General features: G+C 39.0%; 3 protein-coding genes and 4 long non-coding RNA genes across 11 annotated transcripts; 6 read left to right on the forward strand and 1 right to left on the reverse strand.

Moving 5' to 3' along the window:
* The first annotated feature begins 4,848 nt into the window (after positions 1-4,848).
* On the forward strand, positions 4,849-47,480 carry LOC113046090 (probable G-protein coupled receptor 158). The gene is made up of 11 exons (XM_026206958.1): positions 4,849-6,175; positions 10,659-10,764; positions 22,264-22,366; positions 25,605-25,816; positions 26,018-26,086; positions 30,901-31,010; positions 31,136-31,374; positions 36,639-36,777; positions 43,681-43,786; positions 43,899-44,045; positions 44,954-47,480. The coding sequence occupies exons 1-11, from the start codon at positions 5,295-5,297 to the stop codon at positions 46,652-46,654; spliced, it is 3,813 nt and encodes a 1,270-aa protein (XP_026062743.1). The 5' UTR covers positions 4,849-5,294; the 3' UTR covers positions 46,655-47,480.
* A 12,098-nt stretch (positions 47,481-59,578) lies between these two features.
* On the forward strand, positions 59,579-87,676 carry kcnt2a (potassium channel, subfamily T, member 2a). Its single transcript, XM_026206959.1, has 29 exons — positions 59,579-59,697; positions 59,920-59,999; positions 60,313-60,412; positions 60,638-60,682; positions 60,778-60,826; positions 60,994-61,053; positions 61,258-61,332; positions 63,487-63,570; positions 64,123-64,217; positions 68,976-69,156; positions 69,422-69,586; positions 70,481-70,617; positions 72,681-72,744; positions 73,879-73,987; positions 74,090-74,198; positions 76,747-76,896; positions 77,384-77,577; positions 79,160-79,370; positions 79,494-79,599; positions 80,431-80,615; positions 80,746-80,817; positions 81,813-81,947; positions 82,390-82,501; positions 82,604-82,705; positions 83,603-83,686; positions 83,806-83,934; positions 84,933-85,221; positions 86,281-86,365; positions 87,121-87,676. The coding sequence occupies exons 1-29, from the start codon at positions 59,606-59,608 to the stop codon at positions 87,233-87,235; spliced, it is 3,414 nt and encodes a 1,137-aa protein (XP_026062744.1). The 5' UTR covers positions 59,579-59,605; the 3' UTR covers positions 87,236-87,676.
* Positions 87,677-93,647: 5,971 nt separating this feature from the next.
* Positions 93,648-94,765, forward strand: LOC113046449 (beta-1,3-galactosyltransferase 2-like). Its single transcript, XM_026207302.1, has one exon. The coding sequence runs from the start codon at positions 93,656-93,658 to the stop codon at positions 94,757-94,759; it is 1,104 nt and encodes a 367-aa protein (XP_026063087.1). The 5' UTR covers positions 93,648-93,655; the 3' UTR covers positions 94,760-94,765.
* Positions 94,766-99,414: 4,649 nt separating this feature from the next.
* Positions 99,415-100,337, reverse strand: LOC113046450 (uncharacterized). The gene is made up of 2 exons (XR_003276087.1): positions 100,202-100,337; positions 99,415-99,945 (listed from the first exon to the last, which is right to left on the reverse strand). It is a non-coding gene; the product is annotated as an uncharacterized LOC113046450 (long non-coding RNA).
* A 2,567-nt stretch (positions 100,338-102,904) lies between these two features.
* LOC113046092 (uncharacterized) lies at positions 102,905-105,097 on the forward strand. The gene is made up of 3 exons (XR_003276055.1): positions 102,905-102,967; positions 104,004-104,273; positions 104,356-105,097. It is a non-coding gene; the product is annotated as an uncharacterized LOC113046092 (long non-coding RNA).
* A 6,694-nt stretch (positions 105,098-111,791) lies between these two features.
* LOC113046451 (uncharacterized) lies at positions 111,792-112,922 on the forward strand. Of its 3 annotated transcripts, none has more exons than XR_003276090.1 (3): positions 111,792-112,036; positions 112,532-112,591; positions 112,864-112,922. It is a non-coding gene; the product is annotated as an uncharacterized LOC113046451 (long non-coding RNA). The 3 variants fall into 3 exon arrangements; XR_003276089.1 differs by having other exon boundaries at positions 112,795-112,897; XR_003276088.1 differs by lacking the exon at positions 111,792-112,036 and having other exon boundaries at positions 112,451-112,591; positions 112,795-112,897.
* A 6,740-nt stretch (positions 112,923-119,662) lies between these two features.
* LOC113046452 (uncharacterized) lies at positions 119,663-120,704 on the forward strand. Of its 3 annotated transcripts, none has more exons than XR_003276093.1 (3): positions 119,663-119,818; positions 120,314-120,373; positions 120,646-120,704. It is a non-coding gene; the product is annotated as an uncharacterized LOC113046452 (long non-coding RNA). The 3 variants fall into 3 exon arrangements; XR_003276092.1 differs by having other exon boundaries at positions 120,577-120,679; XR_003276091.1 differs by lacking the exon at positions 119,663-119,818 and having other exon boundaries at positions 120,233-120,373; positions 120,577-120,679.
* The last annotated feature ends 23,475 nt before the right edge of the window (positions 120,705-144,179 follow it).

Below are 144,179 nucleotides of genomic sequence, written 5' to 3' on the forward strand. Positions count from 1 at the left end.
CTTTCTATGTTGTTGTTGAAAATAATTTTGCTGCTAAAATATTTTATATTTCACCATTTTTCCGGATCCTTAGATGAGAATTCAAAAGACCAGCATTTATTGGAAATAAAAATCTTCTATAACACAACGACTTTACTGTCACTTTGGATCAATTTACTGAATAAAAGTATCATTTACACTTTTTTAAAGTTCAATTCCTGTCCATTAACTACAACGTTTGCCTCAATAAACTCCTAATTGGCTGCTTATTAATAGTTAGAAAGGTAGTTGAAGTTTAAGTATTGTGTAGGATTAGCTGTGTAGAATATGTGCTTTATAAAAATACTAACAAACAGCCAATACGTTAATAACAGGCATGCTAATAAGCAACAAGCTAATAGCGATAACTGGTCTGTATAATAAAGTGTTACCATTTCCTTTAACAAATAATACAAAGATAAGTAAGTAATGCACACTTTTGAACAGTATTATACTATTAAATGTTTAAACATGCAAATATAATAGATTTAATGCATGCCCCTGATTTTGCAGAAGTATTATTGTTGTACTTTTGTAGCTGGATCAGACTGTGGACAAAGAAAATCAAATGCATTGAAAACAAATGTACAAAAGAAAATGTATGGCATCATTAAAAGCAGCAAGTTAGCAAAAAATGGCAATTAAGACTAAAAACAATCCTCTGGCTTCTAAGTGGCATGGAATGAATGGAGCTTTCTTGCTTGATTTAACAGAGGTACAAATTATACATGATTGACTGACCTCTGATATGTTCAAGCATATTGAGAGAGCGGAGGAATCTGTTATAAAGCATCTGAAAGGCCTTTCTTCATTTGAAAGGATATTAAAGTGATTGAGACAGTGAGTTTATCCAGACAGACAGACAGCAGACATACCTCCACAATCAGGATGTTCTTCAGAACATATCCACAGAATACTTACTATAAAAATAAAAACAACTAAATTAGCACAGTACTCAGACTAGGTCAAGTAGAATTGTGGGAAAATACAAAAACAGCTCGGAAGGAAATCATCCGGATGCACAGCACTAATGAGAATTTGTGGGATTGTGCTTAAATATTTGTAATATAATCCTGGGGTAAAACATTCAGTTTCCATTATATTTAACCAAGGACTTGATTGGAGGCTTTTTTTTTTTTTTTTTTTTTTTACAATATGCCAATTTTTTGAAATTTTCTTTCCTTTAATGACATTTTTTATAAAATATCTATATAAAATCGACATTTGTATAAATTCTACATTTTTTTATTAATGATTGTGTGTATACTATCATACAAGCAAAAAAATAAATAAAAATAAAAATAAATTTGGACTATGAATATTTCCCAGGATGCTAAAGTTAAAACAGAGGGAATTCATATTTAGGGGGGAATAAAAAGACAAAAGATGTTTTAATGAGCTGTGTCTGTATTACAATCCTGAGCTCTGCTGGGGAATCCAGTTACCTGAGCATCTGAGCAGATCAATCCTCTTCCTGAAGATTAGATTTCATAAACCTGTGACAAACTCTAACCTCTCAGTCATGTCCATCACAAGACACACACACACACACACTCACACACACACACAGACGCACATGCACACACACACACACACACACACACACCTCTCAGTGCTCCTAACTAACACATTTTGCCTATAGTTATTTTAAATAAACTTCAAAAGGTAGATCTTAAAAATCACGTCCAGGTCACGTTCCACATGAAAAAACATGATATTTCTCAAAAACAAGCATTTTTTGCATATTGACGTTATTTGGCCAGGTTTCATGAGAAGATCGTTTTTATCTTTCCACTCAGCACTGACAGCTTCTCCGCTCCGTTAACTAGTCATTCTGGTGTGAAAACAGCGGTCAAATATTTCTAGTATTATTGTTTCATTAACAGGGAAAAACAAAATCAAGAACATTTAGTACATATTTACTGGAACCAGTGTGTTTGGAAAGACTTATTTACTATAAAAGAGTTAAGAAATCAGATCAGAAGTTAGTGACATCACTTTTATTATTAAATTAAGTGGATGCTTTACAGACAAAGTGATTTAGTAAATGACAGTTAACCTAGATTCACCTGGGTTCAACACACACAGGCTTTATTTGCAAAATGTCAGCAGAGCTGCAAAAAAGCCCTGAAAGCTGAAATGGAAATCACCTGACCTCACAATCTGAGATTCAGAGCATGACAAATATAAAGTCATGACGCCCTCTGTTGACTAAATACATCCAGTACAGCCAACACTCATCAACAACAGTCACATTCCATTAATGCATGCACAAATACACCACCTAGTACAATTTACCTTTTTTTTCTATCATTTCGCAGGCTATATATTTTCACTATATATTATTTACTTGATATACAATTTTACTCTAGTCTAGGCCTTTACATACATTTTAGTAACTTATTAGGTCTTTTGAACTTCAAAAAAAAAAAAAAAAAATATATATATATATATATATATATATATATATATATATATACATATATATATATATACTGTATAAAGCAGCACCGCTGGAAATGTTTGGGTTGCGCATCTGACTTCACACAGTAATTTACATGCAAGACATCCATGATTCATAATGACGAAGGCATGCAGAGAAAAATGTGCTGCAGTCCACTAGGTCAGTGCAGAACTGATAGCTTCCCTTCAGCACACACAGCACCACGGTGTCATGATGGCAAAGATCATCCATGATATTCCTTGCCAGTCTCTCTGTCCTGGAAAATCCCATGAAAGCTAAAGTCTAACTGTCCACTTTGATCCAAAAAGTGAAAACATTAACATAATATCTACATGCTTCATAGGCATTACCGGTAAAACAATCCTTCTTGTCATCATAAATTAAAACAACACCTAAGAGATCCTAATGTGAATTTTCCAACAAAACATATTTAAAAAAATATTATTCACTATCAGAAGTAATTGAACTGCAATGCAAAGACGTTATTTCAAACAGAATTAGTGTTGGCACTAATTAAGATTCCCTGGTAAATCCTAAAGTGGCATCTAACCGTTGTCTCATATAATTATGATCTTATGATCAAATTCTGATAGCAATTCCATCTACAAAGCTGATTTTTCTTTTCAGTGGTAACCTTGCAATCAAGACTAAAAACAACAAGCTAACATGCATGTTATGTGAACACTTAGCCAGAGTCAATGATAACTGTAGTGTCCAAAATGAATCCACATGCAAACTGATTGCTATTAACGTCTCATAAGGAAAAGCAATTCATTGCATTACTCGCATATATCAATATCCCACACAATTTTACCATAAATTTGCTTGTATAAAAAAAAATATTAATCTCAAAACTACTTTAGCAGGTCCATTAGGAAATATTGTTTTCAGTATAAATCAGGCACTATGCTGTAAATGACTGTATTGCTGCTAAAGTATTTAAAATCTTAAAAAAGTACTTCTTTACAAACACAAATTTATTGCCGATATATATATATATATGAATATACTTTTGTTCATATGCAATGTGGTCCTAAAATCACATGTGATCTAGTGAGTCTGCACGGTGGACATCATCAGTGAGTGGTTAGATGACTCTTTAATTTCATTTCCAGGACCTGTCCATGATAACCCCGTGTGGGATGTAGACGCACTCCAGATCCTCAGAGTAATGCTCGGGAAAGGAGAACAGGTCCAGCGGGTCACCAGACCAATCATCTGGGATCTGTCAAGCACACTTGAGTTCAGATGAGACACATGCATTTTTTCACGTGTTGCAAAGTTGCAACTGCATGTTGGCTACAGTGTGCTCACAAAGTTGACAAGGGAGTGCTTATTTAAGCTGTACAAAACATTAGTGTCATTTGTTACGTTATTCCCATTTATTTATGTTTGTTGTTGTAAAATACCAGTCTCAAATAAGTTTCATTAGGTGCTCAAAAAACAACAACAACAAAAAACTGCAGTATACATAAGGGTGTACTACGTTCACATTATTGTATGTATAGTTAATAATATATGGCTTCTGTTGCATTTATTCTGAGACAATTATATTTTAATGAAGATATTGTTTTTAGTGCCTAAGAAGCCGTTTTCATTGGGATTGTTTACTGGTGCAGGTAATAGACAATATAGAAATACAATTCAGAACAGAGTTGAAGAAGTGTAGCATTGCATCACTTGCTCACCAATGGATGCTCTGCAGTGAATGGGTGCCGTCAGAGTCCAAACAGCTGATAAACACAATAATCCACAAGTAATCCACACCACTCCAGTCCATCAATTAACATCTTGTAGTGAAAAGCTAAATGTTTGTAAGAAACAACTGCATCAAGATGTTTTAACTATAATAACCCATCCTTTAGTAATAGAATAAAATAAAATCTCTTTTGTCCTCTCATATCAAAACCACTTATTTCTTTAGCACTCTTTTATTTTTCACTTGTAAACATGACTTGATCTGTGCATATTTCTTCCCCGATTCTGACAAGATGACTTTTCAGTGACTCGATGATTTGAGAAATGATCTGAATAATGACTATTATTATCAATATTTTCTTCTGTAGAGCTGCTTTACAATTAAAAAGTAATGTTTCATATAACTAATATTTAACAAATTAACACTTATTTTTCTGCATATTATCACGAAACAAATGATATGCAGCAAACAAAACTCCACATATCAGATAACAAAGAGAATAAATCCACATTAAGGTCATTTCTACTTTACTTTCTACTCAAAAAAATATACTTTTAAAAAAAGCCATAGGCTTCTGTAAAGGTGTTATAATTAATCGTCTGTTACACAATTATAAACGTTTTTGCAGGTGCATTTTTTACAGTTCAGCTTCAAAAAGGTTTAGTGTTACGCTTATAATGTAACATTTAGCATACACAAACAATGCATCATTAATATTAATGAGATCACGGAGAAGAAGAATGAACAAGCATTGCTTAATATGTCCATGAGAGCATCCCTTGTCTGCTGTCTCTCTTCACTCCACCCAAGTGCAAGAGACTGACAGGAGCGATGGCCATTCACAAGTCTCCGGGACAGTAACGAGGGAAAGATGCTTTTGGAAACAATCAGCCCCCCGCAGCTCCGAGCAGCAGTGAGCGCCACAGGAACCACCGCAGAAACGAGGCGGTAGATATTCGCCACAGTCTCTCAAAGACCGCGTCAGATCCACAGATGTGGGTGTTGTGGTCGGTGTGTGTGTTATTAGTCTGACTGAACCATTAGAGTTGAGAAACTTCTGACAATGCACGTCTGTTTACGTTGAGCTGCGGAATGGACGCACTCATGAAGTGAATGTCGATGGAGAACGTTCACGCTCCTCGTTGTCGTCGAGGCATGGATGCATTCCTGCTCTACCTTCTTCTGCTAGTGGGGATTGCGAAGGGATCAAACTATGGCTACGTGGAATGGTCGGAAAACGACAAAGATCCCGAACTCAAGGCTAAATACCCGGTTTACAGCACCGGGGAGACGATGCACCAGCAGCCGACCGTCTCCAGCACCGAGCGGACGGCCGTGGCGCATAAGCTCGAGGAGGATCTGCCTCGGGTGGTCACCGCTTTCCTGCACACGGGGGACTCGTCCACCCTGGAGCATGTCAGCTGCTCTCGGCGGTACGAGCTGAGCAGTCTCCGCGGTGGAGCTCACGCCGCCTCGCACTCCTCCCTCCACGGCGTCCTCGACACCATGACGCACGCCACCAACATCCTAAACACGCTCCTGCAGTCCAACAGCTCTAAGAGGCAGCATCCGATGAGGGATGTCCAGTGGTTCCACGCGCTCGTCACGAGTATGTTGGAAGGGAATCCTAAAATCCACCGGGCGGTGCTCACATTTCACACGGAGTCTCCCGAGGGGCAGATGTTCCTTCAGGCGACCCGAGGAGAGGAGCGCATAGTGCTCCAAGATCTGTCCAACACCGCGCGCCATAGCCTTAAAAACAGGACGTCTGAGTCCGACTGGTACAACGAGTTCCGGGACCCCAAGGGACCCCAGAGGCTGACCAAAAGTCTAGGGTTTCCAGCAGCGCAGGACGGATATTTTCTGGACAGAAGTCGTGTCAAGTGGTCTGCGCCCTATCTGGAGTGCGCGCGCGGCCGGTTTGTGCCGCACTGGCTGCTGACGCTCTCCGCCGGTCTCTACGGTCTGAAGAACACCACGGCGCCGGAGTTCAGGTAAGACTCTCTGAATGCAGAAGTCACCACAGACTGAACAAGAATTAAACTGAACTCACAATCTCCAAATCCATGTTTATGTAAGACGAGTACGTTTTAGTTTGAACACATTTAATAAAGGTATTGAATATACACCATGACTTTGCAGTAGGCTAGCTTACACGTTTAATGCGAGATCAGTTGTTCACAAACAGGTGCAAGTTGTCACTCACATTTGTAAGCCCAAAACTGTAAGGAGTATTTTCACCATCTTTTGCTGTAGTGTGTAATTGTGTCAAATGTTAACTGATATTTCTGACTCACTAAAGCAAAGTATTTAAATAACTGACTTAAATCCATTTTAGCTTGTGAAAATACTAGTGTTGTAATCATTTTGGCCACCACTGTATTCCACTGAGTAGCCTAGGTCTATTTCAGAAGTATTCGATTTCTGTTGGTACATTTGGATACAAAATATTATATAAACATTTCCTTAAGAATGAAAGATTTGTTTAGTGAACACATGCCAAGCTGTCATGAAGGGGTCAGCTGGCATAAAACAGGAATACCACTAATTAGTCTTTTATAAATGCAGCAAAATTTCAACTGTAAAACAATGAAACACAAAACATCGTAGTGAAGCAGCGAGTTTACATAGTTGTATGGGAAACACATCCTAAGTCTAGAACAACGTGAAAGTAAGTAAATGATAACAACATTTTCCTGTTTAATTTTCAGGTCACTGTGCTGCTCTCCTTCAGTTTCATTGTCTTTGTTTCATTTTTAAGAAGTACATTAAATCACTTAAAAAGACCATGAAGCACATGAATCTCCCTCAAGGTGTTTTACATAAGGTCTGCATAGCCTACTTAGACTTTTTTATGGTTAGTGCTGTTTTATTTAATGGTCTGCTGCATAAGTTGGCATGCTTCAGTGGTGGATATTTGAGTCTAGCGCCTGACATGACTGATCTTTGCTGTCAATCAAACTGAAAACGAACCAACTCCTTCTCAAAGCTATATTTTTGTCTCTCCTGACTCTCCTGGAACAAAAATCCTCTCTGGGTCAAAACCCCTGGAAGAACACAACATGAGGGTTAAAACTACAACATGGCAACATGTTCCACTCTTCAGGTTATTGACCACTAAGTAACTGGGAATGAAACGTTTGTAAGCTTTGTAAGATTTCCAATCTGTCAACAATCAGGATTTTCAAGCTTCTGAAATTAAAAACACATTTGGCTGGCAATGCATTGTATTTTATAAATAGCTATAATTGTCAGCGAAATGCTAAATAGTTTTGTAAATTGCAAGCATAGAGCTTATATTTGGAGCTTTGTTACTTGCAGTATGCAGCGTCACGTCAGAGTAGATATTTTTCTTTAAGTGTGGAAACCTATGATTGCTGTTCTCTTTTTTCTTGCAGTATGTTTCACATCAGTTATTTTTATCCTTATGTAAGTTATTTATACGTTTGATCATCAAGACATTGTGAGAACAGGACTGTAAACATTGTTAACATCCCCCGACTTGAAAGAGCAGTGCGTTGAAGCAGATCATTCTCACATTTCTCTGTCACTTTATCTCTCTCGCTCATGCTCTATTTTCTTCACCTAAAGATAAGAGAGCGCTGGCAGCTCCAGCTATCTGCAGGTGTTTGTTTCACATCTCAGCAGACAGATGGCTTCTGCCTTGGGGCCTTCGCTGGAGTCCAAAATGAAACGGGAAGAAATGAGCAGAGAGGAGCAATTTGGGGGCTCATGCACATAACAATCAGTGTCTATCCCCTGCAGCTCCAGACTCCAGACAAAAAGAGAGCTCAGTCTTCTAATAATTTTTTTTTTCAAAGCAACAGGAACGAATGCATCCATTCATAAGAATGAAACCTTTAATTAAAGCCTGCAGTGTGAAACTGTTGTTGGAGTTTCAGAGGCGCACGATTACACCAGAAAATTTATAAAAATATTTATATACAAAATTTGAAATATGAAAAACTCTTATGCTCACTAATCCTGCATTTATTTGATCAAAAATGCAATAAAACCGGAATATTGTGAAATATTATTACAATATCAAATGACTGTTTTCTATTTGAATATATTTTAAAAGGTACTTTTTCTTCAGATTTTGTCTACAGTGTCACATGATCCCTCAGAAATCATTTTAACATGCTGATTTTCTGCTCAAGAAACATTTATGTTTAACACAGTTTTGCTGATAAGTACTTTTGAGAAAACCATGATACACTGACTTTTGACATTTGGTGCATCCTTTGCTGAAAAAAAAAGAAACTATTCAAACTTTCAAACATTTATTTGGTTGTGTTTTATACATAAACAGTGCTTAAATGTCTACTCTAGACCACATGTCATGAAGAGAAAACACAAATATTTTAGAAATATGTTTAAAATTTCAAATTGTATTGTCAGAAGTGTGAGATATAAACTCTCAACTGCAAGAGACTGCAACTGCAAGTTAATATCTTGAAATTCTGACTTCACTTGCAAGTTCATGTCTCACAATTCTGAGAAAAAAAGTCAGTTCACAGTTACCTTATTATTTATTATTCAGTGTTGGAGACAGACATGTGTTGTGCTGTCTCTCATTTTGTGGCACATGCTCTTCAGGTCTCGTCTCTCATGCTGTTGTCAGGCAGGAAATGGAAAGGAGAGGTTCATTTACAGCAATGCATTGATTCTAGAGTTAGTTGAATTAGATGCTGGAGACTGATGTGGTTCTTCATTCATTTCAACAGGGACATAGTAAGTATTTTAGTTTTATGTTACATTGTGCCTTTATAACAGACAACATCATCTTTTGTGAAATAAAAAAGTAGCAAAGTTTATGAGAGAACATGGCGTCGATATGGAGCAGCCTGGTCCACGGGTCTCAGATAACATGCCTTATGGGACATTGAAAGAGGAGCCCCTCTAATGGACCTCTATCTGGAGTAAAAGCCGAGCCAACAACTCTCATTTTCATGTAATGAACCAGGCTTTCCCTCCAAATCAGAAAGCGCGATTGCTTACATGAAAATCTTACATCATACAACAAGCAGCATTTGCAAATCAGATTGAATATGGCCTTGCAGAGTTGATAAAAACACGTTTCTTCTTGCAATCTAAAAAGTGGGATTCTGTTCTGTCTAATGATCTCATTCCGTGGGGAAGAACAATTGAAATGCCCTTGCAAAGTGGAGCGTGCAGCTTATAATGAGACTTTGTTTTGCACCAAAGAAAAGTGAAACTGCAGAAACTTTTGGATGCATGGAGGTTTGTTTTGTAGCCAACAAGTTGACCATTCTGCATTCTTTCAAAGAAATTGCAGTAGATTTTTAATAATCTGATTATTATTATTTTTCATATCATCCTGAGAAGCATAATTTTTTTTTTCTTTTTTTTTTTTTACAGTATTACATTGTTCGGAGCATAATAAACAAATGGTTTGGAAAAATGTATTTCTGAATTCATATTTTATTATATTTGCTATGTAGAGGACACTAAGAAACTGCAAACAAGACAAAAAGTTTTTTTTTATGTTCTATTTTTATAGTCAATATATCAGTCAATTTGTAGTTAATTAAAAAAGGTTAAAAAGGTAGTAACCTGCAATTATTTCAAGGACCTATTTATACTTAACTTTTTTTTTTCCTGTGATTGTAATTATGCAGTAATTATTCTAAGAAATGTGTATTTTGATTTCAAACCATATTTGACATTTCAGCCTCATTACTCTGTGTTGAAAAAATTATATATTTTGTATTACTGGTAAGTTATGATATTATAATATTTATTATAGCAGCTTTTTCTTCCTGTAAGAGTGGGCGTGGCCATTTGTACATTTTATTGGTCTGGCATCCATCTCATCTGTGTCCAGCTATTTTTAGCTGTACTAAACAGCTCACTTGGCTGCTTGATATTGGAAATTGGTTTGTCTTATCATATTATTTTAATGCATGACCTTATGAACACATTGGTTTGTAGTGCAAACAGTTTTACCATTTACCGACCTTTGTTATTTTTCTTTTTATTAGTTACTAAAAAAAAAAATGAAAAGAAAGGTGGGTAGAGTTCATACAAATATTAGTTTTTCTATTTTGATTGTCAGAGGTTAATCTCATCTCTTTTACAAGCAAAGTAAAACATGGTGAAATATGTTGTATACATGCTTGCTTGTGAGTTTTGTTCTAAGTTCAAAGCGATCCTTGAACATGAACAATGAAGTACAATTAAAGTGTTGTACTAAAGCAGGTATATATGCGTTTGAGCATAAATATAAAAAATACATTAGCAATTAATAATAGTAAGTCTTAGCATATGCACCTTAATATTTGAATTCACTGACTCATTCTTGCATATATGTGCATACTAATGTCTGCTCATCGGTAGCTCTCTTCACACTGTAAATGTGGTACAGGTCACATTATGTGTAGATTTTCATGTCCCCTGAAATGAAAGTGTCATGTTTTCATTTAAACCTCTCTGTCTCCTTCTGTGGTGGTGTAGAGGAGTTGTGCGGGTGGATGTTAATCTGCAGGATGTGGACATTGACCAGTGCTCCAGAAGCGGTTGGTTTGCAGGAACTCACCGCTGTAACTTGACAGCTATGGAGGTGAGTGTTCAGTCTCAATGACTGAAACACAAAAGCACTCATAATGTTTGCTTCTGCACCCAGACTTACATTAGGCACAAGTAAAGAAGTAAACAAAAATGGAATTTAAATTAAATATTGAAATTAAATGATAAATTCAAAAAAGCGCTGAATGATCATCACAAAAACCATATTAATGTAATAGGTCATTTTTTGGTGTAGAAATGCAAGTAGCTTTACATTAATCACAGATATGTAATGTCCTGCTTGCATTGAATATTTGGGAGCATATATAACATTTGAACATTTTCGTTTTGTTTGCATTTAACATAATTTTCCCCTGCCGTGTGTGACCTAATCAAAGCAACCCCGCATGTTTAAATCTTTCTAATGTCATAATATCCCTGATCATGTGAAACTTTTCATTTTGGACAGAGCACAATGATATTTCTGTGTGCTCAAGTGGGATTGCTTTCATGGTTCATTTTTTTTCCCTCTGTGAAGCTTCACTTTCCCTCCAGATTGGTTCATTATCTTTGTTTGTATTTTAGATGAATTAAATGGGGGATTTATTACATCCTTGACTGGAGTCTGTAGTGAGCTAGAAGTTGCTCTGCGAGAGCTAATTAGACCGTCCGAGCTGTTCTGCCCGCGTGCCAGAGAAAGTTTGGACTGGATTGGATGTTTCTGGAAGGCGCACTCATACGCTAAATTACATCACTCTGTGGGTTTATGCATTATGTCATTGCACAAGTGCTGGACTACATGAAATGCTGTGATAAACACACAAACAATTCTTGAATCAAGCGTGATTCAAACATTTGTTCCGCTGTTTTTTTATTTATTTTTATTCTGCTATTATCATATTAGTATGTAACATGGTATTTCTTTAAAAAATTGCCCGTATACATGAAACACCTAGTATTCAGAATCTGTCTGCTCTTTAGCTCTTTTTCAGTTTAAAGTGAGATTTGTTCTCCATCTGTGTGTGCATGCTAGGTGTAGGTGATCAAAATATTGTTGCATATGATAATATAGTTGTTTTTTGCTGGGATTTCAATGACAATGATTTATATTTCATAACCAAATGATAGTGCATATCTTTAAATCATTTTGTGAATCTTAGACACAATTCAAAATATATGATTATTCATAACAAATAAAAACAGTAAAACAGTAACAAAATTTCAATTTTCAGTCAAATTACATGGTTCTCTGTATCAATTTTAATAACAAAGTAAAAGCTATTTTTTATATTTTATTTCAATATTTTTTATTTCAATTCAATGAATAAAAGTGTTTTAATTTCTAATGCTATTAATAATTCTAAGTAAATAATATGCTAGCATGTAGCCTGTCCTGCATTTTAATACAGTCACTACACAAAAAACTTTTATACAAATGATTAAATAAAGATAGTGAGGAAAGTTTGAACAGAAACTGAGCTAAGTGTGTTCCCTTTTATAATCAGTTAATCTAATCAAAATTACTTTAGTTCAGCCATTGACTGAGTGAAAGAGAGTTTAGCATGGTAATATACAGTACATGGCAATGTTACTGTGTTTGGTCTTGACGGAATACATCTGCTACGCTGCTGCTGCAGAGCAAGTACCAAAACGTACTACTGCAAATACATCCACAGACATGCTGCTGTGAGCATGTAAGATATATGAAACCTGTAGCAGATCTACACAGGTGGAGCTGGGGAAGTGGACGGTTTCTGAAGTGCACTGCAACTACTACAACAAGCACTAACCGAGTATTTCAGTGTTGAGAAGCAAGCACATTGGCTGTTGATGTGAAAAGAAAGCTACACCATGTGAATAATAATGTGTTTCTATCCGATTTCATGACAGAACTTTGTGTTTAAAAAAAAAAAAAATCAGTCTTTACTGCACTATGGAAACTTTACTATGTATTACGTTAATACTGTGTTGGTTATTGTGAAATAATTAACAAGCACAAAGGGCTCCCGCTGAAAAAAACTAGTTTCAAAGCCTCTGATGGCTTTGTTTCATACGTTCAACAAACATGTCTGTCACCGATGGAGTTTTGGTTCCTTGCCGCTGTCGCCTCTGGCTTGCTTAGTTGGGGTCACTTCATCTACAGCGATATCATTGACTTGATTGCAAATAAATGCACAGAAACTATTTAAAGTGAACAGAGATGACATAACTGAATTCAATGATGAACTGCCTTTAACTATCATTTTGCATTATTGACAAATGAATGTTGTTCAGTGCTTTGACGCAATGTATTTTGTTTAAATCACTATATAAATAAAGGTGATTGATTGGCTGCAATGCTCAAGTACCAGTACTTTTGACGACACTATTGCTTAGCAACATAAACATGTACTGCTTTGTAACTGTAAAATTATAAATAAGTACATAAATAAAAAAAAATATATGTAAAGTAAAATGTTTTACTAATGCATGGTAGTGTCAGGGTTTTGCACTGTGACTTTGTTTTATGTTTGTTTCTTGTGTCTAGTGTCAGCACATGGCCTTGTTAGTTATTTTCTCGGCCATGTGCTCCTTTAGCCCCTCCTCCTTGTTGCCTTTTTACCACACCCTCTTGTTACCCTAGTTGGTCTTATTGTGCTCACCTGTCCCTCATGTATTTTCCTCCCTATTTATAGTGCACCTTACCCTTTTGTGTTTGCTGGACTGTTGTCATTGTCACTCTCTTTGTCTGTGGCTGAATATGTGTCAGTGTCTCCCTATCTGGTTGGTCTTGTGCCCTTGTTTTGTCTTGCCCTTGTGATTCTATGTTCTTGTCTTGCTCCTTGTTTTAGTTATTTGTTTGTTCTTGCCCTTTGCTTTTTAGTTCTAGTCTTGATTCTTGGTTTTGTTTGATCATTCTCTTAAGTTGGTTAAATTGGTAATTTCTTATTTTGTTCCTTTACTTTTGTTAGTTAATTGGTTTATATTCTTTGTCTTGGATTTAACTTGTGTTTTTGTGGAGCTTTCTCCTGTCTAGTCTTTTGTTCGAGTTCCTGACCCGTCCCCATGTGTCCTGCCCTGGTTCTACCAGCCTGGCATCTGGTATGTCTCCAGAGTCAGTGGTCAACAAGTTTCTGAGCTCTGCTCTATGGTTTCTTGTGTGGCATTCTCTATCAGCCTGGTCTTGGTGCCCCCTCTGTTGCCTAAGTATTTTGCCAGTTGTTTCTTGAAGCCTTCCCAATGGCCTTCCCTAGCTGTTCTGTTTATTGTGTTCCTGTTGTGGTATCTGTTGTGCACTTAACTACCTCTTGTATTAGTCTTTTCAATAAAACCTTGTTATCTCACTGCAATTGGGTCCTCCTTCCCTGATCCCTGACATTACGGACCAGCCAAATTCAGGATCCAGCAGATGAGCTTCACTACGCAATTTATGAGTTTGCAGTGATTGCTGCCAGCACCCCTGGGTTAGTCAAACCAGTCCCAGGCACCTTTGATTTAAACCAAATTTGCTGCAGCTATCCTTAATCTAGTCAAGTTCACACCAAATTCTCCTGAACTATGGCCATTTGATTCAGTCAAGTTCGTTTCAAACTCCACTGAGGTTGCTGCAGTCATCCTTGCTTCAAGTCCGTTCAAATCATTCCTGAGAGAGTTATCCAAGCCAATCCAGCCCCAGAGCTCACTCCAGTGTCGGATCCAGCCCCGGAGGGCAGTTCCTCAACACCAAGGGCTATCAAGAATCTGTTCCTGCAGCTCTGGAGGGCAGTTTGTCAGCCCCTGAGGCTGTTCATGAGTCAGTTCTTGAGTTTCTTCCTGTGGCTCAGGAGGGTATTTCAATGGCCCCCAAGGGTCATCCACAGTCAATTTTGGAACCTGGTCTAGAGGTGTCTAGTTCGGTGGCCTTGTCAGAACCTCAAGTCACAGTCACAAGGGTATTTTTCCAAACTTCCTGCCCTGTCTGCCTTTGTTACTACATTTTTACCAGAGACCGTTCTAGACTTTCATTTCACACCATCAGATGTCTACCCTGTCAACCATGTGTCAAGCCCCCAGAGATCCCTCCTGTCATGTCCATAGATGTTCTCAAGTTTCCAGAGATCACTCCTGTCAGTCGTGTGTCAAGTTCCCCAGAGATCACTCCTGTCATATCCACAGAAAATGTTCCTGTCAGTCGTGTGTCAAGTTCCCCAGAGATCACTCCTGTCATATCCACAGAAAATGTTCCTGTCAGTCGTGTGTCAAGTTCCCCAGAGATCACTCCTGTCATATCCACAGAAAATGTTCCTGTCAGTCGTGTGTCAAGTTCTCCAGAGATTACTCCTGTCATGTGCATAGATGTTGTCAAGTGTCCAGAGATCACATCTTCAGAGGTTGTCCCTACCTACTTTGTCTGTCTGGCCATACAAATTGTTCCTGCCTGTCTTGTCACGCATACAGAGGTTGTTCCCGCCAGCTGGGTCATGGCCTTAGAGTGTTCCTGCCTGTCAAATTATGGCCATATAAAATGTTCCTGTTATGTCCTCGAAGGTTGCCCTTGCCAGTTGGGTCATGGCTATAGAGATGGTGCCTGTCTTGTCAAGTCCTCGAGTGTTGTTCTTACTCCTCACATCTGGGCCATGCAAAGTGTTCCTGCCTGTCCTGTCAGGCCTACATTGGTCATTCCTGCCTGTTGGTTCATGGCCTTAGACTTTGTTCCTACAGGTCAAGTTATGGTCAAATAAAATGTTCCTGTTGGGTCATGGCCATGGAGAAGTTTTCCCTTTTGTCTTGTCAAGCCCACGGAGATCATACTGGATCAGCTAACCACTGCTTCTGACTAGTCCCTCAGAGGATGTTCCTGCTAGAAGTTGCACTCCCTGAGATCATACCAGAGCAGCTATCTGCTGCTTCTAACGAGTCCCTCAGAGTGTGTTCCAGCTAGTCTGCCTGTCATGACCTCTGAAGATGTTCCTGTACAGTCTGCCCAAGCCCAGTGCTAACCGCTTACGATGCTGACACTTACCCCACCGTTGGAGTGGACACCAGGAGGCGTCCATTGGGAGGGGGGTTAGTGTCAGGGTTTTGCACTGTGACTTTGTTTTATGTTTGTTTCTTGTGTCTAGTGTCCGCACATGGCCTTGTTAGTTATTTTCTTGGCCATGTGCTCCTTTAGCCCCTCCTTCTAGTTTCCTCTGTACCACACCCTTTTGTTACCCTAGTTGGTCTAATTGTGCTTACCTGTCCCTCATGTATTTTCCTCCCTATTTAAAGTGCACCTTACCCTTTTGTGTTTGCTGGTCCGTTTTCATTCTCACCCCCTCGGTCTGTGGATGTGGCTGAATGTGTAAGTGTCTCCCTGTCTGGTTGGTCTTGTGCCCTTGTTTTGTCTTGCCCTTGTGATTCTATGTTCTTGTCTTGCTCCTTGTTTTAGTTATTTGTTTGTTCTAGCCCTTTGCTTTTATTTATTTTTCTAGTCCTGATTCTTGGTTTTGTTTGATCATTCTTTTAAGTTGGTTAAATTGGTAATTTCTTTTGTTACTTTACTTTTGTTAGTTCATTGGTAGTTGGTCTTGTGTTCTAGTTCCTGACCTGTCCTCATGTGTCCTGCCCTGGTTCTACCAGCCTGGCATCTGGTCTGTCTCCAGAGTCAGTGGTCAACAAGTTTCTGAGCTCTGCTCTATGGGGTCTTGTGTGGCCTTCTCTATCAGCCTGGTCTTGCTGCCCCCTCTGTTGCCCAAGTATTCTGCCAGTTGTTTCCTGAAGCCTTCCCAGTGGCCTTCCCTAGCTGTTCGGTTTATGGTGTTCCTGTTGTGCACCTCACTACCTCTTGTATCAGTCTTTCTTGTCAATAAAATTGTTATCTCACTGCAATTGGGTCTTCCTTCCCTGATCCCCAGCAGGTATAGTACGTTTATTGATTGCCAACCTACGATGATTTTTAAAATTTTATGCTGTAAAGAAGAAAAAAAAAAAAACAGAACAAATGTGTTGAAAATTTAACACAAAGGAATCTGTGAGGACTTTTCAGCATCTTCTGTCATGAGTGTCATGTCTTTAAGATGCTATGTCACATTAAAGAGTGCTTTTGGGAACCCTGCATTCTGTTACATTTTATTTTTCTAAGTAGAATTATGGAATTTGTGCCTTTAATGCTTAAAGTAGGTGGACACCAGACTTCTGGATATATTAGTCAGTCATCTATATGGACTGGACCAGGTTTGCAAGGCCAAGTTGTTGTCTTGTGTTGAGGAGAATTTCCCAGTAAGCTGTGATCCATTATAAATGCAGTGTAATGGATTTTGGTTGGCTTACTAAATTATTGACCATGCTCCTTCTCTGTGTGGCCCCACTCATGGGAACTCTAGAGGAAAAGCAGCAAGGAAAAGCACAGCATCCCACATAACCACTATGCTCGCTCCTGACCACAGCAACTGAAGCAAAACGATATTCGGAGGGAAGAAATACTTGTGTGCTGTCTGAGAAAGAAGAAAGCAGTGTGTGTGTATCACTCCCTGTGTGCCAGTGTGAATCTATTTATAGCCTCATCTCTACCTAAGACAGCAGGACTATGCCTCTTAAAGTCCGTCCTGTCATTCAAGATGAGCAACATACTGTAAGCTCGGGGTTTGACAGGAGCGCATCCCGAATCACATGCACTAAATGTCCTGCAATGACTTTGTACCTGAGGTGGATTAACCTGAATGGATGTTAGACTCTGTTGTGTCTCTACGTTACAACTCGAGAAAAGAGCTCTGGAGCTTTGTCACATGAAGCATTTTCCTTTCTGGTCTCCCAAGGGTTGTGAGTCTTTTCTACTGCTGTGCCATTTCTTCCACTCCATTAGTTGTAATGGTAATGTTGTATTATGGTGGAACTCATTGGCTGTCAGTAGAAAGCTTTTGTTTCTGAGTGTAATCAGTGAGCGTGTTGCATAAACTCTCATGCATCATTAGTAGTAGAATCTAAAACTGAAGATGAAAGACTTTAAATGGATAGTTCACCCAAAATGAAAATTTAGTAATAAAAAAAAAAAAGAAAACTTGTATGTACTTTTATCTGCAGAATATAACCCTTTGTGTTCCACATTTCACAGATAAAAGGAATTACACGTTTTGAACAAAAAATGATGACAGAGTTTTCGTTTTTGGGTGAATTAGATAATTTAATGTATATCCAGCACGCATCCTTAATAAAATGCCTCACATGCCTCCAGGGGGTGAATAAATGCCTCCTGTTGTGAATTCAAAAACACTCACTTCATTTAATGGCTTCCCTTTACAACAGATAATTAATTCCATATGAGGCATGTTTAATTATTGATACACACACTTTATTTGACGTCTTTTGGACTGATGAACAGAAACACCTGCCCACTGCAATGATAGAGCTTGGGATAGCCAGGACAATTTTTAATATAATTACGATTGGATATGTCTAAAAGTCATATACTGTACACCTAGGATGGCTCGAGGCTGAGTAAAACACAGACACATTTTCATTTTCAAGTGGTTAATGCAACACCTAAGCACATCAGTCAAAATGTATACAACTTGATATTTATTTTTCCATTTATTTTGTTTGCAGGTTTATTAGCTGCTTTTTAATTATTATTTTTTACATAACTACAAAAGGTGCATTTATTTACTTTGTTTACATTATACATTTTATTGTTATATATTGTTTTATACAATATACTTCATATACTGTATACATCTTTCAAAATATATCTATTTAAGATCTAAAGCATCTTTAATATGTGGCATTAATTGCAGAAGATTCTGAAAAGACAGAGAGACACATCATAGCTGTTAATGGAGCTAAAATCATATATTAATAAAACACATTTATTGTACCATGAAATATAAACAATACAACATTATAAAATGAACTTCAAATTAACTAATTAAATTATTTTTGAAAAGACATCAAAACTTTCATTTTGATAAAACTGACATCAAATAAACTGAAAAAGTTTACAAATAATAATAATAAAAATTCCCATGTAAACATGAAAAAAAAAAAAAAGTAAACATGAACTAGATTGCTCCCTTTAACAGAATGAATCTTGCTGTCTTTCCAGCCGTCATGCCAAGAGTGCTATGTTTTGAGAACCATACGTTCTGTTTCATTTAGTTTGCTCTGGTCAGATTTGATGCAGATTTCATGTTTATATAGAGAGAGAGCAACACGCTTCATAATCTGGAAACCACGCCCACCGGTGGGAAACAATCCAACACTCTCCATTGACTTTGTATTGTGGGAAGCTGCCTCCTTGTCATTTCTGACTTATAACAAAAAAACAGAGCAATGTCTAAAACCTGCAATGTGAAAAAGTGTTCAGCAAACAATCTAAAAAACCCAGAACTACATTTTTATAAACCGTAAACCCAAAATCAAGCATTAAAGGACACAAAAACCTGTGTCCCTGATGTGAGCGTGACCTTAATGTGCTCTGTGTCTATATGTATATAGGAAGTAGCCTATAAATGTGACTGGTGTAGATGAACAATATTTTAAGATTATATTCATGTTCTTTTCGTACTATAGATAAAGACTGTATGTGTTGACCAGTTGATTCTTGAATATTACATGAATCTCTGCACAGATGCAGTTCCTTTTTATAAAACTCAGTATTCTTGGATGTCTTCTGTGAATGCCAAAGCATCTCAGGTTAAGGTCAAGCTACTCCAGAAGGCGACGGGGTATATTTTCTTTTGTTAAGGCCATTGTGTTGTTGATTCACTCCTGTGCTTTGAGTTGTCCTCAACTTCTGTTGAGCTACAGATGGCCTTACATTCTCAGGCAAAATGTAATGCTAAATCACATTTTATCACCAATTTATGCAGAAATGGAAATTGTGCAACCAGAGTTTGTCTATCCACTGATTCTGAAGCCAATGCTTTAAAATTGGAATAAAAAGCAGAGATGTCATGAGAAGCAGTTAGCAGGTAGCTGGTCTTGATGAACTGAACTGAAGGTGCACAAGTAAATCCAAATATATCCTGTTGCAGGCGTGTTATGTCGGCAGCGTACAGCAGGAGGTTGAGTGCCGCTGTCTTTAATCACAGATTGATCTTTTAACTCTGCTCTCTCCTGAGGATTTCCAAGCATGAATTCATGTTTTCAAATGTCTCGGGCCACCCACATTTATCTGCATTGGAAAGCAGCAAGGCTGGTATTATTAAATCATATTCATATAGAGCATGCTTAGAGGGGAACAGCTAATATACTGAAAATTATGTTCTGGTGACTAGGATAGAGGGAGGTATTGAACCACAGGGGTGTATAAATCAACATTCAGCCCTCATCAATATTTTGACCTCTGAAATGAATTGGCATTAACGATTGGGTGTATCTTGCAAGAACAAAACCATCGATTGACAATTTTTTTATTTCATGATAATTAAGAACATAAACCCATAAGCATTCTCATAAAGTCATGTATATTGACATTATCATTCAAAATGTTAATGTTTCTAGTTATAACTATCCTTAGTGGTGATTTTTATTGGGTTCTCATTACTTTATTAATTTTACTGTTAGTATTTTACAGTATAGGTTTGTCATTAATGTCCACTGAAGATGAGTTGAAATGAGCCAATGTGCAGATTTATTAGAAATATATAGGGAAATATATTGATCATCAAGATATGGAAATATATTTTTGTTGCATAAAGGGCAAGAACAGATGAGGGCATGGGAAGCACGGGACAGGAAACAGGAGATATTACTGTGACTAAACTACAAAACAAAGACATGAAAACCTAAACGTGAAACAAAACCCAAGACTAAGTGTGACAACATGCCTTGATCAGTCATGACATTCTGAGGTGTGTAACACAGAATAACTCGCTGCTCATCCAGGTGTTTTAGAGTGGTGCTTCTTTCACATCTCTCATATCACACCACCACACTCTTGTTTCATTCCAACACCACTGCTATCATCTTGCACCTCGGTTATCACCTCTATTTACCAGAAGACTTCAGCATTAATAGCAAACCTGCTGCAATATTTTTTAAGTGTTCATCTTGATTTTAAGATAATGTACACATACGATTTTAAAATGCCTTATCTCAAATTAAATGTTATGTTCTTGTTGTTATTCATATAGCGAAAAGTTGTGTAATTAGTGATACGAATGTACATTATATGCCGTAAATTTCTTCCAAGCTGTTTGTTTGAAACTGTGTTTTTTTGCAGAAGCTTTGGATTTAAAGAGCTAATAAAATTTTTTAACTCAAATCGATATTTCATATCTAATTATTTACTTATGCAGCAAGTAGCCATGTAGCAGGATAATGCACATCCACCTATTACAGAGTAAATTAAATGAATATCCGCTTCATGTTGGGGTCCTGATCACCCTGTTCAGGTTTATAGTGCACTAACAACCTCCTGGATGCACATTATCCCATATTTATTCTTACAATTAATTTGAAAAACATTGAATATTTGTAAATTAGAAGCAGTACCATGATGTATAAATACATATTATTTATAGTATAATATTTAAATTAGCTAAATACTAGATATCAACATATGTTTTTATACACTGCAATAATGGCAATGTTTTTTTTATTGTAATTATGGTATTGAGGATTTCGGGGGCATCTGATCTGTAGCATTTTTCTGAAAGAGCAACACATAAAACACGAAACCAGTAAATGTAATGTAAAAAATGTCAATGTAAAAAAAAGTTTTGTTGTCACTGAGATCGAGCATTTGCCACTGTTCTCGATGAACATTTTGTGCATTTAGTAAACCAAGTACATAAATGTAAAATGGAAGTAATTATCATTCCCTCATTTAGACTTGACACATTGAATCCCTTTTGCTAAAATAAAGGTGACAAAACAAGGGCTAATTTAACCTGAAACCTTTCTCTGAGATCAGCCTCTAACCCATTCGCTGCATTAGATTTCCTCGAGGCTTCATGGCACTTTCCAGATTATTTATAGAGTCTTGTGAACTTGGTGTGACTTTTTTTAAACCTAGTTCACAGTACAACTATTTATTTCTGTTTCTGGAATACAGCAGTCTAAAAAGTTGAAGCTCGCAGGGTTTTTTTTTTTTTGCACTTAAAACAGGCACAGAATGTCATTGTTGTTACAGCAGCGTGAAATGTGCATCTTGTGCACATCTTTCTTGATGCACTGCATGCATAGTTTTATACGTCGTAAACTGTTTTGATATGAAGCTTAGCAGTCATTTTAAAGGGGCTTTAAGGAGAAAGCTGCCGTGAGCCCATCTGTTTGCACGCTCATGTGAGCTTTACCGTGATATCGTCAGAACATGAGTAAAAATAAACTGCTGCACATACTGTACACATCGACTGTCATAATAACTCATAAAACTGACATTTTCATACCTGGCAATGTGACAAATGACTGTCACTGATGGTCTATTAGCAGAGCCGATTTCCCCAGGAAGTTTCTTGCTCATACAGTTTTGAGTTGTGTTGAACAAGAATATATCATTTCTAGCATCAGTCTCAATGCTTAAAAATGGAGAGGCAGTGAAACTGGTACTTGTAGCTTAATTGTGTCTCCTATTACATACTGTACACTTACATAATGTTTTTTTTTTTTTTGCAAGTGTAAACCAATCGCAGGCCATGGATTTGTGCTGGACAAGTACAAGTGCCAATGCAAGAGTGGTTTCTATCACCAAAGCCAAGTGGCGCTCAATGGTTTCTCAAGTAAGTACAAATCTGAACTGGCAGGACTTTGGATTTATAATATGAATTGTATAGGAACCTCTAACAAATCTCTTATGGTATTGATATTAAAAACTACTTACTATTACAGTTTTTGCCCCTTGCTTGAACACTATAGACCCATGCTTAGACTAAAGTAACACAACTTGAAGCTTTTGTTACCAAACCTCAAACACATGAACCCGTACCTTAAACACAAGCGCTGCTTTGCACTCTAGTTGCAATTCTGCAACACACTTACTCCTTTATGCAACACACTTGGTCCTGCATACTACACTCTATTTCATACATAAGACACTTCGTTCAAAAATGAAATCTCAGGGTGCCATTAGGAAAACACATGTATCCAAAATACAAAACACATCGGGTAATTGCTACCACTCAAATACACAACTGAAGGCACTTACTTGCAAAACTGAACACCAATCAGCCCTCAGTTTAGCCATTTCAAGAACTGTGCAAGCATGGATGGAGGGAGAGCAAGAGGAAGAGGAGGAGGAAGAGGAGGTCGAAGAGGCCATGCACGGACCCCTTTTTCTGATGATATGAGAGCAACTTTGGTGGACCTCGTGTCCACCCACATGCCTGCATGTCCCTTCTGCAGGCAATGGAACTGTGGTGACATTCAGGTGACATCGATCCATGCAAGGGGATATTTTCCCCGGTGCCTAGCGGGACGGGAGAAGACATCGCTTGCGATGTGGATGAGGCCAACAGACGGCGGGATCCATGAGCCCACGAATGCTCAATTGCCATGATTTTCTGTGTTCACAGTATAGTGTTTTTATATATATATATATATTATTTTTATTTTTTTGCTTTATCTGAGTTCATGTTACTGCAATGTACAGTGCTGCAATGTACAATATTGAGCCTATTTGCTTTTTTGGTTGTTTGAAATTGTGCCTCCTGAAAATATGCCTTCTGAATAAACAGTGAAATTTAAAGACTGCAGTGTTTTATATAAAGTAGACTAGTGTGTTCCCCCTGATCTGAAAGTGTATGCATAAGATGCAAGTATGTGTCATTTTGTCATCAGAGTTACATTTTGACAGAGGAATGTTAGGTTTTGATAGCAGAGTTTAGGTTTTGATAGTAGAGCTTAAATTTGACACAGATGTGAATGGTATATTTCCCAGTGTTGTGTCATGTTTACTTGTGTGTAGAGTTTTGGCACCATGAGCGAAGTTTTGCAAAATGTGTTCAAGCAACGGGCAAAAACTGTAATATGAAGAGATAAATATGAGTAGTTAAAACTGAGTCATCCTTCAATGGAAGACAATTAGATTATTCCACAGTTTTATTGTCTGTGAACAATGAATGTGAATGTAAAATGCACATAAATAAAGTAATGGGTCTTGTTTGAACAGAACTAGTCTGGATTGAATTTATCTTTCTGACAGAAACGGATACACAAACATAGAGTTACATCCTTCCACCAGATAATTTATGATCTTAAACTAGGCACGAATACCCCAGAGACAGAGTTTATATCTATTTAATGCAGAGAGTCCTAGTTGTTAAGAGCAATATTCCTCTCTCACACGCTCAGATATAAACTGATGTAAAAATAGTTCCTTTAAATGAGTCTCTTCTACTTATAAAGCAGAAATCTATAGGCAAAACTAGTGTTTTTCAGACACACTGGTCAAGTCCATTTAGCTTCTTTCAGACTATAAGGAAACATCCAAAATACACTTTTAAGTGTACATTACCTATTTCCATCATCAGATTTTAATTACAGTATTTTTTGTCTCATGTACTGAATCCGATATCTCCTATTTAAACAGAAGGGGTTGTTTGTATAACGTTTGACTGATTTATATAACATTTTATTCTTAAAAATAAATGTGTTCTTTTATTATCAGTTGACAGTATTTTTTGATTTATGGAGTAATAAAAAAGAGATAAAGAGAGATGCAAAGTCTCTAACTTGATCCCATGTTCAGATGTATGGTCTGAAAATTATGCAAATGAGTCGCACTTTAATTAGATGATACCTCATTTACATGTTTAAACATAACATTTCAGAAAACTTGCAATACAGTGTACTGTGATTAATCAGCTGGGGAAAGTGTGGTGAAATCTATTTGTTTTGCCTAATTCATAAAGTAATGAAATAATATGAGCTTGGAGACAGGATTTGCTAATGTGCATACAGACCAATGTGGATTAAATACAAAAAGCTGCAGCTCTGTTCAAACACGTGGCAGATACACGCATTTACCTTATTTCATATTTGATAAACCAAAGCTTCCATTTACATATTTCACAAGGCCAGGGACTCTCTGAAAATCGTCCAATCTAAGTTTAGTGAATTTTGTTAAGCCTCTGAGTTATAGTCTGTCATCTGCTCTCTGTCACTGTGTGTGCTCTGCATTATTAAGTTACTACTCTACTGTTACATCAGCTTATTCTTGATTTCACTCCTTCAGGAGAAATCATTTTGGACAAAACCAGATTAAGAAGGTTCTTAATAGAAGCTAGTGCAGGTCAGCCATAATGTTCTTTGGAAGAACTCCATATAAATTTGAAGAGATTTACTTCCATGTTTTTGATACCTTTTAGAGGAATAAATCCATAAAGAACCCTAGTAAAAAGTAATATATTTAAAATACAATTCAAAACTCTTAGTAACGTATTGCTTGAGACTTACTGATATAAAAATAATAATTAAATTTTATTTGGAGTACTACTGGTGCACAATGCACATTTCTTAAAATTAAGAATAAAATATATTTTAATGTCACTATTGATGAGAATTGTATATAGAATTTGTATAATATCGTTCTTTAAATGCAAGCTTTTTAAAGTGTACCTTAAAGTATATTTGCAATAGCTCAAATATAGTGCAATCTAATATACTTCAGCACTACTCCAGCACAGTTCAAAAATTGCATTAAGTACAAAATTAGTTGTTCCAATTTAGCAGCCTTTTAGCAGTCAATTGCTTCTCAGCAATTTTAGGAGAACCATTTGAAAGAAAGTTCATACTTAAAATAAACATCATTGCTCATTACAAAACAGCGTTGGGTTTATATATAACATTCCTTCCTGGTATAAAATTTCTGTTAACCAATTATCATCAATGGTAATCAATCCAAAATCAATGAGATTTGAGTTGTTTCTGGATAAATCCTTCAGTCACAATGCTGTTTATAATGCAAACACATCAGCAGATATGTCATATTATGGTTCCTTGTTGTTCACCTGTTGTTAGAATCAGACCGGGAACCGTACACGGATCAATCCTGGGAACCGTCCGGGAGGTGTTTGCCCTGTCGAGAAGGCTGTCCGTTCTGCACGGCTGACACACCGTGTGTGGCTCAGGAGGACATGGCCCTCCGTCTCGCCATGGTCTCCTTTCAGGGCTTCTGCATGCTCCTGGATCTCATCAGCATGGTGTTCGTCTACCACTTCCGTCGCAACAAGGTAAGAACATTTACGGCCAGTTATCTGGCCTGGGAAGGCTTTGTACTCTGCTTTTATTCTGCTAGAGTTAGCTGAAAGAGAAACTAGAGCTTGATTTCTGCTTGAGCAGGTTTATTGGGCTGAAGGGCAAATACTGCTTTTCAAAATGTCATAGTTCAGGATTCTCTCCTATTACTTCTCTCTCTCTCTCTTGTTTTTCAGAGAATCAAATCATCTGGTCTTATACTTCTTGAAGCGATACTTTCAGGATCTTTACTTCTCTACTTCCCTGTAAGTTCTAACACATCTTTTTACTTCCTTATCAAAATGAAAGAGGACGATCTGTTTTCCTTCCTTTCATCCTGCATCTGTCACTATTTAAGAAAAAGATTAAATGTTTGAACACCATTTTACTGCAATAATTTGGCCTATTTCTAGGCAAACCATTATAATCAATGAGAAAATAAAATAGTGGGGGTAAAAAAAATGCAATGAATTATTCTCAATGTTTCCATCTGGTTTAAAAGGGATGGTTCACCCAAAAAAGAAAAGAAAAATGCTATTAATATACTCATCCTCAGGCCATCCAAGATGTAGGTGGCTTTTTTTCTTTAGTGGGGCAGTAAACAAGATTTTTAGCTGAAACCGTGGTCCTTGGGCATTCATAAAATGCAAGTCAGCAACTTCCATCGTAAAAAAAAAAGCACATACACACAAGACAAAATTAATACCCATGGCTCAGTGGTGTGCAGTGGTGTTCTGAAATGATTTTGTTTTTAAATCAAATGTAAATTCATGTCCCAGTCACATTTTCTTGGTTAAATAAACATTACTTACATTATCAGAAAAAGAAATATATTTTTACATTTACAATATAGTCAATATTCTATTTATTAAAGCTATATATGGTCTTATGAAGTGAAATAATCAGTCTGTGCAAGTAACAGGAATGTTATTTACAACACCTCTATCTGTTATCCATAGCCTCATACTTACTCATGTTTATTATTGATGCCTAAGTCCATATAAACAAGTTAATTCATGTTTGCATACATAATACTTCAGAAACCATGCTTGCATTTGTGGGACCCATCCACTTTTATTATATATACCTGTAGGCTCACAGAGATCTCCATTAGACTTATACAGAAAAAAAGAAAGTTATTTACATCTGGGGTGGATTGAGGGTAAGTAAATGATGCACTATGTGATCACATCTCATTTGTGAATGCTTTGCCCATCTTCTGTAAATTCCAAATTGAATCTGTCAAAGCTGAATTCCTCAGCCGCAGTGATTCTGTGTTCCCTTTCGATTAAAAACAGGCACGTCGTCTGTTGTGCTCCTGTCTCTGTGGTATTTTTCTCTGTTCTTAAGCTAAGCACACCTCCCAGACCATGATAGTCAACAGCTCCTGCATTTATATGAGAGATGAGGGAGGATCAAACCGGGTAGGGATGGCAACTGCTAAATGGGGGATTTGAGGAATGGATTGCACCCACTGACAGTGTTTTTAATTTGTCACTTTAGCTCTGGGTTCACTACAGGAATAATGAAAACCAGATGTCACAAACATATAAAAATGTTTTATTGGAATGCTTATCTCCTTCATTTGATCATAGTTTGATTAAACGATCAACATCGAAGCAATGTCAAAATAATTGATCTCAATAATGACACAATTGTCTTCTTTAAAGCTCTTTATAGCTGGATAGAATTTGTTTCGCACTGCAACTGATGAACTTTATAACATTGAACTTTGTCTTCTGCACTTTTTAGTTTTAACTACACAGTCTCATCTTTTTTCATCAGCTATATTGGCTACTATGTAGGCTATTGTAAAAAGCGCTATGTAAATTAAGGGGACTTAGTAACACTCAGTTTTACATGAAGAGTTGCCCTGCTCTGGCTATCTAATTAAGAAAGGCATCCTTGTCGTTAAAAAGGTTAAAGATGACTGGATTAGTTATATTCATTCTTAAATTATACAAAAATTGCTATTAGCAATAAGTAAAAATGAAGCAGGGAATTTTTCTATGTTGTAAGATGAAGTCATGCTTTAATAAAAAGCATTCACAGCATCATAAAGGCTCATAAATTATTAATCTTTGTAGTATAGTAATAGAACATTGTAGTTTTATCATAAAAACCCTAATAAACATAATCTGCTCCATCTATTAAAGTTAACATGAAATAAAAAAATTCCTTATTCACATCTTTGATCACAAGTGCATGTATTGCCCCAAAACAAATTTTCTTCTTCTTCTTCTTCTTCTTCTTCTTCTTCTTCTTTTACATGTATATCTGCCACATGCTGCTGTTCTGCTGTGCAGCGCTATGAATTATTAATGAGTCCATCAAGTTCTAGCGCAAAAATAAATCCACTGATTAATTAATGGCAGAGTGTTGAGGGAAAAGGGGGCAACCTATTTGTCTCCAGTCTGATGTTACGAACATGTCGCTTAGTTTCCTTTGCTGTCCTTGACTCCCTGCCCTACAGTAATGACAGTACAGATACAGACCAGTTTTACAATGAAATTTAACAACAGGTTTTGACTGTCAGGATCTGTTGTGTCAAAACAGGAGCTAACCTCTGAATTAGTTGGAAGCCTTTCATTTCGTTTCGAGTGTTATCGTGTCAATTGCCCTGCTGTGCTGACAAATGGAAAGGACCATGTGATGTTTTCAATCTTTAATTGATCTTAAAGGCTTGATCTTAAAGATTTGATCTTATTTTTGACAAATACAAGTTATGCCTAGATGTGATTTTCTTCTGTACACTAAATTTGCAATTCAATATAGGGATGCACCACACTGTGCTTTGTTCTGCTTTCAGTTTTATCACAGAATCAAACAATAAATACCATTTTGACTCTAGAGGTTTTAGTTTTAGTTTATAAGTCATTAAATGGACTGGCACCAAGTTACCTTTCTGATTTAATTCAACCGCACAATCCATCAAGAGCACTTCGGTCAGCTGACAGTTTACTCTTGGTTGTACCTCAAACAAGGTTGAAAAGCAGGAGTGAAATAAGTTTTCCTATATTTTTGACAAATACAATTTTGCATATATGTGAATTTCTTTAGTACAAAATGCTCAAATGAAAATAAAAAACCCTTCCGAATGTCCATCTTGATTACATTCACTCCAAACAAGCCACATAACAAATCTAACAATTTTTTACCAATCACAGGATATCAAGCATTCCTGCTTAAAAAAAGTAAAACATTTACTAAATATATATGAATTTCATAAATTACTAATAGCAGATGTTATACCAAGGTTGTTTGCCAACTTTAGCTTTTTTTTAGAACTGTTTTTAAAAATCACCATAGGTGCTGTGCTGTTTTATGCTGTTTTATCTGAAGATGGACTTGAAGAGTGTAGCACACAGTTGTTCTTAGCCAGTTTCTGGAAACTAACGGTGGCACCTTCTGCTAAATATGGCTGCATGAGTATTTTGCCACACATCAGCATGAAGCCTCATCAAGTTGGACAGCATTTCTAACCAGAATGCACCTGGTAAAGATTTCTGGTGAACATTTCTGTATAAAGCAGGTTTATAAGATGGAAAACAGAGCTAGGATTATAAAATAGCAGGCATTTTCCCCAATTTGGTTGTAGTGTTGGAAAAGTTTTTTTTTGTGTGGACAGTTCAGTATGAACTGCCTTACTGTACATCAAGCTTTTCACTTTCCTAACGAGTGTAAAAGGCATGTGCTCATTTATTTATCTGAGAGGAGAACTGCTGCTGATTGAGCCTTCCTCATGGTGCTGCACACGGTGAGCTCTTTGATTATACTGGAGGAACCGTTTAGCTGTTTGCACATTTAAGAGGGCGACTGTGGATTGGAAAGCTTTATTGGTGATTCTCCTCGGAGACACAAGAACAGATGCATCTTTCCATCAGTCCACGTTGATATTTATTTTAAATAAGATAAGCACAGAACAATAGGGACACCAGGCTTGACAGATAATGAGGAATTCAGGGAGCACTTTACAGGCTCGGGAGGATAATGAACAAGGATTAAACTAAGACAGTCTGGAAAGCTTGTACTTATACTTCATTCACATGCATAATGAGTATATTTGTATAGTTTTGAAGGATATGTCAGTGTGTTTCATTTGCATCAAGAAAATTGAGCTTAAGGCCATTAAAACTTGTAACAATTAAGAGTAAAAATTTGAAATTTGCTGAAAATGTACTCACCCTCAGGCCATCTAAGATGTAGATGAGTTTGTTTCTTCATCAGATTTAGAGAAATGTATCACTTGCTCACCAATGGATCCTCTGCAGTAAATGGGTGCCGTCAGAATGAGAGTCCAAACAGCTGAAAAAAAAAGGCATCAAAGTAATCAAGAAATCCACACCACTCCAGACCATCAGTTATCATCTTGTGAAGCGAACAGCTGTGTTTGTAAGAAATCTGTCATAAAGATGTTTTAACTTTAAACTGTTGCCAAAATGCAAGTCCATTAACCATAATGATGCTTCCTCCAGTGAAAAAGTCCATCTCCTGTCGTCTCACACTTTAAAAATCCACCCAAATATTTGTTAAAAATTATTTTGGCTTGTAAATGGTACTTGATCTGTGCAGATTTCTCTCCTGATTCAGACCAGATGACTTTTCACTGAAGATAGCAATATTGTGGATAGAGCACTCATATTCAGGCCAGAAGTTAAAAATGTGTTAACGGTGAACTTGAGTTTCTTCTGCCAGACTGGTGTGGATTTCTTGTGGATTATTGTGATGTTTTTATCAGCTGTTTGTACTCTCATTCTGATGGCACCCATTCACCTCAGATGATCCATTACTGAGTGATGTACTGCTGCATTTCTCCAAATCTGATGGTCTGAGAGTGAATATATATCTTTTAGCAGAATGTAATTCCTTACTACTTTCTTTTCATTTTTTTTAAATCTGAAATATGACATATTCTTGACATGTCTCATAAGACTGAGCCAGCTACCTTCTGTTTCCTGAAGAGCATCAGTGGAAGTGTGAAACTGATGGGTTCTTCTTATCACAGTTACAGAAATTAATTTAAAAGAAATGTAGTGGTTAGTCTACTTAATAACTTTCATTTTTTCTTTGGTATCATCAGGTTATGATACAGTACTTTAATCCAAGTGTTTTCCGGTGTATTCTCCTGAGATGGGCCCGTTTGCTTGGATTTGCTATCGTCTACGGAACAGTGATTCTCAAACTGTACAGGTACAAATAATGCTGACAACTTCACAGTAAACAATCATGTTTCTGCTGAAGTCTGCCTGAGAAAAAAAGTGTTGCTTTAGGTTAGCACTTTTATATTTGTGTCTTGTCCTTTTTTTCATACCAAGGGTTTTAAAGGTGTTCCTGTCCCGCTCTGCCCAGCGGATCCCGTACATGACCAGCTGGAGGGTTCTGCGTCTTCTTGCTGTAATTTTGCTGGTGGTCGTGTGGTTCCTCGTGGCCTGGACCTCAGCCATATGCCAGAGCCCTGACACCCATCATGCCCTCATCAACGTCGGTTTCACTCCAGAGGGCCTGCAGTTCAGCATGTGCCTGTTGGACAGCTGGGACTACATGATGGCTGCTGGTCAGTTCTTATGCTTAATGTTATACTACCGTAACCAGCAATGGAGAGCAAAATACAGACAGCGACACACTACAAACAAAAGGAAAATGAGGCAAGAATGCCAAAGTCAAGAATGACAGTGATGTGGGATGTATAATCGGATCATCTGAGTGTGGCCAGACAGCCTTTAAGGCATGAGAGTGTGAGACGTGGCCAGTGATGCAGAGACGGCTCTCTCTGACAGCTCCAGCAACTTCTGCTTACAGCGTGAAGACAGCGTGAACTGCATGGAGACAGCCGGAAACTCATATCCATTCATGCACACAAACAGAGGCATTCTCACTTGTAATATTTCAATGGTGGAAGGAAAAAGATATAAGCTATACTTATTGTACTTTTTGGTCCTTTTTGAAGAGTCTCATTTCTTATTTATCCCATTTTCCTTCAGTTTTGGGTGAACTTTTCCTTTAGCATATAGGGTCAGTATAGTTAACTAAAACTATAATCATAAAAAATATATAATAAAGAACTTGTTACTTGAAAAAAAAAAAACTTTTATTGTCATTTTACTAGTTGCCAAGTCAAGTTTAAACTATTGTACACAAATAAATAAAACAAAAAATATAGATGTATTTAACAAAACACAAATTTACTAAAACTAAAATGGAAACAAATAGATCTGTCATGGTTCTGCCTTCATGTCCTGACTTTTCTCTAGTCTTGAGGCAGGATCATGACAGACCCGTGTTTTGTGTACAAGCACATGGCCTTGTCTTTGGGCCATGTGCTTGTGTTGTCTCATTCCCTTGCCCCGCCCCCCTTGTTATCCTAGTCTTGTTGTGATTGCCGTATCTGTGCCACCTGTTGTGTCTTAATTAGTTCCCCTATTTAGATCCCCTAGTGTGCTCTGTCTTTTGTCGGTTCATTGTTCCACATATGTGTTTCTACCTGTCAGCCTCCTGAGATATCGTGTCCTTGTAACCCCTCAAAGAAGTTGTTGTACTACTGTGAGTGTTTGTTAGTATTAGTGTTCAGAGTCTTTGTTTACCTTGTTTATTGTGTTTTGTAGAGTTATTCAGTGTCTACCCTAGTCCTTGTTTTCCCCCTCGTGGGTTTTGTTTTCCCCTTTTTTGTATAATAAATCTTGTGTACAGTACATCCTGTCTGCATCTGAGTTCGTCCCAAACCCATCCACATAACAAGATCAATCTGTAACAGTATCTCAGTGATACTTAAATATATATTATTCAAAACACTGTAAATGTAAAATTTACACTGATTTCCACACTCTGCTTGCCTCTTTTGATCTCAGCCGAGTGTCAACTATTGCTACTCACAAATCAGCCAACCAACTGGACCTTATTTACATACGACACTGCTCCACTGATCATATACTGGTTACTCCACTGCACGCCTCGGATCACTTCCTCCTCACTCTTAACCTCAACATGGTCCCTGACACATCACTTACCCCTCCACATGTCATCTTTCGATGTAACCTACACACACTTTCACCCTCCCGGATCTGCAATGGTTTTATCTTCACTTCCTTTCCCTAAACTGTTTGCATCTTTTGATACTAACAGTGCTACTGATACTTTCTGCTCCACTCTTACATCTTGTTTAGACACAGTTTGCCCCTTGTCTTCCAGGCCAGCCCATACCACCCCTTCCGCCCCATGGTTATCTGATGTTCTACGCGAACACCTTTCTAAGCTTAGAGCTGCCGGAAGGGTGTGGTGCAAATCCAAATAATACTACTGACCTTAATATGTATCAGTCACTCCTATCTTCTTTCTCTGCTAATGTCTCCACTGCTAAAATGACATACAACCAAAACAAAATTAACAATTCATCTAACTCTTGCATGCTTTTTTTTTCCTCACTTCTTTGTCCTCCTCCTCCGCCTCCTGCTTCATCTCTAATAGCTGACTACAAAATTTTTCATTAATAAAATTAAAAACATCAGTGCACAATTTTCCATACCACAATCAGTCAAGCTCATATCACCAGGAAACATACACTCAATTACATCCTTCTCTTCACTCTCTGAGGCAGATGTCTCCAAACTCATCCTTTTTTCCACACTACTACTTGCCCACTTGATCATATTCCATCTCATCTCCTTCAAGCCATTTCTCCTGCAGTTGTACCTGCACTCACTCACATCATTAACACATCCCTCCACACTGGTGTTTTTCCCTCATCATTTAGACAGGTTCGTATAACTCCACAACTTAAGAAACCCTCCCTCAACCCATCTCTTAGAAAACTGCAGACCAGTTTCCCTTCTTCCTTTCATTGCAAAAACACTTGAACTAACTGTGTTCAACTAAGTTTCTGCATTTATCACACAGAACAACCTCCTTGACAGCAACCAATCTGGCTTCAGAAGTGGACATTCAATTGAGACGGCCTTGCTCTCAGTTGTTGAAGCCCTAAGACTGGCAAGAGCGGAATCCAAATCTTCAGTACTTATCCTGCTTGATCTGTTCGCTGCTTTTGACACAGTTAACCACCAGATCCTCCTATCAACCCTACTGGCAAAGGGAATCTCAGGAACCACACATCAGTGGTTTAAATCTTACCTATCAGATAGGTCCTTCAAAGTATCTCGGAGAGGTGAGGTGTCCAAGTCACAACATCTAACTACTGGGGTGCCTCAGGGCTCAGTTCTTAGACCACTTCTCTTCTCTGTCTACATGGCATTATTAGGTTCTGTTCATTCAGAACCATGGCTTTTCATACCACTGCTATGCTGATGACCCTCAACTACCTCTCATTCCATCCTGATGATTCCATCTGTTTGTGGTCTCAAAGTAATTACTTATTAAAAAAGGTACATGTGACTCAAACGCAGACATACTCTCTGAGTAGGCACTTTTTTGAATAAGTACTTACTTTATAATGGCAAAAAACAAATCAAAAAACAAATCATGCTTTAATTCGAATGTACTATTTGTCAACTGTCCTACCAGCGTCATTTGCTTTTCTTCACTGCCATTTACAGATCTTCTCTCTAACCTCATGGGATAGTAAAGTGTCCATCAGATGCACACTTCAGAAACTCCCTGGAGGTAGTCAGACATCTGGAAACGTATTGCCTGCTGTATGAATACTGTGAATCTGGATGTACTACTCTTTCACATACAGTTTTTTCACCTCCTATATAGTATAGGGAAGTATGATAATTCAGATGCAGCCTCTTTGTGAATCTTTTTGTTTAATTTATTAAGATGAACCATTTCATGTTGGCATGCAACCATTGGGTTGTGTTGTCTATTTATAGTCATTCTCTCTGATTATACTCACATCAAACGGCAAAATCCACAAATCAGCTAAAATTAATAATTTTGCTGTGGAACGGTACACTGAGTAGCTATGCAGTAAACATATCATAGTATTTCTATGGTCTTCAGTCCATGTGGTTAAAGAATGCCAAAAAAAATCCTAAAAATCATTTGGTTTAATTAAAGAAAAACTGATTCTAAATGAGAAACAGTTCTCAATTCCTAGTCATATATATTATATACTTTATATATTCATTACACACAGACTAGTATATTTCAAATGTTTATTTCTTTTGATGATTATATCTGACAACTAAGGTAAATCCCAAATTCAGTATCTCAGAAATTTTTTATATTGCTTAAGACCAATACAAAGAAAGGATTTTTAGAAATCTTGCACAACTGAAAAGTATGAACATGAAAAGTATGAGCATGTACAGCACTCAATAATTAGTTGGGGCTCCTTTTGCCTGAATTATTGCAGCAATGCGGCGTGGCGTGGAGTTGATCAGTCTGTGGCACTGCTCAGGTGTTATGAGAGCCCAGGTTGCTCTGATAGTGGCCTTCAGCTCTTCTTCATTGTTGGGTCTGACATATTGCATCTTCCTCTTCACAATACGTTAAGTTCAGGCGAGTTTGCTGGCCAATTAAGAACAAGGATACCATGGTCCTTAAACCAGGTAATGGAAGCTTTGGCACTGTGTGCAGGTGCCAAGTCCTGTTGGAAAATGAAATCTGAATTTACATAAAGTTGGTCAGCAGCAGGAAGCATGAAGTTCTCTAAAACTTCCTGGTACACGGCTGCAATGACCTTGGACCTCAGAAAACACAGTGGATCAACACCAGCTGACATGGCACCCCAAACCATCACTGACTGTGGGAACTTTACACTGGACCTCAAGCAACGTGGATTGTGTGCCTCTCCTCTCTTTCCCCAGACTCTGGGACCCTGATTTCCAAAGGAAATGCAAAATTTTACTTTCATCAGAGAACATAACTTTGGCCCACTTAGCAGAAGTCCCGTCCTTTTTGTCTTTAGACGATTCTGACGCTGTCTGTTGTTCAAGAGTGGCTTGACACAAGGAATGTGACAGCTGAAACCCATGTCTTGCATACGTCTGTGTGTAGTGGTTCTTGAAGCACTGTCTCCAGCTGCAGTCCACTCTTTGTGAATCTCCCCCACATTTTTTAATGGGTTTTGTTTCACAATCCTCTCCAGGGTGCAGGTATCCCTATTGCTTGTACACTTTTTTCTACCACATCTTTTCCTTCCCTTTGCCTCTCTATTAATGTGCTTGGACACAGAGCTCTGTGAACAGCCAGCTTCATTTGCATCTTGCCCTCCTTGTGCAAGATGTCAATGGTCGTCTTTTGGACAACTGTCAAGTCAGCAGTCTTCCCCATGATTGTGTAGCCTACAGAACTAGACTGAGAGACCATTTAAAGGCCTATGCAGGTGTTTTGAGTTAATTAGCTGATTAGAGTGTGTCACAAGGTGTCTTCAGTATTGAACCTTTTTACAATATTCTAATTTTCTGAATACTGAATTTGGGATTTTCATTAGTTGTCAGTTTTAATCATCAAAATTAAAAGAAATAAACATTTGAAATATACCAGTCTGTATGTAATGAATGAATATAATACACAAGTTTCACTTTTTGAATGGAATTAGTGAAATAAATCAACTTTTTGTGCTATAGAAAATCAAGTTTATTATTATTATTATTCTTATCATTATATGTATGGTCTGATCATGGAATTTAGAGATTAAGCAAATTCCATTCAGATTTGTAACATTGTTTCAAATGTCGCCTTCAAGATGTTCATGCACTGTCTACTTAGTGTTACATTGAGTGATGTGGCAAAGAAGAGAGGGAGGCAAAACACCCTTTCAGACTGTGTGAAATCACATCCTTTTAGCTTGCATTCCCAGACTTGACACACTAAATAATTAGTGACGGCACTGTGCTGTGTCTCCTTGTGTTCCTGTTCCAGCGGAGTTCCTGTTCCTGCTGTGGGGTGTCTATTTGTGCTATGCCGTGAGGACCGTTCCCTCCGCTTTCCACGAGCCTCGCTACTTGGCCATCGCCATATATAATGAACTCCTCATATCTGCAATATTTCACATCATTAGGTGAGCAATGTGCATTGACAACAATGTACTAAAAACATACTAAAAAGTTTTTCCTTTGCATTTCTGAAAAGTTTTGTGTACAGACAACAACACTGTAAAAATGGTACTGTTCACTGGACTCTGCAAAAACAGATCAAAACACTGTATTATTCATGACAGGCCAGTAGATGGTGATGCCATTTTGTAAAGAAATACTATACTGTATGCCTGTGCAGATATCTAAACACATGATATGCATGTACACAATGTCACTGTTTTCAAACCTGTTTTTAGAAATGCCATTGTCATGTAAATTAATGGCCAAATTGCATAAAAAGTCTTCTGTTTTTAGTTGAAAATTGTGTCGTGTACACACTCCTTATTGCAGTCAGCTTCAAATTTCTCTCTCATCTATGCTTCTATTAGCTTTCTTGTATTTTCTTTCTTTTATTCCTTTCATGAGTACTGCAAACACAGATGAGTAAAGTATATCGGCATGCAAAACTGTTGTGAGACATTCGTGCTCACTTTCATGTCTGCATTACCAACCCAGCACCATTGCGTTACTGATTATAAATCATTTTCATTACAAACTGGGTCAAATCAAATAGCCGATGCAGGGGGGCCGATAGCCAATACAAAGCCGATATAATATATCTAGATAGATAGATAGATAGATAGATAATTGTAATTAATATTTAAGAGATTTGAAATAATTTGACAATTTATTAAAAAAATAAATGTGTAAAATTAACATACTTTAGATGATTGTAGTAAGTTCGTAGGAGGAAAGGAAGAGGACAAGGGGTCGGATGGACTGCTGACAAGTTTTTAATAAAATAAAAAGTAATCTTCACAAACACCAATGGTGACTCTCATTCTGACACTAGCACACGCTATCGGCAAACGCTTCCGGTTCACTCGTTTACGTCTGCTTCTGGCTCTCCTGGTGTTTTATACTCTCTCCACACCAATTACTGAAACAAGAGACAGGTGTTGATCGTTTCCGCCCAAACCACTCACAAACGGTTCGTCTTCTGATTCTCTCTCCTGCTGCAGACTTCGCTAAACCACGCCGTCCCAGGAGATAATAGCTGAGGGTGAGGATGGCCCATCTGATGGCAAGGCACTCTTTTTCTATGGAGCTGTACTTAGCCGCTCTCTTCGAGAGCTTCCGGCTAATGTACAGCACTGGCCATTCCTCCCCCTCTATCTCCTGCGACAGGACTGCACCCAGCCCCCTATCCGATGTGTCCGTCTGCAACAGAAAAGGGAGAGAAAAATCAGGAGAATGTAACAACGGCCTGCACACTTCTTTGGGTTGGCCGTGAGTCCAGCCCCCCTCAGCAATCTCAGGACAGCCCTCAGATGCTGCATATGCCGCTGCCAATCATTACTAAATATAATGATATCATCCAGATAGGCAGCCGCATACGCAGCATGGGGCCGCAGAATCTTATACATGAGGCGCTGAAAGGTGGCTGGTGCCCCGAACAACCCAAATGGAAGGGTAATAAATTGGTGTGATCCAAACGGCGTCGTGAAAGCTGTCTTTTCTTTGGATAATGGAGACAAGGGGATCTGCCAATAACCCTTTGTTAAGTCCAATGTCGAATAAAAACGAGCCGAGCCTAGTCGATCAAGCAACTCATCAACCCACTGTATTGGATACGCGTCGAATTTCGACACAGCATTCACCTTGCGGTAATCCACACAGAACCGGACTGAGCCGTCCAATACTATCTATCTATCTACTAAAACTATCAGGCTCGCCCAGTTACTATTGGATTCTTCTATTAGCCCCATGATTCACCAACTGACATTCTGGACAAGACGCACACCACCTGCACACGTTGTCATGAATGCCCGGCCAAAAGAAACGGGTCATGAGGCGATTCAGTGTTGCTGTCTGTCCCAAATGGCCCACCATAGGATTAGAGTGAGCAGCATGGAAAAGCATTTCCCTGCGGCTCTTTGGAATCAACAACTGGGTTGTATTTACTTTTGTCCTAGCGTCTTGGGTCACTCGATACAACCGATCTCTTAAAATGGCAAAATACAGATAGGTGTGCGGATGGGCAGGTTGGAGAGGCTGGCCATCGATGGAGCGGACCTGTTGAAAAGCATGTTTTAATATCTCGTCCTGAGACTGCTCCAGAGGAAAGTCATCACGCTCCGAGAGAATAAGTCTCCCGATTTCGCTCGGTTCCCCTGAAGCAGAACCCAGCGGTCCTGGCTCAGTTTCTCCCACCGGCATCCGTGCGGCCCCCTTCCATGCCTTATTTCCCCAAGAGGCATCCTCACATAACGACCCCAATAAAACAGTAAACGCGGGCCAATTCATTCCCAAAATTATCGGATGCCGGAGGTGGGGACTAACCGCCACCTCCACACTATGCTTTTGACCCCGGAAATGAATAATAATCAGGACCAGCGGATACTCCACCACATTCCTGTGTACACACCACACCTTAACCACAAGGCTTGTATCCCATACCCCCCGTTGAATCAGGCTTTGATGGATTGAGGTTTGGTTACATCCTGAATCCACCAAGGCCGGATATGTAGCCCCCTTGATACTCACAGGTATTTGGTACTCTCCTGCCTGACCGGGGTGGCCTGTGGGACATCCAGGACCCGGATCATCGGGACCCCACCTCCATCACTCCAACAGGCCAGCCCAGACCTCCCCGCCACCCCAATGGCAGGGAGTGGATTGGAGAATTGGCGGGGCCCTTGGACTCACATGATCCCTTGGTTGGACATCAGGGCATCGAAGACCAGGAGGTTCGCCACCGGTAGCTGTTGTGCGGCCACCTGGGATTCGCCCGAGAGCAGGGGGATCAGCCATACTGGCCATTGGTCTCGGGGCCAGCCGCATACTTCCGCTGACTTCTCAAAAAGTTATAAGAACACTTCCGGGTCATCCTGGGGTCCCATTTTGTGGAGGGGTAGGTGAATGGGAACCGCAGGCGTGAACTTCCCGGTTGATCCAGCGCTGGAACCTCTCGCGGTCCTCCTGCTGGGCTTGTAGGATGGCGTGGAACCGCCGCTCCTGATCAGATCTCAAGTCCAGCAGGGCCTGATGTTGCTCTTGGTGCAGAGCCGCAAGGGATGAGATGACGTCCGCAAATGGCGTGGAGGACGGGCTCTGCATGGCGACGGCACTCCTTCTTCCTTTCCCAGGTTTCAGCACCAGTGAAGTTCGTAGGAGGAAAGGAAGAGGACAAGGGGTTGGATGGACTGCCGACAAGTTTTTAATAAAATAAAAAGTAATCTTCACAAACACCAATGGTGACTCTTATTCTGACACTAGCACACGCTATCGGCAAACGCTTCCGGTTCACTCATTTACGTCAGCAGTCCATCTCTCTCTTGACTGCTTCTGGCTCTCCTGGTGTTTTATACTCTGTCCACACCAATTACTGAAACAAGAGACAGGTGTTGATCGTTTCTGCCCAAACCACTCACTTACTGTTTGTCTCCTGATATTCTCTCTTGAAATCACAAGTTTAAAGTTTAAGCATTCAATTACAGGCTGACCCTCACATACAGAACACACAATCATGCAGGATAAGAATGCACACTTCACACAATCTCACAGCTGGATTCGACTAGAAGTTTGCAAGGTTTGTGAAATTAATAAATTATGTTCATTAGCCATTCAAAGATTTATTTAAATTATATAAATTATATAAATGCTGATTGCAAGCGTGAAATTATTATCTTTCTATTACTAACAATATAAAAGCAATCGTTATAATACTTTTTGTATACTTGAATTCCTTTCTTTCTGATTATTAGACAGACTTCTATCCAAATTAGACAGAACTGTTAACAACAATGATGGGCGGAATGATAAAAGGAGGAATGTCAACAGTGTTGGACGAGGGTGGACTAGGCCTGGATTTTATTTATTTTTTATTTTATTTTTGAACCATTAAATAAAATTTTAATAATAAAATATACACAAAATAGTGCGACACAATATAAAATCCAGGCCTGGTCCTATCCTTCCGGAGCTCCTCCGTGGCACACGAGACAGGTGAGTGGCACAGATTTTGCGCATTCTCATTAACTCCACCGGCCTCTTTCTGTTCCCACGGCTCTCGGCCCCGCCCCTCTCATCACAACAACCTTGCCAAAATGTCTACATTGTCCAGGATTTCCAGTACCAATCTCTCTTAAACGTGTCACAGTTGTTATTTTTATATCATGCATAAAACTCTACAGCACTGGCTAAATAACTCCGGACTACAGAACTGGGCCACGGTTTATGCCTTCTGCTGCTGTTATTAGAAGGTTCATACCCATGATAAAGAGGGTAGGGGAGATGGGACATCCCGTTGGGATTCCCTTCTGGAGTTTCTTCCAGTTGGTTGTCCACTGGGCTGATGTAAACCTCAGTTTAATCCCCTCTAGACAGCTGATGATCAGTTCTTAAATAGAGGCTGGAATATGGTAATGTTCAAGTCCGAGCTAAATGAGGTCATGTGGAATAGATCTATAAGAATTCACTAGATTCAACCAGATCACTGTTAAACTGCCTGTCTTCTGTTTGGTCTCTCGGATCAACTGGCTGGTCATTGATGTGTGTTCCAGACAGCCTGAAAAGCCTGGCATACTGTCTTTCTGAATGGAAGTATTGGTGTAATTGTTCTGCATCATATAGGTGGTCAACCTTTATGCAAGCACTGAAAGGAAAACTTTGCATTCCACGCTCAGGAGGGAGACTAACCTAAACTGAACCATTGTGGGGGAACCCTCTTCTTATGGGATAAAACATCCCTCTGCAAGTTTCCAGCTTGCTGGAATTGACCCTTTGGCCCAGATCATCTTCAAAAGCTTCCACAACCGTCACAGAAATGATGGGCTTTTCTTGTATACCTTATATGATATACCACTTGGGCCTGGGGCACCTGAAGCTTTGGCTCTTTTGATGATGTCTTGGAATTCCTGCCAAGTTGGCTCCTTCTTGTTCAGCATGACTGCTGTTTTTTCTGGTCTATGAATATTCTGATTGGCTCCAAGACCTTGGCCCCTGATTGGGGTCTTCATGAGCTTCTTTTAGGAACTCCTTTACTTCCTCTTTTACACTAGTTATTATATCAGACTTGGTTTGGCTGAGAAGAGTCTTTTTGAAACCATACAGGTCTTTTAGGAACTGTGCTCGCTTCTTTTCTTTCAATCTCCTCCTCTGCTGTCTAAGGTGTTCAGCCCTGCAAAGCTTTCACAGCTGTTCCCTCAGCTTGCTTGTAAAGTCTTTAATCCCTTCTTTTTCAATATTAATAACAACTTGTAAAAGTGTTTGTCGCATCCGATTACCCTTTTAACATAAATCGTGTAACCAAGCCCCCTATAATGACTGAAAGTTGTCTGAGCCCCAGTTAGAAAGTAAATCACATCAGCAGAACTTTGCACTAGACTTGTAAAAAAGGTGAAGCATGGTGGCCTCAGCTAAATGACATGCATCATAAAGACACTGATCAGCCACTTGAAAAAAGGTTTATGAAATATGCCTGCTGCAGACAGCTCATGCATAAAACTACTGAAGCCTAAAATAAACCCATTCACGCTGTTCCTGTCTCACCCTCAGTCTGTCATCTTTCAGACTTCTCTGGTGCTCCTTCATTTTACTCTCTTTGACCACAGAATTCTTTTCATTTATTTCTCCTATAAATAATTAATACAAGTCGTAGATCTAGCAAATGGAAGTTTCAGAAATATTGCATTTCAGAATTTGTTACAAATAGCCATGAGCTCTCTTGAGCTTTGGTTCTCAACTTGTAGGTCATGACCCAAAAATAGGTCACATGCCTGCGTCATGTCATGTCAGAATGAATGTATGTATCGGTTGAGTGAACATGGACAACACAATAAATTAGTTATTACCAGTGTGATTTTGTATTTTCCTTATTGTGCCCTTCAACCAAAGTTGGAAATAGCTACACGAACACCGCAGCTACACGAACACCAGCTACACGAACACCGCAGCACAAGGACACCAGATTCCTTATTTATTTTAGATAATCTTCCCTTTTGGACACTTTATTTCCCTGTGTTTTGTTATTTTCTATTATAAAAAAGCCTCTATGAGGCCTAACGACACCCCACTGTCTTGTCGTTTGCTCCTCCCGCCACATTACAAAAATGTCAGTGGTCTGCCTGTTAAAAATGTTGCATATTTTTTGGGGTCTATGCAATTAATGTCAATACATTTAAGTTAATTTTTTTGAGGCAACTGCACTATTTTTTAATGATAAACAGTTTTGGTAGTTCATTGGGCTACTTAAAGTAGTTATAATCTGGGTCCTGAGTCAGAACCTCTGCCCCAGAAAACTTGTTGAGTAAAAATGCACTGGTGTTATTTATGATGAAGGTTTCACAATGCCTAGCAGATTAGCAGAATCTGTTTCTCCACACTCCGTTTCTTCGGCGATGTCTGCAACCCCTGCTGGTTCTGGCAGATAAGCTCTGTTTGTCTGAAAAGTGGTGATGCCCTGTTTTGATGCTTTGCCAAAGCAGCTCTTATAAGGCGATGTGACTAATGAGCCAGAATTTCATTACTCTTTGCAAAACAAAAGAACTGTGACCTCCGTTGCTTCCAAAACCATCAGGATACCTAACCCAGTTGCTAAACACTGTTCAAATAAACAGAGCAAGCACTTAGATGGCACACCACGCTTACAATTACATTTGCCCTCATTAAGCTATTTAAAGCTCTTTTTCAGATTTTGAAGCTCTCTCTTGTTGTAAAATTTGCTTCTGATCCTAAAAGGTTCCCCCTTTTATGTAGCTTTGATCTGCCATTTGTGATGCTCTGTCAAAAAAAGTCAGAGGATCAGCCTGAATGTGGTGATGAAAGTTAGCAAAATGGCTCAAATTAACTTTTGGCACCTTTAACAAGTCTGGTCTGATCTACAGGTTCTCTATCGGCAGTGGGCTGCATCCAGACTGGATGCTAATGTTATTTTTCGTCCACACACACCTGACAGTGACAGTTACTTTAGGATTGCTTCTCATTCCAAAGGTGATAATTATCCTTCTCACTAAATCTATAGAATGTTCGCAAACAGTTTATGGAGATTAACACAGTTGTGTTTTTGAGAAAGGTTCATAGATTGTTTTGTCCTTCACTGTAGTTCTTGTTCACTGGAACTCATACACGGGAAGATATAGCCACAGAAGCTTATGAAGATGAGCTGGATATGGGTCACTCAGGCTCCTGCCTGAACAGCAGCATAACATCTGCCTGGAGTGAGCACAGTCTGGATCCTGAGGACATTAGGGTAAGACATCTTCACTGGCTCTTTTAGATACTCAAACAATATCCTTAAAATCTTACAAACATTTGCAGTGTTTGAACCCCATTGTTTAAAATTGTCTAGTGTTGATTGGATTTGTGTTTAAATTTCAGTAAACAGTGTTGTTAGTGATATCTCTGTTTTTTTTTTTTAAGTACTCTTATAGTCTTTCAGACTAGGTGCATTTTAGGGATTTACAGTAATAGCAGTTTGCAAGAATTTGAAGATACAACTTACCTTGAACTTTAGAAAACTATACTTCTTAGCAGGAAATTCCTATCATAGCTCTGAATATTAAAAAAAATGTAGCCATAATTGGTTACCTGTAAATAAGGTAATGATGATGAGCATGACAGAGGCAGTGTTTATTTTGATTCCAGTCTTATTGAGGTGACAGCACGAGTATATTATTGTGTTCCCAGGGTAATGGGATTATTAATATTGAACTGCTTTCTTTAAAATATTTGTTCTTTATGAGTGCCATTTCTCTTTTATATATGTATCCAGTAATCAAGAACTTTCCATTGTGTGTTGTTTCTCAGACATCTAAATTTCTGATGGAGACCAGATCACAAGCAAAATATGATCAGAGTTCACTTTAATGTAAAAAAACAAAACAAAACAATAGTCTCTTGGCCAGTACCCTGACACTTAGTGCAGTTGTGCTTCCAATCCTTTCTTTCTTCTTTACTATATTCACTTTACTCTTCATAATCTACTTACAAAACACCTGACTTAAGTGTTATTGCAAGAAAATTGGGTTCTTTTTCACTTAATTTACATTTTGGTCAGTTTAGACTAGATACTCTATGTGTGAGATTTGTTCTACTACAAGAATGAAAACCTTAACTATGTTTTGTGTGTCAGTTTTATGTGTTCTTTGCCTTCATCAGGAGGAGCTCAAGAAACTCTATGCCCAACTGGAGATCTATAAAAGAAAGAAGATGCTGGCCAATAACCCTCACTTACAGAAAAAACGCAGTTCCAAGAGAGGACTTGGGCGGACACTAATACGCCGCATCACAGAAATACCTGAGACAGTGACTCGACAATACAGCCGGGAAGATCGAGATGCAACTGACCATGGGAGTAACAGAGGCACCCTGAGAAGAAACCCATTTGAACCGTCTCACTTTGGGAAGTCAAGGGAAGAATCGTTAAAAAGCAAGATGTTCTCACTGAAGAGATCTCATAGCTATGACCATACGCATGACCAAGGTGGGGAAACTAATGGAGTGCATGACGATAAAATGGAGAACTGTACTACTGAGACTTCTCTGCTTGACACCTTGATGGGCCGGAGGTCCAACAAGAAGAACCCTGAGGTGCCAAAGGTCGAGTTAACTGAATCTACCGAGTCAGTGCCCTTAGTGTGCAAGTCTGCCAGTGCACATAACCTAGCAGCAGAAAAAAAGCCTGTACATCTTAGGACTTCAGTGTTACAGAAGTCACTGTCTGTCATTGCTAGCGCCAGAGAAAGGACACTGGGGATTGCGGGGAAGACCCACAGTGTGGAAGATGCCAGTAAAAAGGGTCTCAAAGCAAAGGACAGTGCTGCGCTTTCAGAAGTGGATGAATCCCCTGAGTGTTTACCAAAAATGATCATCAGCCAGTCAGTTGAGTACACCAAAACACCTAGTAAGATAGGCATCATGAAGCAGCAAGTGAGTGGCAGTCAGCCCTCTATTTGTTCAGAACCAGGAAAAAGCAAGGACCTCTACGACCTCTCTGAGGTGTGCCCTTGGGAAGTGGAGGAGTTACCCACTCCAACGGAGGGAAAGTCCCAGAAGCATGTTTCCATTGCCCCCACCGAAACCAATATGATCCATGGGAGTAGTGCAAAAAGTGGACACAAGTCTCAACACAAACAAAAAGGGTTAGGCCAATCTCCGTCAAACCGGCGCCGCTCCAGAGATAAGACTGGGGACAGGGATGAAGAGAGGAAACCCAAATCACCTCCCAACCTCAGTGCCCACAAAGACGCAAGTCCATGGAACTTCGAAAATCTAGCGGTGCAACAAATGGAGCCTGTAGGACTGTCCCCCGAGAGAACAAGCCACAAGAAAAGTGTCACTCCCACGGATGGAAAGCCCAAGATCATCCTCTCAGATATCTCCAAGTCCACAGGAAGCCTTTTGCAGCCTCCAGCTCTCATGGTGGATATATGCACTTGCATCCCCACACATCATTCAAATTCAAAGAGAAGAGATTCTTGTTCAAAAAGAAAAGGATCCTGCTTGTCCAAAGACAAAGCTAAGGATAAAGAAGATGACAAACGAACATCCAAGAGTAAGGAGCGGAGAAGCTCCTCAAGCAAACCCTCCGAGAAGCGTCGCACAAGCCAGTCATCAGAGGGAGACCAAGTTGCCACAGTGGCATCTGGAAGGAGGAGGAGCTCTACTAGAGAGTCCGCCATCAGTAAGCATGCTGACGTTTGCCCCTGGGAAACAGAGGTATTGCCGAGTGTTACCTCAAATGATAAACAGCCTCCAACGACTGAGAACCACACAACTCAAACACCCTCCACTTACCTCAACATGGCTGCAGTTTGTCCATGGGACTTTGATGAGAAGTTGTCAGGGAAAAGTGCATGACACAGCAATCACAAAATTAGAGCACTCCAGTAGTGTTTCTGAGATAAAAATTAAAGCCTGTTCACACCAAGAAAGTTAACTGTAATGATAACTGGTTTCCACACCAACAACAGACAATAATGTGCGCTGCAGTTATATCATCTGCCACCTTAAATGCTCCTTGAAGTTGGGTGAATTCTTTTTGGCTGTCAATGTTTTTTTTTTTAATCATTCATCAGCTAAAAATAACATCATTCTAAAAGTGATATTGCTGTGGTGTGGAATTTTCATATATTTAGAACAATTATTAAAACTTTTTAAAAAGTTTTCAGTAAGTTTCCATATATACCAAGTAAAGCACTTTTTCATAAGTTTTCAATTCTTATTAATGTAAAATGTAAAAGTTTCATTCACAAAAACCAGCTTCCAGTTGAAATAAAATGGAAATGGCTTCCAACTGAAATAAAAATATAGTGCCTTGCAAAAGTATTCAAACCCCTCTCATTTTCAGTTTCACGCTTTATAGTAAGTTATTTATTTATTTATATATTTTTATGTGACATTTCTTTCATTTTATTTAATTAAAAAAAAAAGTCTGAAGGGCAAAAACATAACACAATGGATGTCCCAGTGGCACTTCTGTTTCAGTGATCAGGAAGTGTTCAGGCAATGCAATGTTCAACCCCTAAATAATACCAAAAATCTCTTTGAAGAATTAGTTCATTATTTTTTTCTCACAAACCTTTTTGAAAATGAATACTCTAGTTTTTCAAATCAGTAAATAAGACACTTTGTTTTGGGTGTTTGAAGACCTTCACAAGGCACAGTTAGAGAGAGTGGGGTAAGATGAGACACATCCTGTATCTAGGAAACTGCACAGTTTTATGCAGTTAATTTTTAGGCTGCAATATTTGGTTATTTTTGATGGAATAAACCACACAATCCTAACCTAATATATATATATATATATATATATATATATATATATATATATATATATATATATAGGTATTTAAAACGTTTTTACGTGCAGAAAACAAATATTTGTGTAACATTTAAAATATAGCTGTTGTAATGTTTCCATGTGACAACTATCTCCAGTCTCTGCTGTATATTATACATGTTGGTGACTTGATAGATGTAACTGTATATCAGTGATTTGGCTACATAATACAACTAAAACATAGCATATAGACCTTTTTTGTTTTTAATGGTGGGGAAAATTACTTACAGGAATGTTGAGCTTGTAAGAAATCCTATTTCACTGGCCCTATGCTATAAATGTTTCTCATAATAGCAGTTAATAGGAGGCTCATCTTACCCTATTATTGTCTACATTTTTTTTTTATTAATTGTAAAGATTTGTGCAAAAATATATATAAAAAAACATTTATTTAAAACTTTTATGAACAACAATATTCACTTCATGCCCACTTAAAGCGTAAGTGATGAATAACTAACATCTGTCTTTTAAAAATATATCTCTCAAAAACCTTCAGTTTACCAAATATATTTTCGTATTCATGGGTACTATTTTAGACATGGTCTACAATGTTTTAAGCATTCATTTACTTCATCAAAGAGACCCAATGAATGGTAAACTGTACACCAGCAGTTTGCATTGTAAATCAGTTGTTTCGTCATTCTCTGTAAAACATTTGTATCAATAACCTGCATGAATGCGAGTAAACCAAGCTACATTTTTAATCCATATTGAATATTGAAAGAGTATTGCAATTCAAATCATTTGTTTGATCACTGCATGGGAGCACTTATCTGTTGCATTGTTGCTGCACAGTATTGTTTTTGTTTAGTTTTTTCCATTTTATAAAATCCCCTTCTGTTCTGTTGTGATTTGTATCAATATCAACTACTGACTTTAAGCATAATTAGTGATGTCACCCTATTGATGATTGTTGCATCAATGTATACAATTATCAAATTGGCTCTTGCATGACAGTGAGTAGGTCCGTCTTTTAACTGCACATGAAATTCCAAATCAGCAGGAGTGTTGTGTCTATTGAATATCTCAATGCAAAGTTACATCGCTAACTTCAGTATTATGCAGTTGTTATGCTCTATAGCAATCCAAATGGAAACATTTCTACTGTAAATAGATATTGTATGCTTCTTTGTGATAGCATGTACATACAATACTTCCTGCAATAAAAATTGTGTTCTGATTTTACTGGCCTCATGATCCTCATCATACACTTATATACGGTGAAGTTTTTAAGTAGTCCCCAATGCACTCTTGGGTTTGCTTTATGACTACCAAAGAAAAACAGATTTGGAGATATTTAGCATTGCATAACTTGCTTCACCAATGGATTCTCTGCAGTGAATGGGTGCCGTCAGAATTTGAGTCCAAAGAGCTAATAAAAACATCATAATTTATAAGTAACCCTCACCACTCCAGTCCATCAGTTAACATTTATTGAAGTGAAAAAAAAAATGCATGTTTGTTGGATACAGGTCCATCGTTAAGATGTTTAAGTTTAAATCGCTGCTTCTGGCCAATATAGAGTCTTTAATTCATAATATTGCGTACTCTACACCCATTGTCCTCTCATATTAAAATCCACCAAAACACTTGTTTATATATATATATATATAGAGAGAGAGAGAGAGAGAGAGAGAGAGCCTATGTGTATATATATATATATATATATATATATATATATATATAATTATGCTTGATCTGTGCATATTTCTCTTCTGTTTCAGACTTGATGACTTTTCACTTTTTTTATTTTTCAAGTTAGAAAGTTACATTTAAAAACATCTTAAGGTGTTCCTTAACTGTTCCTTTAAAATGTATCAAGGGAAATAATCACCCTAAAACAGTTTTTTTAAAGCCCACTTCTAGGATTCATATAAAGCCATAAAATCTCTTATGTGGAAAAGCCCATTCAAAAGTAGCTTTTCTCAGTATTTATCTTTAGTCCTAAGCACCTATTTGAATAAGAATAGCCATCACAAAAAGGCTGAAAGGGAAAATAATTAAAGGTACAGTAACCCAACATTCCCAGTTCTCAAAAGATACTCAAGCCCTAATACAATCTAATACACATATGAATTCTTTGCTTGATAAGCTGAGAGGTGTGAACAACATGAGGTAAGTAATGTTTGTGTTGAGTTAAATCAAATAGTAAGACTGCCTCCCTGTGGCTACACACCAACAGTCCACCGTGTGGCTTAACTGAGCAAGCAGTGCAATGAGAATGTTATGCTGTATATATTTACATTTACATTTACATTTATTCATTTAACAGACACTTTTATCCAAAGTGACATACAAATGAGGACAGTGGAAGCAATCAGAAACAACAAAAAGAGCAATGATATATAAGTGCTATAACAAGTCTCATTTAGCTAAGCACAATACATGTAGAAAGGGCAGAAATAAAATTCAGTGTGGGCCAGACATGAGCCTGTTAATAATAATTTTGTGGCCAGTTTTCTTTCTTACCACTAGGGACGCTACAGTGTTTTAGGTTTCCTTACGTAAAGCCATGTGGTAGAGAGAGTTAGCAATAGCAGAAAGCAGTAGCCACTAGCCAGCATTACTCTGAAAACATTGTGCTGTGACCTAGTTGCAAAATGTGCCATATCAAGCCCAGTCTAAAAGAGTTTTTTATTTTTATTTTTTAAATGTGCACATTGCTGATGCTTTTTGCAGAGATGGTACATGTATGTAATGTCTCTCTTTGGATTGATGCTAAGAGTTTAAGACAGTGTTTTAACATTACATTGCTTTGTTTGCATTCTTTAGTTTTTTTTTTTTAATACTGTATATACTTTTGTGTATTTTCATTTTTGGATGTATGTTGCTGTGTTAACTTGAATTGAATGTTTTCTATTTTGTTTTCAATAAATACATTGATTTGAAAACCCTTTGACTACTGTTCATTTCTGACATTATAGACATTAGTTATGTGGTGACTGCAATCCATTTCAGATGTATAATAACTGATTTCCTCGGAAGCAGCATTACAAGGCAGGAAGGCATCAATGCATCAATGCACGTTCGAATCCAAATTCTCCTATACTTCCTGTCTCTGGAGGTGCCTTGTCCTGATCGAATTTTGAAGGCAGTATAGATGTATCCTTCGCTGCTTTTGATATCCCACAATCCTGTGCATTCCTTTTCCTGACTATTGAGCTAAAATTAAAGAAGGCATCTGAAAGTTGCATTTGGTGGTCAGTTTGTGTTTAAATATACATTTCTGAATAACTTTTTGTACTTTTGATATTATTTGTTTAGATATCACCAAAACTCGTCCTATTTTTTTTGTAGATCATTAAACCATTACGCTGCCTAAGAAGCCTGTCCGAAAACAATTTTATTTTTTTATTTTTTTGTCCGAAAACATTTTCATCAGGTGCCTTCGTGCAAAAAGTTGCCTGCAAAGTCATTGCCTCATATGGCAGCAAGTCAGCTGCCCAGGCTTTCAGATGCAGCTATAGTGTAGGCTAAGTGAGATCTGCCGTGCAGGGCCAGAACTAAGGGGCTAATGTTTTGCTAATAAGCAAAATCTCAGAGGCCCTGCGCTGGGGCCCCTTAGACTAGCCCTAAGTGGGCCCATAGGGCCAGTGCAGGCCTGTTTGCAGGGCACACAAATACACACACTTCAAAGTCAGATCATGTCAGCTTCCTACCTCCTGTAGTTTGTCTCCATGCCTATAGAGGTCCTTTGTGTTCCCCTAAGCCTTAGTTCTTCCTTGTGTGTCCTTGGTTATCCAGGTTACCTATGCCTTTTTTTCCCCAAGTGTATTTAATATTAAGTTTAAGTATTTAAGTTTGTCCCCCTTGTACCTCATGCGGTTTTTGAGTCTTTGCCCTGTGTTTCCTCCTGGGTCTCACCAAGTCCTAGTGGTGGCGAGATGAAGCCTCATGAAGCACAGAAGCTTTTCAAGGCTTATTTTGCTCACAATACCTCCCGGTGACCAAAGAGTGTAAAACAGGTGGATACATTACAGATGACCTGATGTGATCTGCGATACACTGTATTTTGTGCCAGTTAAGGCTTAGAAATAAGTAAATAGTAGAAAATAATATAAAATAAATTTTCACATACTAATCTATTGCTATGAATATAATATTTGTTTTAGATGTTTCTGGTAGCTACAAAAAAGAGAAGCTGTGTAAAACAAAGTATTTTTACAGAAAATCAGAAATTTTCCTAAATCAGGATGGAAAAATTGTAATGGTATATTATTATAATATTTGCAATGACACATCTTGGCTGGGCCCACCTGTATTACCGTCCTTGTTCTCATGAAAGGCACGGTAATGCCTTAGCATAGATGAAGCATTATTATTGTACCCCAATTCCAAATCCAACATACACTTCACCTTATGAAATTGAATGCTTTTTTCTCACAAATACAATGCATTGGTAATAATGGATGTATAGATGTATGTGTGTATGCCTACCTTGTTAGAAGAAATCTGATCAAAGTATTCCCCTAAAGGGGAAGTCTTTCTGTTTTTTGCTGGCTTCATAGAAACAACAAGCAAAACTATCACATAAGCTACACTATCAAATAACCAAAACTCACCTCTATTACAACCACACATTTTAAGGGGATGCCATGGGTTTATATAGCTGTCAAAATGTTGAATCCTGAACCAGTCAGGGAGAGACAAGGCTTTGGGCATCATCAATGATGCCATTGCTCCAAAGCAATATGTGATTATGAATATGTGATGTGTGATTTTTTTTTTCATTGTTTGATTTTTTTTTTCATTGTTTTGACTTTAGAAATGGCAGATGAAGCTTGTAAAGCCTTTGAGTTTTTTTCCTGATTCTAACAAAAAAGATTCCAAGCTTCAAAACCTCAAAGACAGACCATACCAGTGACATCTAGTGGTCAGATGCAAATATAGCAGCCACTTCAGATGATTCACAAATCTTGTTAATACCAGTTTCAACACAAAAGTAATAATCAGCAATAGCAGCTGTGCCTTCATTCTGAGAATCATTGTCCGCACAATGGACAAAAAGTGTTAAAATGTTGAAGCAAGGAGGGAACATCAAGCATTTCACTCCTCTTTATAATGAATAAAGCTATGCCAAAAGGTGTTTCTCAATGTCAAGGAAGGATCCTCGAAATTTCCAGTATTTCGAGGATGCTACGTCATCGACATCCGTCGAAGGACTGTTCCAATGTCGAGGATCCTCGGATTTTCAACCAAGGACTGAGTCCTTGGTTCGAAGAATATCCCATACACAGGAAAGGATGCATATGTGTATCTTTCATGCTCTTCGCGCTCTCAAATCACCCACAATCCTATGCATGCAGCTTTGCTATCAAACATTAGTTCAAAAATTAAAAAATGTCAAACGTTAGCATAGTCGGAGCGTTAACGGTTTTTATTTACATTACCAAACATTTGTTATAACTGTAGTAAATATAAGTAAAGTTTGACGTTTAAATGCCAGTACAAATTACTACCGTATTGATATTGTAAATTATACAAATACAAATGGTTAACTGAACCGGACCTGTCATTTAACAATTGGTTGCGTCAACGGCATTTCTTTTATAAATTACTAGTTACGTTTCCAAAGTAATTTAATGATACCATTCACAGCGTTATTCAAACAGACCTTTTCACTGACGTAATGACGCAATTATGTGAACTTGCTAGCCTGTTCCATTTACGTGTTCTCCGTATGCTAAAGAGGAGTCTCACCTAGCCTCTGAAGGAAGTGACTTGGAAGGATCAGTCCTACCAAGGAAGTATCCTTGACATTGAGAAACGCCAAAAGATTTGAATTACTTACCTCACTTCAGGTGTGTGACGAGTGGGGCGGGGCCGATAGCCGTAGGAATGGGTTGAGGCCGGTGGAGTGATTTAGAAATGAGCGACACCTGCTCGACCCACCGGTCTCGAGTCCCAAGGAGGAGATGGAAGGATATAAAACAGGAGCAACAACATTGAAGGATGAGAGAGGACCAGGCCTGGATTTATTTCAGGTTTTGATTTTGTTTGTGCTTTTTTGTGTTTATTTTGGTTTGTGAATTTTGTAGCGTTACAAAGTGTTTCATTGTGATGTACAATATGAAGCCTCAAATACAATCTGTCATGTAATCACAGAGATTAGATACAAGCTTCGACACAGTCTTTTGAACCAAACCTGCCAGGGTTTCCTCACCAAGTGCTCCCTGACCTTTGAGCTCCAGCCCTAAAGACCGCTCCAAGATTGCTTACATTATTACCCTTCTCTCAGACATGGTGCTCTCCTGGTCCTCTGCAGTGTGGCAATGCCTGGATGCCTGTTTTGAGTTCTATGTGGCCTTTGAAGAAGAGTTCAAGCAAGTGTTTGACCATCCAGTCAGTGGTCAGGAAGCTTCCAAGTGCCTGCTTTCTCTCCATTAGGGCTCCTGCAGCACATCATATTTCGCCATCGAGTTTTGGACCATCGCAGATGGAATGATGAGGCGCTTATGGTATGCTTTCAGGGAGAGTTGTTCAAGCCCCTTCAAGATGAGGAAGCCACGCGAGAGCCAGCTAATGATCTTGAGTCCCTCATTGTGATGGACATCTGGGCTACCCAGGTCCCTGAACAGCTCCATGATTCCCCGAAAGACATGCAGTTGGGTCATTCCAGGCTCTGAATGAAAGAGAACGTCGCATGAGAGAACGACATTGCCTCTACTGTGGGACTTCTGGCCACTTTTGCTCCACTTGTTCTGAGCTCTCAGGAAATGGTGGTCCCTGCCTAGAAACAGAAAAATGTGAGCTCCTCCCACTCTGTCTTGGGAGGGACACCAGCATCCTGTCCAAACCATGATTGATCAGAGGTCACTCAGTCCTTGCAATTTACCACCCTTCAATGCCAGCAGGAGGAAACCTTCTATCTGATTAACTCTCACAAGTTTCCTGTTACCCTGGGTCACCCCTTGCTGCTCAGATATAATCCCTGGATAAACTGGTCGACTGGCACCATTCTGAACTGGGGTTCCACTTGCCAACTCACTTGCCTATTTCAGAGTCCATGAGACCCCAGTTCTGAGTTTCAATAGTCTATAAACTTGTCTCAAGTTCCTAGTTCCTATGATCAATTCAAACAAGTGTTTGAAATCGATACTCCTTTCCTCTTAAGCCACTGCTTTCTGGCTGCTAAAAAGGGCTTCCATTTTTACTAAGCTGGAGCTACACAATGCCTTCCATCTCATGTGGCTTCGGCAGGGGGACAAATGGAAGACAGCCTTCAATACCCCCACAGGCCACTATGAGTATCTGGTGATGCCATTTGGACTCACCAATGCCCCAGCCTGTATTCCAAGTACTGATTAATGACATTCTCCAGGAAATGCTTAATCTATTCATCTTTGTATACCTGGATGATAATTTTCTCAGAGTCATTGGAGGAGCATGAGGGGCATGTAAGCAGGGTCCTCTATAGACTCCTTGACAATCATCTCTACGCAAAGCCCAGGAAATGCGAGTTTCACGTCACCCAGGCTCAGTTTCTCAGGTTCATCATAACTCCTGGCCACATGAAGATGAACCCTAAGAAAATAGAGGCTGTCCTTAACTTGCCCATTCCTGCCACAATGAAGGAGGTTCAATGCTTCATCGGCTATGCAAACTTCTATATGAGGATCAGTTAGAACTTCAGCTCTGTTTGGCTCCCTTGACTGCACTGACCAAGGGAGGAGGAATCAAGATTCACTAGGGTCCAGAGAAGGCATTTGGGGTCTTCCAGGACCTCAAGCGCCACTTCCCTTCCGCTCCCATTCTCTCAATCGCTGACTCAGAAGGACCTTTCATAGGGAAGTGGACGAATTCGCCTCTCCCCTTTAACAGTTCACGTTAAAGGTGGGGTATGTATTTTTTTTTAAAACAGGCCGAGTCGGGCCGAGTACCCAAAAAGACTTGGAGCCATTTAGCAGTAAGGGGCTTGTTTACTCATGAAGTGGAGGATAGAGCACTCAGTGTACAGGACAGACTTTAGCTGAGCTAAGCGACAGGATGATAGAGATGGAGGATAAAAACAAAAAAGGAAAACATCTGCTGAACAAAATAAGGCTTATAACTAGGCAAGCCGTAGGACCAGTGTAAATATCGGATCAGCTTTCAAGCACTGGAGAGAACTCAGGGAGCGGTAGGCCAGCGATCAAATACCAAGATTGCATTGTTTTTCCTCGTTAGGTGAGTAACACCATGTCTACACTGGATGCATTGTGACACCACACTGCAACCAGCGGAGCTATCAAAATAGGGACAAGGCCTTATCCGGGTCTGTTGTGAGAGTGTTCACAACAATATAGTGACACTGCTCACATGTTATCTTTGTTATTGGACATGCCAGAAAACACCTCAGCAGCATCGTGAACGCACTTGCAACAGACCCAGAAGAGAAGACAATGCTGAATAAAGTTGTAATTTGTCTTATTTTTGGACCAAAATGTAATTTTGATGCTTCAATAAACTCTAACTGACCCTCTGATGTCACATGGACTACTTTGATTATGTTTTTATTAACTTTCTGGAGATGGACAGTATACCGTATACATACATTTTCAATGGAGGGTCAGAAAGCTCTCGGACTAAATCTAAAATATCTTAAACTGTGTTCAGAAGATAAACGGAAGTCTCACTGGTTTGGAACGACATGAGGGTGAGTCATTAATGACATAATTTTCATTTTTGGGTGAACTAACCCTTTAACATATTGGTTTTTAAAGGGGGGGGGGTGAAATGCTCGTTTTCACTCAATATCCTGTTAGTCTTGAGTACCTATAGAGTACTACTGCTTCCTTCATAACTCCAAAAAGTATTTAGTTTTATTATATTTATAAGAGAAAGATAGTCTGTACCGATTTTTCCCGGAAAAACACGAGCGTCTGGAGGCGTGACGTGTGGGCGGAGTTAAAGAATCACAAGCGCCAGTAGGCTTTTGTGTTGATAGCGTTTGGAAGCTGTGACATTACGTGAGGACAAAACCAACCAAAACAAACCATGGCTAACAGTCAGATTCAGTGTATATTTATGATCCAGAATCAGATCCAGAGGCTGAAATTTAACAAGAGCAGCATCAGCAACAGCGTCTCTATGTGGTATGTACTGAAACTGTATATATATTTGCTTAGCTGTTTTGGAAAATGACTAAGCTACACTTTGTCGTCTTTTTTTTTTTTTTTAAGCTGTACATGTGGAAAGTGCAGTTTGATGACAACATTGCATGTTGTTTACTTGATGTGCTTAAGCGCACATAGCTAAGTTAACAACACAGAGATATTTGAAGCAGTTTTACTCACCGCATGCGGTTCCAACACACGATCGTGAGCCTTTTTCGTTGGGACTGCATTATCCTTAAGAAATAAACGATGTGCAAATTCCTCGTCAAACTGTGCCTTGTTTGTAAAACAAGCATCTTCCAAATGCAGGGGAACAAACACAAACACTTGCACAACTCCGTTGATGCTCTGTAAAAATAAACTCCATCCACTGGTCCCTTAATGCTGTTTCTCTTTTGTTAATCTGTGCAGGGTTGTCTTGCCCTGGCAACCAAAAACACACTCCTTTTGTGACATTTCGCGACGCTCTCGTTCTGATCAGTGAAGTCTGTTGTGTTCTCAGTGCTCTGCTATAAGGGAGCACGCGCTCTTCTGGCAGACGTGCCCTCAGGACCCATATAAGGAAATTCCGCTCCATCTAATGTCACACAGAGCCATACTCGAAAAAAACTTTCCTAAACTTGTGACAAACCGGAAGGAGTATTTTTGGAACAGAAATACTCCTTCAAACGAACAACTTAATTTTTGAAACTTTGTCCATGTTTAGCATGGGAATCCAACTCTTTAACAGTGTAAAAAACTCAGTATGCATGAAACAGCATTTCACCCCCCCCCCCCCCCCTTAAACCGTTTTGGACTGTTTTTGCTTGTAAATAGTTCTTGGTCTGAGAAGCGCTGTTGAAAGTGAATAGCACTGAGCACCAAAACACATAATGTGGCCAGTGTGTCTAGGATATCATCAGTTAAAGAACACTGTTAAATATGGTAGGCTAGTAAACGCCAGAGCAGGGTTGCAAAAATTATATTTTCAGCCATCACTCAGTAATGTAAGTTAGTTTGTAGTTTTTAATCAATTTCAAAGTTACATAAACTAAATACAAATAGCCATTGCTTTAAATAATAATAGGGTTAAATGGTAAATGCCCACGCCAGGGGCGTCGGACTGGGGGGGTAAAGGGTACCGAGTACCCAGGGCCCGAGGCGGGGGGGGGCCTTAAAAGTCAGTTTTCTATACATACATATACATGCACTAACATTTGTATAGCATTTATGTACAAATAAAAAATTCCTGTGCAAAACTAAACTTGTAGTTAGGCACTGGTTTGGTATAACAAAGTCATTTTCATTCTGTGCAGGGCCCCACCACCCCTCTCGAATCAATGTAAATGGTACGACCCGCAGTTCAGGTGATTCAGCTGCAGACCAGCGGTGAATCAGTTAATGAGACAGACAGGAGCATAGACAGTAAAATAAGACAGGAGCTGGAGTTAGCCGTGATATGAACTAGGAAGACAGGGGAAGAGTCATGTCTTTCGTTAAGAAAGGAAAATTTAGGGGCTCAAAAACGAAAAGAAACGAAGATTAAAGAGAGAAAGGCAAATGAGGGCAAGCAGTTGCTCACTCAGTTTTTTTAAAAGAAAGGTGAGCTCCAAATGCATAATCGAGCATTGACATTGTTTTAACATAAATATCTACTCTTGGAGGAGTTCTCCCCAGAGTCAGAAGTTTACATGAAAACACTGTATATTTCCCTCCATTGTCAAAATCGAACACCCGCGAAAACACAGATCGTTAGCGCCTATTTTAACGCATTGTTATGCAAATTAGCTCGCGCACGCTCAGGATTGTTATCAGTTTAATGCACATCTTAATGATCGAAAATTACTTATTTTAAAACGTAAAGACTGAATGTCTAGTTTGGTGGTAAGTGTACCCTGTGATTCTATAGTCTGCATTTATTTTAAACAGACAAATAATCAGCAATTAACTTGTACTTAGCCTACACTTTAAAAAAGGTATCATGACAATAAAGGATATTTTAGCAACCATTTTAAGCCATATATTTCAGTTTCAGACCCTACAGCAGCAGGCCCCTCAACATGGCCAGGTGAAAGCAGTGACAGTGAGGTGGATGTGACAGTGAGACAAGGTGAGCTTTTAGCGGAATTGCCTGTTTTAACACTTAGTAATTAGTAATTAAGTGTTAAGAGGAAATAAGCAAAATGGGTACATTGTTATTGTACACATTTAAACTTTAAAGGGGCAGTTCACCCAAAAATGAAAATTATGTCATCATTTACTCTCCCTCAAGTTGTTCCAAACCTGTATGGTTTCCTTTCTCCTGCTAAACACAAAAGAAGATAATTTAAAGAAGGTTGACAATTAAACAGTTGCTGGTCCTCATTGACTTCCATATTTTTTTTCCTACTATGGAAGTCAATGGGGTCCATCAGTCGTTTGGTTACCGACTTTTTCAAAATATCCCACCCATTGGTATCACTATGGTATTTGGTAGAGGGGCCCAGCAAGATGGTTTGTACCCAGGGCCCAAAATTTGGTGCTACGCCCCTGGCCCACGCATGGTAAATGGTAAATGTTCGTGTGTTGGTCTAGTCTGTTTTTTTTTTTTTTTTTTTTTTTTTTTTTTTTTATTTACATACACAGAATATTTTGGGATGTATTCATGTCTATAATAGCTTATTTTAATATGACAACGAAATCCCACCTGTGAGAAGAAGCTGCTGATGAGGGGAAGCCACTGACATCAATGACATACAACTTCTGACATCAGTATTTGCATATTTGCGTCCATCAATCGCAATTACCAGATGTGAGCGTGTACTCTGGGAAGAGAGACAAAGGGATTCTAGAGGGCGATTGCGTGATTGGTTGTCCTACTGATCTTGTAAAGAGTTTATTTCGCTCTTGAGAAATATGGCTGATGGAGAAAACGGAGCAGCACCCTTGCGTCGACACAGATTCAAGGACTTTTTGCTTCGAGAGGAGACACGGAAAAACGAGGTCAAGTAAGTGCTTCTAGATTCCGTCGTTTTGTCGTCTCAGAGTTGAACTACTTATATTTTATATTGTCGTATTCAAAAACAATGCGCTAAATGTATTATATAACTCCAGTGTGATGAAGTATACAGACATAGAAAAACAGAGCATCACATTTTAAGAAGTATAGGAGAGATAACAATAATTCTTATTGTTTAATCATTAGGCAAATTCTGTGTTTTGCCATGCAGGATGCAGGTTGACTTCTACGTCAAAGAGAATAGTTTCAAAGAACGTCTGCAGTTTTACTTCATCAAAAACCAACGATCCAGTTTGTCTCAGATTTTTTTTCTCTTTACACTTAATTTTCCCATTAAATTCTCTGATCTTAAAATTATGTTTCTTGATTCCATTACACAAGGAATTAAAAACATTAAACAAATATTTTTGAAAAATATATATATAAAAAAACACTGGTCTAAAATTTAATTTAGTTATAAATAATATATATCTATTTTTTAATGTGTGTTTTGTTCCATATTAAAGTTCCAAAAATCTCACTTCTTGAGTGCATGTGATAACATTCTTTTTATGCACTACCCTTGTCTAAAATGGCTTATAAACACTGTTTTTGTATTATTCAGGTCTCAGAGTGCGAGTGTCTTATCTTTCGCTCCAGGTGTTAAGCTGCATTTTGTATATATACAGAGTGCTGAAAGATTCAAGTGTATCTGAACATAAATGGTATATATTTTTCTAATTCCTTATACACAGTGAGAAGGACAATATAATAAAACATCTGGCCCAAATTAAATGATTTATGTAAAATAAGACCAAAAAAAAATCAGTTGCCTCATTATGTAAAAGTAACTTCTTATATTGCAATTACTATTTTTTTCAATTCAGTTCACATCTGCTATTAACATGAGTGTTCCATATTGATATTTGATATTTCTTCTATCCTCATAGCTTGGATGTCCCACACAAAAATTATACTCTGCTTGAAATCAACTGGTATGTAGTTCCAAAGAACTATAAACAGAAATCGAATATAAAATTGCTCTGATTTATTCATTTGCACCATTTTAATAACCTTGTATTATTACCAGGGCCTCAATTATTTGGGTTCAACGACATACCATACTTTGGGGTGCACAGGTAGTCTTGCAGATAAATCTTGTAATATCCAACCATTTCTGACTTTTCTGAGTACGTTTGGATTATTTTGTGTAATGTTTGTGTTATGGAACCGATATAAGAATATTAATAATCATTAAAATATTTATTGGTGGTTGGTGTATGTATTTAAGAGTTATTTTCTTTAGGTGTCTGTTGCAATTATATGTTTATTTACAAGAATCCTGCTGACATATCTACGATACAAGGTATGATTATTATTTTATTTATTTATTGTATTTTCTTAGCTTTGTCTCAGATATTAGTTTACAAGAAGCATTATCTAAACAACGACTCTGAAATCATTGTGCAAAATTAACAATATAGGCAACTTTACTAATATATTTTCCATGCAAGTATATTGATAACATCTGTGATCATTCTGTTTGTTTCTGCTCTCTCTAATGATCTAGGGAAACATATGGCAGCAGGTACTTCAAATAGCGTTCATCTTGGAAATGATTGACACTGTGCCCTTTGTGATTGGAGTAAGTGTATAATTGGAAAACTGCTGACACAACAAACAACTGACACTAATAGTGCCGTGATGTTGGTACTGCCGCATCTAAACACAGTTCTTTCTGATCTAAAGACTAAAGATTGATTGAAGGTGTGGCGAGTGGGGCGGGGCCGAGAGGCGTGGGAACGAGGAGTGAGGCCAGGTGTAGTGATTGGAGATGAGCTACACCTGCGCCCCACCGCCGGTCTTGAGTCCCACGTAGGAGATGGAAGGATATAAAACTCCATAATCATCGGGAAGAAGGAGGCGGGAACCGGCGCGCAATCAAAACACTTTAATAAGTCAAAATAAACACAAACTAGCGCACCAGCCCCTCACGGCCGACTGGTGCGCATAAATAAAAAGCAAAACATAAAATAATATCCAGGCCTGGTCCTCTCTCGTCCTTCACGGTCGTCGATCCAGTTTTATATCCTTCCATCTCCTACGTGGGACTCGAGCCAGGTGGTGGGGCGCAGGTGCAGCTCATCTTCAATCACTACACCTGGCCTCACTCCTCGTGCCCACGTCTCTCGGCCCCGCCCCACTCGTCACAGAAGGCATAATCCATAAATATTTTCATCTGGTCTTCTGGTTTTCTTTTATTATCGGTGTTGTTTGCTAAAGCAAACATATCTTGTACTAAGCTTGTACTAAGCTTATACAAAGGGTTAGAGATTTTCCTAAATATGAACTATCCATAAACCAGAATATCATGAAGACTCATTTTGACTTGGGCTTAAAATTAATCACCTAGAATACAACATTGTAACACCTTGGTAACCACATAGCTACTCCCTGGCAACTATCCTGCCTGAAAAACATAGTAACCACATAATAATGCCCTGACAACCACCCAGACTACCCTAGCAACTGCATAGCAACACATTGTTACCACCCTGAACAACCTAGGAACCACTAAACAACTCCATTGCAACTACCCTAAACAACCAAATAGTAATGCCCTGGCAACCACCGAGACCATCCAAGCAACCACATAGCAACTCCCTGGCAACCATTCTGCTTGAACAGCCTAGCAGCCACATAGCAATGCCCTGGCAACCATGCCATAACATCCATACACAACTGCCTGGCAACTACCTTGCCTGCAACCAAATAGTAATGCCCCCAAAACTGTCCTAACAACCACATAGCAATGCCCTGGCTATTTAAGAAACATTAAAAACAAAAATGATGTTGTACTGTGGGATGTTTTGAGTTAATTTAACTTCCAATGTATAATAACCTTTTTAAAGCTCATGTATGTTCTTCCAAACTTACTTTGACTGAGCACTGTGAAGTGTTTTTACATAAAATATAATTTCTTATCAGTGTTATCACTGGCAGACTTTCAAAAATCCTACATCTATTGAATTAAATTTATACTAATTAACTTTTAACGTAAAATAAAGGGATAGTTCACCCACAAAAAAAATGAACATTTTGTCATTATTTACTTTTTAGATTTACTTATCATGTACCATACTTAGTATTTTTTTCCTACTATGGAAGTCAATGGCAACCACAAACTGATTACCAGCAATCTTCAAAATATCTTATTATATGTTCAACATTTGAAAGCAGCTCATACAGGTTTGGAACGACACAAAGGTGAGTAAATGATGACAGAATCTTTATTTTTTTTGGTGAACTATTCCTTTAAGTAGTCAACGCGAAATCAGCATTAAACACTTCTTTCTTTGAGACCATTCTGATTGTTGATTTTTACATTTTCAGCACTGGAACACATTTTTATCATTCACCATATTGGCAACTTTCAGAAAAGTTTAGCCTGAAGCTTTCAGCAGCAATGTGGATTGATGTAATTGGCAGATGTCCTGCGCTGCAGATTAAACAAAAGTACCCATCAAAAGCATCAGAATAGCCTTGCATTACTAAATGTATTTTGCATGGGAGGAGGCATTGTGCACATAAAAAACAGGCAAACTAATACATAAATATTATTCAGCATTAAGTTTTTGCAGAACTACCCTAAACAACCAACTGTAATGGTTTACAGTTACATTTATTTTGTAATTAAATTATGTAATGCCGTTACATGTAACAAGTTAATCCCCAACACTGTTTTTTAAGTATTACATTTGTATTTTGGTGATTTAATAGTTGCTCTTTGTTGTAACAGATTATTTATCCTCCTCTCCGATCCCTCTTCATTCCTGTGTTTCTGAACTGCTGGCTGGCAAAACGTTCTTTGGAAAGCATGGTTGTGAGTATATGTTTGGAAGAAAGTATCAAAAGAAAGAAAGAAAAAAAAAAAAATATATATATATATATATATATATATATATATATATATAAACTCTAGATGGCGCAGTCCAAGAGGTCTAACTCAATCTGACGAAATAACATCATCACATGGCACAGCTGATTGGCTCTTTGTATCAGCACCCAATGAGCTCGCTGCTCAACATTCAAATACTTGGTTAGTGCTTGCTGTAGCAGTTGCAGCATGCTGCATTTACCCTCCACCTCCCCTAGCTCCACCTGTATATGCTATGGAGGGATCATGTATGATAAATATGCAGGTTATTGATACATGTTATATGTGCAGCAGCAGTATTTCCTACATTCTCACAGCAGCATGTTGTGGATGTGTTTGTTGGCAGTAGTAAGTCTCTGTACTTGCTCTGCAGCAGCAGTGTAGCAGATGTATTCCGTCAAGATTAAACACATTAAGATTGCCATGTACATCACCATTCTAAGCCCTGTGAGAGTCATGACAGAAATATATTGACATATTTTTCTCTGTGGCTTTCAGAATGATCTTCATCGTGCTATTCACCGGACACAGTCAGCCATGTTCAATCAGCTCCTCATCCTCATCTCCACCATCATCTGCCTCATTTTCACTTTGTGAGTCAGTCACATATCCACTCACATATGAGCAACACAAGAAAATACGACCCTAAACTGCTTGTCAGACAGGATTTTTCAACAACTGCATCTCCTAGTCTTAACTGCAGCCTTAGCCATGGCGCATGATCAGGGTCAAAAACAGATTGAATTGCAGCTAATTTTCTGTGGTTTCTGCTTTTAGAGGGAGAGGCACTTACTCACCACAAATGTACTTGTCCATCCATGTTCACATCCTTATTAATCCCTTGTGTGTTGCCAAGCTAATTGTAAAATAGAGTGGCTCTAAAAAGTGTTTGGACATTTAAAGATTACACAAACATAGGCTTTCAGGAGTGTTGCAACTGAGGGGAGAAGGGGGAAGAAATGCATAGGGCCCAGAGCCTGAGAGAGTTCCCAACTTGTTGCAGAGAAAAACTGGTCTTCATTCACTTAAAAGGATAGTTTATCCAGAAGTAAAAATTCTGTCATCAATTACCCTCATGAAGTGCCAAGCCTGTGTGCTCTTCATTCATCTTCAAAACACAAATTAAGTTATTTTTGATGAAATCCAAGAACTCTCTGACCCTCCATGGACAGCAAGAGTCATAGCATGGTCAAGTCACAGAAACATAGTAAAGACATTGTTAAAGTGGTCCATATGACATCAGTGGTTCAACCGTAACTTTAAAGTTATGAGAAGCAAAACTCACATACCACATTGTGGTAGGGTGACATGGAGGAGAAGAATGATTTTGTTTGTTTTATTTTACACACAAAAAGTATTCTCGTAGCTTCATAAAATTTCGACTGAACCACTGATGGACCAGTTTTTCTTTCTATATTTCTATGATAGAACCCTTGCTTTCTATGCAGGGTCAGAGAGCTCTTGGATTTCATCAAAAATATCTTAGCTTGTGTTCCAAAGATGAACCAAGGTCTTAAGGGTTTGGAACAACATGAGGGTGAGTAATTAATTATAGAATTTTCAAATTTGGGTGAACTATCCATTTAACGAAGGAGGATCACAGAATACCATATGTTCAGGAAGGGTAGTTGCCAGGGAGTTAGAGTGTTTAGAGTAGTTGCTAGGGAATTGCTCTGTGGTTTCTAGGGTATTCTGGGTGGTTCCCAGTGTGTTGCTATGTGGGTGCTAGGTTGTTCAGGCAGGGTAGTTGCCAGGGAGTTGCTTATGGTTGCTGGGGTGTTCTGGGCAGTTGCCAGGGCATCGATACAGTATATTGTTGCTAGGATGTTCAGAGTGGTTGCTGAGGGCATTGCTATGTAGATGCTAGGCTGTTCAAGATGGTTGCCAGGGCATTGCTATGTGGTTGTTAGGTTGTTCAGCCAGGGAGTTGCTTATGGTTGCTAGGGTGTTCTGGGCAGTTGCCAGGGCATTGCTGTGTGGTTGCTAGGATTTTCCAGTGGTTGCCAGGGCATTGCTTTGTGGATGCTAGGCTGTTCAGGCAGAATGGTTGTCAGGGTGTTGCTATGTGGTTGCTAGGTTGTTCAGGCAGGGGAGTTGCTAGTGGTTGCTAGGGTGTTCTGGGCACTTGCCAGGGCATTGCTATGCGATTGCTAGGGTTTTCCCGGTGGTTGCCAGGGCATTGCTATATGGTTGCTAATACCAAGTGGACAACGCTAAATGCAGGTGTAAAGCGTGTCTGAAAATCTCAGTATCCCTCTATTAAGTTTAACACCAAGCAAGCTAGTCTGGTATTGATGTTAAATAGTATCATGCAAGGTCTGAAATACCACCAAAATAAAATAATAATAATAATAATCAACTGCCCTGTATGAATTCTTCAATTTCTTTGTTTTTATAACATTTAGAGTTAAACTGGATCATACCAGCAAGAGTGCTATTTTCTACAATAGAGACACATTTTGCACTTTGCAAATGTGGAATTCGTTTTAGATGACAATTCAGTACACTATAAATTAATTATATTAAATGTTCTATTGTTAGATACAACATTGTTTATTTGGGCTCTTTTTGCTCTATTTTGCCAACATAAATAGTTCCAAACTAAGCAGAATGTTTGTGTCACTCAGCAACACTCATTCAATTATTTTGAGCAAATAGTTTAATGACCCATTAAATCATAAAGACATTGGTTACTTGCTTCAGTTTGAATTAATTTTTTGAATGATTGATTCTGTGATTTAATTATTATGAGTTGCTGTTGTAACGGGTCCCACTCTGATCCTGAATGGGTTTCCAGCGTAGGAGGCAGACATACTAAGGAGGCTAAATGACTAAAGCCACTAGAGTCAGTCGCTGGTTTACCTGTACAGCACCTACTTGCTGGCCTCCGTTACACTTACCTCCCAAACCTCACTCCCATCCGGGTCATGGCACCAATGTGTAAGTCCCCAATCGGCTGCTCCGAGTGAGTCTCAAACCGCGGTCTCTGGCATGGGTGTATTTTAATTTTTTACCAACATTTCAATTGATTTCATTTTGATATACTTAAATTTATATATTAAGAGAATTAATCTCATACAATTATTAATGGAATTGCAAATGGAAGTGTAAATGGATTTTGATAAATGACGATATGGATTTTCTTCATACTGATTTCAATTATTTTGTATAATAGCCAATAGCCCTATTTTGTATAGTGATAATTAGTGTGTATTAAATAATTAAAAAGATGTAAAAGAGTACGTAATTTTATTTTTATAAATAAATATGAGAGAGGTGTCCTTTTTAGGTTAGTGGTGCAGTAATACTGTTGTAATGAAGTCACTGTATGTTTGTAAGTAATTTACAATGACTTTGAATGCAGCTCAGCTACTCAGAATCAAGGACCAGAACTATCCTTTTTATAACATAATTTTCTATGAAAACATCTCGCATGTAACCATGGTTCCTCGAGGGAACAAGACGCTGCATTAAATGCTATGGAGAACACCCACTGCATAACCACGCTCTGAATCACATGTGCCAAATGGAAAGGCAAGACGTCATAGGCAGGTGACGTAATCAATCAGTAAGCTTAAAAGCATGTGTGGCAGTGTCGGCATCAGCCTCTGGGAATGAAGCAAGCGCTGGCAGGGGTCCTGGGAGTATGGCTTCAAGACGCAGCATCTCATTCCCTTGAGGAAACATGCGTAACCGGAGACTTCCTCTTCAGGAACTCAAGCTGCGTCGAACACTATGGGGAACGAGGTGCCCATGCTGCCAGACTTCCAAGTCCCTGCCTAGTGTGTATCCGAAGAGCACAGCTAAGGCGAGAGAACAGAAGAGCCCAGAGTGGCTCGCATATCAAGACCTTAGAACCTAACAATGGTGGAGGAGCTCGATAATCCCGCAGTGTTGCAGTTGTCCTGTATCAACACACCTGCTAAGAAGACCTTGGAGGTGGTTATACCCCGTGTGGACTGAGCCTTGACTCCCGTGGGTGAGGGGAGGTCAGAGGACTCATAGGCCAGATTGATAGCCTCAACTATCCACCTGCATCTCTCCTACTGCCACTTTATTTACCTGTTTCAATAAACCACTGTATTCAACTAACCGTCTGTGCTGAGTCCGTTTGTTACAAAAAGACTCACAACACAGATTGAGACTGACAACATACATAGCTCTTGCTGAAATGAGAGAAAGTTAACTGCTGTATGCATAGCGTTCGACACAACTCGAGTTCCTGAAAAAGAATCTGACTTACAGCAACTAGTGTCTGCACTAAAATAACTGGGCAAAATGTGCATATTGTATTAATATCTAAGACAAAAAGTATGGGAACTGTTTGAACTTGTCACGCTTGTCACGATGTCACGCATCCACTAAAAACCACCAAAACACCAGTTGGTTTGTTCAGAGAAAGTCTCTAGCATAATTGTTTTTCAGATAACATATCTGCAGATTATCTGATGTAGACCTCAGTAAAATTAACTTTATTTTTGTTGTCAAAATATTTGAGGTTTTTCTTTTATCTCAGAACTAAAGCAATATACTAATTGTTCTGTGGTCAAGTGGTCATCATTAGAAATCCACAGACAGCACTACAAGATCACCATTACACTGCCAGTAAGTGCATCTCAATGCTTTTAGAGGATATTTTCACAAGATGTTTGCTCATAGAATTGGTGTCATTTGGAGGGCTAATGCAGACAGCAAAAGATCTTTGTCATTACTTAATCCCATCACTTTATTACCATTTGCCATATAAGTCAATCTGTGATGGTTTTACCCAATAGAAGGGAGCATGCATATCTCACGTCTCTTCAAAAGCAAATATTTGGGCATATATGTGCATCATGCATGTAATATATAACATGGTCATTTTACATGCATTATGGCTATTGTGCTGATTTTATGCTGCTTTTGTCAGTATTTTCTTATATTGTCTCTGTGCAAAGTTCATAGATAACTTTAAAACATCAAACTGAATTGAGTGATTCATTTTTAACTCTACATATGGTCAATCATGAATAGAGAAAATAAAGAACATTATATTCATATGAAATCTAGAGAGATCAACAGTGGAATTTCTTTTTATTAATGACTTGCTAAAATCATACTAATGAAAAGCAAATCCATGATCATGATTGATCAGAATTGAATAATTCAAGAATATGCAAGATATGCACTGCGAAAAGAAAATTGGATGTCTTACAGTTAATGTTTTTATTCTCTTACATAACGAGTAAAATTTGTAAACATATAATACATTGATACATATATTACTATAGTATACAGTCTTTCATGTGTGCAGTTCTAACATGGACTCCTTTGTGTTGTCTGCTTTTGTAATTTGTTCCTCCTCTCTCCAGCATTTGTGGTGTTGAGCACTTGCAGCGTGCTGGAACAAAAGTCACAGTGTTTGACTCTTTCTACTTCTGCATCGTGACATTCTCTACAGTGGGATTTGGAGATGTCCTTCCTGATGTCTGGCCCTCCAAGTTACTGGTTGTTATTATGATATTTGTGGCTTTAGTAGTCCTGCCTGTCCAGGTAAGCTTGCCTTGATACTAAACTCTAAAACAGCAATGAATAACAACCATTGTAGACCATATATAGCATTACATACTATGGAAATTTTGATTTAATGGATAAAGCCAAAAATGGCTTCAAGATGTTTATACACATAATATCTACATGCCATGAGGGATGTCTCGGAAGAAGTATAATTTGCAGCCACTGTCACAGCAATGTCTTTAAAGAATGAGAGCTAATGCAGAGCAATATGTTGTTTTCTCTGTGTGCTTTGATGCACTAGTTTGAGGAGCTGGCGTACTTGTGGATGGAGCGGCAGAAGTCAGGAGGAGATTACAGAAAGCAAAGAGCAGAAACCGAGAGACACGTGGTGCTGTGTGTCAGTTCAGTCAAAATCGACCTGCTGATGGATTTCCTAAATGAGTTTTATGCTCACCCCATACTAGAGGTACATAACATGATAAAATATAGGTGCAGTCATGGTTCAGCCACTTTAAGGCCTTCATGCGCAACTGTAAAACGGTGTTGCATATTATTTGGCAAGCTTGTAACCACCTAAATCAGCAATGAAAAAGACCAATTTCAGCATGTCATTTGACATATAAATAAAGTAATCTTCACTTTTTTATAACAGTTGGTTGGACCGATCTCCATAAAACTTTGAATGCTTCTTTAAAATCATATGTTGCATGTGCTCAGCTGATTTCATTAAGTGAGTTTTTGCTTAGGATTTGAAGGATTTTGAGTACAATTGGCAGTAGTTTTTATTTTTTATTTTTTATTTTTTTTATCTAAAATATTTAACTGATTGAAAGCAGTGGTTCCAGAGGCAAAGTTATTTAAAATGAGGAGAGCTATCATATGATATGATTTGAAACACCTCATGAATACAGTAGCAATCACAAGATACACAAATGTCCTAAAATACAGTAATGGCATTTAGGACAAAGTTGATTGGACAAAGGATGGTATAGTTATAGCCATTTTTCATGTTTTTCTATTTTATAGCAGCACCAAGCAGCCAAATGCATATGAGAACCCAATTTGGTCATTAATTCATTCCCAAGAGTTTTTAGGAAAAGTAGCCCCACCCACTTTGTACATTTTAGTGCCCCCTAGCGAAAATAAGTAGAAAATTCATTTTTTACAAATAACTTTTGATATTCAGACTCCAGAGAATCTTTCAGCCCTGGTTTGGTTTCAATTGGACAAAAAAAAAAAAAAAAAAAAAAAAAAAAACATAGGACTAGTTTGCAAAAGTAGATTTTGTGAAAAAAATTAAAATGCCAGAAATGTTATCAAACTTCATTTATTCTGTCTGTTTGTCACTGTTGTCTTCCAGGAGTACTATGTCATCATCCTTTGCCCAGCAGAGCAGGACGCGGCGGTGAGACGGGTGCTGCGGATCCCGATGTGGTCACACAGAGTCATATATCTGCAGGGCTCTGCCCTCAAAGATCAAGATCTGGTCAGAGCAAAGTGAGTTTGAAGACATTTATGTTTATCTGCTGCAATATTTTGAGCCTTTTTAACACATCCCACATATACACTGGGCTTCTGCTGTGCAGCTACTGCCATAAATAGATAATACCAAGCTTTCTTTGGGTTAACAAACGGAGTATTTCTTTTAAAAACAAATAAATTATCATATTTGAATTTTTTTTGTTGAGTGAGCAGTCGAGAGATATATTTCAGACTTGTTCTAATTTTCATTGGGAATTACTGTAATGATCAGGCCACAGAAGGCGTGCATAGTTAGAATTCATGTGCAGTTTCATTTACAGAAGTTAATCCAAAATCCAAACATAATCCAAAGAAGATACACAGACTTGATGAGGCACGAAAAGACTTGACTCACCAACAGAAGGGTACAACATTAATACACAACAAGGGACAATGGAAAAAACATGACTACTTAGGCTACGTTCAGACTGCAGGGCTTAATGCTCAATTCTGATTTTTTTATTTTTTGATCTCCTGTGTGAACGTGAAATGACCCAGAAGTGACCCGCATGCGCAGAAGAGTACTCAACGGTGAACGACGTCACTCGTTGTTTTCGGAAGTAGCTAACGTTAAACATGGATGTTTGTATTTGGCTCGGAGGCTTTTATTTTTTGCTGACATTGGAGCCAGGATTGTCTGTAATCATGCTCGGCCATTTCGCTGGAAATGTTTTCGTAAACCACCCGGTTCTGATATGAGCCCTCGAGTTTGGCCTGAATAGAGCGGTCACCCCAAATATTAATTAAATCTGTAACCTCGCTTCCCTTCCATTGACTTGTCTCAGCTGCATTGTCTGCCATGGTTGTTGTTTATCTTCTCGTTCCCGCCTACTTCAACTCATAATTATGACGTTTGTAGTGTATCAATGAAGTACGGGTCGGATACATGTGGCCTGGCTGTTCAGACGGAGGTCGCATTTCAAAAGATCGGATACGTATCGGATTCAGGACCGTACCCAAGTGGCCTGGGTCACATTTGAAAAGATCGGATCTGTGTCGTTCAGACTGTCATGAAAAGATCAGATACAGGTCGCATAGGGGCAAAAAAAATCGGAATTGGGTCGTTTCAGCCTGCAGTGTGAACGTAGCCTTAGACAATGATGGAAACATTACATGAACAAACCAGTGGTGAACAAGGCACATGACTAAAACAACCAATTAGTAAACAGAACTGATAATCACATGACAAGACAATAAACCAATCAGAACATGACACATTGAACAAGAGGAACCAATAGCAATGCATGACACAAACAGCATAAATCAAACCACAAAATAAAAGACATGAAAACAAGAACATGAAACAAAACCCCAAAACAGACATTACAATTACAATTACGTTTAATGGAACATTGCCACAAAACCAAAGTGTTGCTTTAATTGATTTAATAATCCCCCCAAAAATAACAAAAACAAAATAATAATCGAATCAGTATTTTTTAGATAAAAACTATGTAAGATATCAAGACCTTAATACATTTTTCTACACTTTAGGTTATTTAACAGTGTCCTTGATACAGTGTACTTGTACATTTAACCAATACAGGAAAAAATGGCTAAATATTTTGCTAAAATATATTCCAAAAATACATTTATGCACATATATTTTCAATTATATTTAAGATTTTTTAGATATACATTTTTGTGTATTTTAAATAAAATATATAGAAAAATTGCAGAAAAATCTGAAATATTTCAATAAAAATTAAAATAAAAAAATACATTCACATGGAACATTTGAAGAAAAAGCTTATTTAAACATAGAACACATTTTGAGCAGATCCACTGCTTATAACATATATTTAGCATATATTTTGTCCAAAAAAAAGAAAAGTAAAGCATAAAAAAACATATTTTTTGCTTTTATTACTACAGTGAGTACATGTAACTTGTAAAAAAAAGAGTAACTCAAAATTGTTTTGTTTTAAACATAAAGCTAACTACATTGAAAATATTTACACTTTAAACAATTAAAGAAATGCCAATGGTGTAAGAAACTAAATTAAAGATATTCTCTGAAAACAAGTATTTCCACACAGGCTGGATGATGCTGAGGCTTGTTTCATTCTGACCTGCCGCTGTGAGGAGGACCGCAATGCAGCAGTATGTATTACTAAGATTTTTCATCCAAAAGTGAAGAAATGAAGTGAACAATGTTTTACTTAACTTCTTTAAAAATGAAGTTCATTAAATAAAGTTTATAGTTTATCAGCATATAGCTGTTTACCTACTACGTGCACGAATCAGTGGTCAAGGCTAAACAGGCAGTGATGTACAAGCAGGTGTAAATCTTCTGAGGAGGCAGTGTTTATTCACACTTTTAGGTCATAAAGTGGCACATTCCATAAACTGTGGTTTTGGCAGACAGACATCAATATAAGCAGTTCTTAGACTAACAAAAAAGTTTTGAGTTCTGAAATTTACAGGATGTTTTTATAGACACTTATCAACACTTGAACAAACGGTAGCTAGCAAGTTTTCTTAGCTTGTTTTTTTTTACAAAGGCTGGAGAAAATCTGAATATATCTGCTTTATCTGAATATTTAAGGTCACTCACTGTCCGGGACCGCGATAATTATTTGAAAAAAGTTAACTTTTTCGGACGGAAACAGATTGGTCGACCCGTAGACAATCACTCATTGGATGGACGATCTGACAGGATTACCTCCGATTGAGTGGCCTGACATCTACATTTACCTGATAGAGAAACCGAGCGTGTATAGTAAAGAGAAACTGAGGGCGTATAAATCCTTAGATTAAATAAAGAGTGACATTACAATAAAATTATTATTAAGATGTAAATATTTTCTAGAAATAAAAATTCTGAAGGCTGCAAATTAATTATAAACTTTCTGTATTTATTCTTTCTTACCATGTTCTTAAATTCCGGTCACAATTAATCACAACAATGTATATAAAATGTTCTCCGTCGATTCTGGCAACCAACAACACAACAAGATGACATTTTAAGCTCCTTGAGTAGCCGACCCTGTGTTGGTTTGTATTAGCCGCCTCCAGTTTTCCGTTTTATCTGCCTCCAGCTAGCGCCGTGACGTACCTGTGACGTCCGCGCAAAAGGGGTCTATAGCACAATGACTAACCTCTGTAACCTTACTGTATATTTGATTTCTCAGTTCATTACCCCTTTAAGTCATCAGTGGAAGAATGGGACATATAGAATGTTTTTTCAGTGCTATATTTATGATAATTTTTAATTACTTATTTGTTTCTTCTCAGGATTACCAGACCATCCTGAGGGCTTGGGCAGTGAAGGACTTTGCTCCAAACTGCACTCTTTTTGTTCAGATTCTCAAACCAGAAAACAAATTTCATGTGAAATTTGCAGGTACTGTTAAATCAGTCTTTGTAGGTAATTCCAGAACATTTCAAACAAAGACTTTGACACAGATCTTTATCAACACAGTTGTACTGCTATTTCGCCCCTCAGATCATATTGTCTGTGAGGAAGAATTTAAATACGCTATGCTGGCCCTGAACTGCATCTGTCCTGCCACGTCCACCTTCATCACCTTGTTGGTGCACACATCTCGAGGCCTGTGAGTATACATGCCTGATGATATCAGAAGCACCCAGAAACGTTTTGAGGCTTGAAACCACCGCAAATCGCTTAGGACAGAGATATTTTAACACATGCATTTATAAGAGCTTCCCTTTTAGATGCAAAATTTATGTAGTTAAATAAGTGGGCATTTACATTGTGACAATGGCATTTCAGAGGCCTGAAAACACAACATTTTGAAAAAAATACCATTATTTTCTATATTTAAACTATAAAAATGTGCACGTGTGAAACAGCACCAATCTATTGGTCCACTCAGCCCATGATGTCATAGGCGGGGTGCCCAGAACTATAAAAGAGTATAATACGTCATCCTATTTGCTGTCTTCAGGAGCCATCTGTTTGAAGTGTGTGTGATAGACCACGGTGGGTGAGCATTGTGGAGCCCAAGATTTCTGACACTTGAGGGAACATACAAACTATGCGTCACGTGTCTTGGTCAGGAGCTTGCGTGTTCGGTGCTCGAGGGCTCTGAGTGCACTCATTGTGAGTGTCTCCTAGAGAAGCTCCGTTCACATTTGTCCCTCATTGACAGTGAAGAGTGACAAGCATTTGCGTGCTATGGTTTGGGTCCTTCTGTTGCTGAAGCACGGCAAGGACTCGGATCGTAGGATTCATGGCTTAAGGTCACACTATGTGTCATGTGTCTTGGTCTGTAGCTTGTGCATTCGGTGATCAATCGCTTTGATCTGCTGGATCCGCACACCCTCTCTAAATGGTTTGTCAGATGCTGCAGATACTACTGGGTTGTTATAACATAGTTTTAGCATGGAATTGTTTCAGCCTGATCCTGCGAGATTGTGGGCGGAGATATTTTCATCTTGGCCGTGCCTCTCTAATATTCATGTTATTGTGTATGGAGAGCCTCGCTGGGCATGAATATATTTTAATACTCTTTGGAGTAAAATGATTGCAAGCTTTCTTTCCCAGGGTGTTTCAGCACCTAGAGTGGTTATGGGGAATGTTCCTTCCTGTACTAAGGCAGACGGGTTTAGGAGTGGGCTGCCTCCCCAGTTTTAAGTGGATGGTCCCTCTGAATCCCGTCTAGTGAGTTTGGGAGTTTGAGTATACTGCTCCCCCTCTTCAGGGTTTTAAGTTAGCAGTCCCTGCTCAGAGCATAGCTGTTTGCAGATCGTTATGCTCCAGCTCAAGCTTACTTTGATCTGGAATATGGCGGTCTGAGGGCAGTTATGTTCTAGCCTGGCTTGGGTTCCCCTTGGCACAAGCTCTCTCAAGTAAGTGCTGAAGTCTCTGTCCTGTCTTTAGCCTTATCTGAGGGAACTGCTGTTCGAGGACAGCTATGTCCTGCCCTCTAGTGTTTCTGGCTTTGGCTTACATCAGGCTTTGATCTTGGACTGATGATGTTTGTGTTCACTCTTAGCGAATTATTTAGTGATGACTTGGATCTCCCTCTTGTGAGCCCCTGGTCAATTACATGGTGCTTTGCTAGCCTACCATGGGACTGATATGTATTGGGGGCCTCCTTAGTATAGTATAGGTGGGTTATATTATAGCCATTGTTATGGCAGGACAGGCTTACTTGAATACAGCGATCTGAGCCTAGCTGTGTCTTACTGGGAGTTGCAGTGAGCCCTCTTCTGGAGTGATCCCCTTTTCTAGAGCCTAGGTATTTGAGGATAGCTATGTGATAGCTCTGTGATTGCTTCCCTGCCTAGTGTTTTAAGTAGCGGTCTCTTGAGCCCTTTATAGACAGCGCTAACTTCTTTTAGGGTTATTAGTAAATAGCCCTCTCTCTGTGGTGTGGGTAGTCTCTGTCGGATCCCCTTATTGTAGCCCCATCCTAGGTACCTATGTAGCTATCTGAGGGTAACTATGTGCTAGCTCAGTGATTGCTCCCCTGCTTAGGGTTTTAAGTAGTGGTCTCCCTGATCCCTTGCCTTGGCAGTGCTATCTCCCTTGCTAGAGTTGTAACTAGATAGCCCACTCTCTGTAGTCTGGGCAGCTTTGCAGGAAGATTTTGCCTGGCTATCCTCCACCAAGTGGTTTCCTCACACTCTACTGGTTTGGTTTGCACATCTCTTGAGCATGCCTTCTATTGGATTGCAGCCTGGAGAGCTGAATTACAGTCTTGCACTACAGTGCCACACTTGTCAAACCTAGTTATTGCAGTACCTTACATTAGATCACATGAGAATGACGAAAATATGTGTAGACAATTTATTGTTGTTGTTGTTCGCAATGTTGAATAATTGTTTCAGCCCGGTCTGTATGTGAAACTTCAAAAATGCAAAGGAAAACCTTTTTTCACTTTTTTTGTACATTGTTGCTCTGCTCGTTTGTGATCCTTCATTAATTTGCGCTGCTCTTTATAAACTGCACTGTGTTCTTTAATTAGCAAATTTTCAGTAGATCAATTTTCCACTCCCATAGGTAATTGTTATTTCACGCTAATTTGCCCTTTTTTTTAGTGAATCTGGCCCCTTGGATTTTGTAATTCACTCACCACACAAGTTGTAAAACTGAAAAGCAAAATTGTATATGACATGATGTATATATCTTTGCAGAGAGGGTCAGCATTCTCCTGAGGACTGGCACAGGATTTATGGGAAATGCTCAGGAAATGAAGTGTACAGCATTGTTCTGAAAGAAAGCATCTTCTTTTCTGAGTATGAGGGAAAGAGCTTCCCATATGCATCCTTTAATGCATATAATAAGTGAGTATATGTGGGAAAAGCATATTTGAGAAATGCATTAAATCTTACAGTAAAGTAGAAATTACGGACCCACTTTATATTAAGTGGCCTTAACTACTATGTACTTACATTTTAATTAATACTTGAGTACAATGTACTTATTGTGTACATACATGTTTTTACATTGTACTTATATTTGAAAAAAAAAATTACATGTAATTACATCTATATTTAATTTCTGTAATTACATTTATAATTACACTGTTGAGCCATACTTTACACCTTAACCCACCCTTAAACTTACCCATACCTCCAACCCTCTCCCTAACCTTACCCCTATCTCACCTCAATAGCAACAAAAGTGTTTTATAATACAATATGAACACAATTTTTTTATGTAAGTACATAGTAGTTAAGGCCACCTAATATAAAGTGGGACCGAAATTACATTTGATTCCTCAAAAATGACTACTTCTTACTTGTGTGAATATCTCTATCATTTTTGTAGGTATGGCATCTGTCTCATTGGAGTCTGTCCTGACGACACTAAGAATATAATGTTGAACCCTGGTCCTCAGCACATCATGAAACCTTTGGATGTGTGCTTCTACATCAGTCTCACCAAAGAGGAGAACACCAGCTTTAAGGCCAAGAAAGAAAACAAGACTCAACCTCCTACCAGCAGCACTATTACTAGCATGGGTCAGACAAATTAACATTATAATAATTAAAAGAAAGATAATGTACATATCACAGAAATACCATTCACATGTTTGGGGTTGGTAAGATTTGTAATGTTTTTGAAAGTCTTTTATGCTCACCAAGGCTCTATTTATTTGATAAAACATACAGGAAATATTGTGAAATATTGAATTTTCAGCATCATTACTCCAGTCTTCACTGTCACATAATCCTTCAGAAATCATTCTAATATGCTGAAACAAAAATCAAGAAACATTTCTTATTATCACTGTTGAAAACTGTTGCACTGCTTAATATTATTTTTGAAACAGTCATATATTTTTCACGATATCTTCATAAATCTCAAAAAAGTTCAAAAGACTACCCTTTCCTGCCACTTTTTATTTCATTTTTCCTTGATTAATAAATGTATTATTTCTTAAACATTAAAATTCTCTAAGTTTTTATGATTTAATTTTTTTCTTCTCCTGTAAAACCAAATTTGGTGAATTTTTGAAGAATATCCTGCCCACTCTTTTCCATATAATGTACGTGAGTGGGTGTGTCGACTTACAAAATGACAAAAAGCGCCATAATCTTCCCCTCAGCCTTGGTGAGCTTAAGAGACTTCTTTCAAAACTATTCCCATTTCTGAAATGAACGGGAAATGTCACACATAGGGCTCTATCGTAGACCCGGCGCAAGGCCAAGTGCAAGTGTTTTTGCTAGTTTCAGCCCGATGCAGTTCTCTTTTTCCCATCCTGCAACACACTGTTTAAATAGCAAATGCATTTGAGCATTCATGGGCATGCTGGTCTAAAAAAGAGGTGTGTTCAGGCGCATTGTTGGCACGTTGCTATTTTGAGGAACTGAAAATAGATTGTGCCATAGACCTCAACTCAAACCTGGTCTAGAAGTCTAAAGTCAATACTGCAATATATATATATATATATATATATATATATATATATATATATATATATATATATATATATATATTTATTTATTTATTTATTTATTTATTTTTTTGTTATTTAAAGAGCACTTTAGTACAAAATGTGCCTCTGGGCAGGTCCACAACCCCACGTTCACTTTGCTTATTACGCAGCAGCACACCAATATTTGTTAATATGAAACAATAAAAGATTAAAGAGTAAAATATTATAGCTGTGTAGGCTACATGAATATAAATATGACTTCTTGTTATAATGGATAGCCATTGCATGTATCAGAATAAGGCTACCTATTTGCTTGTGCACAAGCAGCTCCTTTTCCTCTCTGGAGACGCAATCTGTCTTTGCGCTTGCCAATTTCGCCGTGTAAATAGCAAATCCACCATGGCACGAGCGCAACTGCCTGTTTAAGGCAATGGGAGATAACACTGATTGGTTTTATTGCGCGTTATGCCCAAAACACACCCATTACTCATTAAGAGAATATGGACACCCCGTTTAGACCATGCATTAGGTGCGCAGACCATTTTCCCGTAGTTAAGATAGCAAAAATGGATTAGATTATGCTTAGATTATTAAAACATGCAAAAGAAAAATGTGATGTTGTTTCTATATTTTGGTCTAAAGGTTTTTGTTTGTATTTCCTAAAGGTACCATGGCTATAGACATGCAGGAAATAAGCATTCAGTCCAGTTTAGGTCCATCACTCTCAACTGAAACTAATATATCTGAGAAAAGAAAACCAAACATGGTTCCTGTTCTGGAATTGCCTGATTCACCTTCCTTTGAGACTGGCAACCTGATAATTGATGAGTCAAAGAACCCATGTCAGCCCTGCACTAGAAATGAAGGCAACAATGGGTAATTCTTTCTTTCACCTGAGAGAGAAAAGAATCTGTTTGTTTGATTAAATGTCAACAAAGAAACACTGAGTAATGTCAAGACGGCTGCTATGGGAATGAGATCTCCTAAACTTTTTTGCAGTTACATTAAGGGATATCCTCCAGATTTACCCTACATCGGAAGCTCGCCGATACTTTGCCATTTACGGAAAGAGAAAGCACACAAATGTTGTATGCAGCTAGAAAAGGTATTACAAACAGTATCTTGATTGCAATCTAAATTTACAACAACAATTGTACTAAATTAGAAGTAAAAAGTAAAAGTTTTAGTACATGTGATTTAAAGCAACAGTGAAAACATTTACAAAAGATTTCCATTTCAAATAAATGGTGTTCTTGTCAACTTCTAAATATGTATCATAGTTTCCACAAATATATTAAGCAGCACAGCTGTTTTTAACATTGATAATAATAAGAAATCTTTCTTGAGCATCAAATCAGCATATTACAATGATTTCTGAACAATAATGCATCACTGAAGCATCATATATACAGTTTTGCATACAGTAATTGTCTAAACTTTTGGAAACGTTATAATTTTTGCTTGCCAAGGCTGCTTTTATGTGCTCAAAAATAGAGAAAAAAAAAGTATTACAATTTAAAATAACTATTTTCTATTGCAATACATTTTGAAAGGTAAATTTATTTCTGGGAGACTTAGCTAAATTTGAATCCTGAATCTTAAAAATGTTCACACAAAATATTAAGCAGCAAAAACTGGAAACTGGAGTTATTCAGCTTTGATCACAGGAATATATTATTTTATTTTTTTACATTGTATTAATATTTCACTATTTTAGTGTATGTTTCACCATAAACTGTTTTATGAATATGCTTTAAATATTCACTGGGAATCACTGGTTTTATGTTCAGTTATTTTTAATATTTTTTATTATTTATAAGTAAGAAAAGCTGTGAAATACACTCAATTCATCAAGGATAACACAACACAAAGTTAAAAAAGTTGTCTCCATTGTGGTTCTTGATGATAATATTGCATTGCTTTATTGTCATGTCAGTTTTTGTCCAAGACCTGCAACCACAAAGACAGTGAAGATGTCAAAGCATACAGTTTGAAGAATAAACTCATCATTGTGTCTGCTGAAGCCACAGAAAATGGCCTGTACAACTTCATCCTCCCATTACGAGCCTCTTACAGATCAGAGAACGAACTGTGTCCCATCGTGCTGCTCTTGGAAAAGGAGTAAACATCCTAATTTTACACAGCACTCTCCTTCACCTCATTCATTGAGCTTTACTTTAGTTGCCAATATCTTGTAGTTATAGTTAAATTGCCCCTGATATCTACATAATATTGAATTTCTTTCTTTTAGGCCAAAGGCAGAGTTTCTTGAGACTGTCTGTTGGTTCCCAATGATATATTACTTGCATGGATCAATCGACAGGTAAGAGTCATAATAATGAAACGTGAAACATTATTGTGTTTGTTTGTATCCGGTCCTCAAATAATCAATTTACAATTTGTCATCCAGAAGCAGATAAGCCCGCTGTTGTACACTGAGAGTCACCTTCTTGAGATAACAAAAACATTGTATTAGCTCACTTGCTTGACAGAAGAATGCAGAAACAAATGAATATTTATGAATTCAGAAAACCTGGGTTATTGTCATTCCTTCACGGACAAAGGTGATCTGCTAGTGTAAAGAGGCAAGACTCATGCTCTCACAATGAGAGCAATCTGTCTCAGTGAACGGTGCTTCAGCGTGCACATGGCCTACACAGTGGACACACTCACTGTGCTAGTCTGATTCATGCACCGGTGCTCTGAATGTACCACATTTGTGGCGTGGCAATCTGAATCAGACATCACTGAAATTTGCTCTAAACTGAAAACGGAAGCTGCTGGGGAGAAATGCTGGAAGGGAGAGCATCTTTCCTCTGCTGGGACTCTTCTACATGAGTAGCAGGCTTCTTGTTCTTCATCTTTAGAGTCTAGTGGGGAGATGTTCTTTACAGTGAAGGAGACCAATTCAGATGAAATGGCATTCAGTAACAACTTATATACGTAGCCAGGCCAGCGTGTTTTGGCAGGCTGAAATGCCAAACGGCAAACATTAACAAACATCATGCTAAAGACAATGAAATCATGCCACCATGGTGTAGGCCTAGATTTTTTATAGCCAAACTACAGTTTTTCACTTTTGATGATTATATCTAGGCTTAAAATTCAATAAAAGTTGTGTTAATTTGTTTATTTATTTATTTGTTGTTTATTTGAATAGGGACAGATACAAAATTAAACATAGATTATTACATAAAGAACAATCTGATGCATGTATCACAGTGTTTATAGCCATGGCTAATTCGCAACACAAACGTGTTAATTTGTGAAGAAGGATGAACAAAATATGTAAGAATCATACATTTTTGTTACTTACAGTCTGGATGATCTGTTGCGTTGTGGCGTCTCATTTGCTGCTAATATGGTGGTTGTGGATAAGGAGAGCACCATGTCCGCTGAGGAAGACTACATGGCTGATGCAAAAACTATTGTTAATGTCCAGACCCTGTTCAGGTCAGAGACTGCTTGAGATTCCTAAAGGGTCATATATAGTTAAAATTAGCGATATTTAATGAAGTTACAATTTAGTATGTTTAAATTACATTGCTTAATCAAGTACTTCACATGTCAACACTTCAAAAATCATTTTTTTAAGCATGGCAAAACATTATTAAATAATAATTGCAAAATATGCTTTGAAAACGTTAAATTTGACATTACAAAGTGCACTATTTAGAAGTCAAATGAAATTTCACCCAAAAAGAAGATGAAAAAAAGATATAGGCATTCTATTTTCTTTTGTGTTCATCAGATTTTTTTTTATTTCATTATAATATTATAGTAACCTTTTTTTAAAGCATATTCTTGTAAGATTTGAAATACACAAGTGCTTATTCAGTTCATTTAAGAGCACACAGAAGATTTTAAGTAATTGAAATGGATGACTTGTTCATAGGTTGTTCTCCAGCCTCAACATCATCACAGAGTTAACTCATCCTGCTAACATGAAATTCATGCAGTTCAGTGTAAAGGACTGTCACACACTGGCCTTCTCCAAACTAGAGAAGGTGAGCAGACATTCATAACATGCTTCCTGTCACTCTCATTTGATTAAACTGTTTGGGCCTTAAACTTCTTTCAATGTTTTTTTGCATGGCTTCATGGAGCAGAAAGAAAGAGAGAAAGGCTCAAACCTGTCCTTCATATTTCGCCTGCCTTTTGCAGCTGGTAGGGTGTTTAGCATCGGGATGTTGGACACACTGCTCTATCAGGTACTAAGACAACAAATGCGGTGGCAACTTGGCAATGTAAGCAAGAATGGAGATACTAGATGTAAACACTAGATGTCCTTACAAATACATATCACATTACATATCAGTCAACACAGTTGTATTTTATTTTATAATTATTTTCTTGCCTATATAAAATACCATTCAAATGTTCGGGGTCAATAAGTGAAAAATAAAATACTTTTAATAAGCACGGATGACAGTAAAACTTTTGCATTTTTACGAAAGACTATTCATCAAATAGTCCAGCACATTTGTTTTCAACATTGATAATTAAAATTGTTTTCTTTTGAAGCCTTTTGAAGGTGTCAGGGATCTACGAGAGAGGACTCAAAGTCACTCAGTCTTCAGTGCCACATGATCATTCTTTCAGGGATCTCCCTGTCTTGTCTGTCGTGTTTTGTTCGATATTTCCTTGTTTGTGTTGTTTTTGAGATTTGTCTTTGTTTGTGTTTGCCATGTGCTCGAAAATAACACAAACAAGGAAATATCGAACAAAACAGGACAGACAAGACAGTCAGGGGAGATCCCTGAAAGAAGTATCATGTGGCACTGAAGACTGAAGAGTAATGATGCTGAAAGTCCAGCTTTGAACACGAAAAAATTACATTTTAATAATAAATCAATAAAAACTACATTAAAAATTTAAATAGAAAACACATTTTAAACTGTAATAATTTTACAACATTACTATTTTATTGTATTTTGTTCTATTAAATGCAACTGTGGTGAGCATAAAAGAAAAAAAATGTAAAAAAAAAAATAATAAAAACCCTGCTTACTAACCCTAAACATTTTAGTGGTATGTATGCTTTTGGAAATCATAAATGCCTTTAAATATGTCCATAATTGTGCTAGAAGTGCTTTCTTTTGTTTCAGTGTTTTGTTAAGGATTATATTATAACCATCACCAAACTGCTCCTTGGACTAGAAACCACGCCAAAATCTGGTTTCTTATGTTCTGTAAGTATGACGTTTAACATTAGCACAGTCCCTACATCCTCATATAAATTACTTTTATTAGATATTGATATTTTTGATGTTGCTTTAGTGGTGTAACAGTGTTGTGTATTACATTTCAGATGAGTATCACAGAGGAAGACTTGTGCATTGAGACGTATGGCAGACTGTATGAAATGCTCTCCTCCACTGTAGGAGACATTCCCATCGGCATCTACAGGACCGAGTCTCAGATGCTTGAACCTCCTGAGGTTTCATTACCTTCAGTCCAACCACAACATGCACACTTTTAGATCAGGAGAAACAGTTACACTGGGAAGAAAGGGATAGGCAGGAGCCACCTTTACCCTTTAATTAATCATTCATTTTTACCAAAAAAAATGTTTATGAGATATTTGTGTTGCCATTTTTTGTGTCAATTTAATGCATTCTTGCTGAATACATTCATTTATAGAAAAAAGAAAGATCGCTTCTTTCAAAAAATAAAAAATGTGATTTTTGTTATTAAATTAATATATTAGTTTGCAGTTCTGACTTTTTTTCTCACAATTGCGAGTTTATATCCAACAATTCTGATATTGAAAGATATAAACTCGTAATTGCAGGTTATAAAGTCCAACTCTGACATTTTGTTTTATGACTGCAAGATTATATCTCACAATTCTAACTTTATAATTCACAATTATGAACTTATATGATGCAATTCTCAGAAAAGAAGTCAGAATTGTGAGATGTAAACATGCAAATGAGAGTAAAAAGTCAGAGGAGTTGCAATTACCTCCTTTATTTTTTATTTCATGGCAGAAAGGGGTTTCAATATTAATAAAGCTTGGAAGTACCCAATGTCAAGTTTTTCAACAAATGAGAGAAATTCAGGAAAATTTAATTGTCACTCAGTATGTGCTAGTTTTGTAACCAAATGGTAGTTGTTGGCAAACATTTTTCCATAATTTGAAATTAAAATGTATAACTATTTATTAATAGTTTATTTTTCTCATTATAACATTGGTAACAAAGTTAAATACTTAAATATAATAAAAATTGAGAAAATGCTATTAGATGTTAAATTTTTTGGGAATTGTTCCTTTTGAAAAGAAAAAGAAAATGCAGTAATAGTTCTATTAAAATTAAAAAATTTCTGTAGTTAATTAAATAAAAGTTCCAGATTAAGTGGTTGAAATTGTGTATTGTATATATCAGCATGTAGGAAGTGTCAAGAACAACAAGGCAAACCTTGTTTTTCTTCTAGACTCCACAATCCCAAATGTCAGACAACGTGTCAGTCTTTGAGGAGGGAAAGGACCCGGAGGAGCATCAGCAGGGTCTACACTGTGAACTGCCGGATGTCCAGACTCATTCTCTGCGTCGAAGGAGCATGCAGTGGGCATCCAATCTGCTGGGGCCATGGCACGCCGAGCGCGAAGCAGACAGACTGAGCCAGCAGCGTGGCATCCTGCTTTCATGCTCCGAGAGACAGGAGCTCACTGAACTGGTCAAGAAACGCATGAAGAACCTGGGGCTCTCCACATGGGGATTCGGTGAGATGCCAGTCACATTTTATAGTGAATTCATTTCAGAACGAAGAAGGTTGTTATTTAAAATCTTTACAAATGATTTTATTTAATTTTAAGAACTCTAGAACTGGGGTGTACAATTAACATTTCCTTAGTAATCTGACAAATCTTATTAAACTGGCAGCCTAACTTCAGTTTTCATTGACTTTGGAAGATGGTGAGCCATTCTAAAATGACTGAAACCCTCTGACAGCAGGTTGTCCAGATGGAGGCCAATAGCAGTCAATAGCCACAGAGAATAGTTCTAGAATATAGCATCTTTACAATGTCACAAAGTCTTTCAAGTTCCCTAAAAAGACTTATCGTCCATGAAAGACAAATGCACAGAGGACAGGATAATGCAGAGAATCTCAGTGGGTAATTGGTTCAGCACTGCAGCTGGAATTGCTTGCCACTTCAGCGCTGAACAGAGTAAGAATCTGTCTCGACTGACAGTGTTTGACCTTTAGGGGAAGTCAGAATGCAAGTGAAAGAACTAAGAAGAGTGGACCAAGAGCACACCAGAGTTGACTGCTGTAGCTTGTAATTTCAGTTGTAACTTTTCTTTGTGCTAGTGATTGTTGTTCTCTTTCTTTCATTGTGTTTTCCACAAAATTAATTATTGTTAGTGCTTTGGTTATTTTGTAAAACACTGTTCTGCTAGCATGGTATAGCCACAACGTTTTTCACAAATGTTTTTAAATATATTTGATTTTATACTTTCTATTTTCATTTGAGTGTCTCATCATTAGGGAATGGTTTTGGAGTTCTGGAGAACTACACATTGCAATGACTGAAAACCTCTAGAACAGGGGTTCTCATCTCTGGCCCTCGAGGTCCACGCTCCTGCAGAGTTTAGCTCCAACCTTGATTAAACTCCCCTGCCTGTAGCTTTCTAGTTATCCTGAACACCTTGATGAGCTTGTCATTGTGTATTTGTTTAGGTTTGGAGTCAAAAATCTGGAGAAAAGTGGGCCAGAGTTGGGAACCCCGGCTCTTGAAGATGATTGTAGTTATGTTATTAACATTTGTCTCTCAATCCAGATGAGCCGAATAATAACCAGAGCAGTCACTCATATGCCTTAATCAACCCGTCACCAGATACAAGACTGGAGCTCAATGACATTGTGTGAGTGAAGCTGAATCTATTGCACTTCAGAGCGACACTGCATCAAATACTAGCAAAATTGTGGATTCTTTTTTTCGTACTTATTAGTCTATTTTAGTAGTTGTGCACTGTAATAGACACAATTTTCTTCTTATTTTTTTTTTTAATGATTAAAATCATATTAAATTAAAAATGGGTAACAATTTATTTTTATATTCCACTTTAGACATTTTAATAATTATAAATAACTTTGCAATTACATGCAACTAATTCTTATTAATTTGCAACTACTAACCGCTCACAGTAAAAATTATTTGACATAAACTTGCAAAGTATGTGATATGTTGTGGACCCATCAAAACAAAGTGTTAGAATATATACTGACTTCTAATACTCTAATGACTGCTAGTTGACATAATAATGATAATAAAAAATTCAAATAATATTGTAATATATATTATATATATTCACACATATATTATAATATATTCATAGGTCAAAGCATGTGCAATTATAGCATGAATGTTTTTTTTGTTTTGTTTTTATGAGAATTTGAAGGATAAATATGCCTAATAATTGTTATGATATATAAATATATTCTTATGGTTCCCTGTATAAATCTCATTTCTATATATTGTATTTCTGTTTATTATTCATGCTGTCTGATGGTTTTAGGATGCAGTATGACCAAGAGTTTATATTCAGCCTAATGGTTGTACCTTATATATGTGGCTGTAGTTTTACGCACTTTTCAATTGTATTTGTTTCTGTTTCAGGTACATAATCCGGAAAGATCCTGTCTCATTAAAGCTGAACAATTCTGATAACATCAAGAACAGCATGAGGAGCGATTTACAAATAAGAGAGAGGAACACAAGGAATAATCTATGAATGGAGATGACAATCATAAGAGCTGTTTATCTTAATTATGACACAAGTAATGCTTGTTCTTCAGCATCAGGTTAAGCTCTGAAAGCCAGTAATGTATTACCTATACACAGCCCAGAATAATGCACGTAATTTGATTTACCATACTGTATGTGTTGCTGCCAGCTTGCCCCTGTCCTGCCTCATGCTAAGAATGATTCACAGAGTTCAAAGGTCACAGACAGTGATCCAGTTAAAGTTATTTGTTTCTGGCTGGAACCCACATTAGGCAGCTGCTGGATTCCTGTCAGACCCCACTGCAGTAATGCATGGATCTGCATATCTCACATCCCACTACATTTATATACATAGTGCCAGTGTAACCCACCTATAAAGACCACAAAAATATCTACCAATAAAAATATAAAAAACACTGGATATATAAAATTACTTAATTAAAATAATCTCAACCCAAAATTAAGATTCTGTCATTATTTTTATGTTTTGTGGTGTTTTTAACCCATATGCTGTTACTGTTCCATGAACAAAAAAATATAATAATTTTACCCATATGGTTACAAATTCAGCTGAAAGCCATAAACTTGGGGAATTAATGACAGGAGTGTGTGACGTGTGCAAGACTGGTTTCAATCACACAAGAGAAGGAATCATGTTTTGATAAGAATTAATCTAAATGAGATTACATAATTATGAGATAAAAACTCATATGGAATAAAAGGTCTTAAATGGGAAGAAAAACAATTAACAGGTGAAACTGACCTAAACTGGTCTTTTTGTTGTTGATAAAATTTATAATTATGACAACAAAAAAAAATCTAATTTATTTACAACTGAGACAAAATACCAAAGGTGCAATACTCACTCTTGTCTTGAAGAATTCCAACTTTAATGATTAAAATATTTGAGGTTTTGGCCATAGTCAAGGCCTTCTTCAGACGTCAAGAACATTGACACATACATCTTGTACAATACAATAAGCAAAAAAAAAATAAAAAAAATAATAAAAAGAGAGAGAGAAAATCTTAACATGGAGAGAAAAAAAAACTACTACAGCAACAACAATCAAATAAATCAAATTCACATTTATTTGTATAGCGTTTTTCACAATACAAATCATTGCAAAGCAGCTTCACATAAAATTTTAATTTCACATTACATTTAGGAGTACCCTATCAGTACTGACTTTGTCGATGTTATGTCTATATGGCAGATACATACAAAGAGAAAATCATCCAGTTAGTTAATGACATGTATTCAAACAAAAGGTGAACATTATTAACAGCAATGATTATATTTGGTGATTGTATGTTGATTCAAGGTAGGCTTCATCTGAGTTCCTCAGAAGGGTTGGCATCTCTCTTCTCAAGAGTTCGATCGTCTTATTTCTTCATAAGGTCTGGATATAGGTAAAGTACAAGATATAACTAAAGTACAAGATTATGAGATACATTATGTGAATGCTTGGCTAATGAGGTGTGTCTTTAATCTAGATTTAAACAGAGAGAGTGTGTCTGAACCCCGAACATTATCGGGAAGGCTATTCCAGATATTGGCTGCCAAATGTGAAAAAGCTCTACCTCCTTTACTGGACTTTGCTATCCTAAAAACTACCAAAAGTCTAGAATTTTCCAAACTATATTCGGCCGCAATTGTTGCACATAGATATTGTCAGGTTTGGGGGGGGTTAGCTTTCAGCGTCTTTGTTTGTCTGTTGATGCAGTAATTCATTTGAACTCAAAATAATTTATAGCCGCAGGGCGCAGTGCTCACCATAAGGTCTTGTTTGTGACCTCTGTGTAGATGGGTATAGAATACATCATCCTACAATTGTCTCTTGCACTTTGCTTCATATTTCTCTGTGCCCATAATTACTATCACTTCACCTGCCTGCTTGAGCAGGAATCTGATTGTACAGACTTTAATGCCTTTCTCTCTTCTGGGCTCAGATTCAAATTCTCTCACGCCACAATTTGGCTTTATCTTTAAACAAACAGCAAAATGTCTCCACTAAGTGATTTCTGTGTTTAAATGGAGCAAATCTGCTCTTAGGTTTGAAAGTAACAATATGAGATGAAGCCCCTCTTGTAACTATTTGAGAAAAAGTCTGTCTTATTTGTCAAAAAAGAAAAAAGAAAAAATGGCAATCCATAATGGAATAAAAAGTCATTAATTTTAGCTGTTGGTAAAAATGAAAGGCCATGATTTAAATATTTCACTGGGAAGTTAATATTATTATTATTAAAAAAATGTTTTTGAAAGTTTAACCAATCTGGTGTAGTAGCGGTGTGGATCTCTTCTTACCTCTTTTAACCCTTTTTTTTTTTTTGTATGTATTTTTTTGGCTCGATTCTCATTGACTATTGGATTACTGTGTTGGAGATTTGCTAAAAAAGAAGCCTCTTCTCTCTTGCTTGTTCCAAAGGTTTATGTTAAAGCTGATATTCCCTGTGGCATTATGATATTGAAGAACTTAAAGACAGTGAATAAGATGAGCTCACGCTGATAGATTACATTTCCCTCTTAGTTTGGGGGCAGGACCAGGTGATGTATCCAGTTTGACTTTCCACATATGCACATTCCCCACAGAATAGTCATACTAATCTCTATAAAATTTAATTCTGTTTCAATTCTGTGCAAATCAGTTTCAAGAACTGTTTCCCTCTTCTGTAAAAAAAAAAAAAAAGTAATCATTGCTGCTATAAATGTAAAAGAACATTTTTCAAAGATGTCTGTCCAAGCCTTTTAAAAATCACCATTGTCTTACCAAGAAGATATTCTGATAACGTTATGCCATGTAAATAATTCTTATCCAGATTTGACTTGGAAGTTTTCCACTCATCCCACAGTGGAGAAAATAGTTATTGTCCATCATAAAAAAGAGATTCCTGAAAAAATGTTACTTTCAAAATAGCTGTAGCTCAAACAAATAGGTATAGTCTAAACTGAAGCCATGATTGACAGTCCAAAGTAAGACCAATTCAAAATATGAGATAAAAATCAACAATTTTGACAAAAAAAAGTGGAAAACCATTTCCATCATATAAGAAAAATATATTTTAATGAATTATAATTCTGACAAAGTCAAAATTATAAGATTGTAACACCATTTACAAAAGTATGTTATGGCAAGTTGAAATTGACAAAAGTCTAAGATGACATAATAAATGACAGATTTATTAGGGGAAATAATTTTTTATATTTTATCTCAGTATCTGTTTTTATCTTCATATGGTTTGATTTGTGTGATTTACAAAAAAATTTAAATGGGTGCTCCTGTAGAATACTTGTGTACAATATAAGATTTTTCTACATGACCAACTGTATTTGACAAGAGGTGCAATATACTGTACACTAGAGAGAACATGCTAGTGATGGCAAAACAATAAAAATAATTGTAATCTGACGTCTCAGGTGAGGTTGAGGGCACGTGAGTTCCCCATGTAGCTTTCTCTCATTTTCAAGTCAGTAACTTCAGTACCGTGTTGACCAGAAAGTGGTTTAATTTAAAAGCGACGTTTGTGCGAGCTGTGCTTTACTACTAACAGAGACCATGGACTTTTTGTGAAATTCCCTAATGTTACTACACAAACTTACAAAGTTGTCACAGGCTCTTCTGAAACAAAGAGGAAAATATGCATCACTTGTTTATACCTTTTTAGTATTTTTTTAAAAATAATAATCCACATTCAACTGAAAAGTTTAAAAACAGACATTATTTTTCAAATGCATAGGCCTATACAAAAACCGATGTGCAAATGGCTTCACCACATCATGTCTGCACTGTAAGCGAGATGCTCGCGGGATGTTACTTGCGCAATTGAGGCACTAACAAACACGTTACCCTGGACCACAAATTGAGGTTTATAAATAATCTGAAATCTGGAAATTTATAATTTACAAAATATCTTCATGGAACTTAGAACTAAGTGATTGAGGTGTTTTGTTGTTGGATGTAATAATGAACATAGCAGTCGTCATTTATTTCCAACATCACAGCAGCTGAAGACGCAGTGGATTGCACCCAATCTACCTAAATGTGTTTATGTTCAAGTCAATCATTCGTGATCCAGCTTCACCTATAGAGGAAGTGAGTATACGATTTTTTTATGAATTTTGCAAATCACATTTCCTAATAATGTGCTAATTAGCAAGTTTCACAATGAATCCAGCTAAAGTAAACGGTCTATGGGAAGAAAGGGGAGGGGTCAGCAGAGCTCATTAACATTTAAAGAAAAGTGCATCAAAACGGCTTGATCTGAAAAGAGCTGTTTTTGAACGGGTAACATTTTTGTTTTTTAGATTATCAACTTTTCATTAAGACCCTAAAGAATTATATCAGCTTGTAAAAATGGGTATCTGATGACCCCTTTAGAGAGCATATAATACTCGTGCTAAACTAAGGTCAGTTTATAAACATGCCTTAGAAAAACACATTACTGATGTGCATCTTGAGACAAAACAAAGGCACTGACATGCTTTAACAGATGAATGTCTTTACAGGCCTTGTGTTTCATGTCATGGTAATTTAAAATGGACAGGCACAGGAATGACTTTTGTAAAGGTATGGTAAAATAAGGTAATATGCCTTTAGAACAAAATCAGGTTGACTATTTTTTTTTTCAAAAACTAATTTTTGTTGTTTTTAATAATAATTAAAAAAACATCCATTCAAGCAAACAAAAAACAGGGAAGGGGGAGCAACAGATATATCAATATTTTTACAATCTGAAAGAAGGAAAAAACTTTTTAAATAGTCATTTCTTTAAATAATCCAAACTTTTGAAAGAAAAACATTGCCAAGCAACAATGGCATTAGGCTTAGCCTTGTTAATTCATGTTGTTGTACATTCACTGGTTACTATCTTTTGTATTATTGTCTTCTTTGCAGCTGTAAAACCAGCAAACAACATTCTCTTCTTTAATGAATTTATACAGGAGTTAGAATCATCATTGAGAATACATAAACCTGGATTAGAGGTTTAATTTTTTTTCAGTAAAAAAGGATAAAACAGAATTCATATGTATCCATAGGTTAACAGCAATTTGAGATTATCGAAAGATGAAGAAAATTACCTGATGATACAGTGTTACAGATATGACAGTTTCATTTTGAACCTCTTGTGAGGAGTTATGTATGCTCTATGTATGACTTTGAAATAGAAATGGAGGTTGACTAATTATTTATTGAATTTGTCCATACAATCCCATAGTGTGGAACTGTGAAAGCGAGAGAGATCAAAATAATAAGAGTTACAAATATAAAAGAGCACATAAATGGTGGGCGGGGGCTACTAAACCTGCAATTTGCTTGGGGTGCTTGATGTCGCTAAGTCTGTGTCAGGTGTGCATAGTTGATCATTATTCAAGTAAAAATATATTCTTTGCACTCAGACTGTAAAGAAAAGGAGTGGCAATCCATAGCACGAAGTAGAGACTTAAATGACAAGAGCTATAATAAGATACTATGGCAAAGCCCACAGCATATACCTGCAACAGGACTGACGAACAGCAAGCATCTCATTCAGACCAAGACTAAGGTACGTCAAAACAGACAACACAAAGGCTGTAGTAGCAGTAATTATAATGTACAGATTTCCTTCTAAACTTTAAAACACTGATTGTGTGAACTGTTTTGTTTAAACTCTAAAGTGCAACATTTTGTAGAACTACACTAAAGCCAAGTAAACACTTAATATACAATAATATATTAGCTCAAGTGTTCACAGCTATTTTTTTTTTTTGGTACAATGAATACACATAAAACTGCTTTCTGGTGTACACAAACAAGCAGTTTTTAACTGGTGCACTATGCAAGTAATTTGGATAAATTGGAAAATAGCAATACTATAGTGAAAAATACAATGAACTACGATAGACTAAATCCTGCAGTTTAGCACATTAGGGTAGTACAACAATAAATGTGCTTCTATAATATTTAAATATTATACTTAAAGTTTCTTTTTAAATGGACAGCAATTTATTTAATCATGTCTTGGATTTTGACAAAGATTTGTCAAATTTTCAACTTCACTTATATGTTGTGACATTAAGGATTTTCAGCTGTAGCAACTGATATAGGTAAACTTTTGGTGAACACCTAGTTTTGTCTCATTTGCTTTGTATTTTTATTTGAAGCCTGCTAGATGCAAACAACACAAGATGATCATTTAAAAGTTTTAGTACTGGAAACAGGTGTTTCACACCAAGTTGATTCGGGGTGACAAGAAATTTTTTTTATACCAAGAAGAGTGTAGCACACTGAACCCCATTTGACGATGCCACATTTAAAATCAATTATATACACAATTAAAATATTGCAAATTTTGTGCAGTAAGATGAATAAATAACTTATATCCCTTTTTTTTGGTAGGTTTCCACATATCTGGACTCACAGTATACAAATCCAACAAACCCAAAGAGATCATGGAATGGAAGCGGAGGCATAGATACAGCCGTCTTTCCCTTTTCCTCATTGTGCTCGTGTTTGTGGTAGGCCTCGTTTTTCAGGTTCACTGGCTTTTTCCACAGAAAATCCGAAATCCCAACAAGTTGAGGGATCTTGAAAAGTCCACTGCTCCACTAACATCAAATGAAAATGCAATCTCAGCTTCAGATGAAAGTTTGCAGCAGGGGTTGGAAAACATCTTTCTTTCAAACATCAGTTCGAGTGAAGAGATGACAGCAGCGTTGATACTTAGAGTTGAGCCTTACATCTACATCCTCAACGAGCCGAATGCATGTCTGCAGCGAGCTCCTTTCTTAGTGCTTTTGATTGAGGTTGAGCCCAAGAAAACAGATGCCAGGGATGCCATCAGGAAAACATGGGCCAATGAAAGTGTGGCTGGGGGTTTGGGATTCATCCGTCTTTTTTTCATAGGTGTAAATCAAGACAGCAAACTGCAGCACACAATAGAGAAAGAAAGTCATCGATATCATGATATCATCCAGCAAGATTACAGGGATACTTACAACAACCTTACCCTGAAAACGCTGATGGGGATGTACTGGATCACAAAGTACTGTCCCGAGGCCAAATACGTCATGAAGACAGACAGTGACATGTTTGTCAACACTCAATACCTCATAGAAGAGCTCCTAAAACCCAGAGGGCAACCAAAACAAAGATATTTTACAGGACACCTTATGCCAGGCATGTCCCCACACCGAAACAAAGAGAGTAAATGGTACATGCCCCGAGAAGTGTACCCTGGTAGGCGATACCCCACCTTTTGCTCTGGGACTGGGTATGTCTTCTCAGGCGACCTGGCCCAAAAGATATACGTGACATCTCTGACCATACCTAGACTGCATTTAGAAGATGTTTACGTGGGTAAATGTCTAGCTAAACTAAAGATAGAGCCAACGCCACCACCAAATGAACATCTGTTCAATCACTGGCGAGTGCCCTACTCTAGCTGTAGGTACAGCAACCTGATCACCTCTCATGGGTTTCATCCCAATGAGATCATCCAGTACTGGCAGCACCTGCAGAGCAACAAGCACAATCCCTGCCAACAGACTGGGTAGAAGGTTTTATCATCAAGTTGTGACGTTTAATGCTTTTTGGAGGTTTAAAGCACAGATTGAAGCACAGGAGGCTTCTGTAAAACCTTAACTATGTTTTTTATTTGATTTTCACTACTGTAATTTTTATCATTGGTCATCATTACAAATCTGAATGATTAAATTGGTATAAAACATAAGTTGTTTTAAAAGTGAATTCTTATGATAAATAGGATTGTAAACATGCAGCAGAATAGTTCTTTAAAGGGATAGTTCACCCAAAAATGAAAATTATGTCATTAATTACTCACCCTCATGTCATTCCAAACCTGGAAAACCTTAGTCATCTTCAAAACATAAATTAGGATATTTTGATGACATCTGCTTTTTGAACCTCTATAGACAGCTAGGGTCCTAGCACTTTCAAGGCACAGAAAGGTACCAAGAACATTGTAAAAATAGTCCATGTGACATCAGTGGTTTAACAGTAATCTTTATTTTATAATTTTGACATAAACATAGGCACTTTAACTTTAACATTTTAACATAGAAAAACTTAAAGGTGTTTACTCTTGCTGTTAGAAAATTGTACATTCATGCCTTCAGATTTGTCAATTACAGTGTTATTTTCGTTGACAAATAATTGTTATAATATTAGCTAACATTTTCTTCACAGATGAAAACGAGACCATAACAAACCAACTTGGAATGGAAAATTACACACAAATCTTTATTTGCCAAATAACATTTGGCAACATTTTACGCATCCGTAAATGTAGTATACTTGCGTGCTGCATGCTATTTCACTCAGATTTCATGATCTAAGGAAACGCTATCAAGAAACAGAATGGCCTGAACCGCGAACGCATACATAACCAAGATGTTCCCTTTCATAGGTCACTTCGGTGCTGCCGTGTCATCACTGTATGGAAACGCTGTACCATCATGCCTGATGTACCTGAGATAACTGGGATCCGAGGAAAGCATCTGCTCGAGTGTAAAGAACCTGGGGGCTAGGAGCTGTCCTCACATCCAGGCTGTAAAATTTGAAGCCACTTCCCTCATGGAATGAGCTCGAAGTCCTAAGCGCGAAACGAGCCCGCGCGCCTGATAGGCTAAGGATATAGCCTCCACCAGCCAATGGTACATGCATTGCTTTGTGACAACACAACCTTTACTTTTAATTCCAAAACAGATGAACAGCTGGTCGGACCCACGCCAATGAGCTGTACATAGAACTTCAGTGCTTTAACAGGACAAAGGCTTAGATATCCTAACCCCTCCTCCGTGGGGAAGAAAGCCTCCAAGACCACCTGCTGGAAGCTAAAAGGATTCGAAGCGACATTAAGGACATGGTCAGGCATTGGTCACAGCAAAACTTTCACAAATCCTGGTGCAAAATCCATGCACGGAGGTGAAACAGAAAGAACTTGTAAATCTCCAACTCTCTTGAGGGAAGATAAAGCTAATAAACTTTGCAAGGGCTCAAATGGATGTCCTGATAACCCACCACGGATGATTGCCCACTGTAACCCCATCTATGTATGTGTGGTTAGCTGATATGGCTGCCACATATACTTTAAGAGTGGCAGGTGTTACTCCCTTTGAAAACCGGTCTTGGAGAAACTCCAGTACTGAGGCGACAGGGCAGTAAGCTGGATCCATATTATGAAGTCTACACTAGGTAGTTTCCATTTGTATTCATATAAACGTCTCGTAGAAACTGCCCTAGAATTAATTATAGTCTCGGTGCCTCTACTGAAAGATCGGGACATATTAACTCACACCGCTCCAAGGCCACAGCTTCCATAGATCTGGCTTTGGTTGCCAGATCATTTCCTGTGCTTGCAATAGCAAGTCCTGTCTGAGGGGAATGTCCCACTGAGAACTCGCTAACAGACTGATCAGTTCTGCAAACCACGGCTAAGTGGGCCACCACGGAGCTACCAGCAACAGTTGTTCCACTCTGTCCAGCCACATTCTGGATAGCACTGTTGAATTTAGCCAAATCGAAGGAAAAGCATACAAATTGGTCCTGGCCTAGGCCATTTGTGTGCTAGAGCAACCAGTCCCAGGGGCGATGGAGTGGGATAGGGAGAACCATAGCGGGCAATGCATATTCATGCTCAGAGGGTTGTACTTCTTTCATAGCCCCTTTTTTCAGTAGAGATGACATCTCTTGTCGCAGCACTACGGTTTCTTCTGAACTCACGATCATGGGAAGAATCCACGGAAAGGAGGCGGCCCTTTTTGAAATGCGCAGAGTGTCTAAGGGCACTCTATGTGGTAGCTCGGTCCAATGCTGCTCAAGGCAGGCCTTTTCAAAACTGAATGGTGTATCCGTGATGAATTGTGTGTAACACCCATTGCGGAATGCCGGGCAATTGTTTCCACGCGGCCCGAAAAAAGCTTTAATGGTCTCAAGACCTCTGCCTGTGGCTGTAATGTCTCCACATGCATTAGAATTTGAGCATGGAAAGTTTGCGGCATATGTAAGCACGGCAAATGCATGTGTCAAGGTCACTGTGTTTCATTGTAGATAATCCTAAAGCATGTTCATGGCAGGATTTATTCCAACAGGATGTACATTGGGCCCTGCTGTTACCGAGGAAGCGACAGCTTTGTGGGCAATCACAAACGGGCCATCTTTACCAGACCCTTGGGCCATCTCTCGAACTTTGAAGGCTGAATTGTGTGAGTGTCTGAAGGGGCGCTCTAAGTAGTAGCTCAGTCCAGATCTGCTCAAAGCACCTTTTGCAGCTAGACAGTCAATGATAGATCCTGGGGACTGCAGTGAGAGCGTTAGATGCACATTAGCAGTCCAACAGCACTCTCCAGTGGAGGGCACAGTCCCTGACGAACAGCAGAAGTATCAGGAACTGCTATCAGTGGCCTGAAGATGAGAGGTCTTTGCCATCAAACTAAGGTCTTGCCTTTTTCTTCGAGGGGGGTGCCATAGGTGATGGATCTTCCTGTGAGGTGACCCGTTGACATTGTGAGGATGTTGAAGAATGCGAGCGTGCTGCCGGCAGCTGGCGTTGCTCCTATCCCCAAGGCCTGCAAGCGGAAAGCAGCTGGCAGATAGCGGCTGATTGCTGCCCTCTATTTCTCCACCACCAATGTGATCGCCTCTCCAAACAGCCCAGAGATCGGGGCATCCATAAGAAAAGACTTATCCTTTTCTTTAATATTGGTGAGGTTGAGCCAAAGGTGGTGCACAACCGTCACCATCCCCACCATTGTACGGCCTACTGCTCGGGCGGTGTGCTTGGCAGCATGTAGCAACAAGTCCGTTGCCCATCGCAGTTCTTTCACAGCGGGATGATGCCTTCTCCCTCCGGTCTCTCTAGACGGTCGTCCAACTTAGATAAAGACTGGGTCTGGGCTGCATCCACTTCCTAATCCAGCTCCATTTTATCCACCGCATGGGTAACCACTTTCAACAGCTCACTGTAGGAATGGGAGGTGCGTTTCTCCTGTCCACTAGGAGGGAGAGAACCACGTGTCGCCCAGAGCGTCCTCTGAATCCGAAGCCCCAGTGGAGAAAACGTCATCGTCATGCAGTCAGCAGCCGAAGGATATAGCATTGTAGGCCTCCGGGGTGGACCATAGATCCTTGTTCGCAAAAGTAACGGTTCCACAAAGTTTTTCCTGATTTCTTGCACTTGAGTGGGGGAGAGAGTGAGGTGGGGAAACTCCAGCACAGCACTGTTCTCATAGTCCATGTCACTCGAGCATTTAAGTGACCTATGAAAGGGAACCTGTTCTTCCTTCCTGGTATTGTAACACTTTTACAAACTGTGCCAAAAAGTTCTCACAGGTGAAAGACGTGATGTATTGCAGTAATGTTGTCTCTGGTCATCTGGTGTGCATGTGCATTCAGGGGGCATGTCTTTGGATGGTGTTGCTGCGCTTTTAAGTGAGCGTAACCAGTAGGGAGGACTTGTATTAGTATATGCATCCATGTGACCTCGGCATCCTGGCCAAATTTGCCCATATCTGCTGACTGGCTTCATCACTTGGTCTCCTCTCCACCAATAAGCTGTTGTGTGGTGGTAGTTCTGGGGCACTATGGCTGCCATCCCATCATCCAGGTGGAGGAGATCTCTTTCACAATGTAAAGGGATTTGAGTGCCTAGAATAATATGCTATATAAAATTTAGACTGATGATCCGATCTGCTTGATCAGATCACGGTAATCGCATGTTAATGCCAAGTGTAAACGCAGCCAAAGTGACTTCTGTTGTGAGCTGTGCTTTAGTACTGACAACGGACAATGTGACCGCTCAAACTTAGAAAGTTGTATAAAATAAATAAAAATAATTTATCACCATTTGTTTATATTTTTTAAATATTTTTTTTATAAATAATAATCCACATTCATCAACATTTCAAATGCATTTATACAAAAAAAAGAAAGGAAAAAAAAGTGTACCTTTGTAGATAACTGACTTTGGGTTAAAACAATGGTGCTGCATTTTCCATTTCAAAAATAGTAATTAGATTTAAGCAGAACTTGGGTTTCTTGATAAAACTAACAAAATCTCCAATATACTGCAGAATTACAGAGCATATTCACAATCAACAATCTGAAGTATAGACTTCATACAACCGTAGAATTCTGGTCATTTAAATGCCTGTATTTTAAAGAAAGGCATCTCATCCTAAACCTTCCTCTAATCTGACTTGGATTTACTACTCGCATTTGTGTAGTGAACCTTAATGTACTACTCTATGCTTCATAGATCAGAAGGCAGAAAAAAAACAAAAAAGGGAACAAAGTGAATCTATCATTAAAGAGTTTTAGACAGCAGTCATGTATTCATACCAATGAGTTACCATTTTCAATGGTTCTCTCCAGCTTGTGTTTTACAAATAAAGAGAGGAAAGAAAATCTGCCTTGATTACCAACTGCGTTAAAATTAGAAAAATGCATATGTACTGAGAAAACTCAACAAGGACCAACCCAAACATCCACATTTCCTCTTGCCTGCCTTGACCTGTTCATCTACAGGTGGAGGAAGAGGCTACAAATCAAACTGGTGTCAGCAGAGGGTGAAGCATACTGAAATCCAAAGTGCTTTCAGCGAGGCTGAGAGGATCAGGGGTGTAGCAGTCCATCTTGACAGGTCTGTTAGGGAGGGAAGATCTCGAAGGTGGACGGCCAGCGCTCTCAGAACCGCAGATGGGACTTGTGTTTGACCATGTATCTGCAGAAGAGATGAAGAAGATAATGAGCTATATAATGCTACTGAGATTACTATTAGGGTTGGAAAATGCATCGTTTCATTGCTGAATTATTTAATTAACCAGGGACAGGTTCACATGATCAACTTCAAAAGGCTACACAGTGATCAAAGATGTACATCTGTAAACATAAATAAGATCAAAAATACTGTTGGAACATGTTCCTCTCCAGTGCCATGCTACAGGTGGACTGAAGGGACACGGCGCTGCAATCCTGACCTGTCTAGTGTTTCCCAGAAGCGGAGGAAGACGGGCCGGTCCAGATGTCGTTTGTGGTGGCTCAACTCCAGCACAGTCACGTCCCACTTCTGCACGTTTGGGTCCATCCGGGCCTCGTCAAACTTCAGGTGAAAGGCTCAGACTAAATGAATAAATAGGCATGAAATGAAACCCACTCTTGCCCATTTTAAATGTATTATAAATAATGTGCTGCGTTTTCCTTGACCAAACTCACTTTTGGCAAATATATCCACGGCGGATCCATCAGGCAGCAGCCACGGCCAGCCCTTGAACTGCCAGGCAGGACCCTGGACTGAAGACGGCCACTACACAATCCCTGTGAACAAACAACGACAAAATCAGTCTCTGAATTGACTGTTCAGGCCCGAGTTATTGCCTATGAAGGGCATTCAAAATTGGTAATTTGCTGGTAGGTTGCAATTTTCAGCTTGGGGGTGAAAGCATTGACAAAACAGTGGCATTTGATTAGCGATTCTCCAATGCCATGTATGACTGCGAGCGTCTATTTCGTGAAAACAACACGGATAAACTTCAACAGCTAAACAAGTCTGCTATCTGGATGCTAGGTCTAATCTGACAACATTGATTTATCAATTTGAATTAATCTTGATTTTGATGAACCGATATTTATTCTTCACAAAATTGCTCTTTAAAGTTGAGTGATAAAACGTCACTAAGCATTACTCATAGCTCACCTACCATCAAAATAATTGCAATTAGCTCTGTGCCTTTTGTTATAAAAGACTTTTAACTGCAAAGAGACAACAATATAGCATTACAGGATTTTGCTTAAAATTTGCATTATATTACAAATTCATTATATTGTACTTAACCGGTTAGGGATGTCTTCATTATTTAAAGTACGTTAGAATAAATCTGTCATGAAAATTACAGTGAAGTTATTACAGTGAACTGGACTATAAAATATTAAAAAGTGTCAACAAAGACTGCCTTAACATGCGATTGAAATATTTTGTATTTATATTTACATTTCAGCATTGATTATTTTTAAAAACTGATTGACAAACTTATTTATTTATTTATTTATTTGGTAAAAGAATCGATTCAATCATCAGGTTTTGGAATGGATCAATTATTAACAAAGTTCAAAATATAAATGGATGGATGGATGGACGGACTTACGAGCTCACCAGTCCTGTGACAAACCTGCCAAGAAAAAACTATTTTATCAGCCAGATAAAATTCATTTTATTTGCATTCATCATTGATACCACGCTACAACACATCACGCTCCCTAAGGTCACAAAATGCTGGACTTTTGGTAGTTCCTAGCATAGCAAAGTCCACTAAAGGAGGTAGAGCTTTTTCGCATTTGGCTCCCAAACTCTGGAATAGCCTTCCTGATAATGTTCGGGGTTCAGACACACTCTCTCTGTTTAAATCTAGATTAAAAACACATCTCTTTCGCCAAGCATTCAAATAATGCATCTTATTTTTTGTGACTGCAGTTGTATCTGATCAAATGTGCATTATTATTCTTTAGCTTGAGTTAAACTAATTAATTTTACTTTGTTGGAACAGCAGCTATGCTAATGAAGTCTCTATTTGTTTCTATGTTTCGCCACAGGATTTACATCAAGCTCCAGTCTGGATCCAGAACACCTGAGAAGAGATGATGCTGAACCCTCAGAGGACCCCAGATGATGCTAACCCTGAATCAACAAACAGAACTAACAAATATTGCTACTTAATATGCAATCACATAATAATTGCTGTTAATTTTGTTCATCTGGCTGACTGTTTGTTGTATTCATTTTTCTAAAAAATCCTGTCATAAGCACATAAACTGACAGTCACCACTGATAAGCTACTACTGAATATTGTAGAAACTTAATTTGCTTTGCAATGCTTTGTATCATAAAAAGCGCTACACAAATAAACTTTAATTGAATTGTCTCCAGACACGGTCTAACACATAATTACATGAACAGAGGATAAAACACTGATTCATTATCATTAAAATCACCTCTGAAGGTGCATGCACAGGCCTGAGAGCAGCTTCAACTTTACACATTCAATTCCAAAAGATGTCAGAGCAGAGGAAATATTAGCAGTCACTGTCATTTTTCATTCATAACAACTTTATGTAAAGCCAAAATATTAATATTCAAAGCCGTCATTGTTTAAAATTCATTAAATGTTTGACATTGTTTAAATTCTTTAAGGCATCTTCCATTGTCAAGGGCCAAAAGGTTAGACATCAGACGGATGCATTAAGAGCAGTCCAATTAGTTTTTAAAGGGAAGGAGGACTTCTTTGGAATGGTTGGAAAAAGTTATAAGACAATCTGTTGGCAGTGACTTGTCAGGGTTAGACACACCGGCGGCGCCAGGGGGGGTCTTGGGGGGTCTCAAGACCCTGCCAAAAAATGCCTTGACCCTCCATTTGACCCCCCACCCTCTTCCTGATTAAAAAATATATATATTTGGGATAAAGATCCAAAAATGTTTCTCTTCAAACTACGCAGAACAATAATAAATAATAATTATTTCGACATTTATTCGTACACTGAACCGAGAACCGTTTCTGTCGGATGCGTCCGATTCGAGAACCGAGGAGCTGATGATACTGCGCATGTGTGATTCAGCCTGAAGCAGACTGACAGAGAAGGGTCTGGCTGCAGACCATGGGCGAGTGGAGCTCCACTCTCAAACCGGAAATACGTCACCTCCACTTGAAAACATCAAGATGGCGTCGCCGGGAGTACTTCAAACTTAAAATCAGGTAATTTTATCTCTGCATCGCTAAAATGGTGAACTGACGCTGTTGTAACGTGCAGTGTAATAAAAACGCACAGGGCTTACGTGAAATTACTCACAAAAGGAATAATAAACACTGTGGATTTATCGATTTATATCGCGAGCAATGTCAATCCTGTAATGAAGAGACTTTGCAAATATCTTTAGTTCATTCTTCCATCCGCTGAAGTGAGGTTTAACCTTTAAAAAACTTACATCTATGAATCTAGTATTTGCACAAAGTAATTAAGTTATTTATCAAAAAGTCTAGGATCTTTTCCTTCAACAATACTCCAACCTTAACTGAGATCACAGTCAAAGGGTGTATTGATATCTGTTTGAAATGAAGCCAGTTTTGAAATTCCAGCCAAAAAGTCTGTACAGATTCACATTTCAAAAACATATGATCAACAGTTTCAATATCTTTCTCACAGAACCTGCATGACTTGTTCTCCCTATTAAATCTTTCTTGTAGGAAGTTATTAGATGGATAAATGTCCTTTAGGATTTTAAATGTTACTTCTTTGGCTTTAGGAAGAACTGGATAAGTAAAATAACACTTCCTTATTTTCTTTGCCTCTTCTTCACTAAATTCTTGAAGAACATACTTTCTTTTCAGTTGACTGGGGAAGTATAGTTTGGATAATACATTTCTGATAAACTTATTTGTTAATTGTTTGCTCTTTAAATTTTTACCTTCAGTACATGATGGATAGCATAGGTGTAACTTAGTTTTTGGTGGCTTGTGGTAAAATAATGTAGTGAATAATGAAAGGACACGATTGTTTTGTATGTGTATGCCTTTAGCATTTGTTATATAATGTTAAAAAGGTCATATGAGGTGGTTGTTTTCATATTTAATTTTTCATTCACTTCCAGGGATAAGATTGGCATGGAAGATGCAGCACTCTTTACATTTTAAATGTATGTCTTTTTACATGTGACATTAACATGTACATATTTATTTTTCTCTATTTTGTTGTTCTGTTATTCTATTGTTTGACTTTTTTTTTTTGTTTCAGATCAAATGTATATCAAGTGTTATCCATCCTGATAACACCTCCACAAATAGAGACTGGAACTTCTGAGCACCATCACCTTGTCTGCTTTGGGACTGTCATAGGAGAATGATGCAGTACTTTTCTGTGTTGAATTTACAAAACGTCAGTACACAGACATAGTTTTGTTCCAGTTTTGCTGTGCTCATGTCTTCTTTGTGTCCCCAGCCCAGCAATCAGATGCATCAGAACAACAAAGCACAACTGTGGTGGCCCAGGCACCTTCAGCAACAAGTAAATTGCTTTAACATTAATGATAATGAAATGTCAGCATTGTAATTAAACTTGACCCATCTGACGTAATTGTTCATGCCAGAGATTTAACATCATTGTCAGTCAGGAGCATATTTAACAGGAGGCACACTTCAGCTGGCTTGATGGTGACTTCAGTAAGTGTGGTTGACCCTCTTGTTTTTGTGGCTATAATAATTAGGCTAAGTAATCTCACTCTCTTCCATTTCCCTAACATGAAACTTTTGACTGAAACATGAAAATGATTCTTAACCGGTGCAGTGAAGATATTTAAAGATATGCTGTCACTATCTAAAGTACAGAAAGCCTTACATCATCTCTAGGTGCAGTCACCTACAGCGCAGCCAGCTTCACAAAGACTGTGGGGCTGGTCACCAGGAAAATGGACAACAGGGAGTGCTTTTGGGGTTTTACTCCTCAAATGATCACCCTGGCTACTGTAGCTGGGATTGCTTCACAGACGATGGAGGTTTTGAAGAGTAAAGTGTGCGTGCGTGCGCACACATTGTGTTTTTACTGTAACAATTATGGTCAATTGCAGTTCATGTGATTTCAGTGTAGTGTAAGATGTGTTAATTATTATTATTACTCAAAAACCATTAAAACTTCTAAATTGTGGAAGTTATTCTTCATTATGTTACTGTGGTTATTTTGTATATGTTATTATTTTGATTAAAATACAAAATTCGACACACAAATTCTGGTTGAGGTATTATTTTAATAATTTATTTAATATTTCATTATTTTTTCACTGCTAAATATTACAAACATAGGGTTAACTTTCTAAAATGCATGGAATGTTACATTGTCAGTTGTACATTGGTAAAACAAACATGAAAAAAGGCAGAAGCCCTACAAATATGGATTGTGGATATCTGTAGTGCAAATTGCTGAGGGGAAATAAAAAAAAATTGCTGTCGTGTCATAAACCGTGAAAGATTAGTATATTATTATTTTTATTATTTCTACTAGGTAAAAGTAACAACGATAAAAGTACAGAACATATTAACATTACGTACAAAGAGGTGACATAACTTGCAAAGCACCCCTTATACATGTATATAACAAGTAATAATATAAAACGAAAGTTTGGTGGAGTTGACGTATTTTCGCTCTTGAATGGAGCTCCACTCGCCGCCATGGAGGTGACGTAATTCTACGGAAAGTGTTGCCCGGTCCAACATGGCGGCCGCGTCATTAGTGGAGGCGACGTAATTCCACGGAAAGTGTGGCCCGGTCCAACATGGCGGCGGCGTCGCAAGTGGAGGTGACGTATTTCCGCTCTTGAGTGGAGCTCCACTCGCCCATATGTCTGCAGCCAGACCCTCTTGGACTGACACAGAGCGCATCTGAACCGAACTGATTCTTTTGGTGATTGATTCTGAACTGATTCTGTGCTAATGTTATAAGCGCGGGTAAACCAAAGGCTTGAATGAAGGGCGATCATCGCCAATGACGGCATTACATCGAGCGCAAAAGAACCGGTGAACCATTTTTCTTTTCAACTGGTTTATTTGATCGAATTGTCCGAAAGAACCGGTTCACTTGAGCACCTGCTCCTTTGCCCCTTAAGTGCCCTTTTGTCAAAGCAAAATTTCCTCGAATTTTTTTTGGTAATAACATAAACTTTTGTGAATGCCTGCCCACGCCCAATCATAATATTAGTACAATTTATTAATAATAATTTAGCCGTAAATAAAATGACCAACATGATGACCTTTCACCTGACAACGACCTCATCCAACCGGGAAGATTCCTTCCATTTTTTTAATTGCTATAGAGGATATTTTCAACATCGTGCAGCTGGTAAGTGGTGTTTCATTCTCAGCGAAGTGATTTTGATGTTTATTTACTTATTATTATTTTACAAGAACGATGTGATGTGAGAACATGCAGATATGTTGTTTATATTGCTGTGTGAAGCCTGGAGTGTAGAAGTAACACTAGCGTGCTATTTGAGGGAGAAAAGTTTCACAGGCATCGAGGGGTCTGGTCTTATTTATGTTATTTGACTAAACTTTTATTATATTACAGTACTTATTTATTTTTAACACGTAAAAATAATTATCACAACACTGGTAAGGCTTATTCAGATTTTCTCATTCTCTGAATTATCATTATACAAATAAAAACAATTCAGAAATGAATTAAAATATAATTATATTTTAAATGTGATGCAAATATTTTTTCTACATTAGCAACAGTGTTTACAACAGCAAGACCACTTTAGCCTGTAAACTCAATAATATCTCTCTGGAAATAAATGTAAAATATGAATGTCAATAAAAATGCATAATATACCTGACATGAAAGTGCAGTGTGAAGGATATGAATAACAACCTGTCATTTGTTTACATTGCAAAGGTGTTTTTGTTGTTTAGTAGCAGTAATATGCAGTTATTAGCCATGTCCACTGTATTTTTTGTTGGTTTTCATGAGACCCCCCTTGAAAAGACCAGGACCCCCCATTGCCCCCCCAATCAAAATTGTCTGGAGCCGCCACTGGTTAGACACACACACATACAAATACAAATACATATACAAATACATATACATATATATATATATATATATATATATATACACACACACACAGGTGCTGGTCATATAATTATAATATCATCAAAAAATTTATTTATTTCACTAATTCCATTCAAAAAGTGAAACTTGTATATTATACTCATTCATTACACACAGACTGATATATTTCAAATATTTATTTCTTTTAATTTTGATGATTAGAACTGACACTAAGGAAAATCCCAAATTCAGTATCTCAGAAAATTAGAAAATAACTTAAGATCAATACAAAGAAAGTATTTTAGAAATCTTCGCCAACTTAAAAAGTATGAACATGAAAAGTATGAGCATGTACAGCACTCAATACTTAGTTGGGGCTCCTTTTGCCTGAATTATTGCAGCAATGCGGCGTGACATGGAGTCGATCAGTCTGTGGCACTGCTCAGGGGTTATGAGAGCCCAGGTTGCTCTGATAGTGGCCTTCAGCTCTTCTGCATTCTTGGGTCTGGCATATAGCATCTTCCTCTTCACAATACCCCATAGATTTTCTATGGGGTTAAGGTCAGGCGAGTTTGCCGGGCCAATTAAGAACAAGGATACCATGGTCCTTAAACCAGGTACTGGAAGCTTTGGCACTGTGTGCAGGTGCCAAGTCCTGTTGGGAAATGAAATCTGCATCTCCATAAAGTTGGTCAGCAGCAGGAAGCATGAAGTGCTCTAAAACTTCCTGATATACAGCTGCATTGACCTTGAACCTCAGAAAAGACAGTAGACCAACACCAGCAGATGATATGGACCCCAAACCATCACTGACTGTGGAAACTTTACACTGGACCTCAAGCAATGTGGATTGTGTGCGTCTGCTCTCTTTCTCCAGACTCTGGGAACCTGATTTCCAAAGGAAATGCTAAATTTACTTTCATCAGAGTACATAACTTTGGACCATTCAGCAGCAGTCCAGTCCTTTTTGTCTTTAGACGATTCTGACGCTGTCTGTTGTTCAAGAGTGGCTTGACACAAGGAATGTGAGGCTGAAACCCATGTCTTGCATACGTCTGTGTGTAGTGGTTCTTGAAGCACTGACTCCAGCTGCAGTCCACTCTTTGTGAATGTCCCCCACATTTTTTAATGGGTTTTGTTTCACAATCATCTCCAGGGTGCGGTTATCTCTATTGCTTGTACACTTTTTTTGGTCCCACTTTATAATAGGTGGCCTTAACTACTATGTACTTACATAAAAAATAAGTACAATGTACTTATTGTGTTCATATTGTATTGTAAAACACTTTTGCTGCTATTGAGGTGGGATGGGGTAAGGTTAGGGAGAGGGTTGGAGGTATGGGTAAGTTTAAGGGTGGGTTAAGGTGTAAAGTATGGGTCAACAGTGTAATTATAAATGTAATTACAGAAATTAAATACAGATGTAATTACATGTAGTTTTTTTATATAAGTACAATGTAAAAACATGTATGTACACAATAAGTACAGTGTGCTAAATTATTAATTAAAATGTAAGTACATAGTAGTTAAGGCAACTTAATATAAAGTGGGTCCCTTTTTTTTCTACTACATCTTTTCCTTCCCTTCACCTCTCTATTAATGTGCTTGGACACAGAGCTTTGTGAACAGCCAGCCTCTTTTGCAATGACCTTTTGTGTCTTGCCCTCCTTGTGTAAGGTGCCACTGGTCGTCTTTTGGACAACTGTCAAGTCAGCAGTCTTCCCCATGATTGTGTAGCCTTCAGAACTAGACTGAGAGACCATTTAAAGGCTTTGCAGGTGTTTTGAGCTGATTAGAGTGTGGCACAAGGTGTCTTCAATATTGAATCTTTTCACAACATTCTAATGTTCTGAAATGTTGAATTTGGGATTTTCCTTCGTTGTCAGTTCTAATCATCAAAATTAAAAGAAATAAACATTTGAAATATATCAGTCTGTGTGTAATTAATGAATATGATATAAAAGTTTCACTTTTCAAATGGAATTTGAAATGATATTCTAATTATACGACCAGCACATGTACATACATAATACATATACAAACTTGTTTCCAAAAAGTTGTGACACTGTACAAATTTTGAATAAAAACAGAATGCAATGATGTGGAAGTTTCAAATTTCAATATTTTATTCAGAATACAACATAGATGACATGTCAAATGTTTAAACTGAGATGATGTATAATTTTAAGGGTAAAATAAGTGGATTAAATTTCACGGCATCAACACACCTCACAAAAGTTGGGACAAGGCCATGTTTACCACTGTGTGCCATCCCCTCTACTTTTTATAACAGTCAGCAAACGTCTGGGGACTAATGAGACAATTTGTTCAAGTTTAGGTATTGGAAGGTTGTCCCAATCTTGTCTAATACAGGCTTTTAGTTGCTCAACTGTCTTAGGTCTTCTTTGTCGCATGTTTCTCTTCATGATGTGCCAAATGTTTTCTATAGATGAAAGATCTGGACTGCAGGCTGGCCATTTCAGGACACAGATCCTTCTTCTACGCAGCCATGATGTTGTAATTGATGCAGTATGTCGTCTGGCATTTTCATGTTGGAAAATGCAAGGTCTTTCCTGAAAGAGACGACGTCTGGATGGGAGCATGTGTTGTTCTAGAACTTGATAATTCCTTTCAGCATTGATGGTGCCTTTCCAGATGCACACAAAATTCAGAAATGCAAACAACATTCACAAATGCACTCAAGATTCACAAATGCACAGGACAAGATTCAGAAATGTATTTCTAATACACACACACATATATCTTGATTTACAAACTGCTTGCGGTCTGTGAACTTCACTGCATTTGTGTGTGATTTTTGAGACTCCCCTGACTTGGCTCGACACACAAATGCCTTTAGTTTTATTATATTTATAAGAGAAAGATAGTCTGTACATGAGCGGCTGTAGGCGTGGCATGTGGGGGGACCTAAAGAATCACGAGCGCGAGTAGGCTTTTGCGTTGAGAGCACTAGAAACTGTGACATTACCGTGAGGAAAACAAACCATGGCTAACAGTCAGATTCAGTGTATATTTATGATCCAGAATCAGATCCAGAGGCTGAAATTTAACAAGAGCAGCATCAGCAACGACTACAGCAGGACTATCTATGTGGTATGTATTGAAACTGTATATATTTCCTTAGGGGTTTTGGAAAATGACTAAGTTCCAATTTATGTCGTCTTTTTTTTTTTTTTTAAGGTGTACATGTGGAAAGTGCAGTTTGATGACAACATCGCATGTTGTTTACTTGATGTGCTTACGCGCCGATAGCTAAGTTAACACCACAGAGATATTTGAAGCAGTTTTACTCACCGCCTGCGGTTCCAACACACGATCGTGACCCTTTTTCGTTGGGACTCGAAAAAAACTTAACGAAACTTGTGACAAACCAGAATACTCCTTCAAACGTAAAACTTAATTTTTGAAACTTTGTCCATGTTTAGCATGGGAATCCAACTCTTTAACAGTGTAAAAAACTCAGTATGCATGAAATAGCATTTCACCCCGCCCTTTAAGCAGGGAATGATCAGCAACCGATCAGATATCTCCCTTCTTTTAGCCAATCACAAGAACGCACTCCACGTGGGGGATTGTTTACTAATAAGCCCATCACATGAACGCGTTCACACAGGTGCAGCATTTTATAGCCTACTTATTTATGAAATTGTATGAAAATACAGATGTTTAGATTACAATTCAGGATTTTTTTTTTTTGTTTTGTTTACAAAGTATGAATTAAAAAATGTCTTAAATATAGCCCAGTGACTGCAGAAAAAAAAGTTAACAATGGAATCATAAATTTGCAATAGGCAATTATTTCATTTTATTGAAATATTAAAATGAAAGTAAATAAAAATTTGTACACCTTTTTGAATATTTAAATATATCTAAATATTCTTTTCAATGCAATATAGAAGTTACTTTACTTATAATATTCGGTCCCTACGATAGACTGTAAAAAAATATGGACGTAGTGTCCGTGACGTCACCCATAGACTCCTCTTTAGCGGTTTTGAAGCCTAAAGTGTGTCGAGCGGGCCGTCGCCATCTTGGCAGCGTGTCACCGCGCGACTCTCCCGGATAATCAAAAATGGGCAAAAAGGCGGGAGCTGATTGCTGAAGCCACGCCCACCTAGTGCAATGGCATTGTCAGCAGCGGCAATCCACCTATCACTCAAGTGGCCACGCCCTCAATTATGCAGAACTTTAAGTCTTAATATAATTGAAACGGATGAGTTTAAAAAAAAATTCACCCCCCTCACAGTTGTCATGAAGGGCAGAATTAGCAATATAGACCAAAATAATTTTTTGAACCAGGCTGTAAACATGTTTATTTATGCTGTAAAAATGGGCATTTTAACATGGGGAGTCTATGGGACTGACTCCCTTTAGCAGCCAGCCTCAAGCGGCCAGTCGATGAATTGCAGTTTTAGTCACTTCCTTATTGGCCTCACGAGAGAGAGCGAGAGGTTGCTGCTCGGTCCCTACATGAAGAGAGAGTCAGTGGTCCGCTGCGAGAGGAAAGTGACTCTCCGTCTGCGAAAAGTGGGTCTCCTCCTGCGCAAAGTGGGTATCCGGCTGTGCAAAGTGGGTCGCCGGCTGCTTGAAGTAAGTGAGTCATTCGCTGAGGAAAGTGAGTTGGTCGCTGAGGAAAGTGAGTCGTTCGCTGATTGGCTTATAAGTAAACAATCCCCCCACGTGGGGTGCATTCTTGTGATTGGCTAAAACAAGGGAGATATCTGATTGGTTGCAGATCATTCCCTATATAAAAAAAAGGCATTTTTGTGTCGAGCCAAGTCAGGGGAGTCTCAAAATTCACACACAAATGCAGTGAAGTTCACAGACCGCAAGCAGTTTGTAAATCAAGATATATGTGTGTGTGCATCAGAAATACATTTCTGAATCTTGTCCTGTGCATTTGTGAATCTTGAGTGCATTTGTAAATGTTGTTTGCATTTTAAATTTTGTGTGTGTGTAGCAGGGATATGTTGTTACACCAGATTATAATTCATTTTTGTTTTTTGTGTTTTTATATATATATAGATATATATGTATATTTGTTTTTATTATTAATTGTTTTGGGGCATTTTATTTTGAAAATGTTGCATGCTTTTATTAAATATAGTATGTACGTCGGCTGATGTCATACGTAGGTAAGGCGTTCAAAACGCAGCGCAATCGGAAGTTCGTCCTCTTTGCTTCAATGCCATCAGAGAGGAGAGGTACGATTTTCATGAGCTCCGTTCATTAAATGTTAAAATGTGTTATAAGTGTTCATGTCATGTCGGTGTGGCTAATACGAGAAAGTATTCTGTGTAATGTTATATTTGACCATTAGTTCGTGTTATTAACCTGGTAAATGTAGTTTATTTGAGTGCTCTTTACTGGTGAATAGTGCATCGCGTGAGATGGCGGCAAAGTGTGTGCGTTGCGTCTGTGAAGGATATGTTAGCGGCTATGCGGCTAACATCTCAATTAAGGAATATTTATATATAGATAAATAGAAATTGATAAATAATAGATTGAGATGTTTAATTAAAGATGTGCATGTATAATTATATTTTGTAAACTAAATATGTTTTAGTCTTCAATATATTTTGTATTTTGTACACTTAGGAGATATATTTTATATATTTTATATATATTGTATATTGCATTCATTGTGTGATCTGTGGTTAATTGCCTGGGGTACTTAACATGTATTTTGTGGTTAACAGGCATAATTAAGAGCTGTTGCAGATAACAGTGCCTGTCTGTTTGCTTGTTTTACTACACAGGTATGTTAAATAGTATTCAAGAAACACTGTAATGCTGTTGAATTATTGGTATATAAGAAGGACATGTTTGTGAATGTATTATATTATATGACTTATTTTATTATTTTTATTGCTCATACTATTATTATATATTATATTATATATATTATGTGTGTTGTAAAGTGTCTGTGTGTGTATGTTACTCTTTGCTTCAATGCCATCAGAGAGGAGAGGCATAATTAAGAGCTGTTGCAGATAACAGTGCCTGTCTGTTTGCTTGTTTTACTACACAGGCACTACAATTAAATCCTCATCAGTTAAAAACCAGCTTTGTGTGGACAATTCTTTTATTTTTATTTAACATCCATAAAACACAACGCAGAGGAACAACCGCTACAAAACTGGTGCCGTGACCCGTCGACTGGTTGATCGTTGTCGACCGCCGGGATTGCTGACGTGGAGGAGACGGCTGATGTACTGTGTTGCAGAAATTCAACGCTGAAGACGCAGGTGTGCGAAGTACAGACTGTTGAACTGGTGATTTGTGTCTAAGGTGGATCGAGTGAGCAGCGTGCTGGATCATCGAGGAGTGTCGCCGCCTAACTTGTTTTGACTGAACTGTAAATGAAGTATTCTGATGCGTGAGCGAAATGGCTGCTAAACGGAGTGATTTGGGGTGGGACAACACGTTTACAGCTGGTAGGGGGCGGGGCAGTCTTTTGAATACGCCTGACAGAGCAAAGCTGTTTGGAGACCCTGAGTACTGTAGTACAGGTCGGGGTAGAGCAACTGGTCTTTCCCCCGATGACAGAGTTCAAATGTGCGGTAGTCCAATCGCTGCAGCCAGTAACTATGAATTCGCTCCTCAAGAGTCAGAAATGTCTGGTCAAATGAGTAACCTCATAAGACAAATTGGTATTGAGATTGGGCAATCAATTAGAGAGAGTATGATGGGGCCTGACTTTTCTAACCATCCATCTGCTAGAAAGTTACAGGAAGGTGTCAGTGGTCATGTGACTGACCCCGCTAACACTACTGTCATTGACGCGTCAAAGATGAACTTGATCCTGAGAGCTGAGGTGTCCGCACCACCACACTTTCGAGGAGATAGTTCAGACAAATACTCAGTCCTGGAATGGGAAGACATGATGAGGGTATATTTGAACAAACTTGATGTGACAGAGTCTGAAATGGTTGATGAGATAATGAACAGAGTTATGGGGCGGGCCAGAGATGTAATGAGAGTATGGCTGCGCAATGGTTCTACAACTCCAACTGTTGATTCTGTATTTTCTGTTTTGAAGCAGCACTTCGGGGACCAGACCAGTTCAGGTATTCCTTTAGCTGACTTCTATTCTTTGAGACCATATCCCAGGGAGAGCGCTTGGGATTTTTGGATAAGACTAAACAAGGCAGCGGATGTTGCAGAGCAAAGTTTAAGATGGGAAGGGAGATCCCTGGATAACAGGAGCAAAGAGGTGGCCGTTATGTTCATTCGTAACTGCCCTGACAAAGAGTTAGCTTTCGTTTTCAAGAGTAAGCCTGTACAGTCATGGAATGCATCTGAGGTGCAGGAGCAGCTTGACGAGTTGTTAAGGGAACGCAAGTTGACGAATCACACTGTCAAACAATTCACCACGGTTGTATCAGAGCCAGACGTGGATGTGCCTGTCTCATCGTCTAAGTCTGAACAGGGTGGGGGCGTAGCTGACGAGAATGCATTGGACAAAGTCCTGTCTTTGCTTGAAAAAACGTTAGTGTGCAACACTCAGTCTGTACGAGGCCCCTGGCCTAAACGAACGGGCAATAAGATTCGAGAGTGCAGAGTGTGTCAAAGCGGTGAGCACAGCACGACTGCTCATTGTAAAATGTATAATTTGTGTTTCAAGTGTTTTGCGGCTGGACATGCGAGCTACAACTGCGACAGTCATAGAGTAACGTCCAGGGTGGGCTCCGGTCAGCATGACAAGGTTGCGTCTCAGGGAAACTAGACGGCTCCCTTCGGGCAGAGGACGAAGTGGAGCTGTGTAGTTCCTCTGGGTATGATTTTGAGTCTGTTTATTCCTTCTTCTGTGAGAGTGTTTGCAAAACAAAAACAGTCATTTTCCAGAACAGCATGCAAGTTGATCAAAGTAACAGTTTATTTTATACAAGTGTGTTACTACAGGACAAAGTTGAGCTTCGGGGGATGTTGGACAGTGGCTCCATGGCGACAACTCTGAGTGCGGAAGTTCTTCCTCAACTTGGAGACGCTGGGGTGCTGGACCGGGATATCCTGAGCTCTTCAGATATTGTCTTGGTGGGTTGTGGTGGCAAACAAACTACTCCAGATGGTGTGTGCAATCTGAAGCTTGAAGTGTACGGGGTCGGTTTCATTGTCCCAGTTCTGATTGTAAGGGGTCAAAAGGACCCGATTATACTTGGCACAAATGTCTTGAAACCTCTAATAAGTCAGATGAAGCATACGGACCAATTTTGGAAAGTGGTAAAGAGACCTGACTCGATTGTGCAATCTGAAAATGGCCAATTTTTACGCATGCTTTCTTGTATCGAGAGATGGAGGGGTGATTCGATTCCTGACAGGGTGGGTACTCTGAGACTGAGGTCAGCTGTGACACTCCAGCCAAGGAGCGAACATCTTGTTTGGGGTCGTTTGCCTCCAGGGTCAGTACTGTCAGTAGGGAGCACAGTAGTCATTGAGCCCAGTACTTCACGTTGTGCGCACCGGAATGTGCTGATTGGGAGGGTTGTTTCACCTTTGTGGGGCGATGGCTGGCTTCCAGTAAAGATGATCAACCCGACCAATGCAGAAATTGTGTTGAGGAGAAATGCGAAGGTGGCCGATGTGTATCCTTGCGTCGCTTTGGAGGACCTCGATCAAACCACTGACAGAGTGTTTAGTCAAAATGTAGGTGCGGTACGTTCTGACAAGTCATGTGGTAGTCTTTCTGTGGGTGGCTCTACATCTGGAGCAAGTTTGACAGGTAACGGCAGGTTGGACGACCTGGGGCTGAGCGACTTGAATGTCGGGGATTGTGAAGTGTCTCCTTTTTGGAAAAACAAGTTAGTGGATCTCATTGAAAAATATGAGTGTGTGTTTTCCAGGCACAGTTTGGACTGTGGCGAAGCGAAAGGTTTTTGTCATCGTATCAGAGTTACAGACGACAGGCCCTTTCGTCTTCCATACCGGCGTCTTTCTCCTGCTCATTACTTAAAGTTGAAAGAGACTTTAGATGAAATGGAGGATAAGGAGATCATTAGGAAGTCGAGCAGTGAGTATGCGTCACCATTGGTTTTAGTGTGGAAGAAAAACGGTGACTTAAGGATATGCACCGACTTCCGATGGTTGAACGCACGCACGGTGAAGGATGCTCATCCTCTTCCGCACCAATCGGATGTTCTTGCAGCGCTGGGTGGGAACGCGTACTTTAGTACTATGGATCTGACTTCCGGGTACTATAACATCCCATTGCACGAAGATGACAAGAAGTTCACAGCGTTCTGTTCGCCAATGGGGCTCCATGAATACAATCGTTTGCCCCAGGGACTCTGTAACAGTCCAGCAACATTTATGAGAATGATGTTGACTGTGTTTGGTGACCAGAATTTCTTGAGCCTTCTTTGTTATTTAGATGATTTGTTAGTTTTCGGAAAGACAGAAGAGGAGAGCTTGGAAAGGCTGGAGATGGTATTTCGGCGTCTAAAAGACCACAATTTGAAATTGTCTCCTTCAAAATGTAGGTTCTTGCGGAAGTCTGTAAAATTTCTCGGTCATATTGTGTCTGAAGAGGGGGTGGCCAGTGATCCAGCGAAAATTGATGCCATAGTGAATATATCTGAGAAGGATTTGATGGAGAGTGATTGTGTTACGCCATCAGCGAGTAAAATCAGATCCTTTTTAGGTATGGTGGTGTACTATCAGCATTTCATAGAAAATTGTTCTATGCTGGCTAAACCCTTGTTTCAGCTGTTGACAGGGCAGAAAAGACCTAGAGTGGGGAGGGGTGTAAAACGACTGAAAAGAAATCGTACACTTTCTCCAACAGATTGGACTGATGACTGCAGAGTAGCTCTGGAGAGTTTGAAGTCTGCCTCAGTGAGTCAGGTTTTGCTTGCGCACCCAGATTTTTCAAAGCCGTTTCTGTTGTCTGTGGATGCCTCCACTAGTGGGCTTGGGGCCGTTTTGTCACAGGTTCAGGAGGGTTGTGCCGTGGCAAGGCCTATTGCCTTTGCGTCAAAGTCTTTGAATCATGCACAGTCGAAGTACCCAGCACACAGACTTGAGTTTTTGTCGATGAAGTGGGCTATTTGTGATAAGTTCAGTCACTGGCTGCGGGGACACAGATTTACTGTGTGGACTGATAATAACCCACTCAAGTACATCCTCACAAAGCCCAAGCTGGATGCATGTGAACAACGCTGGGTAGCGAAGCTGGCGCCTTACAATTTTGATATCCAGTATATCCCCGGTCCGAAAAATATAGTGGCAGATGCATTAAGCAGGGAACCGTTTGCTACTTCGAGAATTTTGCACAGATTGACACGGACGCCTTATGATGTTTTGCTGCATGAGGCAGAGGCTGTTGCTGTCGAGCAGGTGCAGGACATGTTCCATTTGTCGTGTGAACGAGAGGATGGTGAAGTGGTGGATGGGCTGTCAGAGCCTGTGAATGTAGGTGGAAATGTGTATGTAGGTTGCACTTCCCTTACTGGCAAAGTGTCTCACCAAGATTTGTCAGCTGTTCTTCATTCTCACCGTGACTGGGAGCATGGTGCAGCCATTAGAAGCATGTCGTATGTTCAGCATTTAGAGAGTTTGGTAGACGAAGAGCAGAGTGAGCTCCGCAGCCTAACTCATGATGAACTGCTGGAAAAGCAGAGTCAGGATCCTGCGATTGATAGAGTGAAGTTCTTTGTGGAGAGGGGCAGACGTCCATCTCGCAGAGAAAAAGTGTTCGAGTCTAAAAGAACTGTGAAGATACTACGCCAATGGGGTAAACTTGTCTTAAGGTTGGGTGTCTTATACCGAGTGTCTAAGAATCCGGTTTCTAAGAAGAATACTTACCAGTTTGTAGTGCCAGCAGCTCTTCGATGTACTGTTCTGAAGGGAGTGCATGATAACGCTGGTCATCAGGGTCAGCATCGCACGCTTTGGTTGGCTAGACAGCGGTTCTTCTGGGAGTCTATGGAGAAAGACATAAGGACATACGTCAATGAGTGTCAGAGGTGTATTTTGAGTAAGAGGCCTGAACCAGAGGCAAGGGCTCCACTCGTATCAATTCACACGAGTGCCCCTCTTGAAATGGTTTGTATTGACTTTTGGTCAGCGGAGGATTCCAACAACAGAACGGTTGATGTGTTGGTGGTTACTGACCATTTCACAAAGCTCGCTTGTGCTTATGTGTGCCCAAATCAGACTGCAGAAGCTGTTGCGCGTGTCCTGTGGAACAAGTTTTTCTGTATTTACGGGTTTCCACAGCGAATACATTCCGACAGGGGTGCAAACTTTGAGAGCTCCCTTATGGTCGAGTTGTTGAGATTGTCAGGTGTGGGTAAATCGCACACGACCCCATATCATCCAATGGGTAATGGACAAACAGAGAGATTTAACCGTACCCTGGGTGATATGATCCGTTCGCTGCCTCCGAGATCTAAAGTTAAGTGGCCACAGATGCTGAACACTCTTACCTTCGCGTACAATTGTACGAGACATGAGACCACTGGGTTTCCACCGTTTTTCTTGATGTTCGGCCGAACACCAAGATTACCTGTGGACATCCTGTTCGAAAAAGTCCTGTTGAATAATGAGACCGTTAATGTTCACAAGTATGTACAGTCTCTTGAGAAAGACTTGCGAGAAGCAATGTTAATCACACAAGAACATGCTAAAAGACAGCAAGCCAAACAAGCAGAGTATTATGATCGAAAGGGTAAAGGTCATTCTCTTGAGTTGGGTGACAGAGTACTCCTTGCGAATAAGGGTGAACGGGGGAAAAAGAAGTTAGCCGACCGATGGGAAAAAGTAGTGTATGTTGTTGTGGGAAAAAGGGGTGCATTGAACACTTACCAGATAAGAAATCCTGGGACAGGTCGTACCAAAACCGTGCATCGTAATCTGTTGATGCCTGTCAATTTCCTGCCGGTGCCATCTTGGAATGATGGTAGTGATGGTGTTGATGACGTCGAGGATTCCACTGTCTGTGTGTCATGTGATAAAGCTGATCAAACTCGGAGTGACGATCGAACCTATCACTGGGTTGCAGATCTTGATGTTGCCACAGATGTGACACAAATAGAGTCTGTGGAGTGCACTAATGCTGATGAGAGTGAAGCTATTGGTGACACAGTCGTGAAATGTGACTCTGAGATGTCTGGAGCACCTGTGTGTATCGCAAATTCAGACAACTTGCCCAACTCTAGTTTATCTGTATGTTCATTGATGTCTGATGATTCTTCTGTATCAGCAGTTCTAAGTGATGACTGTGTTTCTGAAGTTGATGAGTGTACTTCAACTGTTGCAGAAATTCCTATGACATTGTCCAGTGTGCAAGATCAGGGGATTGAAAGAGTCTCTGGCCTACAAGATGGCTTTAGGTCAAGATTTGGGAGATTGATTAAGCCAGTTAACAGACTGATACAGTCAATGTCAACTCAGAGAGTGTATGAAATTCATGAAATTTGAACCGTTCAATTGAGAACAACAAATAGGTTTGTTAAAGAGTTAAAATGTTTTTTTTTTTTTTTGCTTTGTTAAATACATGTTTTGCGAGTGTAATGAGTACATTGACGGGACATTGTTGGTGTCATGTAGAACTATGTACAAGGCATGGTTTTCTATGGGTTATTTGGGGATTAGCTACCCCTGGGTTTCCTTAATCTCGAAAGAGATAGTTAAGAACTGAACAAATCTAATGTGATTTCAGAAAATGTGGCATCCTTCGCTAATTTAGCAAGACTTTGTAAGTAATGCATAATCTGGTGTAAAACAGGGGGGGTGGATGTAGCAGGGATATGTTGTTACACCAGATTATAATTCATTTTTGTTTTTTGTGGTTTTATATATATATAGATATATATGTATATTTGTTTTTATTATTAATTGTTTTGGGGCATTTTATTTTGAAAATGTTGCATGCTTTTATTAAATATAGTATGTACGTCGGCTGATGTCATACGTAGGTAAGGCGTTCAAAACGCAGCGCAATCGGAAGTTCGTCCTCTTTGCTTCAATGCCATCAGAGAGGAGAGGTACGATTTTCATGAGCTCCGTTCATTAAATGTTAAAATGTGTTATAAGTGTTCATGTCATGTCGGTGTGGCTAATACGAGAAAGTATTCTGTGTAATGTTATATTTGACCATTAGTTCGTGTTATTAACCTGGTAAATGTAGTTTATTTGAGTGCTCTTTACTGGTGAATAGTGCATCGCGTGAGATGGCGGCAAAGTGTGTGCGTTGCGTCTGTGAAGGATATGTTAGCGGCTATGCGGCTAACATCTCAATTAAGGAATATTTATATATAGATAAATAGAAATTGATAAATAATAGATTGAGATGTTTAATTAAAGATGTGCATGTATAATTATATTTTGTAAACTAAATATGTTTTAGTCTTCAATATATTTTGTATTTTGTACACTTAGGAGATATATTTTATATATTTTATATATATTGTATATTGCATTCATTGTGTGATCTGTGGTTAATTGCCTGGGGTACTTAACATGTATTTTGTGGTTAACAGGCATAATTAAGAGCTGTTGCAGATAACAGTGCCTGTCTGTTTGCTTGTTTTACTACACAGGTATGTTAAATAGTATTCAAGAAACACTGTAATGCTGTTGAATTATTGGTATATAAGAAGGACATGTTTGTGAATGTATTATATTATATGACTTATTTTATTATTTTTATTGCTCATACTATTATTATATATTATATTATATATATTATGTGTGTTGTAAAGTGTCTGTGTGTGTATGTTACTCTTTGCTTCAATGCCATCAGAGAGGAGAGGCATAATTAAGAGCTGTTGCAGATAACAGTGCCTGTCTGTTTGCTTGTTTTACTACACAGGCACTACAATTAAATCCTCATCAGTTAAAAACCAGCTTTGTGTGGACAATTCTTTTATTTTTATTTAACATCCATAAAACACAACGCAGAGGAACAACCGCTACATGTGCATTTGTGAATTTTGTGCCCATTTGTGTATCCTGTGTGTATTTATGAATCATGTGTGTGCATGTATGAATCCTATGTGTGCATATGTGAATGTAGTGTGTGCATTTATCTTTATTGAGACTCTTTTAGCTCCATACACGTGTTCTCTGTGTCATGGTCTGTCCATGTGAATTGAATGCTTTAACCCTCTATGGTACGGTGTTGCCTCCAGGCAACATAGTCTATTTTAGCTTTTTTCATATAAAAACTTAATAAAATGTAAATGGTCAATGCTCTCTAAGGGGAGGGCAACTCGTATTTAACCAATGAAAATGCAAAAGAGTGGTCACATGACCCACATGGGTCCATTTTGTTCCCTCTTTCAGCACACGTGCACATGTCACATGGCTCCATATTTTCTCCACTGAAAAAGGCATTTTTCACTCATTTCTGTCCAGATAATCAGCTACAAAAAATCTGAATCACCTTCATTGGTAAGTAAAGAAGTATTTTCAAAAACTTTATATTATATATCATCAAATATATCATTGGAAATTACATAAAACTGCATGTTGCCTTGAGGCAACGTTGTACCATAATGGAATCACATAAGGCCATACCAGGCATACTTGGTTTGAATACAAGTATATTGGAGAACCAGCTTATGACAAGCTGTATAAGGTGCGCCCACTGCTGACATCCCTCTTGGAGCAGTTCCAAGCAATCCCAATTGATGGAAATCTTTGTGTGGACGAAAAAATTGTGCCATTCAAGGGGAAACACCCCATGAAACAGTACAATCCCAAGAAGCCAAAACGCTGGGGATATAAAGTCTTTGTTCTTGCTGATAGCAGTGGCATGGTCTACAGCTTTGAGGTGTACACTGGGTGTATCTCTCCTTGCAATGGGCAGCCTGACATAGGCGCTAGTGGTAACATAAGACATGAATTGGAAAGGAACGGGGTCTTTTGAGGAAAAGGAGACCATTTATAATGGGGTTACTCTTAGGGCTGTGAAGTGGCATGATAATAAAGCAGTAACTCTCCTCTCCACCTTTGCCTCAGCGAATCCAGCAACCACTGTGACGAGATGGGACAAAAAAAAGAAGACAACAGTCCAGGTGAAATGCCCAAGCATTGTCACCAAGTACAACAAAAGTATGAGAGGGTTTGATCTACTAGACTCCCTCATTCCCTCTACAGAACAAAGATTCGATCCAAAAAGTGGTATCACCGAGTGGTCTTCCGCATGTTTGATTTTGCTGTTGTTGAGGCCTGGCTCCTCTACCGGAGAGACAGCAGAAACTGTGGCATCTCCCCAAAGGATGTGAGCAGCCTTGCAAAATTCAAAGCTGATGTTGCAGGATGTCTCTGTATGGAAGAGGGAGAACATCACCGCACACTGAGGAAGAACAGCCTGAGAAGCGCCCAAAAACCCCTGTAGAACCACGACCATCAACGCTGGTTCACATTGTTCAGACCGGTCATTGGCCTGTTTGGGTTGAAAGAAAGGGGAGATGCAAATTCCCAGGTTGTTCAGGCATTGTAAAAGTGCAGTGCTCAAAATGTGTTGAGAGGAATTGCTTCCACACCTTTCACAAGCAGTGAGGTGCCATTAGTGAGGAAGGAGATTTTGTGTGTATGTGCTTGTGAACATGCAGGTCCTTGTGTATGTGTATGTGCATGCTTGTTAGGATAAGGTTCATATTAGGATAAGGTTATGGTGATTGTTAATGTTTTAACTTGAAACAACACTGATTGTAATGTTTTGATATCATAATTTGATGATATGATGGTTTGCGTTCCACGATGGTCCAATGTTGCCTGAGGGCAACAGCTGGATTATAAATGATAGTTTTTATTAAATATAAAATGTGTAATTCATTAAAAACTTGATAAATCTGTTTGTTCAAGTGTTTAAAGAAATTGATGATTTCAGTAAACATAAAAATTTTCTTCATGAAAATGTCAAATGTTTCAATTTGTCCATTGTGGTACAATGTAACAAACTTTTAATTAATTAAAAAATAATTATTATGTTTATTGATACTGTTATAGTGTCCAATTATAAGCAGGAAAAACATAACAAATATTTGTTTTCTCACTGATATCATATTGCGTACCATAGAGGGTTAAACTTTGAACTCGTGATTTTAAAATATGCAGCGCTTTATGCATTTTCCCACTGTCCTATTCATGTCATTTTCACTGTGTGCTGTGTGTAAAAATATGATTCCCAATGCACACAAACTTCCCAGAATACTGGGTGCCCTGTTGGTTACAGTGTATAGGTGTAAATCGTTATTCAAGCGCAAGAAAAAAAAATGATTTGCAGCATTTTACTGTTATTCGTAATTGAAATTCATGTGTTGTGAAACTGCAGCTGAATGCTAATGCTAAATAAATAAATATGATCTGCATTCTTCAGACCTTTTCCACACTTACACTTTTGACTCGTTGTTTTCGCCAAAGACAGTCGAAAGCACTGCAAGTGATCTGCAAGCGAAAACAACTGTCTAAAGAACTGCAAAACTGATTGCCTAAAACCAATCTGTATGAAAAAAAACAAGCTTTGTAAAAAAAAAAAAAAAAAACTGTTGCAAATGTCTAAATGACTTGTTGTGTATGTAGGGGGAAAAATTCCTGAAATAATCCGATATGTACAGCTCTGTCTTTCTTTTCTCTGCACTTACAATTTTGGCACGATTCTCTCAATAATGGAGTTTTGCAGTTGCAGTTTTTTAAACTGGTGTTTTTGCTTGCAAATCACTGTTCACAGGCTAGCAGTGCTTTTGACCATCTTTTAGTGAAAAAAAAACGTGCCAAAGGTGTAAGCGCAGAAAAATGGAAGTCTAAAGATTGCAAATCATATTTATTTTGCATTAGAATGAAGCTGTAGTTTCACAATACATGAATTACATGTATGAATTACACTAAAATGCTGCAAATAATTTTTGTTTATGCTTACGGTCTTATTTACACTTCCACAAATATTACCCTGTGCATGCAAATCTTTATGACGGCATATAAAAAGAGGAACCTGTCAATACTGTTTGAGAGTGTCAACAGTGATTACTAGATAAACACAAACCCACATTTGCCTTTTGACCACTGAAAAAATGGGAAGAATATGGCTAACTATTTATGACTGAACTGCACTACAAAAATAAAATTAAAAAAAGTGCTAACCCAAAATGGTGCTATTCACACATGCACAGAAGATAAAACATAACTTAACAGATACAACCATTTGGACATAAAGCTGCACTGGGATCTCAATATCAACCATTCGGGTTTTTACATTACCTTTCTAGTTTTAGCATTACTTATTCATCAGACATTCCGCTTTAAATACAGCTAGTTTCAGCTGTATACAAAGTGAGCAACATTTGGTTTTCAAGCACTGAAAATGGGTAGTAATCAACAATCTGAAAATGGAGCCTCACTGAGCATAAGCATATGCTTGTCTGTCAGCCTTGAGTGACAGTCTTACTAACCAATAGAGTGAGCGCACCTCCGTTCTCCCCAATAAGCTATGCTCTAGCCTACTGCATAAACGCCCACTATAAACCCTCTGGAGTCGATTAACGCGTATACGCTTTAGGAGGCATTTTCTCATTTTCTCATGGTAAATTAAGGTGTAACAGAAAACACCTTAATTTACACTTTCAGTTTTGATCTTACAGATAAGAGCAATACATCAATCGAATCTGTAAAGGGTCTACCTTTTTTTGTATATAGACATAACAGCAAAACTTTAGCATTTATAAAATAAAGATAACAAACAAGGTGTGCCTCTGCAGCCTTTGTCTGCCCTGATCTTCATTTAGAAACGCGTCATTAAAATGAACTGTAACTCAGTGAATACTCAACGAAGAGACATGAGAGATATATCTATAGAAATGCTGACATGTCTTATTTTAAACTAAACAAGTGGCGCCAAAAACAAATATTCTGTGATAAAATAATCAATATGAAAACAACACAATGTCCTTTTTTCACGTCTCCCTTCATTATCTTCTATTGTGACCACGCCCCCGCGCTGAATGCTTTATTCAGATTCTAATGTTTCAAACTGAAGCGCGCGGCTTGAATACTCCACACAACAGAAGAAAAAGCAGCGAGACTGTTCTTTAAGTTCTTTTATTTTACTGTTTGCTTCGCGATGAGAAGAATAAGACATAATTCATCCCAAAAAGATGTGATGTGGTTGAGGATTTGAGATTTGGATTTCCTCAGAAAAAAAGAATGAAGCACTTTATTCAGCAGAGATCATAACCATGAGTAAGTCTCTCTTTATTTATTTATATACTTGTACTAGTTTTCACATAATGTGTTAACATTTTACTTGTTAGACTTTTTCCAAACTATAATTTCTGACTAAATGTATAATCAAGTGAAACTTTATGAAATTTCAATAACAATATACAATACTATACCATTCAGAAGCTTGATGTAAATAATATAATTGTAACAAATAAATGTAACTGTAACAATACTGTTCTTTCAATTTACAAAAAAAAAAAAACTTAAAATATTTTTCTTGTTTGTTTTTTAGTAGAAAATCAGATTGTTAAAGGATAATGATGCAAAATAAATTCAGCTTTGAAAGTCAGCTTTGATTGTTCCAAATAAACTGTTTAACTGCACTCACAAGTGAATATTAAATTATGTTGTGGGATAATTAAATATATTCTAAATAAACTAAAACATAAAATTATATACATTTTGTCCTCACATTCTTTCTTGTAACTCCTCCCTCTCAGTGACACAAGCTGACTGAAAGGCTCATTATGCAGCTCATCATGTGGGCCTTTGTCTTCTCAGGTGTAAATCACAATGATATTCATGATAGTTGTGACACAAGCTGATTGAAAGGCTCATTATGTAGCTCATTATGCAGCTCATTATGCAGCTCATTATGGAGCACATTATGCGGCCCTTTGTCTTCTCAGGTGTAAATCACAATGATATTCATGATAGTTGATGCCTACTCGCATATGACTTTTACACAAAAAAAAAAGTGTCTTCGAAAATTTTAATCAATATATTGTTTTCTTTAAGTGAGTAAATGATGATTTTCTCATAATTTAGAAAGAAAAATTCTAGGCTACAAGCTCCAGTTCTCAAAAATCCAGAGAACCAATGTTCTGTATGTGTTTTATTGCCTTATTCAAGTGTTTTAACATTTTTAGTTTTTCACTAACCACGCTAAACATTTTTTTTCTCAAAAACACAATCATGTACATACATACTGCTTACATATTATTATAGCCCAGTTTGTGCTGAATACAGTGAGATTAGACTTCAGCCATTTAGATGTGTATAAATCATGGGAGATTTTAATATTCACGTTGATAATGCAAATGATACATTAGGACTTGCATTTACTGACCTAATAAACTCCTTAGGAGTCAAGCAAAATGTCACCGGGCCCACTCATCGTTTTAATCATACACTAGATTTATTTATATCGCATGGAATCGATCTTACTGCTATAGATATTGTACCTCAAAGTGATGATATTACAGACCATTTCCTTGTATCGTGCATGCTGCGTATAACTGATATTAACTATATGTCGCAGCGATGCCGTCTGGGCAGAACTATTGTTCCAGCCACCAAAGAAAGATTCGCAAATAACCTGCCTGATCTATCTCAACTGCTATATGTACCCAAAAATACACATGAATTAGACAAAATTACTGACAACATGGGCACTATTTTCTCTAATACATTAGAAGCTGTTGCCCCGATCAAATTGAAAAAAGTTAGAGAAAACTTACTGTACCAAGGTATAACAGTAATACTCACTCTCTCAAGAAAGTAACTCGTAGTCTTGAACGCAAATGGAGAAAAACTAACTTAGAAGATTTTAGAATTGCATGGAAAAACAGTATGTCCAGCTACAGACAGGCTCTAAAAACTGCTAGGGCAGAGCATATACACAAACTCATTGAAAATAACCAAAACAATCCAAGGTTTTAATTTAGCACAGTGGCTCAGTTAACAAATTACCAGACGCCACCTGATTCAAATATTCCACCAACGGTAAATAGTAATGACTTTATGAATTTCTTCACTGATAAAATAGATAACATTAGAAATACAATAGCGAATGTAGATTCTACAGCGTCTAACACTTCAGTTTCATCCATCGCACCCAAAGATAAACTGCAGTGCTTTACAACCATAGGACAGGAAGAACTAAATAAACTTATCACTGTATCTAAACCAACAACATGTTTATTAGATCCTGTACCCAGTAAATTACTGAAAGAGCTGTTACCTGTAGCCGAAGAACCGCTTCTCAATATCATTAACTCGTCGTTATCTTTAGGTCACGTCCCAAAACCATTCAAGCTGGCGGTTATCAAGCCTCTTATTAAGAAACCAAAACTAGATCCTAGTGTACTGGCAAATTATAGGCCTATTTCAAATCTTCCATTTATGTCTACAATTTTTGAAAAAGTTGTGTCTGCTCAATTGAGCACCTTCCTGCACAAAAATTATCTGTATGAAGAGTTTCAGTCAGGTTTCAGGCCCCACCATAGCACAGAAACTGCATTTGTTAAAATTACAACAAATGACCTGCTTCAGATCAAGGCTGCATCTCATTTCTAGTCTTACTTGATCTTAGTGCTGCGTTCGACACCATAGATCATGACATACTCATAGATCGATTACAAAACTATACAGGTATTCAAGGGCAGGCTCTAAGATGTTTTAGATCCTACCTGTCCGATCGCTACCATTTTGTTTACTTAAATGGGGAGTCATCTCATTTATCATCAGTAAAATATGGAGTGCCACAAGGATCCGTCCTAGGTCCCCTTCTATTTTCAATATACATGTTGCCCCTTGGTAATATTATTAGAAAATACGGAATTAGCTTCCACTGTTATGCTGATGATACTCAGCTATATATCTCAACGAGACCAGATGAAACTTCCCAATTATCTAAGCTAACAGAGTGTGTTAAACATGTAAAAGATTGGATGACAAATATGATCATATTACCCCAATATTACCCCAATTTTACAGTCTCTGCACTGGCTACCTATTAAGTTCCGTATCAGTTACAAATTATCATTACTTACCTATAAGGCCCTAAATGGTTTAGCTCCTGTGTACCTAACTAGCCTTCTACCACGTTACAACCCATCACGCACCCTAAGGTCACAAAACGCTGGACTTTTGGTCGTTCCTAGCATAGCAAAGTCCACTAAAGGAGGTAGAGCTTTCTCACATTTGGCTCCCAAACTCTGGAATAGCCTTCCTGATAATGTTCGGGGTTCAGACACACTCTCTCTGTTTAAATCTAGATTAAAAACACATCTCTTTCGCCAAGCATTCGAATAATGTATCTTATTAATTGTGAGTGTAGTTGCATCTGATCAAAGGTGCATTTTTATTCATTAGCTTGGGTTAAACTAGTCTTACTTTGATGGATCAGCAGCTATGCTAATGATGTCTGTATATTGTTTCTATGTTTCCCCACGGGATATACATCCCGTGGTAACTAGGATTTACACAAGCTCCAGTCTGGATCCAGAACACCTGAGAAGAGATGATGCTGACCCTCAGAGGACCTCAGATGATGCTAACCCTGAATCAACAAACAGAACTAACAATTATTGCTAAATGTGTGACTGAATCATATAATAACTTAATTAATAATATTGATAGTTCATCGTCTAGCTGACTACGTCTTGTATTATTATTATTTTTTCTAAAATCCTGTCAAATGTGCACAAACTACTAGCTACTACTAAATATTGTAGAAACAAAATTTTCTGTAAAGTTTCTTTGTAACGATTTGTTTTGTAAAAAGCGCTATACAAATAAACTTGAATTGAATTGAATTGAACGTTATCTTGCACATTTTATCTCCCGAACAGATTCTAACTTGGTACAAGTTTATAATGCATGTTCACTGTTCCCAATTCAGAAGAGCGCACACACAAATCATAGACAATGATTCTCATTGTTCATTAGTCGGGTCTGCCCAAAGTAGCCTACACATACAACTGCAGTAGGATGCATCAAATTACAGCACTGTATATAGTATTTCTATGGACAAAATGCTTCTACAAATATTGGATTAAGTACATGATCCAAGATGATCGATCTTTAATTTAATGATGCATTAGCGTAACGGCTTGCCAGTCAGGCGCTCTTACAGATAGGTATGCATCCTCAATGCAAAACTTTTTTAGTCAAAGGTCATATTCTTATCTGTAAATGTCACAAATTCATGCAAGACCTTAAATTTTTGCATAAATTGCAAACCAGTTATGTAATGTTTGTGCCACTGCTGCTCTCAACTAACAGTATTGGTAATTACCAAAATAATTTTTTATTTACAGGTCATTTCTGCTTACAAGCTACGCAATATCGCGTTCATTATCGAAGGCGATTGATCTGCGATAATGAACGAGATATTGCGTAGCTTGTCAGCGATCTATGGCTCTGTCTATTAAATGCCACTCCAATTACAAGCAGGTGATGGCGATTTTAGCGGTGATCATGGAAGCAGCTTTACTGATTAGATGTGCATGATCATATCGTTAGATATATCGCCCAGCCCTAGTCACAGGTAATCTGTAACAAGCAAAGCTTAGAAGCAATTCACAGTGGTAGGTCAATTCGCATAGAATCCGTAAACATAGCTTCTGAAATAATCTGGCAAAGAGACAGGGGAAAAACAGGGCTAGAAGAATAGTGAAAATTAGGGAAAGTGATGACAGGTGTGGAACTGATGATGAGGATAACAAGTAAAGAGTGGGAACACCTGGGGATGAGAGCGTTGTCTGTGCGTACATATGAGTGTGTGTGTGTGTGTGTGTGTAACAGAGTGTGGCCAGAGGAGGGAGACAAAGAAAAGGAAGAACCAGGATCATGACAGTACCCCTCCCTCAACGAGCACCCCCTGGCGCTCCCGAGGAAGGAGACTGACGAGACCGGAGAAAATCATCAACCAGCGAAGGGTCCAGGATGTCCCGGGCAGACACCCACGGGATACTGGCCGTATCCCTCCCAGTCCACTAAGAATTGATGTCCACGGCCTCGGCAACGCATGTCTAAGAGTCGGCGGACCTTGTACACAGGCGATCCTTGACGCGAATAGAAGGAATAGATGGGCGTGAGAGCATGCAAATCGACGGTTTAATGCAAGAGACATGGAAAAGGGGGTGTACGCGATGAAGTTTTGGAGGAAGTGACAGCTTGACCGCGACTGGACTAATGACTTTACAAATGTGGAATGGTCCGATGAAGCGAGGGGCCAATTTACGAGACTCAGAGTGAAGTGGCAAATTAGATGAAGAAAGCAAAACCCTTTGGCCGCGAACGTAGCGGGGACTTTTTACGGGACGCTTGTTGGCAGTGGCGCTCATGCGTCTCCTCGAACGACAAAGAGCCCGATTGGAGGACAGCCAAGTGCGCAGTGACAGGAACAAACAGACGATGCTTAGGACAGGCACGCGGGACAGCGACCCGGGCTAGTGAACGCTTGACCAACCTCTCAATTGCCCAAACATCTCAATTTACCAATTTTATTCAAATTGTTTAATAAAATTAAACTATTAATATGTATCTAATGTAATTTTGGTTACATGTTAGTTTAGGGGAACAGTCTCACCATTAACTATTACTTCTACCTCAATAAATTCAATGCATATTAATAGTCATTTAGCTGTTAAGTTTGGGTATGGTGTAAAATTAAGAAATCTAATATATACAGAATAAGGCATGAACACGTGCTTTGTAAAGTACTAATAAAAAACCAATATGCTAGTAACATGCATGTTAATAAGTAACTTTTTGCTACTGTAATTTTTGACCCAGATATGCATTTAAAGGTTACAGTTAAAAGCAATCCTACTAAACTTTCCTTAAAGGGGTCATATAATGGTACATACACTTTTACCTGTTAAATGTACTGAAATGTGTGTTGGCAGTGCCTGTACACAACCATCCTTAAATGTTTTCCCCGGTCTGGAATCGAGCTATCAGACCGTATAACATCACACAGTCGGATGCCCCTCCCACAATTGTTAACTGACAGCAGCCTTTCAACACAGACCCGCCCTGAGCGAGCTGTCATCATAGTCCGCCACTGCTGATAGGCTGGAGCATGGCGTCTAAGTGATTGTGATGTTCAGTTCTCGGGTGTAATACCGAACACAGAAGTCATTATGTTCCTGTGATGCATCTTCGATAAAGCGTTGCGTGTCACGGTCCAAAGTGGGCCACCAAAAGTGTTGGCAGATCGTGGCAAGAGTGCCCCGCATGCCGGGATGGGCAGACAATTTTGAGGAATGTCCCAATTGGAGGACAGCCAAGTGCACAGTGACAGGAACAAACAGACGATGCTTAGGACAGGCGCGCGGGACAGCGACCCGGGCTAGTGAACGCTTGACCAACTTCTCAATTCCCCCACCTCTGAGGCGTTGACCTCAACGGTAAATTGTCTCGAGATGTCCGGAGTGAGTAAAATGGGAGCCGTAATGAATAGAGACTTAAGGAGATCGAAGGCGTGTTGAGCGGAATCGGACCACTCGAATTTAGACTTGATAGAGGTTAGGGCGGTGAGAGGGGCGGCCACCTGGCTAAAGTTGCGTATAAAGCAGCAGTAAAAATTTGCAAAACCAAGAAATCGCTGGAGCGCGACACGAGAGTTGGGAACGGGCCAATCAGTAACTGCCAGGACCTTATTAGGATTACCAGGATCAATGCCTGCAAAGCTCCGGGTCCTGACAACATCCTTGGGCGTGTACTGAGAGACTGTGCAGCAGAACTCACTGATGTCTCCACAGACATTTTTAACATATCACTGAGTCAGGCTGTTGTTCCCACATGCTTTAAAACCACTACCATCATCCCAGTCCCAAAGAAGCCATCTGAATCCTGCTTCAATGACTTCCGTCCTGTTGCACTTACCCCCATCCTCATGAAGTGCTTTGAACGTCTAGTCATGCACCACATCAAGTCTGCCCTCCCCCCCTCCCTGGACCCCTTCCAGTTTGCATATCGGTCCAACCGGTCGACCGATGATGCCATTGCCACTGCCGTCCACTCAGCACTGACACATCTGGACAAAAAGGACTCATATGTCAGAATGCTGTTCATAGACTTCAGTTCAGCATTCAAGACCATCATCCCTCAACAGCTCATCTACAAACTGATTCAGCTGGGGCTCAACACTTCGCTGTGCAACTGGCTGTTGGACCTTCTGACTGGAAGACCTCAGGCAGTACGGGTCGGCAGCAACACATCCAGCACCATCACACTGAACACTGGGGCCCCCCAAGGATGTGTGCTGAGCCCCCTCCTCTTCACTCTGCTGACCCATGACTGCACACCGTCACACAACTCCAACCTCTTTATTAAGTTTGCAGATGACACGACTGTGGTGGGTCTCATTAGCAACAAAGATGAGACAAACTACAGGAGTGAGGTGAGCCGCCTGGTCAAGTGGTGCTGTTACAACAATCTGTCTCTGAACGTGGAGAAGACAAAGGAGATTGTTGTAGACTTCAGGAGAGCACACACTCAGCACGTTCCTCTGACCATCAACGGTTCGACTGTGGAGAGAGTGAGCAGCACCAAGTTCCTGGGTGTGCACGTCACAGAGGACCTCTCCTGGACTGAAAACACCACAGCACTGGCCAAGAAATCACAACAGCGTCTCTACTTCCTCCGCATACTGAGGAGAGCCAGAGCCCCACTCCCCATCATGTACACCTTCTACAGAGGCACCATCGAGGGCATCCTGTCGAGCTGCATCACTGTGTGGTATGGCGCCTGCAACGCGTCCTGCCAAAAGACTCTGCAACGCAGAGCTTCTTCATCACACAGCTTCTTCAGCCTGCTGCCATCAGGGAGGAGACTGCGGAGTCTCCAGGCCAGGACCAGTAAGCGTTGGAGGACTCGTTGAACGTGTTGGACATCCACTTGGAGAGAAGGAGAAAATATCAGAATGTCGTCGAGATAGACAAAGACGAAAATATTGAGCATGTCCCGGAGGACATCGTTTACGAGGGCCTGAAACACGGCAGGTGCGTTGACTAGACCGAATGAAAGAACCCGGTATTCTTGTGACCGAGTGACCCAGGGGCATATTAAAAGCGGTCTTAAACTCATCACCCTCCTTGATGCGCACGAGATGGTAGGCGCTACGGAGATCGAGTTTAGTAAAAATCTTTGCTCACTGCAATAATTCAAAGGCAGATGACATCAGTGGTTAGGGATAGCGATTCTTAACAGTGATGTCATTCAGCCCTCGGTAGTCTATGCAGGGACACAAAAGAACCTTCTTTCTTTTTAACAAAGAAAAAACCAGCGCCGGGTGGAGACGAGGATGGAACAATAGTACCCGCATTTAAAGATTAAGAGAGATAATTTTCAAGTGCCTCGCGTTCAGGGACTGACAAGGAATAGAGTCTGCCGCTCGGAGGAGTGGTACCTGGGTGGAGGTCTATGCTACAGTCGTACAGCCGATGAGGAGGAAGAGAGGTTGCCCGGGACTGACTGAAAACCTCCCGCAGATCAAGATACTCCTCCGGGACTCCAGACAAATCACCTGGCACGACCTGTGAAACAGAGACAGAAGTGACAGGAGGAATGGCGATGGAGGGATTATGTTTGACCAGCCAGGGGTGTCCTAAAACCACTGGACAAAAAGGGGAAGAGAAAATTTAAAAAGAAATAGTCTCTGTATGGTTCCCCGAGACAGTGAGAGAGAGGTTTCTTCCTTTGAATCCTAGGAATTGAACTTCCATCTAAGGCAAAAAGGGGGTGGAGTCTCTTAAGTCTATGAGGGGAATACCATGTTCTAGAGCCCACATCTCAAGTTTCCTTCAGCGCCAGAGTCTATAAGGGCAGAACAAAAGACTGAAGAGTCAGGCAAGTGGATAGAGATAGGAAGAGAGGTACATGATCCCAATGGAGAGTGCTTGGAGTAAGCACTCGCCAGTAGCCCTCCGTTCACTGGCGAGCCCTGACTTTTACTGGACATTTGCTGACAAAGCGGTTAGGGGCGGCACAGTACATGCACAGGCGATTTGTAATTCTGCGTTCTCGTTCCCTTGCAGAGATGCGCAGCCCTCCAAGCTGCATTGCCTCCGGCTCCAGACCAGCAGAGGGCGAAGTAGTGACATCAGGCGGAGCAGATAGCAGAGACGATTCCCGGCGGCGCGCGGTGGCGTAACTTAAGTCGCTTCTCTGTACGGATCACCGGATCGATAAGGGAGTCGAGACGAGCAGGCACCTCCTGAGCGAAGATCTCGTCCTTGAGTTCAGGACAGAGTCCCTCCAGGAAGCGGGCTACCAAAGCTGGCTCATTCCAGCCACTAGTGGTAGCTAGAGTGCGGAATTCGATCGAGAAGTCCGCTGCAGAGTGCCCTCCCTGTGGAAGAATGGAAAGTAATCGTGAAGCCTCTTCTCCATAAGCCGAGCGATCGAAAACTCGGATCATTTCAGCCTTAAACTGGGAAAAATTTAACACACAGTCCGCGTCGACCTCCCAGTTAGCAACTCCCCGTTCTCGGGCTCGTCCGGCAAGGAGTGAAATGACGAAGGCAACTCGAGCTCGATCAGTAGCGTAAGTCGAGAACTGCAGAGAGAAGACAACTTCACATTGCGTCAGGAAGGCGTGACATTGATTGGGCTCACCGGAGTAGCACGGAGGGTTGTTTATCCGCGGTTCTGGCCTCTTACGGTGATCCTGGGGAACGGGTGCTTCAGGACGCAGAAGATGGCAAAGGGTGGAGAGGTCCGATACCTGAGAGGACAGGGACTCGACGGCCTGTCTTGCAGCAGAGAGCTCCTCCTGATGTCGACCTAGCATCGCACCCTGGTGTGAAACCCTGAAAGGGGTTGCTGCTCACTGGGTCCATTTGGCCAGATTATTCTGTGATGCGTTGAGAGAAAGATGACCCAGGAGCGATATGCAGCAATACAGTCTTTAATTAACTGAATCAGAAGTCCAGAGGTATGAACAGAAATCCTCAGAATGCAATAATTGACAATGAAAATCTTCCGATTAAACAGCTGCCGGGAACTTAACGTAATTCCTCCGTCTAGGCACCGGAGCGTCTCTGGTAGTCAAGGGTACCGTTAGAACGCCAGCCAACTCTGATATCTCCAGGTGATCAGAAGGCAAAGAGTGCAGTCACAGGTACTCTGTAACAAGCAAAGCTTAGAAGCAATTCACAGTGGTAGGTCAATTCCCCTTACATGTTCAGGACAGGACAGGACTAGACAAGACAGGAGAGGGAACAACGCAGAGAATTCGTAAGCATAGCTTATGAAATAATCTGGCAAAGAGACAGAGGAAAAACAGGGCTAGAAGTAGTGATAATTAGGGAAAGCAATAACAGGTGTGGAACTGATGATGAGGATAACAAGTAAAGAGTGGGAACACCTGGGGATGAGAGCGATGTGTGTGCGTACATATGAGTATGAGTGTGTGTGTGTGTGTGTGTATAACAGAGTTTGGCCAGAGGAGGGAGACAAAGAAAAGGAAGAACCAGGATCATGACAGTTCCTAAATCCGAGCCGCTGAAGACGCAGTGGCTGAGTTTTGTTTTCAAAGGGAATATTCCCCCCGATCAACATCAATGCTTTCATGTTTGCGCGAACCGTTTCTCATTAGACTGCTTTATAAACGAGGGTCAGTATAAAGCTGGTTTTGCGAAGAATCTGGTCTTGAAAAAAGGATAGGTACCAATTAATTGTGTTCCTGATGCACCTGCACAAGAACTGTGTGTAACATTTTATTAACCTTTATATTAATCTTTGGTTTAACAAACAATGTTTACAATGTTATTACGGCATGTTTTCTAGGTACGACGTTCTCAATATAATTCATAATCCCACGTTTAAAACTTTAAATATATTCTAAATAAACTAAAACATAAAATTATATACATTTTGTCCTCACATTCTTTCTTGTAACTCCTCCCTCTCAGTGACACAAGCTGACTGAAAGGCTCATTATGCAGCTCATCATGTGGGCCTTTGTCTTCTCAGGTGTAAATCACAATGATATTCATGATAGTTGTGACACAAGCTGATTGAAAGGCTCATTATGTAGCTCATTATGCAGCTCATTATGCAGCTCATTATGGAGCACATTATGCGGCCCTTTGTCTTCTCAGGTGTAAATCACAATGATATTCATGATAGTTGATGCCTACTCGCATATGACTTTTACACAAAAAAAAAAAGTGTCTTCGAAAATTTTAATCAATATATTGTTTTCTTTAAGTGAGTAAATGATGATTTTCTCATAATTTAGAAAGAAAAATTCTAGGCTACAAGCTCCAGTTCTCAAAAATCCAGAGAACCAATGTTCTGTATGTGTTTTATTGCCTTATTCAAGTGTTTTAACATTTTTAGTTTTTCACTAACCACGCTAAACATTTTTTTTCTCAAAAACACAATCATGTACATACATACTGCTTACATATTATTATAGCCCAGTTTGTGCTGAATACAGTGAGATTAGACTTCAGCCATTTAGATGTGTATAAATCATGGGAGATTTTAATATTCACGTTGATAATGCAAATGATACATTAGGACTTGCATTTACTGACCTAATAAACTCCTTAGGAGTCAAGCAAAATGTCACCGGGCCCACTCATCGTTTTAATCATACACTAGATTTATTTATATCGCATGGAATCGATCTTACTGCTATAGATATTGTACCTCAAAGTGATGATATTACAGACCATTTCCTTGTATCGTGCATGCTGCGTATAACTGATATTAACTATATGTCGCAGCGATGCCGTCTGGGCAGAACTATTGTTCCAGCCACCAAAGAAAGATTCGCAAATAACCTGCCTGATCTATCTCAACTGCTATATGTACCCAAAAATACACATGAATTAGACAAAATTACTGACAACATGGGCACTATTTTCTCTAATACATTAGAAGCTGTTGCCCCGATCAAATTGAAAAAAGTTAGAGAAAACTTACTGTACCAAGGTATAACAGTAATACTCACTCTCTCAAGAAAGTAACTCGTAGTCTTGAACGCAAATGGAGAAAAACTAACTTAGAAGATTTTAGAATTGCATGGAAAAACAGTATGTCCAGCTACAGACAGGCTCTAAAAACTGCTAGGGCAGAGCATATACACAAACTCATTGAAAATAACCAAAACAATCCAAGGTTTTAATTTAGCACAGTGGCTCAGTTAACAAATTACCAGACGCCACCTGATTCAAATATTCCACCAACGGTAAATAGTAATGACTTTATGAATTTCTTCACTGATAAAATAGATAACATTAGAAATACAATAGCGAATGTAGATTCTACAGCGTCTAACACTTCAGTTTCATCCATCGCACCCAAAGATAAACTGCAGTGCTTTACAACCATAGGACAGGAAGAACTAAATAAACTTATCACTGTATCTAAACCAACAACATGTTTATTAGATCCTGTACCCAGTAAATTACTGAAAGAGCTGTTACCTGTAGCCGAAGAACCGCTTCTCAATATCATTAACTCGTCGTTATCTTTAGGTCACGTCCCAAAACCATTCAAGCTGGCGGTTATCAAGCCTCTTATTAAGAAACCAAAACTAGATCCTAGTGTACTGGCAAATTATAGGCCTATTTCAAATCTTCCATTTATGTCTACAATTTTTGAAAAAGTTGTGTCTGCTCAATTGAGCACCTTCCTGCACAAAAATTATCTGTATGAAGAGTTTCAGTCAGGTTTCAGGCCCCACCATAGCACAGAAACTGCATTTGTTAAAATTACAACAAATGACCTGCTTCAGATCAAGGCTGCATCTCATTTCTAGTCTTACTTGATCTTAGTGCTGCGTTCGACACCATAGATCATGACATACTCATAGATCGATTACAAAACTATACAGGTATTCAAGGGCAGGCTCTAAGATGTTTTAGATCCTACCTGTCCGATCGCTACCATTTTGTTTACTTAAATGGGGAGTCATCTCATTTATCATCAGTAAAATATGGAGTGCCACAAGGATCCGTCCTAGGTCCCCTTCTATTTTCAATATACATGTTGCCCCTTGGTAATATTATTAGAAAATACGGAATTAGCTTCCACTGTTATGCTGATGATACTCAGCTATATATCTCAACGAGACCAGATGAAACTTCCCAATTATCTAAGCTAACAGAGTGTGTTAAACATGTAAAAGATTGGATGACAAATATGATCATATTACCCCAATATTACCCCAATTTTACAGTCTCTGCACTGGCTACCTATTAAGTTCCGTATCAGTTACAAATTATCATTACTTACCTATAAGGCCCTAAATGGTTTAGCTCCTGTGTACCTAACTAGCCTTCTACCACGTTACAACCCATCACGCACCCTAAGGTCACAAAACGCTGGACTTTTGGTCGTTCCTAGCATAGCAAAGTCCACTAAAGGAGGTAGAGCTTTCTCACATTTGGCTCCCAAACTCTGGAATAGCCTTCCTGATAATGTTCGGGGTTCAGACACACTCTCTCTGTTTAAATCTAGATTAAAAACACATCTCTTTCGCCAAGCATTCGAATAATGTATCTTATTAATTGTGAGTGTAGTTGCATCTGATCAAAGGTGCATTTTTATTCATTAGCTTGGGTTAAACTAGTCTTACTTTGATGGATCAGCAGCTATGCTAATGACGTCTGTATATTGTTTCTATGTTTCCCCACGGGATATACATCCCGTGGTAACTAGGATTTACACAAGCTCCAGTCTGGATCCAGAACACCTGAGAAGAGATGATGCTGACCCTCAGAGGACCTCAGATGATGCTAACCCTGAATCAACAAACAGAACTAACAATTATTGCTAAATGTGTGACTGAATCATATAATAACTTAATTAATAATATTGATAGTTCATCGTCTAGCTGACTACGTCTTGTATTATTATTATTTTTTCTAAAATCCTGTCAAATGTGCACAAACTACTAGCTACTACTAAATATTGTAGAAACAAAATTTTCTGTAAAGTTTCTTTGTAACGATTTGTTTTGTAAAAAGCGCTATACAAATAAACTTGAATTGAATTGAATTGAACGTTATCTTGCACATTTTATCTCCCGAACAGATTCTAACTTGGTACAAGTTTATAATGCATGTTCACTGTTCCCAATTCAGAAGAGCGCACACACAAATCATAGACAATGATTCTCATTGTTCATTAGTCGGGTCTGCCCAAAGTAGCCTACACATACAACTGCAGTAGGATGCATCAAATTACAGCACTGTATATAGTATTTCTATGGACAAAATGCTTCTACAAATATTGGATTAAGTACATGATCCAAGATGATCGATCTTTAATTTAATGATGCATTAGCGTAACGGCTTGCCAGTCAGGCGCTCTTACAGATAGGTATGCATCCTCAATGCAAAACTTTTTTAGTCAAAGGTCATATTCTTATCTGTAAATGTCACAAATTCATGCAAGACCTTAAATTTTTGCATAAATTGCAAACCAGTTATGTAATGTTTGTGCCACTGCTGCTCTCAACTAACAGTATTGGTAATTACCAAAATAATTTTTTATTTACAGGTCATTTCTGCTTACAAGCTACGCAATATCGCGTTCATTATCGAAGGCGATTGATCTGCGATAATGAACGAGATATTGCGTAGCTTGTCAGCGATCTATGGCTCTGTCTATTAAATGCCACTCCAATTACAAGCAGGTGATGGCGATTTTAGCGGTGATCATGGAAGCAGCTTTACTGATTAGATGTGCATGATCATATCGTTAGATATATCGCCCAGCCCTAGTCACAGGTAATCTGTAACAAGCAAAGCTTAGAAGCAATTCACAGTGGTAGGTCAATTCGCATAGAATCCGTAAACATAGCTTCTGAAATAATCTGGCAAAGAGACAGGGGAAAAACAGGGCTAGAAGAATAGTGAAAATTAGGGAAAGTGATGACAGGTGTGGAACTGATGATGAGGATAACAAGTAAAGAGTGGGAACACCTGGGGATGAGAGCGTTGTCTGTGCGTACATATGAGTGTGTGTGTGTGTGTGTGTGTAACAGAGTGTGGCCAGAGGAGGGAGACAAAGAAAAGGAAGAACCAGGATCATGACAGTACCCCTCCCTCAACGAGCACCCCCTGGCGCTCCCGAGGAAGGAGACTGACGAGACCGGAGAAAATCATCAACCAGCGAAGGGTCCAGGATGTCCCGGGCAGACACCCACGGGATACTGGCCGTATCCCTCCCAGTCCACTAAGAATTGATGTCCACGGCCTCGGCAACGCATGTCTAAGAGTCGGCGGACCTTGTACACAGGCGATCCTTGACGCGAATAGAAGGAATAGATGGGCGTGAGAGCATGCAAATCGACGGTTTAATGCAAGAGACATGGAAAAGGGGGTGTACGCGATGAAGTTTTGGAGGAAGTGACAGCTTGACCGCGACTGGACTAATGACTTTACAAATGTGGAATGGTCCGATGAAGCGAGGGGCCAATTTACGAGACTCAGAGTGAAGTGGCAAATTAGATGAAGAAAGCAAAACCCTTTGGCCGCGAACGTAGCGGGGACTTTTTACGGGACGCTTGTTGGCAGTGGCGCTCATGCGTCTCCTCGAACGACAAAGAGCCCGATTGGAGGACAGCCAAGTGCGCAGTGACAGGAACAAACAGACGATGCTTAGGACAGGCACGCGGGACAGCGACCCGGGCTAGTGAACGCTTGACCAACCTCTCAATTGCCCAAACATCTCAATTTACCAATTTTATTCAAATTGTTTAATAAAATTAAACTATTAATATGTATCTAATGTAATTTTGGTTACATGTTAGTTTAGGGGAACAGTCTCACCATTAACTATTACTTCTACCTCAATAAATTCAATGCATATTAATAGTCATTTAGCTGTTAAGTTTGGGTATGGTGTAAAATTAAGAAATCTAATATATACAGAATAAGGCATGAACACGTGCTTTGTAAAGTACTAATAAAAAACCAATATGCTAGTAACATGCATGTTAATAAGTAACTTTTTGCTACTGTAATTTTTGACCCAGATATGCATTTAAAGGTTACAGTTAAAAGCAATCCTACTAAACTTTCCTTAAAGGGGTCATATAATGGTACATACACTTTTACCTGTTAAATGTACTGAAATGTGTGTTGGCAGTGCCTGTACACAACCATCCTTAAATGTTTTCCCCGGTCTGGAATCGAGCTATCAGACCGTATAACATCACACAGTCGGATGCCCCTCCCACAATTGTTAACTGACAGCAGCCTTTCAACACAGACCCGCCCTGAGCGAGCTGTCATCATAGTCCGCCACTGCTGATAGGCTGGAGCATGGCGTCTAAGTGATTGTGATGTTCAGTTCTCGGGTGTAATACCGAACACAGAAGTCATTATGTTCCTGTGATGCATCTTCGATAAAGCGTTGCGTGTCACGGTCCAAAGTGGGCCACCAAAAGTGTTGGCAGATCGTGGCAAGAGTGCCCCGCATGCCGGGATGGGCAGACAATTTTGAGGAATGTCCCAATTGGAGGACAGCCAAGTGCACAGTGACAGGAACAAACAGACGATGCTTAGGACAGGCGCGCGGGACAGCGACCCGGGCTAGTGAACGCTTGACCAACTTCTCAATTCCCCCACCTCTGAGGCGTTGACCTCAACGGTAAATTGTCTCGAGATGTCCGGAGTGAGTAAAATGGGAGCCGTAATGAATAGAGACTTAAGGAGATCGAAGGCGTGTTGAGCGGAATCGGACCACTCGAATTTAGACTTGATAGAGGTTAGGGCGGTGAGAGGGGCGGCCACCTGGCTAAAGTTGCGTATAAAGCAGCAGTAAAAATTTGCAAAACCAAGAAATCGCTGGAGCGCGACACGAGAGTTGGGAACGGGCCAATCAGTAACTGCCAGGACCTTATTAGGATTACCAGGATCAATGCCTGCAAAGCTCCGGGTCCTGACAACATCCTTGGGCGTGTACTGAGAGACTGTGCAGCAGAACTCACTGATGTCTCCACAGACATTTTTAACATATCACTGAGTCAGGCTGTTGTTCCCACATGCTTTAAAACCACTACCATCATCCCAGTCCCAAAGAAGCCATCTGAATCCTGCTTCAATGACTTCCGTCCTGTTGCACTTACCCCCATCCTCATGAAGTGCTTTGAACGTCTAGTCATGCACCACATCAAGTCTGCCCTCCCCCCCTCCCTGGACCCCTTCCAGTTTGCATATCGGTCCAACCGGTCGACCGATGATGCCATTGCCACTGCCGTCCACTCAGCACTGACACATCTGGACAAAAAGGACTCATATGTCAGAATGCTGTTCATAGACTTCAGTTCAGCATTCAAGACCATCATCCCTCAACAGCTCATCTACAAACTGATTCAGCTGGGGCTCAACACTTCGCTGTGCAACTGGCTGTTGGACCTTCTGACTGGAAGACCTCAGGCAGTACGGGTCGGCAGCAACACATCCAGCACCATCACACTGAACACTGGGGCCCCCCAAGGATGTGTGCTGAGCCCCCTCCTCTTCACTCTGCTGACCCATGACTGCACACCGTCACACAACTCCAACCTCTTTATTAAGTTTGCAGATGACACGACTGTGGTGGGTCTCATTAGCAACAAAGATGAGACAAACTACAGGAGTGAGGTGAGCCGCCTGGTCAAGTGGTGCTGTTACAACAATCTGTCTCTGAACGTGGAGAAGACAAAGGAGATTGTTGTAGACTTCAGGAGAGCACACACTCAGCACGTTCCTCTGACCATCAACGGTTCGACTGTGGAGAGAGTGAGCAGCACCAAGTTCCTGGGTGTGCACGTCACAGAGGACCTCTCCTGGACTGAAAACACCACAGCACTGGCCAAGAAATCACAACAGCGTCTCTACTTCCTCCGCATACTGAGGAGAGCCAGAGCCCCACTCCCCATCATGTACACCTTCTACAGAGGCACCATCGAGGGCATCCTGTCGAGCTGCATCACTGTGTGGTATGGCGCCTGCAACGCGTCCTGCCAAAAGACTCTGCAACGCAGAGCTTCTTCATCACACAGCTTCTTCAGCCTGCTGCCATCAGGGAGGAGACTGCGGAGTCTCCAGGCCAGGACCAGTAAGCGTTGGAGGACTCGTTGAACGTGTTGGACATCCACTTGGAGAGAAGGAGAAAATATCAGAATGTCGTCGAGATAGACAAAGACGAAAATATTGAGCATGTCCCGGAGGACATCGTTTACGAGGGCCTGAAACACGGCAGGTGCGTTGACTAGACCGAATGAAAGAACCCGGTATTCTTGTGACCGAGTGACCCAGGGGCATATTAAAAGCGGTCTTAAACTCATCACCCTCCTTGATGCGCACGAGATGGTAGGCGCTACGGAGATCGAGTTTAGTAAAAATCTTTGCTCACTGCAATAATTCAAAGGCAGATGACATCAGTGGTTAGGGATAGCGATTCTTAACAGTGATGTCATTCAGCCCTCGGTAGTCTATGCAGGGACACAAAAGAACCTTCTTTCTTTTTAACAAAGAAAAAACCAGCGCCGGGTGGAGACGAGGATGGAACAATAGTACCCGCATTTAAAGATTAAGAGAGATAATTTTCAAGTGCCTCGCGTTCAGGGACTGACAAGGAATAGAGTCTGCCGCTCGGAGGAGTGGTACCTGGGTGGAGGTCTATGCTACAGTCGTACAGCCGATGAGGAGGAAGAGAGGTTGCCCGGGACTGACTGAAAACCTCCCGCAGATCAAGATACTCCTCCGGGACTCCAGACAAATCACCTGGCACGACCTGTGAAACAGAGACAGAAGTGACAGGAGGAATGGCGATGGAGGGATTATGTTTGACCAGCCAGGGGTGTCCTAAAACCACTGGACAAAAAGGGGAAGAGAAAATTTAAAAAGAAATAGTCTCTGTATGGTTCCCCGAGACAGTGAGAGAGAGGTTTCTTCCTTTGAATCCTAGGAATTGAACTTCCATCTAAGGCAAAAAGGGGGTGGAGTCTCTTAAGTCTATGAGGGGAATACCATGTTCTAGAGCCCACATCTCAAGTTTCCTTCAGCGCCAGAGTCTATAAGGGCAGAACAAAAGACTGAAGAGTCAGGCAAGTGGATAGAGATAGGAAGAGAGGTACATGATCCCAATGGAGAGTGCTTGGAGTAAGCACTCGCCAGTAGCCCTCCGTTCACTGGCGAGCCCTGACTTTTACTGGACATTTGCTGACAAAGCGGTTAGGGGCGGCACAGTACATGCACAGGCGATTTGTAATTCTGCGTTCTCGTTCCCTTGCAGAGATGCGCAGCCCTCCAAGCTGCATTGCCTCCGGCTCCAGACCAGCAGAGGGCGAAGTAGTGACATCAGGCGGAGCAGATAGCAGAGACGATTCCCGGCGGCGCGCGGTGGCGTAACTTAAGTCGCTTCTCTGTACGGATC

Source organism: Carassius auratus, chromosome 27 (genome assembly GCF_003368295.1).
Source record: "Carassius auratus strain Wakin chromosome 27, ASM336829v1, whole genome shotgun sequence".
NCBI lineage: Eukaryota > Metazoa > Chordata > Actinopteri > Cypriniformes > Cyprinidae > Carassius > Carassius auratus.

What these genes read in the sequence shown, in the direction of transcription:
- kcnt2a (XM_026206959.1), top strand. Translation starts at nt 59,606, where the DNA reads ATGGCTGATGGAGAAAACGGAGCAGCACCCTTGCGTCGACACAGATTC. An exon ending in ATGCTCACCCCATACTAGAG is followed by an intron (nt 69,587 to 70,480) that starts GTACATAACATG and finishes GTTGTCTTCCAG; the next exon opens with GAGTACTATGTCATCATCCT. An exon ending in TTGCATGGATCAATCGACAG is followed by an intron (nt 80,818 to 81,812) that starts GTAAGAGTCATA and finishes TGTTACTTACAG; the next exon opens with TCTGGATGATCTGTTGCGTT.
- LOC113046449 (XM_026207302.1), top strand. Translation starts at nt 93,656, where the DNA reads ATGGAATGGAAGCGGAGGCATAGATACAGCCGTCTTTCCCTTTTCCTC.
- LOC113046090 (XM_026206958.1), top strand. Translation starts at nt 5,295, where the DNA reads ATGTCGATGGAGAACGTTCACGCTCCTCGTTGTCGTCGAGGCATGGAT. An exon ending in GTGATTCTCAAACTGTACAG is followed by an intron (nt 31,011 to 31,135) that starts GTACAAATAATG and finishes TTTCATACCAAG; the next exon opens with GGTTTTAAAGGTGTTCCTGT. An exon ending in GGACTACATGATGGCTGCTG is followed by an intron (nt 31,375 to 36,638) that starts GTCAGTTCTTAT and finishes TTCCTGTTCCAG; the next exon opens with CGGAGTTCCTGTTCCTGCTG.